At 34.7% G+C, this 144179-nt stretch overlaps 4 protein-coding genes and 1 long non-coding RNA gene across 5 annotated transcripts in view; 3 read left to right on the top strand and 2 right to left on the bottom strand.

The window, feature by feature from the left end:
- Positions 1-5779, top strand: part of LOC123659052 (pro-resilin) — a 6160-nt gene extending 381 nt beyond the window's left edge. Inside the window, exon 2 of the mRNA XM_045594323.1 lies at positions 4901-5779. Within this exon, the coding sequence (XP_045450279.1) occupies positions 4901-5386 (486 nt within the window). The 3' untranslated portion in view covers positions 5387-5779. The remainder of the gene's footprint in view (positions 1-4900) is intronic.
- Positions 5780-25549: 19770 nt separating this feature from the next.
- LOC123658996 (chondroitin sulfate synthase 1) lies at positions 25550-101820 on the bottom strand. Its single transcript, XM_045594279.1, has 6 exons — positions 101056-101820; positions 44456-44596; positions 34081-34261; positions 32462-32619; positions 31474-31675; positions 25550-26788 (listed from the first exon to the last, which is right to left on the bottom strand). Exons 1-6 carry the CDS (start codon positions 101818-101820, stop codon positions 25626-25628), a joined length of 2610 nt encoding a protein of 869 aa, XP_045450235.1. The 3' UTR covers positions 25550-25625.
- On the top strand, positions 43207-51493 carry LOC123658997. The gene is made up of 3 exons (XR_006743953.1): positions 43207-43294; positions 45200-45204; positions 51483-51493. It is a non-coding gene; the product is annotated as an uncharacterized LOC123658997 (long non-coding RNA).
- Positions 101821-112789: 10969 nt separating the features above from the next.
- LOC123659023 lies at positions 112790-116441 on the bottom strand. Its single transcript, XM_045594304.1, has 2 exons — positions 114629-116441; positions 112790-113459 (listed from the first exon to the last, which is right to left on the bottom strand). Exons 1-2 carry the CDS (start codon positions 116138-116140, stop codon positions 113334-113336), a joined length of 1638 nt encoding a protein of 545 aa, XP_045450260.1. The 5' UTR covers positions 116141-116441; the 3' UTR covers positions 112790-113333.
- Positions 116442-117146: 705 nt separating this feature from the next.
- LOC123659063 (poly(A) RNA polymerase gld-2 homolog A-like) lies at positions 117147-130350 on the top strand. The gene is made up of 9 exons (XM_045594332.1): positions 117147-117475; positions 120837-120992; positions 125634-125752; positions 126131-126308; positions 127515-127646; positions 128218-128346; positions 128978-129095; positions 129837-129958; positions 130214-130350. Exons 1-9 carry the CDS (start codon positions 117175-117177, stop codon positions 130348-130350), a joined length of 1392 nt encoding a protein of 463 aa, XP_045450288.1. The 5' UTR covers positions 117147-117174.
- The last annotated feature ends 13829 nt before the right edge of the window (positions 130351-144179 follow it).

Raw genomic sequence — 144179 nt, 5'->3', positions numbered from 1 at the left:
TATTATTTATTATCTGTTAGAATTAATATTACGTTAAATAAAGTTGGTGCCTTTAAAAAAAATAAAAAATAATCATCTCGGCGATTTCTCCCACATATACAAAAAAAAAAATTATAAACATGTATAAACTTGTGTGAAATCAAAAAGAAAAAAATAGTTTCTCTCTATATTCATTAGGAACATCAATCCTATTCAAATAACTATCTAAGATCAGATAGTGTATGGAACTTATTACTTAGAAAAAAAAGTTGTGATTCTCACACAAAAATCTCAATTATAATGAGCTCTTTGAAACAAATTGCAATAACTCATAATGCTTTTTGTTTGCCTTTGTATGTTCGAACACTTTTTAAGATAAAGATTTATTGCATTTCATTGTTAGATAACTGTTGAATACAAATCAATTTTTCTCATAGCAATAAAGTATTCCCGCGCATGGTATAATTTTCCATTTATGTTTATAAAATCTTAAAGATAAAAAGTTCTTCTTTTCATTTTTAATTTAAAAAAAATCTTAGGTTTTTTTATATTTTTTAAATTTAAATCGCCTTCGATTCTAATTTTTTTAAATAGTTTTCCAAAATTAAAAAAAAAGAATAATGTCAAACACGTTCAAAGCACATTTTTTCCGAAAAATGGTCTAAGCTAAATAAGTTTTTATTTAATTTGCAAGAACAGATGTACTTAGAAAAAAATATTATATGCGTACCTAATGGCAAACAAATATCTGCAATAATCAGTGTACTAATCTTCCCTTCGCTATTGCGTAACGGTCACAGGTCGAGCTACCGTCATATATTGCTACATAATAAGAACCTTTACATAATAACACTGATCTAAAAAGATTTATACCTCTATAAGTTTGGTAGTAACAAAATATTTATTTACAGACAAAATATAAAGATTTTTGGTTTTTAGGCTATAGATTTCAAATTGAAGGTTTTACTAATGAGAAATTCCTTAAAATATCTTAACTGTCAATTGAAAAATAATAACGTTAATGTAAATATCAGGATTAAATACTTTTTTAAAAACAAATTTATGAAAAAAAAATATTTTTTTTAATTCTATAATGCTTATAAAAAAAAGCATACTTACTAATAAATCTAACGAATGCAAGTATATCGTCCATTGGATTAAAATTTAAATTCAATACATATAGTAACCGTTTAGTCACCGTTTATTCAGAGTATATAAAAATTCAGAACAGACTACTGTAAGAATATAAATGTATTTTGCACGCAGAATAATTGAAAAAAAAATACACAGCTTTTTTTTTAATAAAATGAAACCATAAGTACTCCTTTTTAAATTCTATTTAAACAATTTTAACTTTTTCGCTAATATAATCTCAAAATACCGCGTAATTTTAGTCACAATACACCAAATACTTAGCCTATAACAAAACATAGTATCGTTACTTAACCTTTTACGTAACACTACAAAAAGTCCTAAGTCCTAAGCAGCGGTAAAGTTTCAAAGCGATCATCTATATTCTACGCAACGTAATGTCAAAACCTTTAATTCCAGTTTTATCACGATGCGAATTTCAGAATACAACGCGCGCTGACTTTAAATCAACTATAGACAAAATCTGATACGGTGTTAGAATTTATTTACTTAATCTGAATATTATTCTAAAGAAAGATTTTTATAGCAATATGCAGAAGCAATACTAAATAGAGATAATGGAGAAGACATTTGGTAACATAGATAAAAAGTAACTTTAATGATAAAAATTAAATGGAAAATTTATTTAGTAAAACAAAAAAAAAGTAAACTACATATATTTAATTATATATAATTCAGGCATATTTTGTCTAAAACATTAAAAACCATTGTCAGAATTAAAAATGGAACAAACTCAGATGTTTTCTATAGAAGCAAGATAAAGATGATAAAATAATGGGTAACTGCGTGTGATTTAATTATTGCGATTTCACATGGATCTGAAACATAACAAAAAGGGTGTTACGCAATATTGATTCTGAAACATTTTCTCACACAAGATCTGACTCCTTGTCCGGTCACGAACATCTGAGGCTGCGTGACTTCCTACAAGCAATTTCAAATCTACTACAGACATACATCGAAGACAAGGCTTATTAGATAAATGATTTGGTGAAATTTTCTAAACGCATGGCCTAGGTTTATTAAAATATTATTTAACGTTCTTCTTTCGCATAATGCGCAGTCTGCTGATGTACTAGCAAAAAATAGGAAATAATAATAGAGGATAAAAGTTTACTTAGAACAAATCTCAATGAAATCCTACTTTCTAAGTTTAATAAAAATTTACGGATTATTTCACCGTTGACCCATTATTTAAATTAAAATTTCAAATGAATACCAAAAACTATAAAAATTCAATATAATATACAATCACCTAAACGACCTTCGAGATGCAAAAGCTAGCACCGATGTATGACACTGCACTTTCACTCCTCTGTTTCTCTCTAAGCTTAGTGCTTTTTAGTAATAGATAATAATGAATATACATCATTAGTGCTATTGTGATCAAGCACTAAGCTAAGCGGAACACTTTAGGAAAAAATTATCCTGTGTTTTAGCAGACCCTGCACACTTAAAACGTAAATATAATACATACAAACGCCTAAAAGATTTTAAAAAATTAAAACTCCATAAAGTCTCGTAAGATAAAAATTCGATGTTGAGGATCCGAAAACACGCAAAACAAAAAAAAAAAAAAAAAACATTCTGACAATTTTCGCGAAACAAATTTTTACTTTTATTTTTAATGCGTTTCTAATTCTATGCCATAATGTTCACAACCTCTGACATTCGCTTTCCCTCCATATCACGTGCGGTCTCAAATCGTCCGGATTTCGAAATAATTATACTCTCATAAGTTCTCACATTCCGCTCCATTTTTCGGCAACAAAGCCTACGTTTTTTCGAAAGTTTTTTTGCATTCAAACGACACATTAATAATCTTATGTTTTTATAAATACGTAATTTTTGATAAATTTAAATAATAAATTCCCTAAATTTTGTACATTATGAATATTTATGATGACAAAATTTACGTCATCGATTTCTTGTTAACCAGCTTTATATAACCAATACATTTGACTACTTTATATTTTATCAAAAGAAAAAAAAATAATCCTTGTTTGAAGAATTGAAATAAAAATAGCTTAAGTAATATTAGCTTAATAAATACTAGTATGAAATCAATGAGAAGAGAATGAACGTGAATGAGAAAAAATAAACTTTCCCCTAATCATTACGAGAGCTTCTTCCACATACTAAATAAGCGTAAAATATCGTGTCCCGAACAAACAAGTGTTCGTAGGCGTGAAATTTCACTTGCTCAATTAAATTTGACAACGGGAAAAACTAGCGAATAATTTAAATGGTTATCAAATAAACAAATAGTGATGTAACGTGTCCTATAATCGATTGTTTTGCGCATCGATCAATCGTGAATCGACTAGTATTATTAATTTGAATTAGTGGCTTTCACTAGAGCCAAGATAACAGATAATTTCGCCAATGCAACTTAAATGGAGAAGACACGAAGGAGATCGATCGTGCGTTATTTGAATCGAAGATCACCATCGAAATGAAATGTCAATTAAATGTTACTTACTGGTTAATTGCGTACTCTCGTCAATAATAAAAGGCTATCTAAACTTTGTACCGTTATAAAAAATGTTCTATCTCAACATTCATTCGTAGCAACACAATTTTAATAGTGATGAAATATTTCGTTGCTATAAAATTTTATTGATATCGATAGTCCCATTACAGCACATAACTAATATTAGTTCGCCATAACAGCACGTATCGAATGTCTATTTGCATATGCATGCTGCCGAGATGCGCGAACGCAAACATAGCCTAAGAAAGTAGTAGTGGTTGTTTGAAATAACATCATAGTATTATGTTGACCGTTTCAACAATTTTATTCGATAACATATTAATGTAGTCATATAATATTACGTAGGTTTAGTGAGTTTTGTTCGCATTCTTTGTTAATAAATATGAATATTTATAAAGAAATTTTCGAATATTTTTAGTTATCAAACGCCATGATTTTAGCACATAGATTATATAATACGAATTCTTGGATATCTTGGATTGAAATATTATCTATTTAGAAATCTGTGACGTAGTTGTTTAATGAAGTCAAAGGTTTTTGTATATACATATTAATTATTTAAAATACCGTTGTATAAGTTAAAGTTTCTATATTATATCGAAAAATATAGTAATAATTGAATTTACTCTAGTAGTCTTACAAGGAAAATAAAAATCTATACAAAAATTTATACTGGCTCGTTTTAGGACGTGAATACTTGAAAGTAGATATTTATGACAAAATCATTACATAGTATAAAACAAAGTCACTTCCCGCTGTCTGTATGCTTAGATCTTTAAAACTACGCAACAGATTATGATGCGGTTTTCTTTAATAAATAGAATGATTCAGATCGAGAGGAAGATTTATATGTTTAATGCATACATAATATACTAGAAGAAGACTGATATTTTTTGCAACCGTGCGAAGCCGGGGCGTGGTTGCTAGTAAATGTATAAAGTGTGTTTACAACAACACGTTACACTCGTAGAAGCATCATAACCTTTAGCTCAACTCGAAATTGTTCTACAATGAAGTAGAAAGTCAAAGGAGATGAGTTAGCAAGTACGTGTTGTTTTCTCAAAAATTAACGAGCTCGTAAAGTAATGTACTCGGGTGAAAGACACCATAACCTTACACATGTTAATGTCATCAAAGGCGTTAGATGTGATAATGATTTTTTAATTGATATACAATATGTACTCAACCGGTCAAGCTTTTTTATAGATACACTTTTTTTTAATTTTTTACTACTTGAATTTGTTTTTTTAATTAATTGTAATTTTCCTTTCGCAGTGCATAGCCCTTGCTTTGGTCTGCGTTAGCGCAGAGCCCCCGTCTGGATACAACTACAACCGCCCCTCCGGAGGGAGCTCTGGTGGCTTCAGCGGTGGCCTGAGTGGCGGCGGTGGTGGCTATCGTGCCGTCTCTTCTGGCTACCAGACCTCCGAGGGCCAAAACGTCGATGCCCAACTCCTCGAACAGATCCGCCAGATCCTCCTTAAAGAAGAAGCCTCCTCCTCCTCCTCCTCATTCTCCGGCTCCGGCTATCCCAGCGCTCCTTCATCGTCCTACGGTGCTCCATCATCCTCGTACGGCGTTCCCTCAAGCAGTTACGGCGTTCCCAACGGCGGTGGCCGTGTTGTAGGCATCAACCTTGAAGGTGTCCGTCAAGCTATCCAAGTCGCGCAGTACGAGCAGACCGGTATCGGTGGAGGATACCCGTCTGGTCCCTCCACATCCTACGGTACCCCATCCAGCAGCTACGGCGCCCCCTACTAAGTCCAGTACGATGATCCGAACGTTCGCTCGTTCGTTATTCGGGTGAGCTCGTAACACCTCCGACCGCCCGAATGTTTATACCAATGGGCCGATGGCCACGTACAATGTAGGTGGCGACGCCCGGGCCCCGCCATCCCGGCCAACGCCTGCGACTGTGCACGCTCACGGGTTACCCAGCTGTCAGCCAGTCGTTACTGTCACCTGACAGCTATCAAAATTGACAAATTGTTTTTTTCAATTTTGGCAGCTCGTACAGCGACGTAATACGAAGTGGCTCACAGCTGGGAACGACTCTTGTTCTGTAAAAAGTTTATCGATAAGTTTAGTTTAATTTATATTTTAAGATTTTGTTTTTTTTTACAAAAAAAAAATAAATACATTTCGACACCGTAATATATTTTTATCCTTTCGTTACCTTGTTTTTACGAGAAAAATAATTGCGAACACAAACAATATGCAAATAAAAGAAAGTAGAAATCCAAATTAACATGTTTAACAACTAAAGACATTAATTTGCATAAAAAAAACTCAAGTTAATTTCAGACAATTTAAATAATTACCATCAACATTCATAAAACATGATTATACAGATAACCTAGTATGAAATGTTAGCACAATATATTATATACAGTTAACAAATTGGATATTGTTATTAAAAATGGTATAGTCATTATTAAAAAGTACATAAAATAAATTCGTATATAGAAAAGTGTAATGTATAGGAAGTTATGCTTCCCATGTACCTACTACACTTAATTACATAATAAACTTATAAATCTGAACTTTTAAATCAAGATTGAAAACAAATGAATTATTCATGTTATATCTAATGACGTTAAAAAACTTTTCTGCTTACGTAAAACTTATTTGAAATCGTATGCTTGTGATGAAAACAATTTTTTTAAGTGAGGTTATCTTTCAACTGGCGATGATCCAAAGATTTCGTATCTCAGATATGATTTCACTTAAATCTGCTGTCTCTTTTCTAACGAAAGTGTGGTGTCTGCCAGAGGCGTATTTTAAGATTCAGCGCCCCGGGCTATTTAATTTACCGCCCCGTAAATTAAGGGAAAAGGACAATAGCACTAGACATAGACATTGCGCGCCCGTCGCAGGATGCCGATGCCGCCCCGGGCAATGGCTCTTTTGGCCCTAGGGTAAATACACGCATCTGTCTCGTGTCTGCCATCTTTTGAACTACAGCAGTTTGGTGCATTAAAACATTTTTAACTAAGAAAATACTAAGCCTTTACTTATTACAAATTTTTGAACCGACTTCCAAAAAAGAAAGATATTCTCAATTTTTATGTATGTTACCTCAGAACTTTTGACTGGGTTGACCGATTTTGTTGATTTTTTTAATCGAAAGGTATTGCATGCCATGTGGTCCCATTTAAATTTAATTAAGATTTACGAGTAACAAGTACTTTTCGAATTATATCTAATAATGCTTATTTACTTACTATTTTTTCGTCGACTTACGTTGTAATATACCGCACAACTTTTCACGGGGTATACTGATTTTGATGATTCTTGTTTTAATCCAAAGCTGATGCTTGTCCTGTACCATTTACATTTGATCGAGATCTGGTGACCACTTTTTGAGTAATCTTTGATAGCGCGTACTTTACTTGATATAATAGATACGTGTGTCTATTACTTGTCGATGTAATTGGTCTTTTTTTTTCGTTTATGAGCAAACACAATTATTGTGTTCCTTATTTATTTATTTATTTATTTATTTATTTATTTATTTATTTATTTATTTATTTATTTATTTATTAATACTTTATTGCATAATACATTAAAGAATTGTACAAAAGGCGGGCTTAATGCTAAAAGCATTCTCTACCAGCCAACCTTAGGACATACAAGAGCAGACGTTTGTAGGTGTGCAAAATTGAGTATTAGTAAAATTCACATTAGGAAGAAAAAAAGGCAGGAAATATGAGGTAACGTTAGTGGCAATCGTTATATTATATAAACGAGCAAATAATTCATATATATACCATACAAATACATACCATACAAATAATACCCTTTTCATATTCATATATACCATACAAAAAATACCCTTAAGGGAAAACCATAAAATAAATTACCTTTACAAACAAATTAAAATATACTTTCACGTACAACATCGTTATTATTTCTAACCACAGCGCTGTTTGGACTTATTAAAAGGTTATCTAAATAACTAAGTAAAAAACTAATCGATTATGAGCCTTATGGCTTTTACTTAAGGATTATTATAATAAAATTAATCTAAATGGCGGTGACCTTTATAAAAGTGCGTCTAGCAGCTATTAAATACAACAACAACAATGTTCTATAGTTTGAGGTCTGAATTACATCGAAATGGTTTTTTGTCAATTGAAACGATTTCTGATGTTTGCTCTTTGATTATTTCACTGATTTTTTTTTTTCATAAGAATCTTGTAGCCATTGACAGGGCGAAAGGTAATCTTAAAATTCGCGAAATGTTTAATGACTTATGTTACAAATAATAATAATTAAACGCTTTAATTCAACGCAATAATGACCAATAGAATAAAATCATATTATATGGGCAGGGCCGGATTCAGAGGTCTGGAAGCCTCGGGGCAGCAAAGGAGTGGAGGTCCCCTGGCCCTAAATTATTTTCCAAATAAAATGTACATTTTTTTAAAAGATAAAACGCGAAAAAAAAATGATAGGAAAGTTGTTTACTGAGGTTTACTAGTCTGTATTTGATTTTTTTTTCCTAATTCTCTATTGTGGGCGCCCCCTCTTTTGTGCATATAGGTCTTGTCCTTTAATACACGCCACAAATATAAATGCTAAGACGACCACAATGATCTGTATGCTCTACATATACATTTGTCATAAACAGGTACGGCGAACCCACTACCGCTAATGCATCAGCTTGTTGCTTTGACTACTGCGCCAATGCGGCAGCAAGCAATACTTTTATATTTATTATTCGTCTTTGTCTTAAAGTCTTACATCAACTAACTTCTGTGATAAAATCATTTTCCATTATAAAAGAGACAAAAAATAAAACAATTACAATTGTACTAAAATAAAAAAGGACAGCTATATGTTTATCGGGACCGCTGCAGTGGTGGCCACATCGCGACCCAGTTGTACGGTACCATCTGATCATTATGAAACGCAATCCCACAGTTAATCGCCCCCATCTCGGACATAATACATTATTACATAAACTTGCCTCATACAATACTAAATCGTAATAATCATTTTATAATGACTTAGATTCTCCCGACTGTTGCGAAAAAAATATTGCACTTAATGCATTTTATATATATATGATTACTTTCTAATCTATAAAAATAAATAAAACCTGAGTGTCTGTTTGTAATATTAAAATACCCGCATAATGGATGTATACACGGTACATATCATTTCATCATCATCATCATTTCAGCCTATCACAGTCCAGTGCTGGACATAGGCGTCCACAATTTCGCGCCAAAAATGGACTGAACTCATGTGTTTTGTCCATAGTCACCACGCTGGGCAGGCGAGTTGGTGACCGCGGGGCTGGCTTTGTCGCACCGAAGACGCTGCTGCCCGTCTTCGGTCTGTGTAACAACGGTACAGTATACACCAAAATAATTTTTTTACGTATTTGTCTGTCTGTTTGTTCCGGCTAATCTCTGAAACGGCCGGACCGATTTTGATGGGACTATCACTGGTAGATAGATGATGTAATAAAGAGTATCTTAAGCTACTTTTATTTTAGAAATTTATTTATTTTATAGCACTACGAACTGAAAAATAACTTTTCTTGTTAAATTCCACGCGGACGAAGTCGCGGATGCAGCTAGTATAATATAAATGTTTAAGGAAAGCTTCTCTTAGTGCCTAATGATTTTTATCTTAAATTTAGTTTGTCATAGTTGCTTATAAATGCATATATAACTTACCTAATATTATAATTTTAATCTATCTATTCTGACCTAACCTATCTCTAAAATTCTATGTCAACTTTTGATTCTACGGGACTTACCCATTGGAGTAATCGAAAATCGTGACAATCGGATCATTTGAAACCGCCAATATTTCGGCGATATTACGAACGCCATGGTTACGGTTGACTCCTATGACGATAGCGGTAAATTCCTTAGAAACAAATGTATTCACAGTCACCGTAAAATTTTAAAAACTTTTTGAGAAGGTTGATTGGTTCCGAGATTAATCAAATTAATATACTTAGTATGAATTACCTAATTGAAAAATTCACTACTATGAATAGTAAAAATTCCAAAAAACAGAAATGAAAAGCCACGCACTGATTACTTAAAATCCGAAATACTACAATTGTAGTCACATTTTTTTGTCCTATTGAAATCATGAACGAAACACATCGTCTGACAAGACATAGAAGTCAATTAGAACCTAAGTACTTAAAAACTCAATATTTTTTTTAAACTACTCGACAGCATGTTACAAATACTTTACAGAAGTGTTGCAGATCTCATCTTCAATGTTGACGAATTTCCTAACAATGGCTGTGAAAGTTGGCTAATTACTCCAATGACGCTAGATGACATCTCAGCAGCAGGCAATTTAAAAATGTAACGTTCTCTATAGTGTTACTACAATACAATATTTTTAAAGGTATAATAAGAATCTTAATTTAAAATTGCGTTCTTTTTTATACCAATATGGCGGCAAAAAAGCGTATGTGCCTGATGATTAGCGCTTACTATAGCATATAGAGGCCTTCAATACGCGTGTTTCCAGCCCTTTTTTTTTTTTTTTTTTTTTTTTTACGTGGGGAAAATCCATCATGGATACCCTCCAGCGCGGGGGCGCCAGAGGGTTATGTCAGACTCCTACTGACTAAAAACCACCACGTGTGAGCAGTCATCCGCCTGGGTGGGGCGAGAGGGGTCGCGCTAGCATTCGCCACCTCGCCTCAGCGGTGGGCCCGGACAAAGCTTCTGGGCCCCGGCATGATGGTGGGGTGGCCTCGCTCACAACAAGGCCACCCCTCAGACGTATGGGGTCGTGTCGTCCGGCCGGCCGAAGTCCCCCGACTATCGGCCGCCGACCCCACTATTACGAGGGGGGGAGGAGGTGGGCAAACCGCCTTCTCCTTGCCCCCGTACGTCTGCGCCGGAGTGGGCCAGCAGAGGCGTCTTCCTCTCTGGCCCGCTCCGCGGTCTCCTTCTGCGTCATTACCTCTTCGCAGAAGGAGACCACCGCCTGCCACGATCTCTCGCTGTCAAGCATGGCCTTTACGACACTCGGCAGCGAGAGATCCCGTCCGAGAACCGCTGAAAGCGTGCGCCGCTGCGGTTCCCAAGTGGCGCACGCCTCCAGCGTGTGGAGCGCCGTATCTTCTGGCGCTCCACACGTGTTTCCAGCCCTAGCTCAAACCCTTTTTATAGCAATATGGCGGCAAAATCATCCGCTCCACCTGAAAAGTGGTTACCACCGCCTATTAAGAGGAAAGGGTACCGGGTCTTTCTCCATACAAACGTAGTCGACTGTTTTCTCCCTGGATAATGACACTAGATCAAATATTTTTGTGACATAGAACTCTTTGCTGCCATGACCATGCCCCTATGTTTTGATTTTTTTCATATTCTTATTATCATAGGAATTAGGAGACTTCGAAAACTCGAAATATTGCATAATTTTTGTACATTTTCAGATACTCATTAAAAAAAATATATGCATATTTTCAAAAAAATGAAAACATAGGGGCATAGCCGAAGTCTTCTTTTATTTTCTAAAAAAAAATTTTAAAAAAAATTGCCATGTTTTGAGGAGAAAACAGTCGACTACGAAACACTGTTTTGGTCAAAAATTATATACCTAAAACGGTCTGAGCTGCAGTTGTCCCTTTCTTGCTTTTTGGGGGATAGGTCTGGGGGAGGGAAGGGTCAAAGCAATACGTATATACGCCAGCGAAGTGATGCCTCATAGTCGACAATTATATCGATACACTAGTGATGTTATTTTTAGTCGATATTTTCTAAAATTCGTATTAACAAAATTAAATAATTTCTCTTTTCATAACTACAATAAAACCGTATTGGTATATGCGGTTTTTATTGTAACACTGTGCAAACCTGGGCTAACGAAGGGTTTCGCTAACAAATAACAATGATAATTATGGTAAATAACTGTGTTGTTTGTTTTTGGTATCAAATTAAAGGGCTCAATACAAGGATTTTAAAAAAGTATATTATGATTATTATTACCGTAATACTAATAAAAAATACAATAAGAAAGTTTAAAAAATTAGGACTGCTCTTTCCCATGCCTATGCCAAGCAAGCTGCGAGCCGCGCTTCTTTTTTTTTTTTTAATCTTTATTTATTTATAGAGGGTTTATTCATACACTGAATATGTCACCCTCATAGGGGCTTATATTAAACTTATCTACGCTTTATTACTAGTTTGTACAAGTTATACATCATTACAGCCTCTGCTGACAATGGATTGCTCAAAATCACATTACACAGACCCAAATCGAACAAGTTAATATTATATTTAATATAAAAATCCCACCTCTCCGACTCAACGCGAACACATTCGATCAGAACATGGTATACGTCTTCAATTACATTACATTCTAAACATTTTGGGGTTGGAGACTTGCCAACTAAATATGCAAAACCATTTAGGGGAATGTGTCCAGATCGGAGTCGGAGAGCCACAACAAGATTATTTCTATTAATTTTTATGCCTGTGAACCATGGTGTATGAGGAAGTGACGGTTGAATGGTTTTATACCATATGCCCTTACTGAGTGACCTAGCATCAAAGTATTCTTTCCAGCTATCAGTACATCTTCTTTTAACTAAACTAAATAACTCACTGAAATATGGAAGAACCGAATGTGTTATACCATCTGAACATGCTTCGTTTGCAAGCCGGTCTACTTCCTCATTTCCAGGTATTCCTACATGTGAGGGAATCCATTGAAGTTTTAAAACTTTACCTGTAGACTGAATAATTTGAATGGATTTAATAATTTCATAAGCGATAGGTGCGCCTCGACATAGACTTGTACATTTCAAAATATGTTGAAGGGCACTTTTTGAATCAGACAAAATTACATAATTTTTCGGTTCTAATGAATCAATATATGCTATTGCTTTTGCTATCGCTATTAATTCCATATGCATGATCGACACAAACTCCGAATTTATTTTAAATTTAGCTGACATCCCTGTTTGCAAATCGAAAAAAGCCATACCAGATACATTTTTTCCTTTACATCCGTCCGTATAAACTTTATAATAGTTTTTATATTTAATATTTACATAATTTACACATATATCTTTTAACACACAGGCATTATAACTTTTCTTAGAATTATCCACTCCAGTAATATTAAATTCAATTATATTGGTTAAATTCACATTGTTGACCCAAGTATCTAACGAGAAACATTCTAAATTTAAACTTCTACAGAAACTAATAGATTTATACTGGTCGTGTGTAATTGCTAATAAGGGTTTCTTTTTACGTCTCCAAGATCTAGTTTGACAAACATGGCTTAATTCATTTAACAGTAATGAAAAATTGTTTTGTAAAAATGACATATGTTTAAACCAATATTTTCCAGCAAGAAATTGTCTCCTTACACTCAAGGGTTGAAGGCAAAGCTCATATTCCATTACATGAATGGGTGTAGTTTTTATAAAACCACCAATAATCCGCATAAATTGATTTTGTATACGGTCTAATTTGTTCAATTGAGTATTGCTACTGTTTGCATATAAGAAACTGCCATAATCCAAACGACTACGTACCACCGATAAATAAAGACATCTCAAATATGTTTGATGTACACCCCAACCGGAACCTACTAACACTTTAAACATTTTAAATATATTACAACATTTCTCTTTTATTTCATTTATATGCCTATTCCAGAGTAACGAGCGATCTAACCATAATCCCAAATATTTAATACAATCAACTTGCTGGAGAGCTAATCCATCGACATATATATTTGCTATTTCATTTCTATTTTTTGTACTAAAAACACAAATTTTAGTTTTGCTTGAAGATACCCAAAGTCCTAACTATAAAGCGGAATTAACGAATTTTTCAATTTCTATTTGGAGTTGTTGCGTACCTCTCTCAACGTTCTCACAAGTTATATATAATGCAAAGTCGTCTGCATATTGGGATATAGCTATAGAATTATTATAAAAATTTTTACATAGTTCGAGGGTCGCAATATTAAAAAGTAAGGGCGAGAAAGGATCTCCTTGAGCTAAACCGTTACTGGATCTTCTACTAATAAACTCATTATCTATATTAATTTTTAATAATCTATCATTTAAAAAATTCCACAAATACCGACACATTCTACTACCCACGTTCAAGTTATCCATCTTTTTTAAGAGTACCGATATATTGATTAATCTTCTCGAGAAACCGACTTGAATAGCAGTAACGAGTAAAGACAAATTATCTAACGCGGAGCGACATTTCCGAAAACCAGTAGTTGATGATAATAGAAAGTTATTTTTTTCTATGAACCACTCTAATCTTTTTATTAAAATGGCATGAAAAATTTTGCATATACAGGATATCATCGATATCGGTCTCAGCGACGAATCAGAATTCGGGTTTCTATCTGGTTTCGGTATGGCCACTATAGTTATCTCTTTCCATTGTTTAGGTACGAACCCACTAGAATAAATTAAATTATACAATTTTAAAAGGATAAATTTCGCGTTTAATGGAAGTTTTTTGATCATGGAATAAGATATATTGTCACTGCCCGGGGTGGTGTCTTTATTTTTGATGCAACTGTTTAGTTCATGAAGGGAAATCTCTGTTTCTAAAACAGAATTATGTGACGAAAAACTTGGCATAGCAGGAGATACATAGTCGGGTGCAAGATTTTTAAGAAGATTAATTACTTTATCCCTATTAACGTAATTACTTGGCATTCTTTTGCCCTTAAACCATCTCAATTTATACCACATTTCACTTTGGTTGGACGACTCGCTTAAAGAATCACAAAATGTGTGCCAAGATTCGTCTCTCGCTTTGCGAAAAGATCTTTGCGCTTCGCGAACTTTATCTCTCAAATTATCCAGATTTCGAGGTATAGGATTACGTCTCAACTTGGCTAAGGCTAATCTACGTTCTGCCACCTTTTTAGAAAAGGCAGCATTCCAGTATGGCAGAGGACGAAACTTACTAGTAGGATTTAAACTCGTTTTTATGTAAGGTATAAATTGGTCTGCTGCTATGTTTAAAAATTTTGTAAAATTATCGTAACATATTTGTAGATTTCCATTAAAATTAAAGTCCATAAACAATGATTCCACGAAATTTGTATACGACCCCCAATCTGCTATTTTATAGTTACGCCGATGAACAATACTAGGTAAAACATTTATTTCGGAAGAAATTTTTATCAATAGGTGATCACTACCTAACGTTTCATTTATAGTGTTCCAGATAAATTTTAAAAATATGTCGGTTGAAGCTAGAGATATATCAGGAGCAGACTGTTGGAGCGCGCCATTGACTAAACGTATCCGAGTTGGGCTACCATCGTTCAAGGGAGTAAATGGATGATCAATAAGTGCCTCAAAAATTTGCGACCCTCTTGTATCGGTTTTATTGGACCAATTCGTATGGTGACCATTAAAGTCGCCAAGAATAAGAGACTTTTTATTCAATTTACAAAACAGGTTTTCCCACATTCGCTGTGTTGTACAAGCCGAAGGAGGACAATATACTGATATAACATTATTAATTACATCACAATTAAATAATTTTATACCGACCATCTCTATAGAAGAATCCAAAGCGTTAAGAACCATTTGTTCTGCTTTAATTGACCTGTGTACAAACAATGCAACACCTCCATAAGAATCAGACCTATCAGCTCGAAAAATATTGTAATCCTTAAGTTTTAAAATTGTATTCGAATCAAGCCACGTTTCACTAACAGCAGCAATATGTACCTTTTCCTGAACAAGGATATTTTGAAATGACAATATCTTAGATTTGATGCTTTGAGCATTCCATTGAATGATGTTTAGTTTTAGATTTCTACTGTTTTTATCCATTGTTATTTACAAAAAAATCATAAACTAGCTTAAATAAAGATCTTTCCGATATAAATTCTGTAGCTAACAATATTAACCATTCCAAACAACATTTCACTGACATGTATATTTTTTCCTGAATAGATATTTCCTTAATAAATATAATATCCTTTAATCTAGTAAAAAGTTCTTTAAATTTTACTTTGTTATCTGGTTGTTGTTCCTTTTCAGTTTCCATTGAATCTAATAAAATGTCGCCTGTAAATTCACTTCTCTCACTTTCTATATTTCTTCTTTTTTTAGTTCTTGAATGTTTCGTTTTGTTGACAGTATTGTTTTCAGGTAAAATAATCGTATCATCAATTCTATGAAAATCAGCTTCAACTTTAAGGATTTCAGCATAAGTCGGCGTGTCATGCGTTTCTTTGTTTTTTTCGTTGCTATTTGATGGGTTATTATCAAATAACCTTCTTTCCGTATTAGATTCATTTTTTTTCATCGAAAATTTAAAAAAGTCAAATTCAGGTTTTGGTTCGACTACATCAGGGGTTGGAGGTACATAGACAGTAAGAGCTTTTTTGTATGTACAATTATATTCTGCCATTAATTCCCTTAATTTCTTCTCCTTTAAAAAAACTGGACACCGTTTTGATAGGGCCATATGATCGCCTTGACAGTTGATGCATTTAAACACTGTCGTTTCGCAATTGGCATGCATACCACCACATTTAGGGCAAACAATTTTAGTGTATGGGCATCTTTTGGCCATATGACCTAATTTCCAGCATTTCGAGCACTGAGAAACAGGAAATACGTAAGGGTTTACTTTTATTTTTAAACCATCAACAGAAACAGAAGAAGGTAAATAGCTACCTCTAAAACCCAAACGAACACACTCACTCGGAATCCACCCACTTTCACTTGAAGATCCACGTCGCTTAAGACGAAGAACGGATACTATTTCGACGTTATTTTGGCATGACAAATTTTGCGCTATCTCATCTTCTGATAATTCTAAGTCAACATTTTTAATGACACCGTATGAAATATCTTTTTCCATTGCTTTGTATATTCTCCAACCTTTATCAATAAAAACTTTACAATTTTTAATTTTCTCAACATTAATTTCATTTAATACATCCAAACGTATTTTATAGGGACTAATGTGTTTAACGTTTTCTATGCCAATAATATTATTTTCTTTTAGTAATTTTGCTATCGCGAATTGTTTCGGTAGAATTTCTGAACTAGTGATATATACTTCAATTTTATCGATCGAAGCTTTTGCCTTTTTTTTCTTTCTAATTACTGTAGACCATACCTCTCTTTCATCCTCTATTCTCATTCTCTTTTCTGCCCTTAAATTTATCTCCTCTGTATTCTCCGACAAATATTCCATAATTCCGTCTTCTTGGTATAAGTTCTCATCCATTATTGGTAGCAAATCATTTACTGGACTACTACAAATCTCCGTTGTATTGATCATGTCATTCTCATTAGTAACGTTTGTGTCCGGATTCATTGTAAACAACTATTATTTATTATCGCCGCTACGCACCGGCCGCCAGGTAGAAAACCCGACGATGACCCGGACCGCACGGCGATAACTATTATTATTCAATTCGTTTGTAAACAATTTTAAACAAAAACACGACTACTTCACACGAATACCGTGAAATGACTGGAGCCGCGCTTCTTCCTCGCCTCCTAGGCGAAAAACAACTTCGGGGTTTACTCTTTCCAATATATTTTTTTATCAATTTCGGAATACTCTGTAAAAAGCTATGCATGGTCAAACATAAATAAATATAGGTACGTAGCGACTTTAGAACCTCCTCCGTTTTTTTTCATCGGTAAAAAATTGCTTAGCTGTTATCTTGACATTACTGAGGAGCAGATTATTAAATTTGGTCGAATCTATGTACCTATGCGATTCGTATTTGGACTTCGCAAATAGAATCATATTTCTGAATTGCGTAAAAAACTCAGGTGGCCCCACTAGCGTAGCATTCCTTGGAACCCCGGGAACCTTAGGGCCCTGTATCAAAATTAGTGGGGGGGCAGGCAAATGATGGGTAAAGATTTCTCACAAAAAATGCTTGCATTGAATTAAAATAAATATTTATTGATTATAAGTTATAACTTCCTCCTAGAATAGACAATAGTGAGTGTAGTCTGCTGTAGCTGTTCCTGTTCCATCGAAATCCTTAGGTAATTTTTTATCCGTTTTAGTTTTGAAAAACATCAAGTTAATACCTCCGGAAAATTGGATGCAAGGCTATTGAATTTTATCAGTAATAATTCCATGAGTTCTTTAATGGAATGAATGTTTTGAATTTCGGATTTTAAGCTAATTTAAAGAGCTTGTAGTTCCAAGCTGGAGAGTTTATTAGCCTTGACCTGCAGCAATAGATGCGGGGGATCGTTCGCTTCAGCCTGTGAGGCCAATACTATTAGTGAATTCCTATGAATCTTCCGCATCTATATGGGGGATTCACATTATGGGTAGTAAATCGCTAGGGCAAAGTTCAAACACAGCAGAATTGGCGAGAGACTATTGGGCTTTCCAAATGGAACCCATGCCTTTTGTTTCTTACAAAAGCTGTCGAAGGTAACTTTTTTTAGTCTACACTTCCATCATTGCGCGAACCTGAATGCTCTCTGGCATATTATGCGAAAAAGTAAGCGAAATTCTTTGCACTCTTTTTGCGTCGAATTCAACTCTTGACGATGAGGGAAAAGCACCACCGAGCATTCCACGGTGCGAACACGCGATGCGTAATGTGCACTATGAGCAGTGTCGTTTGTCGTGTTCTGCATTCTTTCGATGTCAAGAAGTCTAGTGGTGCTAATTGTATCCACCAGTGGTTTGCAACCAATGTGCGAGCTTCGTGCGCAATGTTTCCGCGTACATTCAAAGTGTGGAATGACCTTGCTAAAATTTGGGGGTTTTAAAGCGTCTAGTGTCTACATCTTTTCTCTAAAGGCCATGGGCGGTAGCCGTTATAAATTAGATGGCTTCGTCTGCTTGTGGGCCCCATTCTTATAAAAAAAAGATTAATTCATTGTTCATAATGATTAACTGAATCCCGAAATAAACGATACAGAATGTTATCAACAATTGGGCGCACGCTTGACTCGGATAAAAGGGGACTGCTTTTCAGACTTCAGTCATTTCTGAAGTTAAAACTCTATAGGTATGTATGACAGTTTTTTTTATTCTTTTTTCCAGGAAGCACAAGATTAAGTGACATTGTGGATAACATTTTACCAATTTTTGCTTACACACCTTAGGGGCCCTGTAAATAGGGGGCCCCGTATCATTGATACGGCTGATACGGCAGTAGTTACGCCCTGAGTGGCACCCAATTCCCTACTTCGGGAATACGTATATTCTCAACTTACTTTACTCTATTCTTTTTAATCCTGTTGTACCTGCTTATCTAAAACGACGATTTAAATTTCTTAGTGATTCCAATGAACGCAGTTTTCGTTCTGAGGAAAGCTTACTTCTTGAATTTCCCTCTCACTCCTCTTTCGTTTATACTAAATCTTTCACTGTTCAAGCTTGTCGACTTAGGAATTCTATAGACGTGTAAAATCGGTTTCTATTTTTAACCGACTTCCAAAAAAGGAGGAAGCTCTCAATTTAACTATATTTTTTATGTATGTTACTTCAGAACTTTTGACTGAGTGGACCGATTTCTACAATTTTTTTTTAATCGAAAAGTGGTGTGTGTCATTTAGTCTCACTTGAGTTTATTTGAGATCTAACAACAACTTTTCGAGTAATATAAATAATACGTTTTTACTTGACTATTTTCGTCGACCTACGTTGTATTATACCGCATAACTTTTTACTAGGTGTACCGATTTTGATGATTTTTAATTTAATCGAAAGCTGATGCTGATTTATCGTGTAGTCATATTTAAATTTCATCGAGATCTGATAACAAATTTTTGAGTAATCTTTAATAACGCGTATTTACTTGACTATATTTTTGTCTACCTTTGTTGTATTACATGTCGATGTAATTGAAGTCGGCTTTTTTTCCTTTGCGTACAAGTCGAACTCGGTCCACCCACTCAAAAGTTCTGAAGTAACATATATACAAAAAAAAGAAAAATACAGTCGAATTAAGAACCTCCTCCTTTTTTGGAAGTCGGTTAAAAATCAATCTGATACGTATTATTATTTTCTGTTGGTGTTCAATAAAGTGTATTGTTATGTTATGTCATGTTAATCAACCACTCTTTAAAAAAATTCAATCGATTACGTAATTTGCCTAACTAAAAAAACATAAATAAAATAATAATTGAAAAAGTCGCCTTCATGATTTTTGTAAATGTACAGTACATAATGTTTGAAATTGGTGTGATTTATTTAGCTATCTTTGTGTAATTATTGAATTTTTATCTTGTTCCAGCTTTTTCAATTGACTTTCTAAATTATTTTTCAATTATTATTCAATTATATGTTAATTAATATATATAACCTATACCTATGTATTAATAACTGCGACAAACATGAGACATTACAAATTATATAGGTACTAAGGCAAACATTTTATACTGTGTATGTACTACATTACATATATATACTATACTTACACTTATACTATGTACTACATGTATACACTATAATTATGTATGTATTTCATTACCCATTCTTACACACACCTCAACCATGTAATTACATACCTAATTCATAAATAAAGTACCTAAGTATTTCGATAATTACCCACAAAAATATAGACATGTATCAAGTCACAAAGAGTATCCAAGTCAAAATAATAAAACATAATAATAAGTAGTAGTTTACGAAATTCAATAATAGTAAGCCGAGTCACAGCAATACGATGCAGAACAAATTCAATAAAACAAGCCAAATTCAGAAAAATAGCACTATGCGCTATATGTACTCGTAGTCAATCACAAACGAAAGATGCGAATACTAAAATATCGTCAACAATTAATATCTGAATAGCCGGCGCACGCATACTAACAACACGACAGTCACACATAGAAAAAACGGGGCGGAGATGGCGCGGGGCGCGGTAGCGGCATGCAGCGCGACAGAAACATTTTATTCAAATACCTATTTTTGAAAAGTCTCTTCAGTACCCTTTCCTCTTAATGCCTTCAATACGCATGTTGTCTAGGGTCGGCTGGCTGTACCCAGGTGCTCTGGCTACTTTACCCAACACAAGAACACAAAATTACCAGAGAAGAAAAATTACTTCTTTATAATCTTCTGTAAAGAGATACTCCTAGAGTCGGTCTGCCGTTAAATTTAAAAAAGGCTATATTATTAGATTTAGTTAATAAAATAATGATTGTTCGAATGGATACCCAAATGGTACCTTTCCATTTATATATGCCATTTTTTTTTAATTATATCACTAGGTCGGCAAACAAGCGTACGGCTCACCTGATGGTAAGAGATTACCGTAGCTTATAGACGCCTGCAACACCAGAAACATCGCAAGCGCGTTGCCGACCCAATCCCCCTCCCCCATGTACGTACATACACTTTATTTTAATTTTTTATTTTTCATTTTACATTATTTGTTTGTCTAAATATATTGTATATGTTTAGGTAAAACTGTACACCTAGATCATCTACATATATACCATTTCCTCTACCCAAAGGTTGCCTAGAAGAGATCGCTCATTAGCGATAAGGCCGCCTTTTGTAATTATCTCCTGCTTTTATTTTTGTAATTTAGTTCACTCTTAGTGTACAATAAAGAGATTTTATTATTATTATTATTACATTGGAGAGCCAGCAAACTGTAGTTACAAGTTAGTCTTTGTCATTGACACTGATGTATAACGAATTAACGATCATTGCTCCTAACAACAAATTTTCCTCTAATCCGTTGTAAAATAGCTTGATGGATTAACTCAAACCCTTCTCATAAAGAACTAATTCAATTCAGGTCAATATTGAGTTTTTTTAATTCGTACTAAATTGGAATTGTACTCCAATGTTATTGAAGTAAAACTTTTTACGCACGCTTGACTTGGGGAGTAAGCTGGTAAATGCGTGACGAAAGCGTTACGAAAAGTGTGACCGGGCAAGGCGAACGGAGGTTGAGAGAAATATAGGTTTGTGAAGATAGAAAGAGAGAGATATACGTTTCGTATATTACAGTACGGGCAACTAAGAAGTTTTACTTCAGTCGTGTGGTCTAAAGCAGATTCCGTTTTTTTTTTTTTGACAGTAGTTATTACCTTTCCGAAAACACTTATGGGCACTAAAGAAAACAAACACAGAAACAGGCTTTGCTAAATGAATATAGACCATAGAGACCATAGACATTTTTGTGTTCAAATTTATATTAAAAAACGTATCCAAAAAGAGCATACAGAAATAATTGAATTCTAGGTTTTCTATAAGAAGAGCTATACCTAATAGAACAAATATCAGGTACATTTTGTCTGGAAGGGAATGGTGGCGCATAGCACTATCATAAAACGAACAGACATAGATTGCGTTCGAGGTCCGAAGTAAGGACTATAAAAATAGTTCCTTTTTGAAGGTTTTTACAGACGACTTGAGATATTCTTACTGATCCAATATAACATAAATAACCTGTTCCGCATCTCTCAATCGATATCACCGATAGAAGTATGATAAATTAACCATTTTTATTTTGTGACGGTTACTAGGTATATAGGAGAGATTTTTATTCGATTGTTATCCATAGGATATCTGCCAACCCACAGTCGTGGACCAGCGTGGTGGATTAAGCTCCCTTCTCCTACATGGCGAAAGAAGCCTATGCCCAGCAGTGGGATGTTGCAATGAGACTGAATCGTAAAAATGTGCTAATCATATTTTTACACTATTTTGAAGCATATATTACCCAAAGATATGTCTTCGACACTACTAGCTCCACAGGAATAGATACAGATTGCCGAATTTTTAGTACATGTTATTATTTCTTTATTTCTCGTAAAGCATAAACTTTCAAGACATACATTACCTGAATTTAGATTATTTTTAAAAAAGATTCACGTAATTATTTATTACAAACAAGCTTAAGTCCTTTTCTAAATTTCTAACATCACACAAAATGTCACGCATGATGTTCTGGTCACGTTTACAATTCACCTACTTTTCAATTCATGTCCTTATAATTGAAACCTACCGCATCGAATCTTTATTAGGAAACCTATTACAATAAATTTCGGTTAATAACGATCACGTGTAAGAGGTTAGTTGTAATTCGATAGATGGCGCTAATCGCTTGACGTAAGAACCAAGTAGAGATTTATAGATATTTCTCATATTTTTATTTGAATATATCATATTTTTACATTTTATTTTGACTAAGTACTTTTATTTTGAAAAACAACAGACTGGGATATTGCGGGATGACCGAGGTCTGTAAGAAATAACTTTTAGTGATAAGGACGCCTTTGCTTTTCTTTCTGCTTTCTTACTTACAATATTGTTATTATCCTTATGTAATTTCAAATGTGCAGCAAAGCGTTAAATAAATAAATAATAAATATAAAATAGATTGTCAGTTTTTAAAAGGTGCATTTGATCAATTTAAAAATACTTTTATACAAATACGAAAACAATTCCAATTTCATTCAACAGTATTCAACAGTATTTTTTAAAGTATATATTTTTTTAAGTACATATTTAAAGTACATATTTTAATTTTAATTTGTAAGGATGTCTGATTCAGCAACTGTCCTCCTTATGTGAACAAAAAGTGAACAAGTTGTAACGACAATATACCTGACTGCGCTGAATCACTGTATACTTTGGCAATATTTTAATCAACAAAAAGTGGATAAGAAAAATAGATGACATATTTTGTTTGTAGCTACAATTTCATAGGCAAATAAAATAAAACGTGTATGTAAGACACAGATTAAAACTTTAAAAATTTCTCTTTTTCGTGATTTTTTAAAAATCATTATTATAATTCATTTGAAAGACACTAATCGTTAGTGTTGATTGGGTTTTTTTATACATATTTAGCTCTTAAATGTGTTAATTAACAGTAAAGAATAATAATGACTAATAAAGTATATTAAAAAGTAATTAAATAAGACACGAGTATTATGACAAAATTTAATTTATTTCCGTAAAAATCACTCATCTTCACATCACAATACCGTTTTCAATTCAATAAAAATATAATAATATTTTATCAACACATTATAAAATTACCTACTTAGCACTAAAAGTCTAAAATTGGCACTTAGTGAGCACAGAGGAATATTTACAGCGATACTAAATACATTATTGATAATAAAAATTAATACCTTATGATAACAACTTAAATATGGAACTTTTTATAAACTTACACAGACTATTATATTACATAAGTATATAATACAAATATAATAAATTTAAAAAAATCTAAAATACAAAAAATATTCTGTTAATTTGACATAAGCATGAGCCACAATAAATAAATAAAAAAAGAATCCTACACTTTAAACATTTTCTTTAAGACTGCAAAAGAGCACTTATCGTCTAAAATTATTTATTGAAGTTATAAATTATAACATGTACTGGGTCAGATTTAAAAAAAAAGTAACAACAAAAGATTGGTAACTATAAATGATTGATAAGCTATTTCTGTGAAATGGAATTTAAAGAATCATTTCTGTGTAGTAGTTGCATTTTACTATAACTGTGTTCATTTCAAACAAGAGTATTTAAATAGTAATTAATTTATTTAATTGTTATATTACGAAAATAAAAGTTATTTATTTACAACAATTAATTATATATCATACAAAAAAGCATTTTTTTTGTATTCTGGATAACAATAAACGTAGTTATTATTTTAAAAATATAATTAATTATATTTAATTAAGGTTTATTATATCTGCCATTTCATCAATTTGACTAATAACATATAAATATTTTTGGACACCAATATAAAAAAAAATGATAAAAGTAAAATCTACCAGATAAAAAATCGTAAATAATAACACAGCTTTATTACTTGCCACATAAGCATATTTAATTAAATCAAATTATTTTGACACTTGTAAGGCTCTTTGTTCCTTGGCTCACTTCACCTTCCTTTTAATAAGGGACTTTATTTGACCATTTTTGCTTAACTGACATAGCAATTATACTATACAAGCAATGTAATTCAAGATAAATAGAAAAAACCAGGTGCTTTGTCGCCATTTTGTTATTGTTAAAGTAATCAAACATGGTTCCCTTCAATTTTAAAATTTAACGATATATACAGTACTAGTTCCTTGACTCAACATATCAATAATATCTAAAATCTAAAAACAAGTTAAAAGTAAATGATTTTTTTTAAAAGCCTCGAGCATAATTTATTTTGGAAATTTTGTATAATATAAATATAATATGAAGAAAATGTCGGAATAGTTTGAGTATTGAAATTAGTACGTTGTCTTTTTGAAAGCAAGACCTCGTATAGAGTATTAAAAAATCATAATAAAAACAAGACGGTTATATGAGTATACACAAGTATAATATTAGCGAAATATAGAAATGACGTGGCCAAAAATGTCTCGAAACAATTTAAATAGGACGCAAAATTTAGGATGGCGATTTCATAGTGTCTCTTTCACACTACTACTAAAAGACAGAGAGGAAGTACTTTCTGGCCCTATCTTATGTTTAACAGATAAAATAATTCTTTACAAGAAATCGAAAATCTTTTTCGTTTGACGATCAAGACGGATTTTCGATTTAATCGTAAATCAATCAGTGATTCTATCTAATTTAATCACGATTAGAGTGTTTATCTATAAAATTTATTTACACATATTTATTGATTAATTATTACAGTGATCCTTATTAAATAAAATTGTTCTAAAAATACATTTTGTTACTAATACTTAGGAACATTTATTATTTATCTAAAATTATGTCTAAGTATTTGTAAATGCTTCAAAAATTTTATATTCATCACATTCAAATGCCATTTAAAGTGTTTAATTTGGACCAAATTTACAGACATTTTACAATTTTAACAGTACTAAACTTAAAATTTAATATAACATTACACTATTATACATGTCTAAATTAAGTCATATAATTAAAATAATTTGTTATCAAACAAAATTGAAGAAATTAAGAAATAAATCACAAACGGTTTTAGAACCAGGAAAAATAATTTTATTGAAAAGAAATATTTGAAAATTACTAAGTTGTTTATAAACGTCCCTATACTAGCTGACTCCTTTCTCTTCTTGGGGCCATAACACATCAGGGTGATTAAGCATATAGTATATCATATGTTTCTCACTTCCATAGGTCGAAGCCTTCGTACCGAGGCACATTTGGAACTGACTCTTTTCCAAATTCTTATCACAGTCAACAGAATGAAATTTATGCACCAGAGTCTCATCCGCTACTCTATACACTGTTAAATTCGATTTTATCAAAGTCTCGAACAATTCAACGTCCTCCAAACCCCAACCTTTTATATTTAAATCGAAACCACCGACTCTATCAAAGTCACATTTATATATGCTAAGTATGCCGAAACCGTATTGTCTAAAATAACCGAAATCGTCGTTTATCACTTTACTATATTTCAAATTAGCTAATTCCGTATCGCTTTTTATAGCACCATCATCGCTTTCAACGTATTTACCTATATCAGAGTTCATTACGAGGATTTCGTCTTTGAACTTATTGTAGTCGTCACCGTAAACAACTTCGGGGTTGTATTCACTGAACACGATTGGGAAGTACACCTGATGATATTTAACCGTGTTTATTCTTATTCTTCTAAGTGTTATGTGATTAAACATCATGTCCACATCTATGAAGAACACTAGATTATCACTCGAACAAAGTTTGATACCTTCTGTTAAAGCAGCGCCTCTTGAAAATGTAGTCGAACCCATGTAAACTATCTTTATATCTTTTCCGTAAACATCTTTATAGTGATTAATTAAGTTTTCCGAATTTGAATAATCTAATGGACTTTTACTATCTACGTATAACACGACAATAAGCGTCACAGCTTCGTCGGTTTTTAGTACGATGTCCTCATAATTCTTCATAAACCTATTGAAAATCTCGAATCTTCCAAGAAGAGGAAGAACAAAGTGTATCCGTCGATCGTAAATCGGGTATTCATATTCATCATCACTCCACTTTAAAACTTTCGGTAAATTGCTCTGTATTTTCTGCAGACTATTTTCAAATGCTTCTCTAACGTTCAGTTTGCCAATATCGAGGAAACTGTTCTGACTTTGTTCTGATTCATCAAAATCATCGTAGTCAGTTTGGTAGTTTTTACCATTCTGTTCGAGCTGCTGTAGTATTTCTGGTTCTTCGATTGGTGGCGGTTCACCCATGGGCAACTCTCGTATGTCCGTTCCTGAAATAAAAGATAGAATCTCTTTAATGTACGTAATTGCAAACTAAGTGAAATATATATTTTTTTTATTTCCTTTCCAATTCTAAAGCAAGGATTAGAGGAATAAGCAGGTATACTGATATAAGTGTAAAGATCATTATCTATCTGCATAGAGCGCAGGTACCAGGTGCAGACTCACAACAAATTTTTGTCATCTGTTTTCAAAACCATTTTAGCTCTAGAACTATTAGCGACTATTACATCTTTTGTCATCAAGACTACGTTTACCAGCACACCTGTCATTTAACAATAATCATACCAGTATAAGACTACTGCGTCCGCGTCGTCTTGCGTCCGCGGTAGCCCCGGTAGCAGCCTATGCTAATTATTTACAAATGAATCTGCATATGTGTCTATCTTCGTGTATGAGAAGGATCGGAGGTCAATCATCTTGCGGCCGCGGTAGCGCCGGTAGCGCACACGTATCATTCAACAACAGAACCCACCGGTGAAGGACTGCTGCAGGTAGGCGTGCCGGCGCACGGCGGCGGTCATCTTGCGGCCGCGGTAGCGCCGGTAGCGCACACGTATCATCTAACAACAGAACCCACCGGTGAAGGACTGCTGCAGGTAGGCGTGCCGGCGCACGGCGGCGGTCATCTTGCGGCCGCGGTAGCGCCGGTAGCGCACACGTATCATTCAACAACAGAACCCACCGGTGAAGGACTGCTGCAGGTAGGCGTGCCGGCGCACGGCGGCGGTCATCTTGCGGCCGCGGTAGCGCCGGTAGCGCACACGTATCATTCAACAACAGAACCCACCGGTGAAGGACTGCTGCAGGTAGGCGTGCCGGCGCACGGCGGCGGTCATCTTGCGGCCGCGGTAGCGCCGGTAGTGCACACGTATCATCTAACAACAGAACCCACCGGTGAAGGACTGCTGCAGGTAGGCGTGCCGGCGCACGGCGGCGGTCATCTTGCGGCCGCGGTAGCGCCGGTAGCGCACACGTATCATCTAACAACAGAACCCACCGGTGAAGGACTGCTGCAGGTAGGCGTGCCGGCGCACGGCGGCGGTCATCTTGCGGCCGCGGTAGCGCCGGTAGCGCACACGTATCATCTAACAACAGAACCCACCGGTGAAGGACTGCTGCAGGTAGGCGTGCCGGCGCACGGCGGCGGTCATCTTGCGGCCGCGGTAGCGCCGGTAGCGCACACGTATCATCTAACAACAGAACCCACCGGTGAAGGACTGCTGCAGGTAGGCGTGCCGGCGCACGGCGGCGGTCATCTTGCGGCCGCGGTAGCGCCGGTAGCGCACACGTATCATCTAACAACAGAACCCACCGGTGAAGTACTGCTGCAGGTAGGCGTGCCGGCGCACGGCGGCGGTCATCTTGCGGCCGCGGTAGCGCCGGTAGCGCACACGTATCATCTAACAACAGAACCCACCGGTGAAGGACTGCTGCAGGTAGGCGTGCCGGCGCACGGCGGCGGTCATCTTGCGGCCGCGGTAGCGCCGGTAGCGCACACGTATCATCTAACAACAGAACCCACCGGTGAAGGACTGCTGCAGGTAGGCGTGCCGGCGCACGGCGGCGGTCATCTTGCGGCCGCGGTAGCGCCGGTAGCGCACACGTATCATCTAACAACAGAACCCACCGGTGAAGGACTGCTGCAGGTAGGCGTGCCGGCGCACGGCGGCGGTCATCTTGCGGCCGCGGTAGCGCCGGTAGCGCACACGTATCATCTAACAACAGAACCCACCGGTGAAGGACTGCTGCAGGTAGGCGTGCCGGCGCACGGCGGCGGTCATCTTGCGGCCGCGGTAGCGCCGGTAGCGCACACGTATCATCTAACAACAGAACCCACCGGTGAAGGACTGCTGCAGGTAGGCGTGCCGGCGCACGGCGGCGGTCATCTTGCGGCCGCGGTAGCGCCGGTAGCGCACACGTATCATCTAACAACAGAACCCACCGGTGAAGGACTGCTGCAGGTAGGCGTGCCGGCGCACGGCGGCGGTCATCTTGCGGCCGCGGTAGCGCCGGTAGCGCACACGTATCATCTAACAACAGAACCCACCGGTGAAGGACTGCTGCAGGTAGGCGTGCCGGCGCACGGCGGCGGTCATCTTGCGGCCGCGGTAGCGCCGGTAGCGCACACGTATCACCTAACAACAGAACCCACCGGTGAAGGACTGCTGCAGGTAGGCGTGCCGGCGCACGGCGGCGGTCATCTTGCGGCCGCGGTAGCGCCGGTAGCGCACACGTATCATCTAACAACAGAACCCACCGGTGAAGGACTGCTGCAGGTAGGCGTGCCGGCGCACGGCGGCGGTCATCTTGCGGCCGCGGTAGCGCCGGTAGCGCACACGTATCATCTAACAACAGAACCCACCGGTGAAGGACTGCTGCAGGTAGGCGTGCCGGCGCACGGCGGCGGTCATCTTGCGGCCGCGGTAGCGCCGGTAGCGCACACGTATCATCTAACAACAGAACCCACCGGTGAAGGACTGCTGCAGGTAGGCGTGCCGGCGCACGGCGGCGGTCATCTTGCGGCCGCGGTAGCGCCGGTAGCGCACACGTATCATCTAACAACAGAACCCACCGGTGAAGGACTGCTGCAGGTAGGCGTGCCGGCGCACGGCGGCGGTCATCTTGCGGCCGCGGTAGCGCCGGTAGCGCACACGTATCATCTAACAACAGAACCCACCGGTGAAGGACTGCTGCAGGTAGGCGTGCCGGCGCACGGCGGCGGTCATCTTGCGGCCGCGGTAGCGCCGGTAGCGCACACGTATCATCTAACAACAGAACCCACCGGTGAAGGACTGCTGCAGGTAGGCGTGCCGGCGCACGGCGGCGGTCATCTTGCGGCCGCGGTAGCGCCGGTAGCGCACACGTATCATCTAACAACAGAACCCACCGGTGAAGTACTGCTGCAGGTAGGCGTGCCGGCGCACGGCGGCGGTCATCTTGCGGCCGCGGTAGCGCCGGTAGCGCACACGTATCATCTAACAACAGAACCCACCGGTGAAGGACTGCTGCAGGTAGGCGTGCCGGCGCACGGCGGCGGTCATCTTGCGGCCGCGGTAGCGCCGGTAGCGCACACGTATCATCTAACAACAGAACCCACCGGTGAAGGACTGCTGCAGGTAGGCGTGCCGGCGCACGGCGGCGGTCATCTTGCGGCCGCGGTAGCGCCGGTAGCGCACACGTATCATCTAACAACAGAACCCACCGGTGAAGGACTGCTGCAGGTAGGCGTGCCGGCGCACGGCGGCGGTCATCTTGCGGCCGCGGTAGCGCCGGTAGCGCACACGTATCATCTAACAACAGAACCCACCGGTGAAGGACTGCTGCAGGTAGGCGTGCCGGCGCACGGCGGCGGTCATCTTGCGGCCGCGGTAGCGCCGGTAGCGCACACGTATCATCTAACAACAGAACCCACCGGTGAAGGACTGCTGCAGGTAGGCGTGCCGGCGCACGGCGGCGGTCATCTTGCGGCCGCGGTAGCGCCGGTAGCGCACACGTATCATCTAACAACAGAACCCACCGGTGAAGGACTGCTGCAGGTAGGCGTGCCGGCGCACGGCGGCGGTCATCTTGCGGCCGCGGTAGCGCCGGTAGCGCACACGTATCATCTAACAACAGAACCCACCGGTGAAGGACTGCTGCAGGTAGGCGTGCCGGCGCACGGCGGCGGTCATCTTGCGGCCGCGGTAGCGCCGGTAGCGCACACGTATCATCTAACAACAGAACCCACCGGTGAAGGACTGCTGCAGGTAGGCGTGCCGGCGCACGGCGGCGGTCATCTTGCGGCCGCGGTAGCGCCGGTAGCGCACACGTATCATCTAACAACAGAACCCACCGGTGAAGGACTGCTGCAGGTAGGCGTGCCGGCGCACGGCGGCGGTCATCTTGCGGCCGCGGTAGCGCCGGTAGCGCACACGTATCATCTAACAACAGAACCCACCGGTGAAGGACTGCTGCAGGTAGGCGTGCCGGCGCACGGCGGCGGTCATCTTGCGGCCGCGGTAGCGCCGGTAGCGCACACGTATCATCTAACAACAGAACCCACCGGTGAAGGACTGCTGCAGGTAGGCGTGCCGGCGCACGGCGGCGGTCATCTTGCGGCCGCGGTAGCGCCGGTAGCGCACACGTATCATCTAACAACAGAACCCACCGGTGAAGGACTGCTGCAGGTAGGCGTGCCGGCGCACGGCGGCGGTCATCTTGCGGCCGCGGTAGCGCCGGTAGCGCACACGTATCATCTAACAACAGAACCCACCGGTGAAGGACTGCTGCAGGTAGGCGTGCCGGCGCACGGCGGCGGTCATCTTGCGGCCGCGGTAGCGCCGGTAGCGCACACGTATCATCTAACAACAGAACCCACCGGTGAAGTACTGCTGCAGGTAGGCGTGCCGGCGCACGGCGGCGGTCATCTTGCGGCCGCGGTAGCGCCGGTAGCGCACACGTATCATCTAACAACAGAACCCACCGGTGAAGGACTGCTGCAGGTAGGCGTGCCGGCGCACGGCGGCGGTCATCTTGCGGCCGCGGTAGCGCCGGTAGCGCACACGTATCATCTAACAACAGAACCCACCGGTGAAGGACTGCTGCAGGTAGGCGTGCCGGCGCACGGCGGCGGTCATCTTGCGGCCGCGGTAGCGCCGGTAGCGCACACGTATCATCTAACAACAGAACCCACCGGTGAAGGACTGCTGCAGGTAGGCGTGCCGGCGCACGGCGGCGGTCATCTTGCGGCCGCGGTAGCGCCGGTAGCGCAGCAGCAGGTCGAGCACGTGGTCGGCGCCGTGCAGCGGCTGCAGGCGCGTGTAGCCGTACAGCAGCTCGTTGAAGTCGATCACCCGCCCGCGTTGACGCGACGGCGCGTTTATTATCTCCATCACCTAATTTAAGACGATTTTACAATTGTCAGGAAACAAATTTAACGTTTAAGTTCATTATCTCCATTACCTAATTGAAATAAGGATTTTACAATTTTTCAAAAAGTTCTTGAATATTCTTTTCTAATCTATTTACATTCCGAATTGGTGGTAGCTTCACATAAATCAATTATCAAAGACTAATAATTAATTATAATTTGTAAAATTTTCAATCGCGATTTGCTTTTGAAGCCAATTTCTTTTTTGTCTTTGAAAGCGAACAGTTACTGTATATAAGTGTATAATCTATGGTTACTATCAAAGTATATAAAAATGTGACGTCAAGATAATTCAGATTAACTTGTACAAAAATTTTAATGATTTCTGGATAACGTCAACTTCAAGTGACATATTAAACTGTTATCCTTTCGGTTGTGACAGATATGTCACAATATTTCGTGATTGTAAAAACTGACATATTTACATATAATTTATCTAAGCATGAGACATAAATAAAAATAATATTTTACGGACCTGTCAAGTAAATATAAAAATGCTATTTTTTTTTAATATATTCCTTTATAACAACTAGGGCGACAAACAAGCGTACAATCCATCTAATAGTATATACGGATACCGTAGCCTAGCCTAGCTAGAATTTATTTTACATCATTACACCTTTAACCCATTCCAGGAGCTCTGGCTGCTCACCACAAAAACACAAGACTACTTGACAGTAGTATTATTAGGCTTTGTTTTATCAAATATTTCGATAAAAGAAATTCCAAAGACTAAATTGATCTGACTAACCTCCCGTATGACGTCATCGAGGGCTTCTTTGAGCGGAGTCTCTATTTTCCTCTTAGGGTTAGAGTGACTGACGGAGTAAATAGACTTGCTGACAAAATCGAAGGGTATGATGTCCTCCACTGTGTCCGGTTTATATCTGTTGAAATCTATTGGAGCGCCTGAAAATAAAAAATTGCAACTAATATGAGGCCTTTGAAAATGTCACCTATACAAGTAAATTACAAATGGGATACAATTACAAGATTTATAGTCACTTAAAGCTTGGTGGGTAAATTTTATGTATTAGACAGTTTACTATATATTGTCAATTAAAATTTTGGTGCATATAAAAATAAAAAACACCGGCCAAGTTCGAGCCGGACTCACGCACCGCGGGTTCCGTAGAAACAAAGTAATTAAAAATATTTTTATTATATGATGTAACTAGAAATTTATTCTTTTCGCGATTTTTCCTTTATCTGTGCTATATGACGTTGCTTCGTACCAAATTTCAAGATTCTGAGTTCACAGGAAGTAGCCTGTAGGTTTTGATTCCCTTGCGAGTGTCAACATTTGCAGCATAAACGGCTGTATCTTTTGATTGCGTTGACTTAGAAGGAACCACGGAATACCGGATAAGGAACAGTAGACTTAAGTATTTGATATGAATTTCAGCTTGATACATCCACGCGTTCCTGACAAAACGGGTCTTGACAGACGGACAACAAAGTGATCCTATATAAGGCTTCCGTTTTTTCCTTTTGAGGTACAGAACCCAAAAAATGTTAAAAATTTAGAATCCTATCTTCTTATTTTTTCAGTAATTTAAATATCACACTTTGACTTACAATACATGATACTTATATATATTGCAGATACCACTCTACTACACAAGTATAATCCAAGAATCTAAACGAAAGTCTCTCACAGACTGTTAACTTTTCTCAGAATCCTGATTATCATGAGACCACCATTAAACCCATAAAAGCTGTTCTCTTTTATCAATTAAAGTAATCAGTTTTTATTGCGGTAGACCCGAGATGTGAGTAAATTCTTACAGTTCGCAGAAAATTGCCGTGAAGATGATAATGCACCTACGTTATACAAGGTGGGCGGGTGCGACGGGACATCAATTTCTATTTTTAGCATTTTTTTTATATCACTAGTTCGGCAAACAAGCGTACGGCTCACCTGATGGTAAGAAATTACCGTAGCTTATAGACGCCTGCAACACCAGAAGCATCGCAAGTGCGTTGCCGACCCAATCCCCAAACCCCACCCCCCATGAGCTCTGGTCACCTTACTCATCAACAGGAACACAATACTGCTTGAAAGCAGAATTATTTAGCTGTGATCATCTGTAAGGTCGAGGTACTTCCCCAGTCGGGCTGCTATATATTTTGAGCAAGAAATTCCTGCTGTGCCCTACCTCAGTAAATTTTCAGCCAAATACCTGATAACGTTCATTACTGCCAATAGAAAAAAAAATGTCTTTGCTCTTTAATATCGGATCCTTTTCCTATATGAAAAAATGGGCTGCGGCAGCAATATGCCATTTACATACAATTTTAGTTCATCGTATTTATGCGATATCTGGAAAAAGAAACTAGACTTGTACACAAGTTCTTTTCAATATTTACCTAATATTTTGTTATTTCCTAAATATCCAGGCTCTCCCATCTTCAGAGGGAAGAGCGGTACATCACCAGGTAATACATAGTTGGCTACGTCATCGTGATCGACACCTAATTCGTGGACTGATGACGCGATGTCTCTGTGCAGGTCTAGGGACTGCTCTCTGAGGTCTTGGATGTGAAGATTCTGAAATTTTATAAAATATTATGATGAATTTGGGTATTTTTTCCATTTTTATAAGAAAATATACTTTAACATTTAACTCTTAAGATCAGAGTTGATTTATACGAGAAGCGATTACCGTAGCTTATAGACGTCTGCAACACCAGACCCTATCCCCAATTTCCCCAAAGGCTTTGGTCTCCTTACTCACCAACAGGAACACAACACTGATTGAAAACAGTATCATTTAGCTTTGATCTTGTGCAAAATTGTATTTTTTTATTACAATATGATTGAGATTACTTCCAAACAAAAAAAAACTAATTCACAACCACAACACAAGATAGGTTGTCGAAACAATAATCATATAAATACGCATTTTATACAGTCGAATTGACACTCTCTCCATCGAAATTATAATAATTTGTGGAAATACTTATATTTGTTGATATAATATGATGTTACTCGTATATTATGTAATTACGTTATAGCCTTTTCACGTCATTCATTTCGTATCCGGTGTGTGTGCGTACATAATACGTTCAATGCACTGTATTTATCTCTTCCCACTGTCGAGTGCAGGACAACTCGAGCTCTACGAATACTAATCCTCGTATCCGATAATTACGATATCTTTATATGTTGACAGACAAACATATTTATTTAATACCAGCGGACCCGGCAGACGTTGTCCTGCCCGGAAAACAGCAACCAAATTTGATAACTTACATACCGATAACAGCGCCACCTACCGGGTCCAATTGAAATAAAAACTACCATATCTTCCAAGTCAGACAAAATTACAGGTGCATACAAAACTTGATGAGAATTGGTTCAGTAGTTTCGGAGTTACATACCAATAGCAGCGCCACCTACCAGGTCCGATTGAGATAAAAACTACCCTATCTCCCAGGTTGGACCAAAATTATAGATGCGAACAAAATTTGATAAAAATCGATTCAGTAGTTTCGGAGTTACATACCAATAGCAGCGCCACCTATCGGGTCCAATTGAGATAAAAACTACCCTATCTCCCAAGTTGGACCAAATTACAGATGGTTAAAAAATTTGATAAAAATTGGTTCAATAGTTTCAGAGTTATATACATTTAAAATTGTCATTGTGAACGCCCACCGTCGTAATCCTTATTGGGGATGAGTTATCCTAAAATCTGTTCATTGATCATTTCTACATCACATATAGGAGATTCGTAGCAAATTTGGAATCGATGGGAGCTATAGCTTAAAAACGGGAATTTTCCATTGTCCACAAGAATATAAAAAGTAATGTGAAATAGCTAGTTAATACCATTTTTACTGTATGTAAATTAAAATAAAATGCGGTCTTCGATTAAGATCAATTTAATCATTAATAACTTACGTAAAATGTGCCCTAATATATTATTTAACATGAACCTTATTGAATAGCAATAAAGTTCAAATTGACTCTATATTTTAGTTAGAAAACGTTTTTGTGGGAAAAGAAAAGGCATGTTTTTAGGGTTTTCCTGGAAATTATTCGAATTTTTCTCGCCGTAAAAACCATTCTTGGACTTCAATGAACATTTAAAAGAAAGAAATGGTAAAATTAGTCTAGGCGTTGTTGAGTTATGCGCTTACCAACACATTTTGCGATTCATTTTTATATATAAGAGAAGATATATATAGTTATTATATATTTAGTTCAAATTGACTTTTAAGTATTATCACAAATCTTTTGTATGGGAGTATAGAAAAGTGTTGTTTTTAGACTTTTTCAGGAAATTTAATTTTTTTTTTTTTAGAAATTTTCTCTCCGTAAGAACCATCCTCGTACTTCAAGGAACATTTTAAAAAAAGAATTAGCGAAATCGGTCCAACCGTTCTCGAGTTTTGCGCTTAGCAACACATTTTGCGATTCATTTTTATATATAAAGATATTGACTTCTCACTAACCGCGACTTCAGCCTTTTTTTAATATAAAATGATTAAACACAAAAATATTAGTTGTTATGAATTGATAATAATAGTAATAACTGTGTAGCATATAGGTACTTACTCTAATACTTTCAAGGGAAAGTTAGAATAAAAAAACTTAGTATTCTCAGAAACTAATTAAGGATTAACTGTTCCGGTAAAAATGATAACTAAACCTAATAATACTACTATAAAGCTTTTAAACCATAATTGTATTTGCTCGCAAACGAAAAAAACCGACTTCAATTACATCGACAAGTAATACAACGTAGGGAGACGAAAATATAAATAGTAAAGAGTAAAAAGAAGTAAGGGTAAGTAAGAAGTAAATACGCATTATCAAAGATTACTCAAAAAGTTGTAATCAGATCTCGATGACATTTGAATATGACCACACGATAAACATCAGCTTTCGATTAAATTAAAAATCATCAAAATCGGTACACCCAGTAAAAAGTTATGCGATATAATACAATGTAGGTCGACGAAAAAATAGTCAAGTAAAAACGCATTATTAAATATAACTCGAAAAGTTGTTGTTATATCTCAAATAAATTTAAGTGGGACCAAATAACACACACCACCTTTCGATTAAAAAAATGTCAAAATATGTCCACCCAGTCAAAAGTTTTGAAGTAACATATATATAAAAAATACAGTCGAATTGAGAACCTCCTCCTTTTTGGAAGTCGGTTAAAAATAGGTCAATTTTTATATTGATAGTTTAATTTTTTTTAGCTTCTTTCTTATAAACTACTTTCTTATATTCTACTTACTAAACACGCAGTTCCATTTCATGGCGGTGAATATACACACATCATGATCCTAAGATATTATATTATGAAGTATACGATTGTGAAGTGATATATTATGAATGTAAATTTTAGCATCATTTCAGTACTTATATTAAAAAATAGCTCTCTCTTTTTACTATATGAGTATCAATTATACCTAATTATAATAAATCCGTAACAAATCCAATTCTGTACATCAATGATAATGATATTTTCAAATATTATTGGAGGACATTCCAAAAGAGGCGATATTTTTTTTGTTTATGTCGGTCTGGAATCTTGGCCGCACAACATACTAAAACAGCAATTATTTATAATGAAACTTTATTGATGCATGATCCATCAATAGTTTCATTAAAAACAATGATGAATTTAAAACTTCGAGTTACAACACTGGATTCATACTGAAACTTCCCTTGAGAAAATCAAAATTAAAATCAAAAGTAACTTTATTCAAATAGGTATCCAAAACACCTCTAAAGGGTAGTCACGGGTAGGTGGTAGTAAATAAATTATATTCCATACTCAATAGTTCTACAGAATGACAAAACTCAGACAAAAGATCAGATATTACTATATTACTATTAGTGATGTGCCGAGTCGTTGTTTTGTGGACTCGAGTCAAATCGAGTTGGATTATACGGACATATTCGAATCATGACTCGAGTTTGTGATTCGAACCTCGTACCTGTAATTCGAATTGTAGTCCGAGGTTCAAGTCCAGACTCGAGTCTGAGACTCGAGTTCAGGATTCGAATCCGGAACTTGAGTCCGAGATTCGAATCCGAGACTAAGACTCCAGGTCAAAAAAGAATGGCGAAAAAAAACATCAGATTATCGTCCAAGGTACCAGTCTTTTTTCGCCATTCTTTTATTTTTGTTCTAAAATCAGATTCGAATTCGTCGATCGAATCGTCTCAAATCCTGTACTCGAGTGTTGATTCGAATCCTGGACTCAAGTCTAGCGTACTCGAATCAAATAAATTAGTACTCGAGTATACGAGTCCAAATCAGGAATCGAGTCTGACTCAAGCCAAGTCTTACTCGGCACATCGCTATAATTACTATGAATCGACTTGGTAATATTTGTAAGGTTTCCTAGCGCCAGCGGCATTACAGACTACACAAATGGTCTAGCTACCTATTTACAACATTTTTTTATTAGATAACTCACAAACATAACGTAGATTTTATCGTAATATAAGTAATGTAAATATTTACACAATATTTACATTTGAAAGTTAGTTAACTTTATAGAAAACAAGATAAAATAGTTAATCAATGACATAAAATACGTTTTAGTAAATCATTATAATTAAAGTCCGTTTTTATGTTACATGGAAGTAACACTAAAAATACATGGAATTGGAAGCGATTTCGCTCGAGTAGAAATCTGTACTGCAATAGCCGTATATTTTTTGAAATAAAGGTACTTTTGTGCTGCTTTAGACTATAATCTATTTCTGTGTGCAAATCCAAACGTTCTCATTTGTAAAAGGACATATATGATGTGAGAAATATTGCAAAAGACAAAACATCAAAAAAATACTTTACACCTCTTCAATAGTAAAATTATTAAACATACAACATATATTAATAGCAAAGGCAGAATTATTATAATATATTTTTTTTTAGTTTGATGAGATAACACCATACTTTGGTATAAGCAAAAACAGGTACATCCTTATTTCTCATGCATACAAACAAATGCAACCTTAAAACACGTAATTTAAAAGGCATTGTCCAGAAACACTCACTCACAGATGTACTCGTAGACAGTAATGTAATCGCATTTTAAGCGCAGGACACTCGGGGTATGTTATTGAAGTTTATGTTTTCCTAGTAATGTTGTGTCGATGCAAGTATGGCTGTAACATATTTCCTGCTCAAAATATGGAGCAGCCCGACTGGGGTAGTTGACCTTACAGAATATCTAATACTGTTTTCAAGAAGTATTGTGTTGCTGTCGGTAAGGTGACCAGAACTCTTGGTGGGAATTGAGGATAGGGTCGGCAACGCGCTAGCGATGCTTCTGGTGTTGCAGCCGTCGATATAAAAAAATCTTTTTATAGTGAAAATTAAGTTACAGTTAGTTATTTTTTTGTGCTGGCTTAACGCTATAAATATTCTCTGTCACACAACCTTAGGGTTAGGATATAAACTTGAGTAGTAGAATAGTAGTAGTAGTAGAGAGGAGTAGAATATTTATAGGTGTTTTAAAATAACCCTTCCTTTGAAGTTAAGTAAAAAGAAAATTTATAAATTAATTATTGTAACCTTGACTAGTATAATATACCATTTTACAGATATAGTGATCAGTGAGAAAGTAGGCTGCAAAAGTTCCCGATGTGCCTCTCCGGAGGGCGTCAATAAATTCATACAATATCATAAGTGTAGAAACGAGAAATATCTTGAAAGACCCAACTCTTACCAAAGGATATATCAATAAAGATTCCCTTTCACTTTTAGCGTTTCCACCTCTGAACCAGCTCGTACCGGTTCGGTGCAGTTAATTTAAACATCTTCAACAATAACTAAATGTGTTCATGTTTACATTATGTACTAAGAAATAACATCCCATATTTTGCACGAGACAGGATATAACGTCACTATAGCGCTGAAATATATGCAGAAATTAATAGTCTAGTCTTGTTCTAGTTTTATGATTTATGGTGAACTGTGTTTATACATGTTATATGTAATTAAAAAGCGTGTACACATGACTTCATTACAATGACCGTAGTTCTCAGTGTAGTTGAATCTTGGGACTGGATATTACATTTTTAATCTAAATAAACAAACGCTTCACACTCAACGGCCACCAGTAAGATTTTCTCCTGTGTTGGGGGTCCGGAAACACACACAATACACATGCATAAACGCCCAGACCATGACAAACATCTACGAGTATATGGCAATACAAATATCTGTCGTGAACGAGGATCGAACTCGCGACCGCCAACGCAACAGTCAGTACTGTGACCGCTGCGCCAACGCGTCATAATCTTCTTTTATTTCTTCATCAATAATATCACTTAGGTATTTATAAATGTAGTTTCTTGATTCAGTTAATAATTTTAAATTAAATAAAAAGGCAGAGAATTGTTAGTTTATATTAACTTGCGGTAGCGGTTGCGATTATTATATCGAAATTTAACTCAGATAAGTAAAAAAAATACAAAGAACAATTCTTGCACGTATAGTCTCTTTTATTTGTATGTTCATCGACCGATTTAAAAAGGTTCTCGATTTAATGTATGTTATCTCAGAACTTTTACTGGGTAATTTAATGTATGTTATCTCAGAACTTTTACTGGGTAACTTAATGTATGTTATCTCGGAACTTTTACTGAGTTATTTAATGTATGTTATCTCAGAACTTTTACTGGGTAACTTAATATATGTTATCTCAGAACTTTTACTGGGTAATTTAATGTATGTTATCTCAGAACTTTTACTGGGTAATTTAATGTATGTTATCACAGAACTTTTACTGGGTAACTTAATATATGTTATCTCAGAACTTTTACTGGGTAACTTAATGTATGTTATCTCAGAACTTTTACTGGGTAACTTAATGTATGTTATTTAAGAACTTTTACTGAGTTATTTAATGTATGTTATCTCAGAACTTTTACTGGGTAACTTAATGTATGTTATCTCAGAACTTTTACTGGGTAATTTAATGTATGTTATCTCAGAACTTTTACTGGGTAACTTAATGTATGTTATTTAAGAACTTTTACTGAGTTATTTAATGTATGTTATCTCAGAACTTTTACTGGGTAACTTAATGTATGTTATCTCAGAACTTTTACTGGGTAATTTAATATATGTTATCTCAGAACTTTTACTGGGTAATTTAATGTATGTTATCTCAGAACTTTTACTGGGTAATTTAATGTATGTTATCTCAGAAGTTTTAGTGGATACCTGATTTCGATGATTCTATTTTTAATCAAAAGTTGGTGCTCGTAATGTGGTATCATTTAAATTTGATTGAGGTCTGACTAGTACTTTTTGAGTTATATCTAATAATGCGTATTTACTTGAACATTTTTTCTTCGAGCTACGTGATATTATACCACATAAATTTTCACTAGGAATACCGATTTTAATGTTTCTTGTTGTAATAGAAGCAGATAATGCGTATTTACTTAACTATTTTCTCGTCAACCTGCGTTGTATTATTTGTCGATGTAATAGAAGTCGGTTTTGTTTCTTTAATAATAATAATAATATTTTGTAAAAATTTCAAATGTCTACTATACAGAATAGAGTAATAGAATAAACTTTATTGCACGCCACTCAGAAAAAAAATTGCAAAAACAGTAAGTTACACATAAAGATAGTAATGTACAAAGGCGGTCTTATCACTTATAGTAGCGATCTCTTCCAGACAACCTTTAGAAATAGGGAAATATGCATTGAAAAGGTAGGTGCAGCAGCGCAATTATCTCTATAATTTGTAAATAAAACATATAGTTACCAACAGTTACAAAGGTTTATTAAAGCAATGCTCACACAAATGGGGAAATTTCGTATATTAATATTATTTTATTTTGGCCTCACTGGATTTTTTTATATTCTTTTTTTTTCAATTAACATAATACAACCTACAATAAAAAGCCAAACATTTACTTTTTCGACCAAGGTTTTACTAAAATCGTGTCAATGAAATGAGGTTGTAGTTGAATGATGTATAGCTTGTCATAGTATTGTTGCTAAGATTGTCAGTTTATAATCCATCTCACAGATAAGTGTCGAAAAATTGTTAACCGCGTCTCAATTTTGTAATTCTTGTGTTAGGCAGACATCAGATTATTTGCAATATTTTCAATTTCAAAGGACGTTCAACTTTTTTTTTAAATGTGGCAATATATTATAATAATTATTCTTCTCCTGGAAGGAGAAAGATACCTTTACCAGTAGAAGGATGTTACAGGCCGAATCGGTGGTAACTTTACTTTTACTAACCGACTTCAAAAAAGGAGGAGGTTACTCAATTCGACCGTATATAATTATGTATTTTATTTTATGTACGTTCGGGGATAACTCCGTCGTTTATGAACCGATTTTGACAATTCTTATTTCGTTGGAAAGAAGATATCGTTAGTACCATGTAGTATATAGTTTGGTAACATGATAAGGAAACCAGGATTTGATGATGGGATCCCAGAGAAATCGAGGGAAACTCTCGAAGAGCCGCATAACTTTTTACTGGGTGTACCGATTTTTATGATTTTTGATTTAATCGAAAGCCGATGTTTATCATGTGGTCACATTTAAATTTCATCGAGATCTGATTACAATTTTTGGAGTAATCTTTGATAATGCGTATTAACAACAATTTTTTTTGTCTACCTACGTTGTATTACTTGTCGATATAATTGAAGGCGGTTTTTTTTTCGTTTGCGAGCAAAAACTATTATAAAAAAGGTTGTCAGGAAGCATTTCATTTATGTATGTATGTTAGTATATATGTATGTGTGTTTGTAGATAATAAACACCATAATATTTAAATTTGTAAAATGACGATTCGAAGGCCTTATTAGGGCCTATTTGAATAAAGTTATTTTTGGAACGAAGTTCCTTACGGCAGGCTTGACATTTGGCTGGGCGACCGAACTGAGAAAAATGTGCGACTAAAACCGTAAGAAAAATATATAACGGAAGTGACGTAATATCAGTCACACGACTGTATAATATGACGTTTGTAAAACTAAAATATTACTAGTAAACTTTTTTTTAAATTATTTATGTAATCTTATACTGTCGACAAAAATAAATAATGACATGTTTTTTTATTTCACTTAATAGTTTGAATTATTATTATTATTATTTTGTTTGATTTATATTATTTTACGGTATTTGTTATTTTCTAAAATACTAAATTTCCTAAATACCTTTACGTACTTAATAAAAACCAATCAACAAAATTTAAAAAAATCTAGAACTAGAAAATATATATAAAATTCAACATTTTTTTTTCAAATTGTGTTGCTTCTATACTATCCGAAGGAACTTCGTTCCTACCAGTGGGTCTACCATGAGTTTCCAGAGACGATACACGTTAGCGAGTGTAGTAGAAAATTTGTATGGCAAGTTGAGCAGCGCCTCTACCGGATACTATCATTACTATATTTGGTACCATAAGTTTTCTCAGGACAGTTAAGTTAACTACATTCGTAAATGTCATTCTAGAGCGTCGATATTTTCATACAATTCGCTACCATGAGTAACATATTTGACAGATGTCACCCTGTTTAGCGTTACTATTATAGTTGCGTCACTCACTTGAAAAAATCGTGCGAGAAGTTTATAATTATTAAGTTTATATACTATTTATTATGCGCTATGTTTGGTAGAACATATATTGCTACGGAAATGTTAGAAGCAGCTACATTAGAAGACGAAAGACGGCAGCAAAAAAGGCTTCCAAAGTGAAATGCATCCCCGTTCGTAAAACACAATTTACGTGACTAAAATTATGATCGCGATTTACGTGAATAAAGAAAGAGATAAATAACCATAACACTTAGATGTACACTTACTTTTCCATATAATCCACCATAAGTTCGAACTGGCAAGCGCTAGTTCTCATTTTTTATATTTTGTTGTTTTAGGACTATTGTATAACAATTACCTAAACAATATAATTGTTTCACAAGTGTTTGACAACAACTAAAGTTATTTAGACATTTAAACTGACGGAATAACTTGAAAAAATTTAAAAGTTCTTGAGCTCGCATGAATTCACTGTAATATGCTGCTTTGCATTTTGTCGGATTATTTTAAACTTCGTTTAGACTTCACTTCATTCGAATGTCATCATGTTTACTCTTTCTTTTTTCTATACGGAAGAAAGAGATGAAGATATTAGTAACTAATACCAATATAACGCATTTGAAACTATAAGTCTTATCGAGTGCTCGATAGACTGTATAGTAAAATTTAGAATAACTCATAATAGGTATGGTATAGATAACTATTCCTGTTGCGTTTCTACGTTTACTACTGTAGCTATGTCAAGTGCGCTTGTAACAAAAACTCATGGTAGAGGTACTGGTGCCCCATGACACCGCATAATTTTTTTGATTATGATTTTGAGTCAATAAATCAATCAATTATAAATAGTATTTTAAGGTATCGTAATTTGATATTTTTGTCATGTTCTTGAATCGTAAATGCGAATGTTGACTCTATTATATTTAATAGTTTCAGGCCGAAATGACATATCTAGTTCTCCGAAAAGACACTTGTAATTTGTTTCTAATATAATTCTCAAATATAAATCACCTGTTGTATGCTAAGACAGTTCCAAATTGAAAAAAAAAAATCGAAAAAAATGCGAATGTAAGCGAGTATTAGAATTTGGGAGTTAAATTTACCACAGACTATCATCGAAATTCAATCATTCGTAGAATTATCAATGTTTAATGATAATATAACTTTATTTTGTATCATACCTTGAAATAAGTATGTAGCCTGAACATCTGCCTGTGATCCTTGACGGGGTGAAGCGTGATCGCACGGTGGACCTCCCGCTTCTTGAGTCGCCCGGTGTACGCCGCCGCACCGCTGCTGTTGTGATGCAGGATCGTTTGCATCTGCAATACGGGCACATTGTCTCATTATCTAGTATATTATCAGCTTCTTAAAACAACGGTTATGCGGTCATGTCGTTTATCTTTATAAGCGATTCTTTGATAAATTTCGACCTTAATAATACAATAATTATTATTAATGCTTGGTTAAGTTTACATCCGATGGAAATACAAACAATAGATGTTTATATAAATACACATATACAAATATTAGCTATATTAATTGTCAAAAATTAAGCTTATATAAATATACATTTCAAATAGATTTTTGACACAATTTGTATTGAGCTTACGTCAAAATTCTATCTCTAGAAAGAAATTGCAGATATGGGTAGAATATTGAAATTGGCCGTAAGGAATTTGCCCTTTGTTACATCAATTCATCAATACCCTCGTGCACTTAATTGTAGACTTCAGATATAGTAGCCGTTCTAAGACTATGTTAAAATACATAAGACATATTTTATAAATTTGCCACAAAAAAAATTAATATGTCTTTGTATATATCAGGAAAAACGAAGCAAATCTTTATGTCTTCGACTCTAAATTATTTTTACTTTGTGTAAAATTATATGTTTTAAATACAACGTTTATTTACACTAAAAGTTCCCGTTACCGGTAAATAGTGGGAGTTGAAATGATTAACAGGAAAATCGTTTCCGAGAACTTACTTTGCACTTGAGAAATGTTTGTTTTTCTTTTATGCTCTTTGAAGTTATAGTTAACATAGTTTAAAATGACATTTAAAATAATGTTTTAAAATTAACCCTACGTAGTTAACTTAAATATACATGAACATAGAATAGGAAGACCTAGTTTCTTATATTTATATCTCAATTCAAGACGCCGCGTTGGCGCAGCGGTCACAGCCATGGATTGTACCCGTTGTGCTGGCGGTTGCGGGTTCGATCCCCGCACATGACAAACATTTGTATTGGCCATACAGGTGTTTGCCGTGGTCTGGGTGTTTGTGCAGTCCTTGTGGGTCTCCCCACCGTGCCTCGGAGAGCACGTTAAGCCGTCGGTCCCGGTTGTTATCATATACACCTGATAGCGATCGTTACTCATAGTAGGAAATATATCCGCCAACCCGCATTAGAGCAGCGTGGTGGATTAAGCTCTGATCCTTCTCCTACATGGGGAAAGAGGCCTATGCCCAACAGTGGGATATTACAGGCTGAAGCGCTATATCTCAATTTAGGTGTATTATTAGAAACTATTAAATTAATACGACTAATACATTTAACTACCGTACCAAAAATATAAAATAAATACCTAAAGATGTTTTATGTTAACTCGTTTGCATAGTAGACACAGCTATTAAAGGTCTTATTCCACTATTACACATAAAATAGAATAAAAATATCCTAATTATTTTTCCAAAACGTATTAATCACATTTACTAATATTATAATCTGTATGACGTCTATGTCAATCCATAGAGAATAGGTTAAAGTAAAATAAAATATTCTACGTGACATTGGCGAAATCATCTCTGCTCATTTGGCACCATTGAAAGCCATTATCCCAATATGGCCTATCCCATACAGAAGAAGAAGAAGAAGAAGAAGTAAAATAAAATATAATAGAATAAAGAGAATACGCAAGAAACTCTAGGGGCCATCCATAAATTAACGAATTACACGATTTTTTATTTCCCTCCCCCGTCCTTGTCACATATGGTCACATTTATAAGTGTCACCTTGTGTGATATCACACATTTCACATCACACCTATAAAATTTTATTTTGTAAAATAGAATCATTGATTATATCAATGGTAATGGATTAATGGATGGTGGCTATCAATCATTTGATTGTAGATGCGATGTTTTGATGAAGATAAAAGGCCGCTGCAGCTGGCCTTTTTAATATTACCACCAAACATGTCGTTGAATAAATTTTAATTATAAATATTTGTTTTATAGGTTATAGGTAAATTAAAAACCAAATCGGTTTTCACAAAGATGTTTAAAGTACCGAAAAAGAATACACAAGAGACTAGGGGTCATCCATAAATAAACGAATTTCTCGATTTTTTATTCCCTGACCCGTCCTTGTCACATATGGTCACATTTATAAGACCCTACCTTGTACCGTTGTACGACTCCCCGCTTAGCGTGTGACGTAATTTATGGATGGCCCCTAGTATGAACTCAAAGTTCATGATTGCTAGCTAATTAGCCAGTGGACTCTTCTTATATAGTAAACGTCAAAAAACATAATATTTCAAAAGGTTAAATTTTCCAAATGGTTAATTGAAAACTTATGAAAAAAATAAAAAATTCGGCATTATATTTTTGATAGTTGTATTTTACACATAACAGAACCAACTATCAATAAAAAAAGAAGTAGTTATGAGATAAAACATGGATAAAACAATAAAAAAAAAATACATTCGAATTGTGAATCTCCTCTTTTTTGAGCTTGATTAAAAAGAAAAATATTTCTAGCCAGCGTTAAAATTAAACACATATTAAAAAAAAAAAATATGTAAAATAATAGATTAAATAATGTCACAAGCAAAAACTAGTTTTATATACGTAGCAGATATCCGTGATCTCTGACCTCACGACGAAATAAACAGGTTTAGCAAGGTCGTAGAAATCAATTAATTATCACCAGTAGAATATATACTAACATAGTTAAAATACTAATAAATTTAACATTAACTTATCATTTTAGCAAGAACTAGCTGTGCCCGCGACTTCGTTCGCGTGGAATAGTGACTTTATACAACATTTTTGGATATATCTTTTGGTTTAATTTGGACGTCAGAATAACTAATATTTTGTCACATAAACTGTCATTGTTGTTCACATAAACCTTACATATTTCCGTACAAACTTTCGTCCGCTATTCCCTATTGTTATTTTACACCCTTGAGTGTAAAACTTTTACAAACTATGAATGTCATATTTATTTATATCGAATCGACAGCCTAAAAAATAAGTTTCAAGCTTCTAACTATGAAAATGACGATACTTCCATAAAACTTTTCATCCCCACCTTTCCACCCCTTACACCTCTTTTTCACATTAAGAAGTAGCCTTTGTCCTATCTCATGCTCTAGACTATCTGTGTGCTAAATTTAATTTAAATTAGTTCAGTTTTTTTTTGCGTGAAAGCGCGACAGACAGACAGTAAGTCACAGTTACTTTCGCATTTATAATATTAGTAAATATTAGTAAGGATTTTCTGTGATGTAAGCCTAAGACATAAAACCAAACTCCAAACAAATATTTTTAAAAACACAAATATCTGCTAAGAGCGAGAATCGAACCGACGATCAACCACAACACTAATCAGGTACTCTTATCTAATATAAATATATAATATCACATATAAGTTACAAGTAGTTATTACCTACTACTTAAACAAAACGATTTGTATTTCATCGTAACACAAATGTATCAACAAGAATATCATTTTACGTAAATTATTAATATATTATTGTTAGGAACACTTATTGCGCTTAACGAAACGTGTTCTTCGAAGAAAAACATGAAAATTTACAAAACTATTATTTTATAAATCTATTACAAAATTCATTACTGAACTGATCTAAAATATATTAATTAAATGCTTCGTATTCAGCTGAACAAAATGGAACCCTGTGTCGGAGGTCCGGAGACACATCACAGCTACTGTAAACAACAATGAACTTTATTACGTGCGAGGATCGAACCCCCAATTGCTACTATATACTGTGCATCAGCCAGTTTCCATAACCATTGCACCATTACGTCGCCAATCTTTTATCATATTTTTATAAAATCAATTATGTATTCAATGTGAAGTAAATTAGCTAAAACTCAAATTACCATAGCGTACAAATTAAATTTATCAAAAGAATGAAATAATTGAGTAGTGTATCATTATATCTAAGAATATAACTATTCATAGGTCTATAGGTTTTAAACCGATTTATATTTAGATAAAGATAGAGCCTACGTAAGTACAAAAATGTTAACAAAGACATCCAATAGGTACATACATATATATATATATATATATATATATATATATATATATATATTCATTTTTTTTTAAATTGGGACACGCTGAAAATATTAGCGATGATAACTGTTAATAGAGAGTGAAAAGGTACGGCATAGAGAAGGCGGGTTCGTGACAGTAAACGTTAGTCATTGTGTGCTAATCGCTTAAAAGTCTACAGATTGTCTGTGGATAGAGAATATCATTCGTAGTTTGTATAAACAACTAGCTGACCCGGTGAACTTCGTATCGCCTAACAGTGACTTTTAAGTATTATCACAAATCTTTTGTATGGCGTATAGAAAAGTGTGGTTTTTAGACTTTTTCAGAAAATTTAATTTTTTTTTTTTTTTTTTGTTTATAATTTTTCTCTCCGTAAGAACCATCCTCGTACTTCAAGGAATATTTTAAAAAAAGAATTAGCGAAATCGGTCCAACCGTTCTCGAGTTTAGCGCTTAGCAACACATTCAGCGACTCATTTTTATATTATAGACAATATAACAATATAACAACCGCTCTTATTTAGTGTTGCTAGTAGCCTAAACCACCGAGGGTAAGCGGGTTCCATTCCCGCTCGGGATGGATATTTGTATTTGTACAAATATTTCTTTCCGGTTTGGATATCTGTTCTTATGAGTCTCACCACTGTGCCTTAAAGCGTCGGTCCCGGTTGTCATCATAAATCCTGATAGCGATCGTTACTCATAGTAGGGAACATATTTGTGTGAGGGAATTCACATTTTTGATGTAACTAGTGATCACCCAGTATTCGAAATTCGCTTCAGCCTGTAATATCCTACTACTGGGTATAGGCCTGTTTCCCCATGTAGGAGAAGGATCAGAGCTTAATCCACCACGCTGCTTCAATGCGGGTTGGCGGATATATTCCCTACTATGAGTAACGATCGCTGTCAGGTGTATATGATAACAACCGGGACCGACGGCTTAACGTGCTCTCCGAGGCACGGTGGGGAGACCCACAACAAAACCTGTATGGCCAATACAAATGTTTGTCGTGTGCGGGGATCGAACCCGCAACCGCCAGCGCAACAGGTACAATCCATGGCTGTAACCGTTGCGCCAACGCGGCGTCACGTCACGTTCGAAATTCGACCATAATTAATTTAAATTATACTTTTGAACATTGTTAAGGTTCTGTTGTCAAAATTTTGCGTTTAAATAGACCAATAAACAAACTTTTCAGCTTTATTGACCGATTTAATAAAAGAAAAGATTCTCAATTCAACTGTAACTTTTTTTATGTTACTTCAGAACTGGGTTGACCGATTTCGATGATTTTTTTTAATCGAAAGATGGTGCGTAACATATGGTCCCAATAAAATGTAACTCAGATCTGTAATTTTCGATCTTTCTCTAATAATGCGCATTTAATTTACAATTGTTTCGTCTACCTACGTTGTATTAGTGGTCCATGTCCATGTAGTGGTGAAGTCAGTCTTTTTCGTTTGAAAGCAAACACAATTATAACATAAGTATAGTTAGAGAAAATATGTTGATGTATGAGAATAATTGTTTTAGTTAGTAATGGGCTAGATACAGCAGCAGATGGACATTTTAATTACAACATTTACAAAGAACGTACATATGATATATAATTACTACTCAATAATTTGAATCCATTATTGATTTCCCCACCGCGCGTCGGAGAGCTCGTTAACAGTAAAAACAAAACAGTAGACAGTTAAAAAAGAAAACACTATCATTTACGGTTATAAACATTGAAAACTTTAATTTGATTCTAAAATATCGCAACAAAAGCAACAGGCATCGGAAATTAACGAAGATCGAAACCACCAATAAACCTGGCATTCAATCTAAAGTCTAGACCTTTCTCAGACGCCTGATTGAACGAAGAATCAAACTGTAGGCTCCTTGACTTTACTTTCCCGTTCAGATTTCACATTACCTAGGTCACATAACCGGTCTAGACTACCTGTACTTGCAAAACGTTTGCGTTTGCACCAACACAACTATTCGAATGCTTGAAAACATTTCAATTGTTTAATATTCTCTAAACTTTAACGGTGTTTATTTTTTCAATAATAAATACTGAAAAATAATAAAAATTCAAAATTAAATTTAATACAATGTTTAAGAATTGTTTATAACTAAGCTCTGGTTTTGTAATATATAATTATAATAATACTCAATTTCTCCTACCGCGTACGTAGATATCTTGTACGTTCTAAAATTGCCTTATTATTGCTTTTAGCATTAAGCCGCCTTATGCGTAATAAGATTAATATCGTGACATATATAATATATTGTGCAATATAAAGTATTATAATTCTACACCTTTGAAATTGAAAACAACAACATTTATATTACAATAGAATCAGTAATGCGAAGAACCGGAGTGAAACAATTGATAACGAAGCTGCGACAATGGGCGGAGCGTACACTTTGAAGAATCGATGATCATTGAATGAGTACATTAGAAATTGGATTGACAAAGGTAAGAAATTGGATTGACAAAGGCAACGATAGAATCCTTCAATCGCTGTTTTCTAGCAGAAATCAAACACCAGTGATGTGCTTAAGGCTGTTCCGCTAGCAGTCACGGGTTCAATTACATGGCAAACATTTGTATTATCCATGTTTGCCGTGGTCTGGGCAGTTGTTCTTGTATATTGTGTATTTCCGGATACCTGATACAGGAGTTAAACCCTCATGGAGGCCGTTGAGTGAGACGCGTTTGTTTATTTATTAGAAGAAACGCAGAAAGCTGATTCCCACCTTTAAGCGACTACGCCTAATTGATATTTAACAAGGTATTGACAATATTAAAAAGATGCCTTGTTGTTCTTTTTATTCGCCATTCCGAATTCGGTAGAAACTAAGCGTTAACTATACCTATTAGGAGGATTAGGTATATTCCCCGGTCTTAGCTATAAGCAAAGAATTGTTTACTTACTCGCTGATATAAGATAGTTAAGGTAATAAAACAAAATTACTAGAAAAAATTAGAAGAATAAAACAAATTATAATATTTATATAAAGTTACATACAATCATTAAATTTATATTCAATATTTTGCGTCACGATAACCGCTGAAATCCAAGTGTAGCCGCAAGAGAAAGCTATCATAGCCGGAAGTCTGTTAATTTCATCTCTAATACAATAAGTATTATGGATTTAAAGGCATCTTGACAGATCATAGTTTAGTATTAGAGGCCTCAGTGGATTTATTTACCGTCCAATACTGATATAATTTATGCTAATAAACCTAACATTAGATTCTTTAACGAAAGTAAACCGTTTCGATAAAGTCAAAGTTCCCACTGGTCAAATGTTTTATTTTTAACTAGCTGTGCCCGCTGACTTCGTCCGCGTGGAATTTAACAACAAAGTTATTGTTCAGTTCGCAGAGTTATAAATGAATTTCTAAAATAAAAGTAGCTTAAGTTACTCCTTGCTACATCAGCCAGTGAAAATCAGTCCAGCCGTTTCAGAGATTAACCGGAACAAACAGACAGATAGACAGCCAAAAATTGTAAAAAAAAAAAGTTATTTTGGTATATGTACCATGTACACATCCATATGCATTTAGTAATAAGCGGTTATTTTAATATTACAAGCAGACACTTAAATTTTATTTAGTTGTATAGATATAGATTCCATTAGATTTTTTATTACTTATCATCATCATCATAGATAATAAAATGGTAGGAAAGTCAAAACTGTACATTGAATATTTATTAAAAATAATACTTGGGGTGTGATGTTACAATCGTAACTATATGAAAATAAAAATAATTAAAATTGAAACAATAATACTTAAAAATGTTAATGATCCTAACAAAAATAATTACGATATCCATGATATTCAATACAATAATTTTACACTGTATTTATAACGCTAAAAATACAAATGAAAAAACATATAATTATCCTTCAAAACATTATCCTAATAGTAATGACTTGCGCAAATAAATATCTTATCTATAAAATTCTCGTGTCACAATGTTAGTTACAATACTCCTCCGAAACAGCTGGACAGATTTTTATGAAATTTTTTTTGCATATCGGGTTGGTCTTAAAATCGGCGAACATCTATTTTTCATAAAGGGGGGGAATAAGAGGGTTAGTAACAGCTAATTTGACTATATATTATGTATCCTAATCTTAACTAATATGCATTTTACTAAGATAGCTACACTAATTCAAAACATGTTTCACACGTTCAGACACACATCTAGATATCAAAACCAACAGTAGCAAAGATAAGCTGGTTTAAATTAACTCGCATCTGTGCAGCTCGTCAGGACTCCGAGATTATCTCGAGAGATAGACGAGAATTTAATACTAGCCTCAGTTACTAACGGAAATAGTTTATCATTTTTAATGTCTCGCTGCTTGATGCTAATCCATATTTAAAGATAATTATACACAGAAACATAAAAAAGATCTCTGAGACGGAATAAATGCATGTAATTTATTTATCATTTGTAAAAATATAACATACTGAAGCTGGTTGCGTGTTATATCTAAAACAACATATAAATCTTATAACATACAGACACGGTCGTCTGTTACTACGTAAGCAACTTAATGCTTGTGTTATAGGTAGCAGCCGACTGTCATAATAATTTTTTTTTTGGCGATAAATATACAAATAAATAATCTATAATATAAAAATGAGTCGCTGAATGTGTTGCTAAGCGCAAAACTCGAGAATGGTTGGACCGATTTCGCTAATTCTTTTTTTAAAATATTCCTTGAAGTACGAGGATGGTTCTTACGGAGAGAAAAATACTAGAAAAAAAAAATAATAAAATTAAAGAATCGACTGTTAGGCGATACGAAGTTCGCCGGGTCAGCTAGTACATATATAAATAAATACAAATATTACAAACAGATTCAGACAGAAATCGAAAATGTTAAATATGTTTATATAATATACTAATGTGTACAAGGAGGCTTATTTTTATATGAAAAATGGGGCGGACACAAGCACAGACTGTTCCACCTGTTGATAAGTGTTTACTACCGCTAGACATCTGTAAAAAGGAGTTGCTGATGCATTGACGACCTTTATGAAAAAGGTTGTTACCATAACTTATAATCAAATATATTATAATTGTGTTTGCGACGGAAAAAAACCGACTTCAATTACATCGACAAGTAATACAACGTAGGTAGACGAAAAAACAGTCAAGTAAATACTCGTTATCAAAGATTACTTAAAAAGTAGTCATCAGATCTCGATCAAATTTAAATATTACTGCAAGACAAGTATCAAGTTTTGGTTACAATGAGAATCATCAAAATAGATGTTACACCCAGTGAAAAGTTACCTATATGGTATAAATTCAACGTAAGTCGACGATATAATAGTCAAGTAAACACGCATTATTAGATATAGCTCGAAAAGTACTTGTCAAATCTCAGTTACATTTAAATGGGACCGCATGACATTGCACCACCTTACGATCAAAGAAAATCATCGAAATCGATTTACCCAGTCAAAAGTTCTACATTAAAATATACAATCGAATTGAGAACCTCCTCCTTTTTTTGGAAGTCGGTTAAAAATTATACGTATATCAGAAATGTCTAACAAAGATTAATACAAAAACAAACAGTTTACAGAACAATAATTTAAAAGGATAAAATTCATACACGCATAAATTAACGTCGATTATGTGAAACTAGCTTTGTATACATAATTGTAAATAATTATTATGTGTCAGCATAGGTTTTTTATAGGGTAATTGCTATGTGACCCATTACTTAGACTCAGCATACATGTGGCTATAAAACAATCTAAGCCATTATCTACACTAATATTATAAAGCTGAGACGTTCGTTTGTTTAAACGAATGAAGGCTATAGGCAATTTTTTTCTTATGCATATAAAACCGCGTGGCACAGTTAGTTATCTAAATAATGGCTAAACTTAAAGCTTCGTTGTTTAATTACAACCGATTTACTTATATCTATCTATGTATATATTATCTATATAAAAAAAATCGAAATGTAAAAAATCGTAATGTAAGACTGCATCAAATTTGAAAATTATTATTTGTGTTAACTATGGTCAGGACAAGGTTGGTGTGAATCAAAAAATACAAATAAAAAAAAATAAAAAAATAGATATTTTTTTTTTATGTCACTATGTCGGCAAACAAGCGTACGGCTCACCTGATGGTAAGCGATTACCGTAGCTTATAGACACCTGCAACACCAGAAGCATCGCAAGCGCGTTGCCGACCCAATCCCCAATCCCCCCAGGAGCTCTGGTCACCTTACTCACCAACAGGAACACAATACTGCTTGAAAACAGTATTATTTTGCTGTGATCTTCTGTAAGGTCGAGGTACTACCCCAGTCGGGCTGATATGAAACAAAAAAAAATAAGCAAAATTCGCATAAACATTAGAAAACAATTTACCAATAAAGTATTTACAGCTAATAATAAACATTGACAACTAACAAGATTATTTTCCATATAACATTGAGGGAGCCAGTAATATTTATATAATATATAAATATATTTTACATATCAATAGGAACTGTTTACGTAAAACAAAGGTTGATCAAACCGATAACATAAAAACGATAAGTTATCTAAATTTAATCAAAAAATAATCCAATACGATCGACATTATAAAAACATTCCAAACAATGTCGTGTTTACCAGAAAAAGCTGTACAGACTATAATTTAAATTTAAATATGTAAAAACTTAACTTATTTTGTAATTTTATAACTGTATTGACTCATATTTCATTCAATCAATTCAATTTAATTCAATAAAAATTAATTAATTAAAGGTCATATTATTCTATTTTAAAATTTTACCGTATTAGACGCATCTAAAATTATAAACTAAGAAAGTCTTAGTAGTATCAGCGGAGAATAGTGCTAAGAATGCTGGCAGCATTTCTCCGTTCAATCGCAATACCTATTTTATGTTTAAAAAACGCACCAGCCCTCTTGCTACCAGTAGAAGATATTAAATCATATAATAATAATGAAAACTCATTATTGTACACCAGTCAGTCAGTCAGTTTAGACTATTGCAGTCCACTGCTGGACATAGGCCTCCTCAAGTTTTAATTAATTAAATATTATTATTATCTGTTATATATACTGTACTGTTTGTTATATCTGTAAAAGTCCCAATTTTGGATAAAGGCTTCGTCCTATGATTTTATTTTCAGCTATAAGTATTAAGCTTTGCAATTTTTTTTTCTTAATTAATATTTAAATTTTAAAGAGATCTTTTTCGCCATCTTTTTTCTACGTAGGTAACACCTACAATTTTCAAAATTAATTTCTCTAGCAACATTATCGCTATTTTCATACCACCACTTCCAATTTCCGTCAAATTTATTAATTAATTTGATGAGATATAAGACATGAGATGATCCTTCTTATCTCAATCTTCCTCACAGCGTGCTATTAACCCAAAACACAGATCATACAAACAGAAGTGTCATCAATCATAGCGCATAGAGGAAGCACCCACTTGAACAAGGCCCCACCGGTAACGCGAAGTAAGACGAACTAACGTACATTAGGAAACGCCAATCTTAAGCGATGTTACTTCCGTCGCGACCTTGTCTTAGGGCCTATTGAGGTTAATTTTAGGTAAAATATTCTATTACAAAGTGTGCGTGACTGTAAATCATCCTGGAAATGAAACTAACGTGACGTCTGGGGAGTAGCTTGAGTTCTGTTTAATAGAATAATTACGGGTATTCTTTATTTCTAACGGACAGCGAGTGGCCCGCTTCCTACGGGATTAAATAATAAACATTGTAGTTACTATTGTTTATATTTCATATTTTTATAGTTTTGTATACGAGCCTTGCAATTAGTATAATTATAGAAAAGTGATGATGTTCTAAATGACATAAATTCGTCTATTTTTAACCGACTTCCAAAAAAGGAGGAGGTTCTCAATTCGACTGTATTTTTTTTAAGTATGTTACATCAGAACTTTTGACCGGGTAGACCGATTTCGACAAATTTTGTTTGAATCGAAAGGTGGTGTGTGCCAATTGGTCCCATTTAAATTTATTTGAGATCTAACAACTACTTTTCGAGTTATATCTAATAATGCGTTTTTACTTGACGCTTTTTTCGTCGACCTACGTTGTATTATACCGCATAACTTTCTACTGGATGTACCGATTTTGATAATTCTTTTTTTGTTGGAAAGGGGATATCCCTAGTTTGGTACCGTGATAAGGAAACCAGGATCTGATGATAATTTTTAATTTAATCGAAAGCTGATGTTTATCATGTGGTCACATATAAATTTTATCGAGATCTGATAATTACTTTTTGAGTAATCTTTGATAACGCGTAGTTGCATGACTATTTTTTCGTCGATCTACGTTGTATTACTTGTCGATGTAATTGAAGTCGGTTTTTTTTTCGTTTGCGAGCAAACACAATTATGTTATATGTTACTGAAAAGAAATTAAGTACGAAGCAACTATTTTAGGCGATGTTCAAAAAGTGTTTCATATCATCCGACAAATGTTACACACAATCTGTATATTAAATACGTAAAACAATAATTTTGTACCCCTTTTTACTAAAATTGCGCGAACCCTGATATTAAAATTAAAATGAAAACTTTACACACACTAACCATGTAGTTAAAACGAAACACACACGCATATATACTCTTTTGTTCACTGTTCAAACTTACGAGTATAATTATTTAAATTAATTATGGTCGAAATATTAATAATGGTAATTATTAATATTTCGACCACTTTGCGACCACTAGTTATGTTAAATGACCCCATTTTAACAATAAATAGTAACTATGATTGTGTGTAAAAAATAACAATCACCTGAAAATTTTAATTTGTAAAATGACGATTCAATAGTTATTTTGAAGCCTATTTGAATAAAGTTGTTTTTGATTTTTGATTTTGATTTTGATTTTGCGATCTTTCTTATCCTTATGTGCGTAAATCCAACCGTTCACATTTACAAATGCACACATAAATAGATTATAGTCTAAAGCAGCACAAAGGTACTTTTATTTCAGAAAATATACGGCTATTGTAGTAGAGATTTCTACTCACGCTAACTAAACGCGACGCGCCTTATCGCCCTGTCAATTTTTGCCCTTAGCAACTATGTGCAAATCTGTATGTACAGACAGATTAGCAACATAACAAGTTTGACATCAACGACATTCTGATTACTCGAACATATTATCCATTATTTACCAACGGTAAATAGTACGTACACGGTATAAATCTCGTATCCGTAAAAGTATATTTACATAATGAAGTCACAAGACCTTGGATGTTTACGTGACAATTATCTTTGTCACTTTTCTGCGGCGCTGTGACCCAAATTCAGAGTTATCGTATTTTTATCGCTATCCGTAAAGTCACTGGACCAATTTTTTTTTTTATTAAAAATACTAGCAATCCGCCCTTGTTTCGCATGATTGCAGTGTTACTAAATATAAAATATAAAATAAATATTTGAAATGTAAGCGCACAAAATATGTTTATTTACGACATCACATTAGAAACCTCTAAAACTAACAGTGTTCCTCTACTATATTATGCATGTACACTTAAACCTTCATCTGGAATCGCTCTAAAACCGCATCAAAATTTAAGCATACAGACAGCGGGAAGCGACTTTGTTTTATACTATGTAATGATATATTTTTAATTACGTAAACCGTATCGGTAAACTTCAACCTATATAATTTGCGATTGTCTCTGTTGTTGGGATTATATGTGTATTTGTACAAGTATTTCTTTTCGGTCTTAGTGTCTATCATAGTAAGACTCTTCTTCGTGCCTTGGAGAGCATTTTAAGCAGTCAATGTCGGTTATTATCACAGACAATATAGCGATCGTTACTCATAGTAGGGACATACTAATCCGACTCTCAGTGGAGCAACGTGGTAGATTAAGATCCGTCTGTTCTCCTACATGGAGAAAGTCGCCTATGCCCAGCAGTGGGATGTTACAGACTGAATCTATCGATCAATTATTTTGTTTATTTACGACATAATCACAAATACTGGCAACATTTGATTGAAAAACGATGTAATAATCAAATGAAAGACGAGACAGAACTAACACCAACCACAAAAGAAATGCATAATTTCTTTTTATAATTTTACTTCTCTAATTTAGAGCTAGTTTCATTTGAAGTAAACTATATTTTCAAAGAAATACGTTCTAAACATTTTTGAATATCATATCAAAAATTGACCGTTCCAGCGGGTTCGAACCCGCGACCGACCGTGTCGGTGCTCTAGCCAATTAAGCTATGAAACGATGTACCCGCTAGATCGAAATATTTGATATGATGATTTTATTTTCGGTTTAGAGCTCGTTCCCACCTGTCGGCTATCGGATCCGTATATTAATCGGATGTCGGCGCCTTTGTTCACACACACGATTAATAATCGGTTGTCGGCCACGGTCGAAGCTAGTGCCAATTTTAAGCACTCTACGCGAGGCGTGCACGATGGACGTCGACGAAGCTCTTGTTGTGATGTATTATTATTTGAGAAGAAAACGAAGAAAGACAGCCAAGGAAAGAAAATATTGGGTGCACCCAATCCTGAGAGAAAGATTTAGTTTGGGAACATTTCAGAATTTAATAACAGAATTGAGGAGTGATGAAATTAAGTTTTTCAATTATTTTAGAATGTCGATAACTACATTCAACCATCTATTGGCTCAAATATCAGTGAGCATAAACTACCAAAATACGAGATTTAGAGACTGCATTTGTACTGAAGAAAGGTTGGCGATATTTTTAAGGTAATATAATTATACATATTAATTTGTATAAAGGAAGAGATAAAACAGTCACTTTTAGTTCACATATATTTATTGAAAGAAATAACTTTAATTTTTTTTAATTACGAAAACAAATTAGTGGAGTTAAATATTACTAAAATCTAAGTCCGAATCTTGAGTATTACTTGAATGTAGTGACAAAGTAGGTGATGCTGGTTCAACGAGTTGGCGTGTCGAATATCCATATCCACTTGAAGGGAAGATATTATTCTGGTTTAATGGTGGGTGCACATTCTGGTTTTGTGACGAATATACAGATTGTTGCACGTGATCTCTTGACTGTGAATGCCAACCATAGTTTGATGAGTATAAACGACTTTCACGCTGCTTTTTAATATTTTGAATCAGTGACAGCACGCCTGATTGAAACTCTAAAGTTTCACTATCGTCAAAAGACGTAACGCTCGGTAGAACACCTTTGAAAAAAGAGAGCATTGGATGTTCGTTACTTCTGTCTGACTGTAGCCTGCTATCTAAAAACTGGCTTATTTTGTCATCGAGGGTTTTGGGCTTTTTGGAAGTGCTTGGTAATAGCAGCTCTGAATTTATATCTGTTGTATTGGCCGCTGATGCCTCGGGACATGTATCTGTTGGACGCTTCTTGACAGAATCATGAGTTCGATTAGGCTCAGCCACTTTTTGCAGAAAACTCATCTGTTCTTTATATATATATGGCTTTGAAAACTTAGCCCCTGCTCCGGATTTTTTGACGTCATTTTTATTTGCTCGCATCCAGGCATCTCGTAGATTCGACCACTTTGTAGATACTAATTTACCTGCAATAACAATAGGTACATATAGAAATGTTAATTATTTTACCTACTTAATTATTTTACAGATATTGCGCATCGGGTTGTTCCTTCAAAGAATTGCACTATAGTTACAGAGTTGGTGTGTCAACTATTAGTAAAATCTGCCAAGAAATTAGTTCCACTATCTGGGATGTATTAAGAGACGAGTTCATGAAAATTCCTGATAATGAGAGTAAATGGTTGGAAATTGCAAAAAGTTTTGATATGAAAGCCAACTTTCCGCACTGTCTTGGAGCAGTTGATGGTAAGCACATTAGAGTGGTGAAACCAAACAATACTGGCTCGATGTATTTTAATTACAAAGATTATTTTTCATTTGTTTTACTAGCCGTTGTTGATTCAGAATATCGTTTTATTTTTATGAGTGTTGGCTCGTATGGAAAAGAATGCGATTCTTCAATATTCAAGGAGTCAACTATATGGAAGAAACTGAATGATGGTAGTTTAAATATACCAAAACCAAGGCCTCTACATGCAACACTTCAAAATGATATGCCTTATGTTCTCGTGGGCGATGAGGCTTTCCCTCTGTCAACAAATTTGTTAAGACCTTTTGGAGGCACTCATTTAGACCACATGAAAAAAATATTTAACTATCGTTTAAGTCGGGCAAGAAGGTACGTTGAATGCGCATTCGGTATTTTAGCCAATAAATGGAGAATATTTCATCGGCCACTGGATGTCCACCCAGACACGGCTATCGAAATTGTAAAAGCGTGTACAGTATTACACAATTTTGTAAGAGAAAAGGACGGTCTGAACTTTGAAGATATTCATTATGCGGCAGAAAATCCGATGCAAGAACAAGTACAACTGCAAAACTGTAATCCACGTGGTGGTCCTATTGCAAATGATATACGGTCTGAATTTGCAAACTACTTCGTTTCAACAATAGGCTCGGTGCCTTGGCAACCAGAAGCGCATGGTTAATATTTATGTTTTGAATTTTACGTATATTATTAAATAAATAACTTCAAACACTTACCACATGATTGTCTTTCTTTTTCGTCCAAATTGTCAAAATCAGGTATGAGTAGGCAGCAAACTTCCCGCCAAGCAGCTATTTTCAGTTGCTTATCTTTATAATCATTTAGAGTTTTGTCCCAAAGGACACCTCTTTCCTGAACTAGTGTGATCAATTGTTCGGGGTTGATATTTCTTTCCATTACTACGAATCACCAAACGTGCGTACAATAAAAACACAACAACTCTGCTTGCGCGCCGCGATGTGTGTGTGCGCGATCGCAGGTACGACGTACGCACGAACGGAATGAGGGGTAGCGGGGAGAGGGTTATCGGCTCCGACATCAGACAAATGTGAACAGCGCCGTTCTTAATCATAGGCGAGCGAGATCCGACACGATTTTTTTCCGGGCGTAGAGGGCTGGCAAAACACCCGACATTTCTTGTCGGAGCCGACACAAAATCGGTTTCCGATAAGTGTGAATAGCGTCATATATAATGCTCTGCCACTAGAACTTCCGTTTAATATACGGATCCGACACCCGACAAGTGGGAACGAGCTCTTAAGCGAACCGTGGTGCCGTCGATAAAGATAAAATCTGAGTGAGCAAAAACAAAAACAAATATTCCTTCAAATTAATAAGACATCGTATTTATTGATAATAAATTCTAAAAAAATAAATCGGCAAATTAATAAAAAAACGTATCTCAACCAACTGATAACACAATCGCCGAGCTAATAGCATTGTACTTGAAAAGACACCGACAAAAATACACACAATCTATTAAAATCTAATCTAAATAGGTACATACATATGTACGTTATTTTAATTGATAACAACAATCTTGATAAAATTTTAAAACTTTTTTTTTCAAAAAGAAATGTATTATCATATCGTATCATATTTATGTAATTTTATAATGGGATAGATCATTAAAACGATCACGTTTTTACATGAATATCTTAGAAAATAATTTCTAAGTTATGTATTAGTTTGTAAATATTTATTTTTATTCCGCTGTTAATGTAAGTTGACTTTCAATGAAAACAAATATTTGGTATCATCACAATATACCTTGTATTATAAATAGATAATTGTGTTTACTCGCAAACAAAAAAATACCAACTTCAATTACATCGACGAGTACCTAATACAAAGTCGTAGACGAAAAAATAGTCAAGTAAATACTAATCATTATCTGTCTGTATGCTAAGATCTTTAAAACTACGCGACGGTTTTTGATGCGGTTTTCTTTAGTAAATAAAGTGATTCCAGAGGAAGGTTTATGTGTATAATACATCCATAATATAGTAGAGGAATACTGATAGTTTTAGAGGTTTCTAATGTGATGTCGTAAATAAGCACATTTTTTTTGACCTTACATTGCAAATAATTATTTTATATTTCATATTTAGTATCAACAATGCGAAACAGAGGCGGGTCGCTAGTTATTAGATATAACTCAAAAAGTACCTACGCATCGACAACCTCAAGCAATCTAGGAAAATGTGTACAACGCTATAAACAATCATGACATCGCCATCTTTTAGAGATTCTAACGACTTTTCAGAACAAAACATAAAATACTCCTTGTTTTTCCCGCGCCACCAATGAGTAGTGATTAATAGTCTAATGTTGTTTGTTTCATTTTTATTATTTTTTTTTTTCTTTAAATTTTATTGAATTTTTTTATAGTGTCATCTTTGATCTCTAATTTATTTTTAAAAGTTTTATTTTTGTTGTTTAATTTTATTGAAAATGTTCTATACACCTACAAAGACGTATCTGTTATTCGTCATTTTCTACACTTTAAAAAAAATATGTTTGATGATACTGTCGATGTTGTATATTCAAAAAATAATAATAATAATAAATAAATTAATAATAAAATACAGTCCAATCTCCTCCTTTTTTGAAGTGGTTTAAAAATAAAGCTAATTAATATTTTTTGGTAACGAAAACTAATATTTTCGTAATCTAGCACCATAGAGCAACACGGTTACTTTTTGTCTAGCACAATTCAAAATGAATAAAAAAGCGTTATAATTGACTGTTCAATACTTCATTTTTTATCTGCACATCCGCATTGCTGGTGATATACAAATAGGTTCGAGAAAAAGTAATAAAAGCTACACAAATACCTAACGAATAAAAAAGTATTTAATGTAAATTCAACTTAATAGTTAAAGCTGGAAAGTCTTAACAATGAAGTACTTAATATTAAAGTTGTACGAAAAGGTTCAACGTGAAATATACTTTATTTGGATACTTTTTAAGTAGATATTAGAATATTCGTACGAAATAGGTTTTATCGTATGACCAAACAAGTAGACGCACAAAAAACGATCGTATAATGAGTTTGTTGGCGTAATTTCTTTGAATTGACATTGGCACCAAAAAAAGTCGGTCCCGCAACCTCTGTCGTACGAAGCGAAAGCTAGGCTATACTTCATATTTGTATAAATTTAAATAATAATTCGAGGGTACACGTCTACTAAAATACGATACTAAAATACCCTATTTATTATATTAAATTATTAGACATTATTTTAGTAATTACATTTTTATAGACTCAATAATTCATACAGTAAATTCATGGACAGAAAGAAGACTTGCTTGAGCTTGGCATTCATAAAGACTTGAAGTAAATAGATGTTTTTAGACATTTTTTTTAAATTAGACAGTTCAATAAAATTAACTAATTTAACCATTGACTATTACTTTGTATTGGTTTGGGCTGATTTCTTTTTGGTACAAAAATATGATACAAGTGTTAAAAAGACTGCCAGTACTCCAGTTTCTGTTGTTTCGATATATCCTAGCATTATATTTTTATAAAAAAACTTTTAGCAGGGGCAATTTAAGTGACATAAAAATTAACTTGCCTATTATCATTATTAGTATTTAAGATTATTGACGAAACTTCTTATTAATTGAAAGTATAACATTGGTGAAATTTATACCACAATTTACAGTAATTTTTATCAATGTGGATTTTTGTCAAACAACCCAACTGTGTATTTTAGCCAAATTTCTAACATTTTAATTGAATATAATAGGTTTTATAATATTTCTCATTTAAATTTGAGTATAGCTTTAACTGGTTAGCAAACTTATAACACTGGTCAATGTAATTCAGTTTAAGTCAATCGCTAACGGCGCGAAACAAGGGTAATGACCGTCAATCATATGGCGAATTTTGTATTTAATAATAAATTGAAAACCTCACAAAACACATAAAATTGAAAGTGTTATATTGTCTATAACACATTCAACACGTGTTTTATTTAGGTAACAATATTTTAGTTTTTAGGATTATTTACCAAATTAAAAATAAATTGAAGTATCATAGTTTTCTTAGCAATTTAATAATAAATCCTTATGAATCTCAACGCGACTAGTGACTGTGTAGGATCTATAGGACTGATCCGAAATATGGAAAATTTATGTCAAAAAGTTATATCACATTTTTTTCCGCGATATCGTAATATCGTTCCTTACAGTATTGTATCATGTTCGAGTTCCTTACAGTGGTTCAACGGTATCTCTGCTAAGCTTACAGCATTTGTATACCCTAGTAATTAATTAGTTATTTGACCTAAATATATTTTTATCAAACATCTTACTTTTTATTAATACCAAAATAAGATAAGAGGTACAATACATCTACAAATAAGTGCAAATACATTGGCTATTTAGAACACAAGATAGTATAGGTAGGTATATTTCATGGCTGAAGCCGACATACGGACTAAGACTGCCTACCCGGGCGTCCTGGATATCACCCGTAAATGGGTTCCCCTGTGATGATGTGACCAAAAAAAACTAGGTAAATTTCAATCCTAAATCTTTAACTCGTTTCATAGCGAACAATTTAGTAACAACTGTTTTAGATAGAACCAACGCTGTCTAGCATCAAAATTTTGCGGTCCAATTATTTTCGTATTAAACGTATAAAAGTAATTACGTTTTTATGACAAAATACACTAATTTAATATACTATTTTTAGCTTGTTGCCTAGATTTAATGCTCCATTGTTCTGAGAAACGTTTCGGAAGACAATAGGTAATAACACTCACTGAACTAGTTTATATCGCTGACCCATTCCTAATATATATACACTTAGTCCCATCGCTTTAGACTGTCACATTTTTTTAATGATTCGTTCTGTGACATCCCACTACTGAGCCTCTTATTCGTACAGGAAGATAGAAACTCTATCTACCACGCTACTCCATGCGGTTGCGGGATAATTTTTGTGTCACCTTTATAAAACATTAGGCACAATCGGGGACAGAACTTACTGTGGCCACTGTGCAAAAAAACCTTGAATATCATTCTTCTGAAGTTACTAAACATGTAATTACTACAATATAAAGAAACTCAAATCAAGAATTTGGCCTTCGTTTAAAATAGAAACCATCAAATATTTGCTTCGACATGTCTCCGCGTAGCATCTTGAGTTAGTAACTTAATTATCGCATCTGATATTCATATCTTCTAAACTTTGTAGCGTATCTTTCAACGCGTTTCTGATTAACCGAAGCTATAATAATGTCCTTTTTTACTATGTAATAATATATTTTTTTATGGTTATCATCATCATCATCATTTCAGCCTATCACAGTCCACTGCTGGACATAGGCCTCCACAATTTCGCGTCAAAAAATGGCGCGAACTCATGTGTGTTGCCCATAGTCACCTGACACACCAGAAGACGCTGCTGCCCGTCTTCGGCCTGTGTATTTCAAAGCCAGCAGTTGGATGGTTATCCCGCCATCGTTAGGCTTTTTAAGTTCCAAGATGGTAGTGTAACTGTGTTATCCCTTATTTTTTTATGTTACATAAATATAAATATATTTTCAGATCTATTTAAACTTAATTTTGTACCGAATTCTCTACACTAAGCAACATTTTTTTTTTTTGAATTTATGGTAAAGTAAATAAACCTACACACATGCAAACATTGTGCGTCACTTACATGCAAAAACTGTATGACGCAAAACACCGAAATGTGCAAAAACATTCCTATTACCAATCACCTTGTATATGTTTGTGTGTTCATATTTCTTGTTAATGCTATAGTAGACTTGGGTTTACATATTAAACATTATTGTAGTAAAGATTATACATTAAAACTTTGAAATGGAAAACTAATAGACTAGTGAAATCGGTGATTTGACTGTTACACTATTGGTAAAAGATTCGACCATCGTTCTTGAAAAATGTTTAAAAGGCTTTTCACAAAACTCGACTCTGTTGGCCAATAGGAATTGAGAAAAATTAAAAACTTACATTTCTTTATTCAAATTAACTTCAGAAGCGCTTTGAATCGTTTACAAAGAATATGTAGTGCCTAACTAGACATGGTTACAAAAAAAAAAATGAATACAGAAAACATCTTACACAAATTATAAATGCGAAAGCTTGAATGAATGGAGGTTTGCTAGTAAGACACGTCAGAACAGCTGAACTGCTGAACGGATATAAATAAATTTTGGCTATTATAGACTAGACTAATAGACATATTAATATACTTTAAAGTCTGCATTAGCGCAAATAACTCTTTACCCGAAAAATTCACATTTACCATTGGATAGATTCCGACCAAAGTCGCGAGACATAACAGCAAATATTTACCTTATAAATTTCAATATTACTAACTCCTGAAATGTGGGAGCAACAAACTGACCTATGAAACACGATCGTTACAAGTGACAAAATATTGGCCTTAATAAGTAGTGCTAAGTTTGTGTACAGAACGAAAGCCCAATCGCTCTCAATGGCTCTTCATTTCGCGAACGAATACATGTTTTTAATTTAACATATGGATCAATTTGTATTTTTAAATTAGAGGTCATGGAACAAATTGTACATAGAACAGATTCGAGTTCAATGTACTGAGCAAAAAGAAAATAGTGCTGTATTTGTACGTGTTTTTTTAAAGATTAACTGCGAAGTTTCCTGCCAATTATTTTCTCTGGAATCTACGAGTATATTCCGATTGTGTGGTAGCGTCACTTTAATTACAATAAAATACTATGGAAATAGTAATTTTAATTTGTAAAATGACTATTCAAATTCATTTTTGACTTTAAAAAAAATAATTATGATTATGAATAATTCTTAAACGTTTATATTTCCGTCGATTTTAAATGTTTTTGAAAAACCTCATCACATTTTAAAAAAACAACAAAGTGATATTATATTCATCAATCAGGAGAATTCCGCAAAATAATATGAACATTATTTTAAATATAATAAGTTCATAGATTTCTCCCAAGTTTCTCGAACGATTTTTTGTCGGTAATATCGAGGTTCTTAGATGTTTTTAAATTGTTATCCACTCACAACATCATGTCCATCGTCTCTCTTGTATAATTTAAAGTATTTAACGTAATAAGTAATCATTCTATCATTCCAGCCTATTGCATGTGTGTTGCCCATAGTCACCACGCTGGGCAGGCGGGTTGGTGACCGCAGCGCTGGTTTTGTCGCACCTAAGACGCTGTTGCCCATCTTCGGCCTGTGTGTTTCAAAGCCAGCGGTTAGATGGTTATCCCGCCATCGGTCGGCTTCTTAAGTTCCAAGGTGGTAGTGGAACCTTATCCCTTAGTCGCCTCTTACGACACCCACGGCAAGAGAGGGAGTGGCTATATTCGTTGGTGCCGTAGCCACACAGTACAAGTAAGTAGATAATAAGTAATTAGTGAAACAAATTTAGGTAGCCTTATAATTTACTGTTATGTCATTAGCCATACTGCATCGTCTGCAACGCACACACTTCTGACGAGTAGCAGTTGGGCCCGAGCCACATTACAGCGCTGACCTCAGTTCGTTCGCGATTCGATCTCGACCCGGTAAAATATCGTTAAATGAGAAACAATGAGTGTATTCACACTATCCCTAACAGTCACGTTCCGATCAAATTTAATCACACTCCAGCCAGATACGCCTATTGTTTCATGTTTACTATGAGATCGAACTGAGATGTTTGATATATTTTTGTTTCTTACCATCGAATTTTGCTTATAAGATATTTCTATTCGAAAATATGAATATAAAACTTATACTTTATTAATTAAGGACAAGAAGATTCATATTGTCGTCACTCTACTTCCTGATACTAGTGTATTCGTAACTTGCATAAAATCCTCTCTTCCCGTGGGTGTCGTAAGAGGCGACTAAGGGATAACAAGGTTCCACAACCACCTTGGAACTTAAGAAGCCGACCGATGGCGGGATAACCATCCAACTGCTGGCTTTGAAATACACAGGCCGAAGACGGGCAGCAGCGTCTTCGGTGCGACAAAACCAGTACTGCGGTCACCAACCCGCCTACCCAGCGTGGTGACTATGGGCAAAACACATGAGTTCACGTTATTTTTGGCGTAAACTTGTGGAGGCCTATGTCCAGCAGTGGACTGTATAGGCTGTAATGATAATGATGATAAAATCCAAAACCGTTGAACCGAACGAACCTAAATGCGTTTGTTATCATCACTCACGATAAATTTAAACTCAAAAAAGATAATATACATTACTGAAGAAGGATTAAGTAACGTTTGAAAGTGACTGACCTAACAAACAAATGTCATATCAATTACGTGTGAAGCTACCACCAGCTTTTAAAGAAGGCTCAGAACTGAGTCCTTTTGAACTCAGCCATTATAAATTTGGACGTAAGTCTATCTTAAATATGGTTTGTTAATTAAATATTATCAGCCATTCGAAGAAAATACCATGAAAATTTAATGCTGCGTTGCTCTTCCAATCTTTAATAGTAAAATGTCTTTTTTAACCGACTTTCAATAAGGGAAAGAGTTTTAATTTGTGTACTGATTTATTAAAGAAACGTCTTACACAAATTAATATAGTATTAATAGTGAGAGAAACTATTTAATAAAGCTTTTAAATAACTGCAAATCTAATCTAATTTTTGTGGGATTATTTGTTACAATCATCATTACATCAGTAGTTTTTCCTTTATAGTTATATTTCCAATTAGCTCAAATAGAATAATACATTAGAAGTAATTTTACTACAGATTATTATTACTTAAAATCTCTATTCAATTAAGTTTAAGTCAGATACAAGTATCATCTGTGAATAATTTATTAATAAATATTAAAATCCACTTCGAAACTCCGCAATTATAGTATGTATGCCACAATACCGTAATGCTATTACAAAACTGTCAACTATGTTAATGCAATAATCAACAATTGCGACACAATTTCAATAACAAGTTGCATCTTCGACGTCAGAAGTCCACCAACTAGTTTCCAAAGAACTTGTATCTCCGTCGGATTAAAGTTTTTACCCCATCTTATTAGATACTGTTTTATTCAAAATCAAAATCAAAAACAGCTTTATTCAAATAGGCTCCAAGAGCACTTTCGAATCGTGATTTTACAAATTAAAACTTTAAAAATAAATGATTATATTTGTAGAAGGAAAGCTACCACCGATTCGGAATGTAGATTCTACAGAGAAGAATCGGCAAGAAACTACGCAGTTACTCTTTTGAAAAATAATATATAAACTGTGTTTTAGTACAAAATTAGTATAACATGTTGCATGAAATACAGCGTCACTAAGTCCACACATCTTTATCAACTATGTAATCCTCTACCGAGTAATACGCTTTTGTCTATTATTATTTTTTAATAAAAACTTTAAATTTATGTTAACACAATTCCAAAATCGTTTGTGGGATTTTATTATACATGCGAATACCATGACCCAGAAAGGAGACGTTTACTTTGCGCAGTCGGAAACTTGGAGTTACAATTTTGTTATTCCTTCTCGTGTTTACAATGCGATTATTACTATTTATTTCAAAACAATGAATATTTTGGTGAATATACATAATATTGTTATAAATATACTGCGACGCAATTGTTAATATGTCTACCTTTTGGAAAACATCCCGTAGGGAGACTCGAGCTCCAAGATTTTTTTTTTTATTTCACTAGGACGGCAAACAAGCGTACCTCACCTGATGGTAAGCGATTACCGTAGCTTATAGACGCCTGCAACACCAGAAGTATCGCAAGCGCGTTGCCGACCCAATCCCCAATCCCCCCAGGAGCTATGGTCACCTTACTCACCAACAGGAACACAATACTGCTTGAAAACAGTATTATTTTGCTGTGATCTTCTGTAAGGTCGAGGTACTCTACCCCAGTCGGGCTGCTCCATATTTTAAGCAGGAAATTCCTGCTGTGCCCTACCTCAGTTATGATTAGTAGAGTTATGTAGTTAGATCGTAAATGCCGCGAATAGCCCTTTTTTGCAAGATAAATATAGTCTCAATATCTGCAGCATTACCCCACAGTAACAGGTCGTAAGACATAACGCTATGGAAATGGCTAAAAGATATTAAGCGTGCAGTTGCAACGTCGGTCAGTTGTCGTACTTTTCTAACTGCGAATGCTGCGGAGCTGAGTCTACCATTCAAGGATGACAAATGGGAATTCCACTGAAGTTTTGAGTCCAAATGAATCCCTAAGAAAACTGTAGTATCATTGACAATAAGCCTCTTGTTATTTATTATAAAATTATAATTTGGATGCTTAACATTAGGGTACGAAAACACAACGCACTTGGTTTTTTGGCGTTCAATACAAGGGTTCATTTCTGCTATTAAAATCGTGATTCGGGGCCATATGGATATTATAGTATTGTCTTAATGATTCTCCGATTGCGTACCGGTCAAACCTTAACTTGCATAATAAGCGCTTCTTAATAACTATATCAAAAGGCAAGTGAAATATCGGCATCTCACCCCAGGACAACCCTACTTATATTATAAACTAGCTGTGCTCGCGACTTCGTTCGCGTGAAATTTAATAAAAAAGTTGTTCAGTTCACAGACTTATAAAATAAATAAATTTCTAAAATAAAAGTAGCCTAAGCTACTCCTCACTACATCAGTTAACTGCCAGTGAAAGTTCCGTCAAAATCGGTCAACAAATAGACAGACAGGCAGTCAAAAATTGTATAAAATGTTATTTTGGTATATGTACCGTGTACATACATCTATATGTATTTAGTAAAAAGCAGTTATTTTAATACACATTAAAACAGACACTCCAATTTTATTTATTTGTATAGATGTATAGATTAAATAAGGCTTAAATCATAATGCGTCAACACTAGGCTCGTGTTAGCATTCAAAACACGAAATAGTTTAATTATGCTAATTTGTGTCAGAACAGAACGGTGAAGTAATTATAATAAAACAACGTTCGCATATTATCGCATAATCTTGCAATCCGTGTTGAAATTTCAGTTTGCATAGACTGGGCAAATATGGAACGAGTATGGCGTGACTCCGGTATTCGCTTACGCGGAGGCATATAGTGATGAATAATTAGATACATATTGCAAAAAATATATGTGTATCATTTTCATGTTGCACAATATATTGATTATCTGTGGGATTAGTAGAGAATTATCCTTTAGAACAAAAAATTATATTGTAAAAATTATTTTAGAATTTTTTGTTGTACGTAAAAAAAGTATTAAACTACTTTTTTCTCACATTTTTTAAAATTAAAAAATTAGGGGTGGACTACTCTTAACATTTAGGGGAATTAAAAATAGATGTTGTTCCATTCTCAGATCTACCCAATATGCACACCAAATTTCATGAGAATCGGTCAAGCCGTTTCGGAGGAGTTTAACTACAAACACCTCGACACGAGAACTTTATATATTAGATGTATCAACAAAATAGTCCACGTTTGGTCACTGTACGCGGCGATGTTCTATGATTTGCTGCGAACGCTGTTTCTCGTTCTAATTACGAATACATTACGATAAACAACACATCATCAATCAATAACAACGTAATAGTTTCATCGATCAATATTCAACCACAAAAAAGTGTTTTTATTTTCGAATTAATATGTAAATGTAGTTGACTAACTGAAAAAATATCATTATACTTTTTTATAAATAAATAAAAACTGGTCAAATAGTATCAACAAGAATAACAGGTTGTCATCCTGCGTATGACAAGTCACTATGATTAGCCGCTGAAGCAATTTTTGTCACTAATTATGAATACATTAAAATACACTAAAATAGTTTTGTCATGTTATACTTTGGTAAACTATGTAATAATAACATATCTATAATTATTTTTAATATAAGGTATTACGTAATTCCTGTCCTGAAAAACAGGCACAGCACAAGAGCCCAAAAATTTGACACGAGCAAAATTTGTGATAGAACTAACTACCGCTATGCTATCAGTCGTCATAAATTATCTAATATATAAAATTCTCGTGTCACAGTTTTCGTTGCCATACTCCTCCGAAACGGCTTGACCGATTTTGATGAAATTTTTTGTGCTTATCCGGTATCTATGAGAATCGGCCAAAATCTATTTTGCATCCCCCTAAATGTTAGGGGTAGTCCACCCCTAAATTTTTTATTTTTATTTTTTAGACAAAATTTTTAATTTCTATTTTTTATGATACAAAATTAAAAAATACATACAACCCTAAATTTTCACCCTTCTACCACCAACCCCTATTTTAAAATAGCGTTTAGCGGCAAGACAACGTTTGCCGGGTCAGCTAGTAATTTATTAAAAACTGCATTACTGCTTAAACTTGCCATTGAAAACAAACTTACAAAGTGAATACCTATAAAGCTTAACAAAACAACTATAGTGGTTTTAAGTTAGTTTATTAAGATTTTGTTATTTACCTTCTGCGTTTACAAAACCTGAGAATACAATAAAAGTAAAAAAATAAATAAAGGAACTAATCACTTTCCTGATCCAATATTTTAAAGGAATTTTGATTGAATATCGGAAGGCAGTTTCTGTTCGAAGAAGTAATAAAGCGCTCAATTTTATAGAAGAGAGAAGATATCCACGAAAACGTCGATCGCATTCGGTCACGCATTTAATTACTTTTTGTTGTTTACATACATTTAAAGAAGAAAAATGCATTTTTATCTATGAAGCGGTTATCAACAAAAAAACAATTAAATTTTATAATAGTTTAGTCTCTTTTTAAGAATAAATAAGATTAAGGTAAACAAAATTTTGGATTAACCTAACTAAATTTTTTTAAGATATTAGTAAAAACGTGATTAGTTCATTTAAAAAAATCTGAATTGCACCAAAGTATTTATACGGAACTAATTCATTTCCTTTCAGGACATGGAATGATGAGGCATCATGGAATGTCATGGTTGCCAGAATGAACGAGTTTACGTAATAAATACAATAATATAACTATGATGATTGAAATTATAAAACCCTCTCAATAATTAAGATCAACAACCATGTATGTTGTTTTTTTTTATTAAAAAAATCAATAATCAGGTCGATGACATTTTAAAACCTGTAGCGCTTACCGTTGACCTTGCATATTGATTTTTACGCGAAGTGGACACCGTGCAAAATTATCATAATTATAGTAATATTATAATTTTTTTTAAGAATTCTTGTTATTTCCTACTATGACTATAATATCACTGTATCTATATGTTATATGGCTGTCGCTTTATTCTCATACTACTTTACATCGGTTAAATTCTAGTACAATCATTGACTTGACGCATCGATACCAAACTATCAGTAAATCCAGATGTAATCAGTGTTCATGTACATTTTTCTTTGGATTTCATCAGATTTTCAGTTCAAGAAAACGACGTGACATAACTGTCTGAACTTTGAAATGTCTGAAACATTTATTATTCAACGCAGAATGCAGCAACTTGACTAATTACACTCCTACTTTTTTCTGTTACGAGAGTCTTGTCAATCATCGGGATATTTATTATTTACTACAAATACGAAATCCTAATCGATATATTTTAAGTTTTTTTTTTTTTTTTATATATCATAGTATAGTTTGATTTTGATATTCCGTTATCTACCTACGTTCCCCTCTCTTCCCGTGGGTGTCGTAAGAGGCGACTCAGGGATAACAAGGTTCCACTACCACCTTGGAACTTAAGAAGCCGACTGATGGCGGGATAACCATCTAACCGCTGGCTTTGAAAGACACAGGCCAAAGACGGGCAGCAGCGTCTTAGGTGCGACAAAGCTAGCCCTGCGGTCACCAACCCGCCTGCCCAGCGTGGTGACTATGGAAAACACGCATGAGTTCACGCATTTTTGGCGCGAACTTGTGGAGGCCTATGTCCAGCAGTGGACTGCAATAGGCTGAAATGATGATGATGACCTACGTTACTACTTAGTAATAATTAAACGGATGGCGAATGGCAGTTGAGAGGGAGATATAAGTTACTAAAGATAGAAAGAGAGAGAGTTACGTTTCGTAAGTTTTACTTCAGTCGAGTGGTCAAAGCACAGTCAATTTTTTTTATTTATTTAAGATATCCTCACCATATTTTCATTATGTACTAAAACGGCAGAAACTCTTAAATGTCTCTAATTTTTAAACACTCGAGAAAAGGGCTGTTTGTATGTGTTCCATTCACTAAGGTATCATTTCTTTAGGTAAAATGTTTACAGTTGTTTTTATAGACGGACTCTTTAGGTCATTTTATACCATCTGACATTCTATCAAACGGTTTCAATTTTCTGTTACAAATAGTTACAATAGCACAATAAAACCGGATGTTATTGTTTATACTAAATATCTAATATATAATTTAGTTTAGATTTTTACAATATTATACATATTTAAAATTCACAAGTTAAGAACTATTTACAGATAGTTATGGTATAAAATATCTCTTTTGATTCTCTGGGCAAAAAATGCACTAGCCCTCTTGTCTTTGATCTAATTTAATAAAAATAAGATCGATTTAAAATACAGACGCATAATTTTCTTACAAATGTAAGTATATAAATATAATTACATTGCTAATTGCATAATAATTTTGCTGTGTGGTTCCGACATCAAAAATATAGCCACCCTCTCTCTTCCCGTGGGTGGCGTAAGAGGCGATATACGGGTAATACAGTTCCACTACCACCTTGGAACTTAAAAAGCTGACCGGTGGCGGGATAACCATCCAACTGCTGGCTTAGAAATATACAGGTCGAAGACGAGCAGCAGCGTCTTCGGTGCGACAGAGCCAGCCCTGCAGTCACCAACCCGCCGCGTAGTGACTATGGACAAAACACATGAGTTCACTCCATTTTTGGCGCGAACTTTTGGAGGCCTATGTCCAGCAGTGAACTGTATTAGGCTGAAGTGATAAATTACATAATTATTTATATTATATGTTGCATAATAATAAGAATAATAAAAAAAAAAAAATTCAATAACAAGGTAATACGGTTACATAAAAACCAGTTTCTTTAGATTCGTCTTGTTTTATTATCATCAAATCAAAGTGAACAACTCACCTTACATAAGAACATAGACTCAAAAACACGTACGCAACATTTTTTAGACAATCGTACAAAAATAAATAAATTCAAGGCAGTCTCTTGTATGTCACCGCCAAACGTTCAAGATAGCCGTTCCATTAAACGACTACCCGAATTTTTCGAACACTTTTTCAGCCAGACGCTAAAATTGTAATTGATTACATAGTTGCATAACATTCAATGCTACAACCTGTAGAAGTAATAAATAGTAATATCGTTCACCTGGAAACCGACTCATATTACATTTTTGTAGCAAAGAAAGAGAATTTGATTTCGTAATGATCGCTTTGGACGATTTTTTTCTTTATATTCTTTAAATGTGATAACTGGTGGAATAGTATAATCTGTATAATATTGTATAAATATTAAATTAAATATGTGTTCAAAAAGCCGGTTAAAGCCTTCCTCATATAGAGTGAATGTTAGGCATTTAATATTATACTCATTGGGTGCAGTTTAGGCCTAGTTATGTTGTTGTTTTTCATAATATAGTAATAAAATAAAACATACCTTCACATGGGAGTAATAATAATGTGGTTGTAGTCATAAATTAAATACAAATATATTCAAAATACCTAGTCTTAAAGCTAAACGGCTATTTGAAATATTTGACTGCGACATACACACAAATTGAACTGCATTTAACAACATGAATCAAACACTGACACTCAAATATAGCCCTTACAGGCAGTAAATAAGAGTCAAAATCGCGTCTCATAAAATTGAGTAAGATTTCGTGGATTATATGTACTTGATATTAATTTATGCAAAACGAACGATCAAGGCCGTCTGAGTAAAGTAGGGCTTCGAGAAGGAACGTAAATCGGGATGAAAATGGGAATGCAAAAAGCCTTCGTTTTATATATTATTACTTTCTTAAAGCTAAAACTAATTAAAAATTTTAAGATTAAAAACAGATTCGTATTAAATATTGTCAAATTTAAAAATAACATTAATTATTCTATAACACTTAATGACACGTGCAAATGACATACACACACACACACTTCATTGTGTTAAAAACCATGATGACGATTCAGCCCGTACCTACTATAACATCTCATAGGCATAGGCATCTTACTCTATGTTCCTACAAGAATGTTGATGTTAGAAGGTTCGGAGCTTAATAAGCCACGCAGCTTCTTTGTGTGTTAGAAACTAGACTATCCTAAGAAAAGTAAACCGTCGGTAGCACAAGAATAGACAGGAAATGCGATTATTTTAGACAAGAACAATTCGTGTTACCCAGTTAGACAGCCAGTCATATTACCACTCATAATATCAGTATTACATTACGTTAGTGTTGTAACGTAATAAATCATTTAAAAAAGTGTAAAGTATTTTACACAGAAGTTACGAATTAGGTGTTAATTATGAATATATTAGCGGTTTATTTATGTGAATAATTAAGCAACAGTATAGAACTGTGAATAACAGCAACACAAATTGGAAGTTACCTATATTATTACTAGCTGATCCCGTAAACATTGTTTTGCCATATATGTTATTAACCGGGGGGGAGGGGGGGGCGTTCCAACTTAAGGGTATGAAAAATATATGTTGGCCGATTCTCAGACCTACCCGATATGAACACAAAATGTCATAAAAATCGGTCCAGCCGTTTCGGGGGAGTATGGTAGAATTTTATATATAAGATATAGGAGCAAGAAAAACTAAGATGAGCTTGGTTCGTATCGAAAAAATTCCGGTGATATAATATGCAAGAACGAATAAAAATTATTTTATATTCTACAATAATATCATCATCATCATCATTACAGCCTATCACAGTCCACTGCTGGACATAGGCCTCCACAAGTTTACGCCAAAAATAAGGTGAACTCGTGTGTTTTGCCCATAGTCACCACGCTGGGCAGGCGGGTTGGTGACCGCAGGGTTGGCTTTGTCGCACCGAAGACGCTGCTGCCCGTCTTCGGCCTGTGTATTTCAAAGCCAGCAGTTGGATGGTTATCCCGCCCCCGATCGGCTTTTTAAATTCCAAGGTGGTAGCGGAACTGTGTTATCCCTACAATAATAAACAATAAGGTCATTGTTAATTAAATTACGGTTAGACAGTTTTGTTTTTGACTAATCTAAATATTAATACGTGAAGCAAAAACTTTGTACGTACCCCTTTTACGAAAATTGCGCGGACGAAGTAGTATGAAATTTCGCACACTTATAGTTTATATAGAGAAGGACTGCAGATTGCTAATATTTTTTTAATCTGCACATAAAAAATACATTAAATCAATAATAAAACATTACACACACTACCATGACGTATTTGACACACACACGCATATTATACTCTTTTGGTGATTGTCAAAGTTGACTAACTTGAAAATTTTTAAAAAAAAATCTATTTTCATTATTTTTTAGTTTTCTTTTAATTTAAAATTTTTAATTATGGTCGAATTTCGACCTCGGACGACCACTAGTTTTTATTTAATATGGAAATGCACACGTAACATTTAATTAATGTCTTTAAAAATAATAATTGTAAATAATATAAATATAAAAAATGTAAATAAAAATAATAAATGTTATACAAGTACAAAGGGAAGAAGATCACTAACAGTAAATAAAATATAGCTATTATAGGATTATGAATAATAAAAATACATTTTATAAATATTATTTGAATTAAGTAAAACTATTTATTATGTTCCTCATCTATTTCAAGAAATTTTTGTTAATTACTTATGTAACAAATTTATGTATGACTCAACTTGTCGCGTCTAGACTCGTGTTACGTTCTAAATAGTAAAAATATGCGAAGTCAACGCGACACGAGTTTTATATCAAATTTCACGTAAAACTCATAATTCCTAAGTAAACATGTAATTACTTATTTTGTTATTATCTCCATCAGCTTTACTACATTTACACGTGGAATTGTGCAATTTACTGCGTTAAAGTCGGTAAACAGTTCACACTTCTATAAATATTATATCTGCGGAATATCTTGCCAATTCTTCTCTGCAAACCCTACATTCCGAATCGGTGGTAGATTCTTTGAACCTATTATAAAACGGATAAAATGATCAAAATATGACCTCTTATCAAAATAGGCTTTGAGTAAATAAATTTAATAATACCAATATAATAATAAAAATATTAAAAATTAAACAATAGACAAAACAATAAAACGATAAAATGTATAACAAATAAAGCCGAAAAATTAAAATAAATTTTATCATATAACAATAAAAATTATTGTTCATAACATCATTTTGATTTCACTTCTTCGAACGTACGTTATCAAATAATTCGGGGTGACTAACAGGGGTGTTATCATGTACGTTTGGTTCATGTCCGCTGATTTTAATGACCTCAGATATTTAATAAAAATTAACAATTTTATAAAGATATCAGATATCTATCCTATTTTACAACGTAAATGAATTTTTATTAGTTCAATAAAATCTCTACGGCGACAATAAGGACGTGACTAATAGCATACGTCGGAACTAGATTGATATTATAATTGTGTTTGCTTGCAGATAAATAAAAACCGACTTCAATTACGTAGACTAGTAATAAAACGTAGTTTAACCAAAAATAGTCAAGTAAATGCGCATTATTAAGATAACTCAAAGAGAACCTATCAGATCTCAATAAAATTTTACAGCTACAAATATATTAGACTGGTAACGTAAAATGTAATAAAATAATAATTTTCAAGCAGAACTTTGAAAAACAGATTCATTAATTATTGTGTTAGCTATCAAACGAAAATAACCGACTTCAATAACATCGACAAGTAATAAAACGTAAGTAGACGAAAAAAATTAACAAACGCACTAGTCGTCACTACGATTTTCGAGAGTTCCCCTCGATTTGTCTGGGATTCCGTCATCAGATCCTGGTTTCCTTATCATGGTCCCTCCCTCCTCCATCCCTTGGGATATTTTCTTTCCAACAAAAAAAGAATTATCAAAATCGGCTCATAAACGACGATGTATACCCGAACATACATAAAAAAATATATACGTACGGTCAAATTGAGTAACCTCCTCCTTTTTTGAAGTCGGCTAAAAGATTGTTAACTTGAATACCGAATTGCACATATTTCTCTGAATAATTATCTCTTACCAGAAATTATTTAATCAAACTTATTTCTGTTAAATCGTATTCTCTGTACACAGACGCTAAACCGAATTTCTGAATTAAAAATTATTATTTTTTGTTATCCTTTGCAGGTTTGCTGTGGTTTCGCTTCGTACATAAAAGTCTTTTATTATTTCATAACTAGATCACCCACGTTGGCTCGGTCGATGTTTATAGCAGAACAGTTTTCGAGTAGGCATTATATTGCTCGTGTCAATCTCAGAGTAGGTATGGAGATTGAGCGCAAATTATGTAACCAAATATTTTCTATATTAGTCGTTTTAGGTCCATGGGTAATCTTGCCATAGTGTCGAAATATTGGAAATTCATAAATGTTTGCTCGCAAACTAAAAAAAAAAAATGACTTCAATTGACATTGACAAGTAACGCAACATGGTGATCAATAATTGTGTTTGCAGGCAAACGAAGAAAAACCGACTTCAATTATATCGACAAGTAATACAACGTAGGTAGACGAAAAAATAGTCAAGTAAACACGCATTATCAAAGATTACTCCAAAAGTTGTAATCAGATCTCGACGAAATTTAAATGTGACCACACGATAAACATCGGCTTTCGATTAAATTAAAAATCATCAAAATCGGTACACCCAGTAAAAAGTTTCGGAGAGGAGTTGCGGATTTTCGAGAGTTTCCCTCGATTTCTCTGGGATCCCATCATCAGATCCTGGTTTCCTTATCATGGTACCAAACTAGGGATATCTTCTTTCCAACAAAAAAAGAATTATCAAAATCGGTTCATAAACGACGAAGTTATCCCCGAACATACCCGAGTAAGGTAGCCAGAGCACCTGGGGGGGGGGTAGTAGTTCTGGTTTTGCAGGCGTCTATAAGCTACGGTAATCGCTTACGATCAGGTGAGCCGTAAGCTTTATCGACTTACTCGTAGTTGTATAAAAAAAACACTTGTATAACAATATTCAAGTTGTATTTGAATACATTTCATATTTGATATTTTGATACGAAACGTTGCGTACATTTTAAGGCACAAAAAACCAAGAGCGTCTACCCCTACTCCAAGCCCTACAAATGCTTTGAAAGTCATCAGACGAATTTCTTAGGCTTTGGTTTTACCGTTGTTTCGCAACTTTGTTGCATATCCCGCTCGTAACTCCATACATAGGATTGATAATTTAAACCTTATTACTATGGATTTAAGAAGCAAAGTAAGTTACAATCTAAACTTTAATACCAAACCAAATTAATTCCATTGACGTCAGAATACGTATTAGCAGCTGGTTTTTTTTTTTTTTTGCTTAAATACCAGCAAGGTGAAGCGAAATTAACTTTTAGTTATATGGTTTGTTTTACTAGTTGCTGTGAAGTTTATACATCACTTAAGTTACTGATAAGACTTAGAAGGAGATCAAACAATTTTTAACCGAATTCAAAAAACGAGGAGGTTACTCAATTCGACTGTATATACTTATGTGTTTTTTTTTATGTGTCTTCGCGGATCGGTCGTTGTTTATGAACTGATTTTGATGATTCTTTTTTTGTTGGAAAGGAGATATCCCAAGGGTAGTACCATGATATGGAAGCCAGGATCTGATGATGGCATTCTAGAGAAATCGAAGGGAACATTCATAAACTGAAGTGGTAACTAGTTCTTTTGTTTTTTTTTTCGTCTACTTTGTTGATGTAACTGAAGTCGGTTTTTTTCGTTTACTAGCAAACACAATTATTCACGTTAAGTATTAAACTACGATCTTTGGATTCAGAGATTGGGAATAAGAATTTTTGACATAAAATATTTTGGTAAGAAAGAATAATACACCACCCAGTTTAATCTGTTGGATACCCTTAAGGTACCGGTGAAACAAGCTTAAAATCTCTTCCATAATGTCCAGAAATAATATAATACGCTACTACTACTTACGATGTTTTACGAACTACATTTTTAGGTTTATTATCGTCAAGTACTAACATCTAGATAGGATTGGCCATCACCAACTAAAACAAGTCAGATACCAAATGAATTATTTCTGACTACTGATAAGCAGGTAGAAATATTACCCAATATATGAATTTTTATGACGTAGACGGGCAGCAGCGTCTTCGGTGCGACAAAGCCAGCCCTGCGTTCACCAACCCGCCTGCCCAGCGCAGTGACAACGAGCAAAACACACGAGTTTACGCCATTTTTGGCACGAGCTTGTGGAGGCCTATGTCTAGCAGTTGACTGTGATAGGCTGAAATGATGATATGAAATTTTAATAATTTTCAGCTTTAATTAATACATAATTATTTTACTTGAAGAGTAGGTGTTCAACTAGTGACTTTTAAATGTAAGTTAATTTTATTTTCGTACAAAAATGCAAGTAGATTAGGACTTTGATATGCTGAGTGCTTTATTTTTTTTTACTGATTATACTTTTTGACACATCTAAAAAAAGTCATCTTCCATAAAACCATAAAGACATACAAGAAAGAATCCTCTAAAATCCGCCATATTGAAAAACTTGCAAAATGTCACCTAGAGGTAATGATAGATTTGCAAATATGTGCCAACATATAAGAACTGGAAAAGACATTATATAACTTTTACGTTCTATATAAGTAATTTAAGTTACATAATAACACAATTAATATAATAATGTAACTAATGTATTTAAAAATGAATCGGAACCAAATTGTTAGTGAACTAATTCTACAAGTTCAGTGACCCGGCAGATGTAGGTGAAGAGCCGTCCTCGGCGACCGTGAAAACGTTTCAGACTCCATCATCCGTGATAGGTAAACAATTATAACCCCTATTAACATAGCAGTACAGCACATAATTGACTGTATTCCAATAATTTTATAGTAAATGGTCGCTGTAACTAAGTTGTGTACTTTGTCCAATAATTAATGAATACAATTATAGTCAATTATGTTATAATACATTTTTTGTTTTTTAGAATTATATTCAATTGTCGAGTTGATACGACAGACAAGGTATAACTACCAAATGTATGAAGTTCAGGTAATTGTTGCATTTTTTGATATGTGAGTATTAAATTTTTCAGGTAAACATTTTTTAATATCATATCAAAGCTTAGACCGAATATAAAATCATCATATCGAAAATTTCGATCTAGCGGGTACATCGTTCCATAGCTTAATTGGCTAGAGCACCGACACGGTCAGTCGGAGATGCAGGTTCGATCCCCGCTGGAACGGTTGATTTTTGATATTATATTAAAAAATGTTTAGAATTTCCTAATGTGTCAGGTATTTAAAATAAAGGGGCGCCAAATGGTCCGCAAAACAAAAAATTGCTTTACATATTAAGTATATGGTTTTCGAATAGAAGGCGGCGTTAAAAACGTATTATGCCCTGGGTGCGAGTTACGTTCGCTACGTTAGTGTTTAGGACATAGCTGAATTCGTCCAGCTGACTGGAATTATGCGCTTAGCAACACAGTTATCACGTATTAATTCTGCGCCTCCTGTGACAAGCGATACAAGTCGAAAATCATCATTTTAGAGGATAGCAACAACAAGATTAAAAATTCTTATTCGTGAAAATCTATAGTAACAAATTTTTAACACAGTTATATCACTTTGTACAAAAATTATTTCCGTAACTATAACAGATAGAATAACGTAGTTAGACCAATTTTTTTTTCTGATAGTGCCCATGCTCATGCCACGAGGCACGGGACTTTTATTTGTATTTACAACTACAATGATAGTAAATAACGCCTGCTAATAATACTGCTATAACATCGTAACTTGTATTTCGTTGATATGTTTAAAACTATACTATTTTTTTTTATATATATATCACTAGTTCGGCAAACAAGCGTACGGCTCACCTGATGGTAAGAAATTACCGTAGCTTATAGACGCCTGCAGCACCAGAAGCATCGCAAGCGCATTGCCGAACCAACCCCCCCCCCCCCCCCCAGGAGCTCTGGTCACCTTACTCACCAACAGGAACACAATACTGTTTGAAAACAGTATTATTTAGCTGTGGTCTTCTGTAAGGTCGAGGTACTACCCCAGTCGGGCTGCTCCATATTTTGAGCAGGAAATTCCTGCTGTGCCCTACCTCAGTTGAAATAACAACTAACTATTGTATGGTAAATAATAATTTAGGTCTTAAAACTAAGATATTAGACAATCCAATTCTTAAAACGCTTAACTCACATTAAATCTACATTTATTAATCCAACATTTATTTATTAATAACAAGCTGTGCCTGCGACTTCGTCCGCGTGGAATTTGACTAAAAGTTATCGTTCAGTTCGCAGAGTTTTAAACTAAATAAATTTCTAAAATAAAATTAACCTAAATTACTCCTTATTACATCAGCTATCTACCAGTGAAAGTCCCGTCAAAATCGGTCCAGCCATTTCAGAGATTAGCCGGAACAAACAGACAGACAGACAAACAGATCGAAATTGTAAAAATGTTATTTTGGTATAGGTACCGTGTACATCCATGTATTTAGTAAAAAGCGTTTATTTTAATATTACAAACAGACACTCCAATTTTATTTATTTGTATAAATAGCGCGTATGAATAATAGCGAAATAAACACATAACTCGGTAGTTTCGAAATCTCAAATCATTTTAACTTTATTTATACGTGCAGGTAAGATCTGGCAAAAGTTAGTCGTTAATATCGCGTGCAGGGGAAGGCATCTGGTGTTAAACTGTTAATGTATCGGCTGGTTGTGCGTTCGTGTAAATTACCTTATTTATGTTTAACAAGCATCTGATTGTGTAAAAGTGGCTATTTTCATCTGAACTCTAATTATGTCGTCGACTAAGGTTGCCAACATTTATTAAACTTGGATATTATACTTAATAAAAAATAATTTTTAGGTGCTAATATCAATCGTTTTCGTGCTAATTTCGGGTATCAATAGAGCTAAATTGTGTTTGTGTGTCATCTTCACATTGTCACGGAACGTAAGAATTTATACAAATTATTAAATTGAAATATAATACACAAACTTAAAATAAATTGTAAGAGGTTAAAGTTTCTAAAAAACTCTGTCATCAAATAGTAAAAATTGCAAATGCAATCTAAGACTTATAGTTAAATTCTAAGTTACAATTAACATGCCACACAAGTAAGTTTAACAAACAATTTGTTCATATTTCCTTGTTTTAAAATTAATAAATAATTAGTAACAAATAAAGAAAGAAATATTTGGTAGCCCTACTGTGTTTAGTTTTGACCTGACCGATCACAATAACGTTCGTATCGTCATGGATCATCGACCTTGTAATGGTTATACTTGACAGTTTCAGAATTCTACTAATTCAACCTCGTCCCAATGTTTCATCGGCTATTTGACGGAACAATGAACTAGACATGTTTTATTTGTAAATTGATAAATTACGATTATATTTTTATCTAGTTTTAATAACCTGACAGCAATAGCAATAATTATTCGGATAATTATTGGGAAACTGTCAACTAACTGTCAAGTGTCAACTATAATGATAGACGATGGTACATAACAATTAGATCTTTGCTTATTTGTCTCTTGCGGTGGTAGTTTAGTTTCGGTGCTATATTTAGTGACCGACCCCACCCACTGCCACTAATGATGATGTAAATGCCACTAAGGCCAAAAGAAAACTAGCAAACGAAAAAAACCGACTTGGATTACATCGACTAGTAATACTTACAACGTAAGTAGACGAAAAAAATTTACAAACGCCCTAGTCGCCACGAACGTTTCGATCTCTTTGGAATGCCCTTATCAGATCCTGATTTCTTATCATGGTACCAGCCCTGGGACATCTCCTTTTCAACAAAAAAGGAATCATCAAAATCAATTCATAAACATAAAGTTATCCGCTAACACATAAAAATACGGTCGAATTGAGAAACCTCCTTTTTTGAAGTCGCATAAAAAAGGTATTTTTTCAACCTTTTCCACTTTTTCTTCCTATATTTAGAAGGTATTGAATATAACTACATATCTGCACCGGTCGTCAATAATATTTAAATAACAATTAGATTAATAACTCTCGCATTGATTATCTTTTTTATTTTATAGAAGAAACTGAGGTAGGGCACAGCAGGAATTTCTTGCTCAAAATATGGAGCAGACCGACTGGGGTAGTCGACCTTACAGAAGATCACAGCTAAATAATGTTAATGTTTTCAAGCAGTATTGTGTTTCTGTTGGTGAGTAAGGTGACCAGAGCTCCTGGGGGGATTGGGGATTGGGTCGGCAACACGCTTGCAATGCTTCTGGTGTTGCAGGTGTCTATAAGCTACGGTAATCGCTTACCATCAGGTGAGCCGTACGCTTGTTTGCCGACCTAGTGACATAAAAAAAATACAATCACAAAAAGAAAGAATTATCCTATTTGATGCAGTCGTATGCAATTTAGCGACATATTACGTACGTACGTGACGTATACGACTGCATAGTCGTATGCAATTTAGCGACGTATTTTTATTTATAGACTTATAGTTTTTGTAGTAAAACTTCTTTACGCATGAGTTGGAGAGCTAGTTGGTCAATGCGCGACGAGAGCGTTACTAAAAGTGTGATCGCGCGAGGCGAACAGAGCAAGAGAGATATGAACAAACACACATTTTCTATCTCCCTTTCTCTCATAGCAAGCTACGATACGTATATCGAATACACGGTGCAGGCCTGCTGTGCAGAATTTTTACTTCACTCGTGTGGTCTGAAACACGCTCGTTTTTTGCTCTTTTTTTTTGACGTCCATAGGTCCTTTATGCAACATTCATGTGCTGTATAGAACAACACAATCTGAAGCCCGCATGAATGCAATAAATAGCGTAAGATATAAATAACGTCCCAATTTCGCACGCCATTAACATCGTTCTAAGGTCTACGCCCGGATAATTATATAGGAACGTATGTATATTTTCATTCGGAAATAATAAGCACATAATACTATTGTTCTGATGAAATTAATCGTAATTAGTGTTATTATGTTTTAGCATTTATAGTTGTCATAATCAAAGACATTTAACTGTTCAGGCATTCATTGTTAATGGTTAAATAAATAAAATTATTTATGTTGTTCAAAGATTTTGAAATGAAAGCTTTTATGAATGAAAAAAAAATAGTGCATCCCAATTCCCAACATTAACATACTCGTATTATGGTCTACAGACCATAGAACTCGATAGTTCTATACCGGCATTACCACGTGGCCTGCCTTTATGAACAAACATGGAACCGCGGGAGGTCGCTGTCCGCTGGATAGAAGTGTACAGGAGTTCAATAGTACAAAACTATTACAACTCTATATCTATATAAGTTCACAAAATTCACAGCGGTTGATCTTAATATACGTAACATGGAAATATCGTGGGAGCAAATTAAAGTAATGATTGCACGCCTCCGAGGAAACTGTGTTTACTCTCACAAAATGCAAAATACGGAAAGGGCTTACTCTTAAATCTCTGTATTTTTATAATAAGGCATTAAGTAATATGCTATACATACTTTTATACATAATACACATAAAACTTTAATTAAATATCATTTGCAGTCTTTTTTGAATACTATTATGGTAAAAAGAATCGATTAAATCAATATAATGTTGGTCGTCAACGTTTTGGCACTTGACGAATGAAGCAGTTTTTTTTTTTTTTCATTATGTCAGGAAACTATGAACTAAGGAGCCTATTTAATATGAAGTCTGAAAAAATCCTTCAATTTTTTACAATAAATATTTTTAGTTTCGACCATAATAAAATAATTAATTAGAGCCATTATGTGATTTTTTGCAAGAACCAAATCAACTATTCGCATATATAACCGTTGCACGGTCGATCATTAGTTCCTAACAAGCTACTAATGGGGCGTGGAGGCGTGTACTTTTGGATTTTCTAATTTTTTTTTTTTTTTTTGGAATTTCTTCAGTTTATCGCGCGCAATAACCGTGCACTCTAGTTACCTTTAAAGCAATAATTAACATATTAAAAGAAACTTAACTTTAGCTTATCTGTAAAAGTTTAAGAAAAAAGTAGGTACTTCGCTTCATAAACAAACTTGACTAAAATTAAAACGAACTATAAGTATTTCAGAAGTCATTCGACACTGAAAATGCGTTAACACCATAGTTAATCATTGAGCGTAAAATCTATTTAAGATATAAATTATTAACATACACATGCGAAGGTACAAAAAGTAATGAACGCCGCGGGGCGGCGCGTTCAAGGCGAACCTGAACAAACACGTGAGATTAACTCACGTAGGCTTCTGTGTTTTGTAATATAAGATGCTTTTTGAATACTTCCTAACTTGTTTTACACTTTTTAACACGAAATTTTTTACAAATTCATCTTTTAGCTATCTCCTGCTATCTTTCATTCAAATAAAATTTGTGATAATTGTGTTGGCTAGTAGACGAAAAAAATACAACTTAAATTACATCGACAAGTAAAACAACGTAAGTAGGCGAAAAAATTAACAAACGCACTAGTCACCACTGCGATTTTCCAAGGTTCCCCTCGATTTCTCTGGGATGCAATCAGCAGATCCTAGTTTCCTTATACCACACTTGGATATCTCCTTTCCAACAAAAAACGAATCATCAAAATCAGTTCATAAACGATGAAGCTATCCGCGAACACAAATTTTAAAAAAATATATACATTATATACGTTCGTATTGAGAAACCCTCCCCTTCTTTTTCGAAGTCGGTAAAAGTTTGTTAACAAACGAAAAAAAAACCGAACACACCCGGTAACACACGTAAATAATTCCGTCGAATTGAGAACCTCCCTTTTTAAGTCGGTTAAAAATAAATATTTCCGTAGCCTTTGTATGTTATAAATAAAATTACCTACATTTACCACGACCTGCTCCGATTTAATACTAAATACAATAAATGTTGATTATTTCACACGTTTAGCACAACAATTTAAATAATAACAATAAACAATTTAAAACAATCAATTTGCATCAGTTGCAACAGGCGACCTTATCGCTAACAGCGATTTCTTCCAAGCGACCTTATTATATTTTAATACATAATCATAAAATAAATACTACAATCTCTTAATACCTTAGCGACTTGTAGTTTTTTTTTATAAAATAACTCTTAAATTCAAATAAATTAAGTAATAATTTATTATAAACGAGCGACCCGCCCCGGCTTCGAAAGGGTGCAATGTCGATACTAAATACTATCTACAACAAAAGATACGTTAGAAACCTCTAAAATTATCAGTGTTTCTCTACCATATTATACATGTATTATACATATAACCTTCCTCTTGGATCAATCTATATATTAAAAACCACATCATAATCCGTTGCGTAATTATAAAGATCTAATACACACAACATACATAGGGACAGATAACGGGACGTGACTTTGTTTTATACTATGTTGTTATATTAATTATTATTATAATAATAATAGTACAGATGATGCTGTAAATAACTATGCACCGTTTTTAATTTCATTCCGTTCGCCTAGCTCAATCACACTTTTCGTAACGCTCTCGTCCCACATTCACCAGCTTACTCTCCAAGTCAAGCGTTCGTAAAAAAGTTTTACTTCTAAAGAAATTTAAACGTTAAGTAAAACCATAAAATAACCCGTTCGTTGTACGACTTAAATCGACATAATATAGTCATTTGTAATAAAATATCTAAGTAACGCGATATCATCGCTAAGAATACAGCGCGGACGCTCAAACTCGCGAGAGTTCACTCATGAGCATTGAAAAATACTAAGCGACGAGTTAACGTACACAAAAGCCGCAGTTCCAGCTATAAGTAATTTAAAACATAAATATGAGAAAAAAATCTTTGAATGATATTTTAATACAAAAGAAAAAAGTACAACTAAATAGTTCAAAATATTACGTTATTACCATTACTAACCTTCCTCAATGCGACGTGCCATGACTACTGGGATAGCGCTTACAAGCCTCCGATACCGAAAATAGTACCGCCCGTCTCGGCCCGCGGGAGGGACGGCCCGATTGATTACCCGAAATATGAATGCAGTTGCAGTACCATTGCGCGCGCAATAGTTAATACGGTTTTTTTTTCTATACAATGACAGGCTTGCGTTTGATCACTATTTCACCTGATGATAAGTGAAAATGCGGTCTAAGATGAGCACGTTTACCTAGAAGTAGCCTGCTCACTCGCGACTTAAAGATCGGTTATAGTTTTCCGGAAACACAGACGCTGGTAGAGAGTTCTATTCTTTGGCCGTGTGGATCAAGAATTTACTGGCCAATCGCTTAGTGCGTATAGGGGGAATTTCAACCATATAAGGATGGCGTAACGCAGAGCGTCTGGTTGTACGATGGTGGAAGGGGGAGGGGAGAATCAGGTCGTGGAGTTCCTGCGAACATTCTCCGAAGTATATCCGATAAAAAAACGACAGGCCGGCCACCCTACGCTGATGATGCAAGCTTTGCAGCTGGCTCGTCTCTCAATTGACTCAAGAAGCTCCAGCTGTTACTTGGCTGAGCCATCCCAAAGATGAGAGCAGTACTCCATGCATGATCGAACTTGCGCTTGATAAAAATTTAGAAGCTGTTCCGGAGTGAAGTACTGTCTCACCTTCGAGAGGACGCCCAGTCTTTTGGCAGCTGTTTGAGCCTCTGCCTCTATGTACGAGCCAGAATTGAGGTTGGATGACAAAGTAACACCAAGATCAAAACAAACATTCGTGAGCAGATTTGCTAGAACCAATTTGGGCATGAATACATGCTTAAATAGAATCATAAACTTGTATAATTCAATTTTAAAAGAGGATGCAGATATTGATATTTTTAGATATTCTGGGAAAGCATTCAAGAGAAAAGTTAAGATGCTTTTTTTACATTTGAACTCAAATTAGTTACCTACTGTATGAAGTTATGAACATTCTTTCCATATTATACTTTAAATTAGCTGATTTCTTGTACCTCAAACCGTTTACTTATAGATATATTACATTTATAATTTTTATATTTATTCATAGAATTCCCGATGTATTATCATATTAATTGTTGTATTTCGTTGTTTTTTTTTAAATATACCTACATATTTTAACTATTTTCTTTTAAATATTTTTTACTGTTTTAGCACGGGTTTTAATTGGTGTAATTTTTTTTTTGATAGTTGGTTTTATACTTTTATTGATGAGTTAATTTTTCATAAGATAGATATTTATTGTTAGTATAAGTTTCGAAGCAACTGTTTAAAGTGTATTGCATGCTGAGTTAGCCTATAAGTGTGGTGTATAGTGTAAGATATTCTGTTTAACTATATAATTATGATAGAAACCACTGTATACTACGTTGGCTTCCTATGTAAATAAATAAATAAATAAATAAATAAGAAGCTCTAGGTGGTCAGATATGGGCACGGGCACACCTCGGAAAGAGGGAGTCAGATGGGAATGACACCACTTTGCCGAAAAGAGACACGCCTGGGTCTTAGAGGCGTTGAATTTGACCAGGTTAGCGTCACCCCAATCAGAGACAGCTTTAAGGGACAAGATCAGACGCTGAATCATGGCTTCTCACAGCGACTGGATCTCAGACCCACTCGCTCGTGTGTCGGACACGTAACGCTCGACAACGGTGCTGTTACATACCCAAAGAGTTTTGAGCAGCTCATTGATGTGCAGCAAGAATAGCGTTGCCGAGAGTACAGACCCCTGAGGGACCCCGGCATTGATGGCCAAACGATCGGACTCGCAACCGTCTATGACTACGCGGATCGATCGATCCCTCAGGAAGTCAGATATCCTAACAACAATGTTTTTATGAGCCCGCGGCGTCGATTCCACGAAGGTTCATAATGTAGGGTTAAGCGGACATTCAAAGTCGTATGAAAAATAGCGTTGTATGCGACATGGTTGTCAAAATTTCTTATTCAAAATATAGACACCTTTGAGGTAAATCTTTAGATTACCCATCGAATAAAAAAATATTAACCTAGTCTATCTAAGCTCAAAATTTGACCGTTTATCGGCATAATTTCGTTACGAAAAAAAAAATAACCCTAACCTTAATACCATAATTTCGTTACAAAATTAATTCAACGGCTCAAAATCTAAAAACTAGCCCGCTTTGAAAAGATCAAATGCAACGAATATCGATTATATAGTTGTTTATTTATTTTCAAATTTAAAATTTTAGATTTCTTTTTAGTTTTTCGATCGTCGAAGCATAGGCTTGAACAACTGTCAAATACGGTTCAACATATAATTGGCATCCCCACTTATCGCATAGGACACAATGCAAGAGGCGGCCTGTACTGTTCTAATATTAGTTATACTTAATATATAGTGATAATAACTAATTAGATTCCAGCAGTAATCATCACAGAAAATCACATTTATTTTTGTTAATAAAGTATATAAAAAGTAAGCTTTCGAAGTAATACAATCTATTGTATATGAAAATACTCCTTTGATCAGTTTTGGATGGCCGGTGTACAAGAAAAAATATTATATATTATTATTTCGCGAGGAGTAATTTATCTCAGATTTATTTTTATCTAAGTTAGTATATTTTTTTTTTTAAATAAAATATGTGAAAATGTAGGTTTAACAACTGACAATCGTTTTTTATCACAATGAAATCGCAATACCGTCTCCCACGTTATCTGCGCGAGCGCCGAACGAGTTCAGATTTGGGTGCGATTATCTTATCAGTCCCCCGCTCCGTGACGTGGCGCGAAGAATAACCGATATTCCATTCCATTACGAAAGAAATGGAAGTCCATTCTTATTTTGACTGAGTAAGAAAATAATTTCACTTCATCATAGTCCAGAACATAGTAAGATATAAATCCCTTCTCATTTCATACACAATTATATGAAAAATCAGTATGTTTGTCAGAAATTTAGGCATGTATTAATACGGCACGTAAATTGACAATTGCAATCAACAGCTACATATACTATAAACAATAATTCTTTCGATTACAATACGTAATAAACGGAATAGCAGACTCCTTGGCCGATATTAAGTATACCGCCGATACATGGCCAATATTAATTACACTTCTTTTAAAATGTTTGTTTAGTATTGAGGATAACAATTAAAATGATAAATATTTGAAGCGGTTAATTGGTAGTAACATAAGCAACAATATTGGCCCTTAGGCTATTGTGATGTTCAACGCTGTTTTTTCATAATATCATGTCTATATACAGTGTATTGGGCGTGCAAGGTCATTAAGATTACCAAATACTATTGATAAGAATTTATTATATTTCTTAATTAGTATTAGAACTAAGAACAGTCTAGCAAATATTTAAAATTTATTATCATATAGCAACATATCTATACTATGATAAAACTGAAGACTATCTGTTCATATGATAGCGTTAATCGATTTAAACAAATGCGTCAAGTTATGGTTACTAAGAAAATTTATGAAGAATAGAATATTACGCTATAACTCATTGGAGAAAAGCAGTACTTTAATGTCTTCTCCATTCTACGTGACATTAGCGAATTCATCTTTGCTATTTTGACACCATTGAAGGCTGTTAATTCAAACGAATGATTAATTTATTTTAATTTTAGTTTCTTTATTTTTAAATAAAATAAAGATATATAAGGTTTTAAATTAACATGGTTGTTTTCATTACTAAAATTATTTAAAACGGGATATTTACCATTTTTTTTATTTTTATTTCAGAAGCTCGATATTTCGACATTATCTTCGAATGTCTTGTTCACGAAACTGAAGTTTGCGGGTAGATGTTGACGGCATTAGAAGTATCCTTACCGGACTACCTCCTTTCTCGTACGTCTGTGTCACTGGTCACCACTACCATTGTCACTTTCACCCCTACTATTGTTCCTTGTTTTATGTACACTCAACTCTTGATCTCGTGTTCTACAGACGAAACTCCCAAATATCCCAGTAAATATCCCGTTTTAAATAATTTTAGTAAAATATGATAGCTTCCAAATAGTCAACGCAGCTGTGGCATACGTAATAAATTAATTACACACATCTATTATCCCAGAAATGGACTATATACGTTTACAAAAGATACCAATTATAGTGTGCAGATTGTCTCGTGAGTACAAAAAGATCTGTATGTGTATCAAGTTCGTATTTTTGAACAATCTGTGACACGTACATTCGCATTACTCCCCTTTAGAAACCGGTTCCGTTGGTGAGAGAGATTCTGCAGGATTTGAGCTTAATGTTCAATTTGTAAAGACATTGAACCTAACGTAACGGCAGTTAAATTAGTTTCGTCGATATATTTGACGACAGTACCGTGTTCAATTCGGTAGTGATTTTAATGATACGATTTTTTGCATACGTTTTATCAAAATTCTAATAAATAAATTTAATCAACGCTTTCGAAATTTAAATTACGAAAGAATTAGTTTTTTTTTTTTGTTTTTTTTTTTACAGTTTGACCCCAATGTAAATAGAAAAAGTCATGTTTGGCATATCTTTACGGAATCGAATAATAAAGGAATTGATAGAAGAACTGGAAAAACCAAAAAAAATACTAAGCAAAGTTAAAATGACAATGGTTGGGACACAAGAACACGTTCTTAAGAGAACTGATGGAAGACATATCAACGAAAACAAATGGTTAAAACCAACCATTAGAAAGAACAAAACAATAATGAGTTGGGTCGGTTGGTTAGTTGAACTGTTAACATAATATCTGCAAAAGTTTGCCAAGTAAAAAGTCCCCATTTCAAGGCAAACACTTGTCGAACATTGGAGAAACGGTCATCTGCTAACATCAAAGATGATTTTCAATATTAATTTAAAGCTAACGAAGTCATAAATTTATTATAATGCGTAAATTGTTCTTAGTATTTTACGAAAATCTAATCACATAAGCAATAATAAAGCAATATCGCCGGAAACTAGCTGTGTTATTATACCTAATATAACTTGTCTCATGTATACATAATTAAAATACATAATTTACCCATTTTTTAACTATAAATTTTTAATATATAGTTTTAACTATTTTTTAACAATTTTAAATCGATTCAACTCTAATGACTTCAAATGTAAATTTAATTTGTAAAAAACAATTTTTCTTGTCATACATGTCTGGGCCTACTGTACAAGATAAATTTTGAAAAACATTTTTAAGGAATGACAAGTAAACACTTAAAAAAAACGATTATAAAACGTAATTTGCTAAATACGAACAGTGACTAATCAAATACAGTTGATTAGCCCGTGATAGCCTTATATGCAAACAGAAAGATAAAACTGATTTAATGTTTTCTAGCGCTTGACTTTTACAAATATGAAAACAATCATAATTAAATCAAAAATTTAACACTACCCGATCACACTTTTAGTAATGTTATCATTACGCATTCGCTTCAAAAATAATTAAAAACTATTGTAATAAAATTTGAATTGTAAAAATTAAAAAAAATTATTTCATTTGACAAATTTTATTACGTAGATAACTTAACATAACACATCAAGCAAAAGATAGGTCAAAGCTACACAGCCTTATCTACGATTCAAAATTAGTTATTGCAAATATTTTGACTACAATAAAACAACGAATCTTTTTCTTTATAATTTAATAAAATCTACTCAATGGTTGGATCATTTATCATACATACTACTGTTGACACGACATTATACTAGATATTAAATTACATCAGTTATAAGGCATCAAATGTGTTCCACATAAATAGTTATATACGGGGATTTTCGTGTCACAAAATTTTATGTATGTACCTACACAACATACACGTAGTGTGTAACGTGTGTAATGTCTTATATTATGTCACGAAAGTCCCTATTTTTAAGCGACTTCAAAATAATTGTGTTTGCTCGCATACGAAAAAAAAACCGACTTCAATTACACTGACAAGTAATGCAACGTAGTTAGACGAAAAATAGTCAAGTAAAACGCGTTATCATAGATAACTCAAAAAGTAGTCAATAGATCTCGATCAAATTTAAAAGAGACTACAAAACAAGCATCAGCTTTCGATTGAAACAAGAATCATCAAAATCGGTACAACCAGCAAAAAGTTATGCGGTATAATACAGCGTAGTTCGACGAGAAAATAGTCAAGTAAATAGGCATTGTTAGATATGACTCGAAAATACTTGTTAGATCTCGATTAAATTTAAATGGGGCCACATGACAAGCACCAACTTTCAATAAAAAAAAAGTTCTGAGGTCGCTAAAAATTTACATTTGAATTGAGAACCTTCTTTTTTTTTAAACTGTTTAACAAAAGTTGGAATGGTTGTACAGAATTTGGGCGTGAACCACATAACGACATCAGTGTACTCCTATTTACAGCTCAACATAATCTGTTCTTAAAAAAAAAAAAAAATTCATACGTAATAACTGTACATATTATTTTGACCCTTTAGCATTTATGTAGAAATATAAGTTGTATCTACATGCGCATTACTATATTTTTTTATAAAAAAAAATCGGTATTTTACTACTACAATAATTTAAAAAAAATACAGTCGAATCGAGAAACTTCCTTGTTTTTTTTTTTAAGTCGGTTAAAAAGAGAGGAGATTCTCAATTGTATTTTTAATGTATTGTTGATATCTCATAGCTTTTTACTGGGTGAACCGTTTTTTCTCATTCTTTTTTATTCGAAAGCTTGGGCTTGTCATTTTAAATTTAGTCGAGATACATATTTAATTATTTTGTCAACTACCTACGTCAACTGACGGCGATTATTTTGATTTGCAAGAAAAAAATAATAAATTATACATTCGTTATGAACATTGCAACATTGACACGTTTCTTGACAAAGCGGAAAATATTTTTAAATTGCCTTTTTTGCATGTAACAACAATTTGCGTGTGACAAACGACTGAGCGATATTAATAAAATTTTATATATCCTCAATTGACACAAGAAATAAATTCTCAGTTTCGTCAAATAAAGCCAATGACCCAAAGTCCGAACGTACGGGGACGCGACTCATTCAAATGATTCCTTAAAACATGACAATTTATCAAATGGGTCAAGGCACACCTATTTGATACAATTGAAAATTTATTAAAACCATTAGGTAAATGTTGTGGGTCATTACTCAGATGTGGGTATTTGTCGAGTACGTTTTAAATTTTTTTATTTTTAACCGACTTCAAAAAAGGAGGTTACTCAATTCGACCGTATATTTTTTTTTTCTTATATATGTTCGGGGATAACTTCGTCGTTTATGAACCGATTTTGATAATTCTTTTTTTGTTGGAAAGGAGATATCCCAAGTGTGGTACCGTGAACCAGAATCTGATGAAACCAGGATCTGATGACGGGATCCCAGAGAAATCGAGGGAAACCCTCGAAAATCCGCGTAACTTTTTACTGGGTGTACCGATGTCATGTGGTCACATTTAAATTTCATCGAGATCTGATTACAACTTTTGGAGTAATCTTTGATAATGCGTATTTACTTGACTATTTTTTCGTCTACCTACGTTGTATTACTTGTCGATGTAATTGAAGTCGGTTTTTTCTCGTTTGCCAGCAAACACAATTATTGAATTATGCGACATTTTTAAAGTAAAAACTTTTACAAATTTAAGTATATTATAATATAGATGATAAAAAAGTAAATAAAAAAAATGCTTAATGAACACGAGTAAGATTTCTAGAATTCGCAAATATAATGGTCGCAATCAATAACATCTATGCTACAATAACTAAGTAACTAAGCCATTAATTAATATATAAAAATAATGAAATTCTCAATTACGTTTTTAATGGAGTTATTAAATCAAATTTATTGCGTTTTTATGTTGGAATACAACTAGTATTTATACAAATATTTTTAATTGAATTAATTTTATCGTATGGTTCAGGCCATAAAGACCTCTATTTTTCATAACTATGATATCCGAGATGTATTATATTAACAATTTCAATTTAATTAAATTCTTAATTTTGAAGGCATATTTTTTTTAACCGACTTCCAAAAAAGGAGGAGCTCAATTCGACTGTATTTTTAACCGACTTCCAAAAAAAGAGGAGGTTCTCAATTCGACTGTATTTTTTTTTTTTTTTATTTATGTTACATCAGAACTTTTGACTGGGTAGACCGATTTCGACAAAATTTGTTTTAATCGAAAGGTGGTGTGTGTCATTTGGTCCCATTTAAATTTGAGATCTAACAACTACTTTTCGAGTTAGATCTAATAATGCGTTTTTACTTGACGCTTTTTTCGTCGATTTTTTTTCGTTTGCGAGCAAATACAATTATTTCAATTAAGTATTATAATTTTTTTTTATTTTGTTTCTTGATTTGGTCAGAGTACTTCAGATTGTTTCGCCAATGTCAAATAGAATACTTAATGTTTAACATAATATTATATCTATCGACAATACAAAAAAAAATTTGCTTGATCGCAAACGAAAAAAAAAACAACCGACTTCAATTACATAGACAATTAATACAACGTAGGTAGACGAAAAAATAGTTAAGTAAATTACCCATTATTAGCGATAACTCAAAAAGTACTTGTCAGATATCAATTAAATTTAGATGAGACCACATGACACGCACCATCTTTCTGTTACAAAAAAAAACCATCGAAATCGGTCTACCCAGCCTTGAGGTAACATGAATTTAAAAAAAAAAATCGAATTGAAAACCAAGGTTTTTTTGGAAGTCTTTTAAAAAGGACACAACATACAACTAACTATAATAACAAAAAAAAAAACCCTTACGTCTCTCTTCTATAAATTGCTTAAAACATTTTTCGATAAATTAAATAAAATAATAAAACAATAATATTAAATATATTAATTTAGTATATTTTGCCATAATTATCTGGTATCCAATAAAATTTACATAAAATTAATGTTTGTTTAAAAAATTCTGGAAATACTTTACCGAATATTTTTTAAATCTTTTTTTTATAAAAACATGTCTTTATAAAAACATGCTAATATTCATAACAGTAGGCGGTTGAAGTTGTTTTCTTATTTAATTAAATGTATATAATTAATTTGACTGTAAATTTATACAGCACAAGTGTAAATTAACAATAACCAAAGAAACATATATTTTTTATTCAGTCAGTAACAGATTTTGAAAATGAATATGATGTTTTATGCACTGTTTTATGTCAAATAAAAAAGTTTTTATAAGTTTAAAATAAATAAACATGAAAGTAAATATAATTATTTCGAAAAGATATTGATAATAAACGCATGTGCAAACAGATGTGTGATGAATAATAAGTATTAAATCTCACAGTAAAACCTACACCTTATTTTAGGTACAATGAAAAGTTAATATAGGTATGGACTTACACACGCAGTACTGACGCAAAATGTTATAATCGTAATTGTTCACAAATAATTGTGTTTGCTCGCAAACGAAAAAAAAAAACGACTTTAATTACATTAGCAAGTAATACAACGTAGGTCGAGGAAAAAATAGTCAAGTAAATACGCGTTATCAAAGATTACTCAAAAAGTAGTTATCATATCTCAATGAAATTTAAATATGACCAAATGATAAACATCGGCTTTCGATTAAATTAAAAATTATCAAAATCGGTACATCCAGTAGAAAGTTATGCGGTATAATACAACGTAGGTCGACGAAAAAAGCGTCAAGTAAAAACGAATTATTAGATATAATTCGAAAAGTAGTTGTTAGATCTCAAATAAATTTAAATGGGACCAATTGGCACACACCACCTTCCGATTAAAACAAAATTTGTCGAAATCGGTCCACCCGGTCAAAAGTTCTGATGTAGCATACATAAAAAAAAAATACAGTTGAATTGAGAACCTCCTCCTTTTTTGGAAGTCGGTTAAAACAACGAGTGTGCTTTAGCCACACGATTGAATTAAAACTTGTTTAGCTCCATCTAACTTATATCTCCCCCTCAACTTCCGTTCGCCTCGCCCGATCACACTTTTAGTAACGCTCTCGTCACGCATTCACCAGCTTACTGCCCAAGTCGAGCGTGCGTAAAGAAGTTTTACTTCCAAAAGTTATAAGGTAACAAAAAATACAGTCTAATTGCGAACCACGTCTTTTTTTTGAAGTCGTTAAAAAAGTGCCACCATATAACGCATACAGTTACCAATACCGTATTTAACTGAAACATTGATTTCTGTCGCTCAAACGGTATGTTTCGTTTTAATTAACAGTAACGGTCGACGAACGTATTCGCGTTTGTTACCAATAAAAATCTTATTAACATTTATGTAATGTCGGTTAGGGAACTACTCCATTGTACCACTTTCGTTAGCAATTACACGAGAAATCGTCGAAAGAGGCTGTACGTGGAGGTATACAGAAAAGACAATGATTTCCACGGTGTTGCCTAAGTAACTTCATAAGAATTTTAATTAAATATACACTTTTAACGATTCGTATCCGCTTACGAAGGGTTCCGCTTCTGTACCACCCCGTACTTTATATTACCGTATTTAAAAATATTTTTTAAGATCGATCCGAATCACAGATAATGTACTACATACATATGTATATGCTAATAGAAAGTCGCCATTATTTTTCAGTTTATTCAATAATAATATTATTATAATTTGTTGTGTTAACAACAATCTTACCTACAGTCCTACATATTATTTTTAAATTTCAAGTTTCAAATTCCAGTTCCATTAACAAGACAGCGATGTTTAACAATATAGTTTGCCTAGAACTTTTTAATAATAAAAATATATATATTATATATATACATAGAATTTCTATTTTATAAAAACTGCTATACTCCTTTTACAAATAATTTCAATTTTTTTTTTTTTTTTATTAAAATAACAAAAATTTATGTACTAATTTCAAAAATACAACCATGTATGCGAGCGTCGGTATATATTTTACCGCATCGACATAATATTACTTAAATATTATCATGAGTTTCTCATAACCGTTAGAAAATAACATTATTCAGTGTTAACCTTGTCAACTAATCTAACAGGTTTGAAAACTTACGTATAATACGCGAAAGTCGTTCATAAATTCGTAAGTATAACAGCAAGGAATAATGATAGACAGAGGTAAATGGTCAAAACAGGTTTTATTGTGAAATTTGTGCGTCAAAAGTAGGTTTCAAATACCGCTCCCGAATGCGTGTGATCGTTACCTGTTGCTTTTAGCTTTTATGTTGTATCATCCGAGAAATTAATCTTATTTAAAATATTCATAGCTTTTAAAACTCAAAGGACCGTCCCTCGAGGCCTTATAAGCATAACTTTAGCACGAAATTATAGTTTCTCTAAGCTTAGCAAAAAAATTCGCAAACTTTTTATATCTACCAAGAATTCCTGAACGCTATAATTATGAAACAACGGGTATAATAATTGCACGTTAAGATAAACACATATAAAATTTAAAAGTTCGCGCACGAAGTTATTGTTAAATGAACTGTAATAAAAGTTCGTTTAATAAAGGTTTCAAAATATAAACTTACATCGTAGCTCCACGTGCAAGAGACCCCGGCAAATTTGGCAACACATCGACCCAGTTCGACGTCCTCGTGCGTCGTGTAGAGGTGCTTCAGGCAGTACTTGACGTGAGGGGCTACCCGCCTTAGAGTCTCTCGAGATAGAAGCACTCCCGGCCCACCCATACAAAAGTTTTCATTATAGTCTAATGCTAAAGCGTCCCTTTCAGAATTAGTACCCCTTCCCGCCTGCCCTATAAACTGAGGCTTTCTACTGTCAACGGAACGTAGGAACTCCCCTAATTTATCACCTCTTACATAAACATCGTCATCGGCACGCATAAACCACTCAAATCTGTCACCGTAATGCTCGTACATGTATAGCAACATCAGGAAAGATTTCTTTTGAGGTGGATAACTATCGTCCACGCTACGTAATGGAATGAGAGGTAGCCCCGGAGCTCGCGACACTTCCGAGCTGAAAAACGCAATCCTTCCCGGTAAGTCCTGGGCCCACGTCTCGAAGACGGCTCTGGCCCTTGTCGTTAAATACTGTTCCGCCGTCATCACACCTACAAACACTAATGTCCTGTTGGAATTGTAAATCGTCTCATCAGTCTTTAAATCTATAAGCGCTAATGGATCCGGAGCGACGTACAATTTCGCCGCATCCGGACAGGCCTCTATGGAAGTTCTAGATGATGTCCTTAAACACAATTTCAGAAAAACACCAAGCGTGACACCGGCCACGACGCCGGCCACCAGATGCATCCACTTACTCCTTCGCGGCATCGTAATGGGACTGCCTCAACAAACGCACCCTCTGTTACCCGTCGTCCGCATGTGTGCATTCCAGGAATAGTAAGTTTTTATCCCTTTTTCGGCGCGGGGAGACACCGACGGGCGGCTCGAGCGCGGATCACATGGCCGATACTATCGCGTCAAGCGAAATCGAACGCCACTATCGCGGTGTCACGAACTAAATATCTAATTTGCAGATGTTATCGGCGAAGCGAGCCCGGTGAGTCGCCACGCGTGTCGAAATGCGACCCGTTCATTTTACACGGCGCTAGGCGATGATGCACGAAACTCGTTCGACTCGTGCGCCGGCCGCCGTGCAACTACTGCAACTGGACTGTCTCAAAACAAAACTCAAGCAGCGGTAATTCCGGCTGTCCGCGCAGACCCTAACTACCTATCTCGTTTTCGCGCGCCAGTAATCGTATTTCGTATCCTTATCTATCTTAATCTGTGCTGGCTTAGTGGATACGAATGAACTTGTCCCATTCATCGGCTAACGATAACAAGAAATGATAGACAATTTGCTATTTATTTCAGAGCGAGCATTGTCTGGCGGGCGACTGGCGAATTTGCGGTACGTTTCACATCAATTAGCGAGGAACCACGCGGCTACGTCAAAGAGTGAAGAGCTCATAAATGCCAGCGATGTGAGCGAGCAGCTATTTGCATATGAGTAAATTATTAGCTTCCGACGTCTTTTGAAGATACAGAGAATAAACGAATGCTTTTAATTCACAACCAATCTAACTTATGAACCGCACCACATTATAGCAACGATTATTGATATGGGTTTCTGAATATAATGACTAATTGAAACATAATACCATTTATTATATTAGCTTTACACAGACAGACTACGCATAAAACTGCTATAATTCATTCACTTCTAACACTTGAAAATACATTCATTTTCCTAAAGATAAACACTTTACAAATTTAATTACGGGATATTTTTATGACTACTGAGTCTATTTATTTATTTTTAAACTTCTAGAAACTAATAATCGCGACTGTGTTATAAAAATGATATGATAATAATATAAAAGATAATCGACTATTGCCTGATATAAATTAACATTTTATTTGTTTCTTATATGAACTTAAAAGGACAGTGATTATGCTACAAAGTCAAATAAATAATAATTAGCTGCAACAAATTTTAGGCTTCGGTAATCGATATATATCATCATAGATAGATATCATCATCACATCAGCCTATCGCGTCCACTGCTGGACATAGGCCTCCACAAGTTCGCGCCAAAAATTGCGTGAACTCATGTGTGTCTATCTGACTGTACTGAACTTAGCTGGAAGAGTAAAGGACATGTAATTTGGCATAGATAAAAGGTATACTAAGGGTCATACATAAATTACGTCACACGTTAAGGGGGGTAGGGGGTCGACGAAGTGTGACATTGTGTGACAAGTGGTGAAAAGGAGTCCAAAATTTTGTGACATCTCATTTCAAAATATAATATCATCATTTATTATCACATCATCACTTCAGCCTATAGCAGTCTACTGCTGGACATAGGCCACCACAAGTTCGCAACAAAAATGGCGTGAACTCATGTGTGTTGCCCATAGTCACCACGCTTGGCAGGCGGGTTGGTAACCGCAGGGCTGGCTTTGTCGCACCGAAGACGCTGCTGCCCGTCTTCGGCCTGTGTATTTCAAAGCCGCAGTTGGATGGTTATCCCGCCATCGGTCAGCTTTTTAAGTTCCAATAATAATATATCTATATCTAAAAAATGTTAGTTAAACGGAAATAAAAGTAATATCGAAACTGATGTTCTAATTTAAGAAATAAGAATTTATAGGTGTAGAATTGCAAAATATCTGACATCACACTAAGTAGGCGTCTCATAAATATCATCATCTGTGACAAGGACGGGGGAGGGGTCCAAAAATTGTGAATATCGTGTGCCGTAATTTATGGATGGCCCATAAACCTTATCAGCGAAATAGTAATATTTTTTGGAGCTAACTCCTTAACAATCGATTTCCATATAGGCCCTCGGTATGAAAAAAAATGAGTAGTAAAAACTACTTAACGAATGACCTCGTTACGTTTTTGTAACACCGCCTATCGGAACCCTATTGGTTACGTTTTCTAATAACGCCATATATATAGATGGCGTTATTTGTTACGTTTATTTACCATTTGATATGGTATTAACCCACGTTTAACGTACACAGATTAATTTTTTTTAGACTACTAAGCTTTTTTTTTGCCTATTTAGACAGTCGATCTGAAGGAGTAAACTCTTCCGTCTGGCTGACACACACATTTTTTTTTTACAGTCAAGTGTACCCTTCTTTCGAAAACGGTTAACGTCTGGCTAAACGGTTTTTTTATCAGACTTCAAAAAAGGCTATTAATTCGACTCAATTTTTATATGTGTTAGTGTTACCTCCTGTGTTTAAAGCATATAGGTATATAATGAAGAAGTAAAAAACAAAAATTAGATGTACATTCCGTTAAAGATTACTTAGATAAAGCTGATCATTAAAGCAGGGTATAAAACTATAAATATAGTGTTAATCCTCTGTAAAGGGCTACAGAACCCTCGCTACTGGATACCCACTTGGCCAGTTATAAATAACAGAAAAACCAGTGTGCTTTAGACTACACGACTAAAGTAAAACTTCTTTAGTTCCTTCTTAACTTCCGTTCGCCTCACCCGATCACGCTTTTCGTAATGCTCTCGTCACCCATTCACCAGCTTAGTCCCTAAGTCAAACCACAAAACATAAATGAATATTTAGATGTTACTTTATTGCCAGCGTTACAATACGAGTACGCATTTAATTACGATAGTGTACAATTGTTTCATTCATTTTATCTCTTAACCCCAACATTGACCTTGGAATATAAACTTTTAAGTAAGGACCGACCTTTTCGGTTTCGGTTTGGCGGCCGAATAATCTAGTTTCGGGCCTAGTTTCGGTTTCGGTCAAAATTGGGCCAAAACTTTCAGCCTCGCCGAAACTCTGCGTTTGTAGAATGTCGTGCGTCGTTTGTCTAAAGTCGTCTCCCGCGCTACCAGCTTAGGCCTCAAGGAGTAAATATTATTATCAAACACAAGCTGAGAGCAATGCCGAATTTCAATTAAGGTTTCGGTCAGAAACTAATTTTAAGAAGTTTTTAGTTACATATAAAAAATCAAAATACAATGTAGTAACGATTTACATGTATTTGAATATAATATTGTTTATATAACTTTATATTATCATAAAGCATAATCTACCCTTATCTTATTAAATTAAATTAAATTCTCGTGTCACAATGTTAGTTACAATACTGTTCCGAAACGGATGGACCGATTTTTATGAAATTTTGTATGCATATCGGGTAGGTCTGAGAATCGGTCAACGTCTATTTTTCATACTCCTAAGTTATAAAGGGACGTATGATTAAGGGGGTTAATAACATATTTGCCAAAACAACGTTTAAGGGGTCAGCTACTATTTTATAAAAATGTTTAGAAACCTGTTTGTACATTGTCATTTTCTTTGTGTATGGAGTTAACATATGTACTTTTCTGAGGACCTGTATCATCGGTTGAGGATAACGCTATTTGACGGGTGACAACAGACCAAATTTTATGATATACTATTCTTTTTGACTATCAAATTCCACTTTTTAATTAAGTAATGATAATGAGTAAATGTTTCGGCTAAAGGTTGTGGGAACGCCCATCGTGCCCACTACGGTGGATCCGCCACCGATTCGACCACCTGCTTTTAGAGTCTATTCGCAACTTGTGTGCAGGATACAGTTTGTTAACAACTGATGAAACAGGCTAAAAGCCTAATTTAAAATTGCTGTAGGTACCTTTGTTTTATCTTGATACACAATCTAAAATTGGAACGATTAAGATACTATATAAGCAAATGTACTGAAATCGCAACGTAACATTTAGTAGTCATTTTACGCACACGAGTAAAGGTCAAAACATAGAACTGAGGAAATTGCAATTGGTAAGTAAATCATAAAGCAAGAAACACAAACGCTTCTAAAAGCGACGCATCCAGCATTAAACACGGTATTTGTAAGACAATTGACTGAGGATTGGACGTGTTACCATCAAAGGGCTATCATATCTGCTATTAAAGAATAATTATCGCTTTGCATTTCCTTCGGATACAAAAATCAAAGAAATAATACACGTGTGTCGATTCCGAGACGCTGCAGCATCATTTGCTTGACAGATGGTATAAATTCAAATAGGGCTGCGTGACGTTAGTTTATTCGATATAGGTAAGTTACCATTTAGTTTTCACATTTAAAAAACTCAGTAAATGTTGATGGAAAATAACAAATATATCTTTAATATTTCGTCCATCGCTTATTTCTTAATTTATATTAAAATTTATACGCCCAAATAATGTTTTAAACGCTCTAGAATATTTTAAAATGATATATTAAAATGTATTGTTAACCTTATTTTTTAGGGTTCCGTACCCAAAGGGTAAAAACGGAACCCTATTGCTAAGACTCTGCTGTCTGTCCGTCCGTGCGTCCGTTTGTCTGTCACCAGGCTGTATCTCAAGAACCGCGATAGCTAGACAGTTGAAATTTTCACAAATTATGTATAAAAACACATATAACACAAAATAAAACAAATATAATGGGGGGCTCCCATAAAACTAACGCGACTTTTTTGCCCTTTTTTGCTCGATATCAATAAATGGTAACAAGTAGGCACTTGAAATATTCACAAAACACTTAATTGTATATTTATTTTGTTAATAATAAATAATAAAAATAAAATAATATATAGACAAAAATATTCTCCAAATATTTTACCTAGTCAGTGGTACGGAACCCTTCGTGCGCGAGTCCGACTCGCACTTGGCCGGTTTTCATTTTTAAATAATATTGTTATTATATCATTTTGTATTTTTTTTTTTAAACGCGTATCATCATAAGCAGGTATATTAAAAAAATCCCAATATTCAAATTAATTATTTTCGAAATTTTACTACAAGTAATTTGTATTTAAATTGCAAATATTTTTTTTTTGTAATATTCGATTTAAGATAATATATTCCTCTTGGTCAGAAAACAATTGAACAACGAAGGAGTCGAAGAAAGAAAGGAATGAGACAAAGGAGGACAAAAAAGAAAGGAATTAGACACTCTCCTGTCAAGTAACAACCCTATACAGCAGACGAATTAATAGGAACAGGACACATTTGAACCATCCGTCCACTAAACTTCATTAAAATTTGTAACCTTAGAAGGGTTTGTTGCGACAGGAAAATACTGAAATTTTGGTCCAATTTGTACTTTAATTTAGATAACTGACTTTTATACAAAAATACACTTTACACAATGCACTTACATACATCTTTTTCTTAATATTGGTGGATAAAATATAAATGCTGTACTGAGACAGCCCGCAAAAATCCCAATATATATTTTTTTACGAAACCACAGACTTTCTGGTAAAAAAAAAAATTAAAGCTCAATGTGCCACGCTATTCCAAAGTAGATTATAAACTACATGAAAAGGGTTTTAGGCAAAGTCTCTCAAGACTTACAGTTCATGTAACCTTTACATCAAGATCTCTACTCCTTCAAAACAATTTTTGTTAAACATTAGAAATTTTAGGTAGGTACGTAAGTTAGCTTACCATTTAGGAGTGTATACGAATTTTAATATTCATTAAAAACACGTCTCAACAAGGTCATTCATGTGTTCGTGCCCTATAAAATATGGCTATCTTCTTTTTTTAAGTGAATTGTCTCTTTCAGTCATGAGCAGAACTCTACAGGGCAAAAGAAAGAAAAAAATAAGTGTGGGATCGTTACATTTCTCAGGACAAAAACCAATCAAAAAACTAATAAGCAATGAAGTATGTAACCTTTTTGTACACAAAATTAATATAATTAGGTATATTGTTTTTGTAATTGGTATAGCTGATACCACTTATCTATTACATATATATACATATAATAAAATGGTAGGAAAGCCAAAACTGTACATTGAATATTTTTTTAAAAGAATACTTGGGGTGTGATCTACAATCGATACCGAAGCCAAAAATATAGTTTTTAGAATTTTTGTCTGTTTGTCTGTATGTACGTCCGGGATAAACTTAAAAAGTACCGCATGGATTTATTTCAAATTTGGCACGAATATTATTAAGAAGTCGGGTCAACATATAGGCTACATTTTATCATGCTATCACGTACCGGGAACGAGCAGTGAACCTTTATTTCCTCAACGCATTCTGCAACAACGTGTAATCTAACGACGCATATTTGAATGTTGTTGTTATTATGTTAATAACCATGATATATATGCTAGCTTCACACTATAAAAATCACGCAATATAAGTAACTAAGCCGATAAACATAATTAAATGAATATAAGTAGACTAGACAATTTTAAAGCAGCACCATCTATGAGATTTTTCTGTAGATATGAAATGTAAAGAAGAAACGGGTAAATGAATGTTATTTTAAAAGTTATAATCGTAGGTATTTTTGGTGCTGTATAGCGTTCACGCAGACGACGTCGCGGGCAGCAGCTAGTATTTATATATAAATGTAGAACGAGTCAAAATGTAGAGTTCCTACGTATAAAATAAAAGTATAAAACTTAATTTTTTCAAGAACAGATTATGCTACGTATAATTGCTGGAAATATAAATAGACTGGGCTCTCTACGTAACTTTCACTTAATTCTGTATAACCGTTCCGACTTTGAAACGACTTAGGGGTCATCCATTAATCAAATTATATTAAAATATTCTTTAAATACAGGTATAAACTAATTAACTTTTGGAAAATTATGCTTTGTAATGAAAAATTCCAGGCAAAGGTTGAAGAGTTTTTTGTAATAGTCCTGGCATTGTAGGCGTACAAAAGCTACGATCACCACTTACCATCAGGCCGGATATTCACCTAGTGCTGTAAAAAAGCTGTGTGGTTACGGCAGCAAATAATATAGCCACCCCCTCTCTTCGCGTGGTGTAAGAGGCGACTAAAGGATAACACAGTTCCATCTTGGAACTTTAAAAGCCGACCGATGGCGGAATAACCATTCAACTGCTGGTTTTGTAATACATCGGCCGAAGACGGACAGCAGCGTCTTCGGTGTGACAAAGCCAACCCTGCGGTCACCAACCCGCCTGACCAGCGTGGTGCCTATGGGCAACACTGAGTTCACGCCATTTTTGGAGCGAACTTGCCAATGACCAGCAGTGGACTGTGATAAGCTGAATTGTGAGTGATATTAAACGAATTACATTTGTATGTCAAATCCTAATCACCAAAATAGGTTAAGGGCAGTAAAAAAACATGCTTTATTGAAAATATTTTTTATTATTCATATAATTTTCATTTACTCGAAGCCGTACAATATAAAAACACGCCCTACGTCCAAGAATCACGATAAAATCACTATCAGTTCCCTAAGCTAAAATAAATTAAAAAATATATATTTGCAGATGTGTTCGTTTTAACCAAAACAGCATTCTAACGTGTATTATCTATTTCAACAGAATTTTTATGAAATGTTAAATTATGGAATAGTCCCAATAAATGCTATCCGTAGTTATTGGATTGTGAACGTTACTGCATATAAAAAGTAGGTATCCCTACAGTCTTAACAGCACATTCTATATATTTTTTGTTTTAGTTTAAACACACTCGTAACTTACATAACCAATTCACAATAAAAGTAAATAAAATTTCTTTCTTTCCCCGTTTAGACATTTAGGAACCTAAGAAAATACAACATTCACAAGAATTCAGGAAATCAAAATACGGTCTAATTTTATACTACGATAAGTACATTTACATATTTTTTACATAAAGATTACTCATGAGTAAAAATAAAGTAACAATTTCTTACCACATGCGTCATAAACGACAATTCTAGGAAGCAAAGAATGATGAAAAACAGCCCACACTCACATTATCGGTCGTTACCGTAAATGTATTGTCTTATTTTACATTGCATTTTATAATTATATTTATTGGCGCTGTAACTATAAGCTTATCACAATCATAACAATTATTAAATGAAATTTAAATAATAAAACTTTGTACTAATAACTTTAAAAAAGAATGAGACCGTTAACAATGAGTCATAGCTATAATTGCGAAATATTATAACTGTTAAAACGCGTCCGAATTTTAGTGTCGCAATCCCACAGAACATATATACCCGAAAGGCGCAATCATAACATAATGTATCTATTGTCTTACACAGGCATCTGCAATCCCTAAAATTGACTTAAGCACAAATGCATTTTTATAGCGAACAAAATGATTGAATATCGACGACATATTTAAGGATCTGTTTCGCCGTTTACCGTTAAAGCTATCTGAAGTATAATTAATTATTATACAGATAAAAAATTACAGTATATTTTTCTTTTTTAACAATCATTTCAGTTTATTCATGGGATATTTCTGTTAGCAATTGTGAATTCAATTGTTCTTTATGAAATGATGATAAAAAGTTCCTACTGTTAAACACTGTCAGTAACTTATATTCAGAATAAACTTTAATCATAACCGGTGAAACAGGCCATTAGTCTTATTGTTAAAAAACGAACATTTTTTGTCTCTATCACACGACTTACAAATAAAGAGATAGGTAAGCAGATAGTTTCATTGTCAAGCCCTCTATACATGTATAAACTTTAGTGTGTAGTACTAATCATTTCTTTACAATTTAAAAGATCTTATAAATAGGATAACTATACAATTACAATGGTAGTAAGAATAATTTTAATGGACGATTAAATTAAAAACAATGACCCAAATACCCTATATCCAATAACAGTCGATTTTAACCTATCTCTGATTCCGTTTACTGTAAATAGAATTGTCTGTCAGAAATTTATGTCTAAATTCTATCTCTAGTCGGCAAAAACAAACAGAACAACCTTTCATAGGTAATATGTAGTACAAATTGACAACTTCGAAATTGTTTCATTAACTGCATAACCAGTACCTTGTTAGGTATAATAGTTATTTCACTTGTTAATTTGGCAATTATTTTCTATAAATTGTACAAGTTAATTAAACAAAAATGTTTCCAGTTTGAGCTACCTGTACACTTTATTTAATCTGTAAAAATGTACATTTTGTTGAATTATTTTCTTTAAATATCTAAGAAACTATTACAAGTGTAAATAAAATGAAAGATGTATATTTTAAAACATACTTTTTTATTTAAAAACAATAACAAGCTCTTAAACTTTTTAAAAATTACATCTGAAAAACATTTCGAGGTTGTCTAGACTTTGACTTGAATTCGTAGAACTAAGCAGGCAAAATAGCGCAAGCGATACCGTATACCGTGCCATGGCAGAGTGGTGCACAAACAAATTAATTTAATACTAAAATTGCACAAAATAAAGTGCTTACATTATTTCATACTTATCTCCTAATATTTTGCAGCGCGACCATTAGCACTTATTTGAAGAGAAATATTTCAGTCACGTAATTTCATGTTACTCTAAGGTAAATGAACAAAACAAATCAAGGACTAAACATAAAAATTAATTAAAAAAAGATGACTACATAATCCTAGAAACTAACAAAAATGAATATTGGATTTTCAGAAGTACATGTGTATATAGAACAAATATGCACAAAGCGTATTTAATTTTAAAATTGAAAAACACCCACTACTTATTTCAATTTTTTTTAACCTGTGTTTATATACTGTCTGTCTGTCACCTCCAATCATTTTTTAAAAAGAACTGGCAATGTTTCAAAGCGGTATCAAATTCAGAGAAGTTGAACAAAATAGATACATATATAAAATACTAGTTGACCTGGCGAACTTCTCAGCTCCTTTTTTTTTCTTAAATATAATAATTACATAGTTATATCAAAATAAAATTCTTTCTTTCAAGTTGGATTAAACTGCACACGGTGCAAATTTTACTAAAATCGGTTAGTAGTTTATTTAGGAATCCATCGCGAACAAAAAACGTGACGCATAATTTAATATTAAGATATATATATATATACTAGCTGTGCCCGCGACTTCCGCGTGGTATTTAAAAACAAATATTGTTCAGTTCGCAAAGTTACATGATAAATAAATTTCTAAAATAAAAGTAGCCTAAGTTACTCCTTACTACATTGGCTATCTGCCAGTGAAATTCCCGTCCAAATCGGTCCAGCCGTTTCAGAGATTAGCCGGAACAAACAAACAGACAGAAAGACAAACAAAAATTGTATAAAATGCTATTTTGGTTTATTTACCGTGTATAGATTCCATATGCATTATGTAAAAAACGGTTATTTTAATATTATACACACACTCCAATTTTATTTATTTGTATAAATGTATTATTTCTATGTATGTTTAACGAACAAAAAAATATATAGCTATACCGGTCGGCTGTTACCTATAAACAGATAACCATGTGTATATTTTGTTAGATAATAAATCATACATATAATAAAAATTTTACTGGTCGCTGTGTCTACATTTAAGATATATGAGAAAAAATATTATTGGGACCTTTATCAACGCAAATAGCACCCAAAACAATGATTGCCGGAATTTTTGTGTTTGTCTGTGTGTTTTAGCACTCTAATCTCAAAAACGGCTTATCCGATTTAGATGTGGTTTTAACTAGTATAGTAGTATTTTGGCAAGCTTAACTTAAAATTTAGTGTCTGTGTCATGTCATTCGATTCATAAATAAAAAAGTTATGCCAATTTAAAGAATCACGTTGAACATGTAGTCACTATTCCACACGGACTAAGTCGAGAGCACAGCTAGTAAAAATAAAATTGTATAATTTGCCTTCCTCGTCTCTAAATTTGTGACTTTTTGACTATTTTTTTTTTAATAGGCACAAATTTACTGAAGATCAGAATCACTAATAATTACATAGGAAGTGATCTTAAAGTATATATTTTAGTAAGTGGACTGTGAATTTCAATGGAACATTTTAAAAAAACTTTACAAACTACTAAAGTTTTATTGCTTTTCTTTTTTGTTTACTGGAAAAACAATTTAAATATTGTTATTCATTCTAAGATATGTACAGATTCTATTGAAATAGAATATCACTAACAACCTTACTATAATTCACTCCTAAGTATTGCCATTACTAAAATTTACAACAATTTAAATTAATACCATCCATGTTTAGTTTAAGAACACTTCAATGGTTTTATTATAAACGATTTTAAAATACATCATGTATTTTTACAATATTACAATTTCTTTGCCGTTCAAAGATAGAATAAAACTACTTTACTTACTTTTATCTTGAAAATTTACAGTAAATGAAATTCCCGAGAAATTTACAAATTATTTAAAGGCCTACAAATGAATGAATGTGAATGATTTTATATTTATTAATAGGAAACCGAAATTTTTATCTTTCTAAAGTACATATTTACTGAATATTACATATTTATACATAATCTCGTTTAACATATATTTATAACTCTTACACTTCACTGTAGATCTGTTTCTTTCAAAATAAACTTTATATCCTTGTGTTAAGAAACAAGTTCGTCCAAAGCCTTGTCTTTGTTAAATTCATGTTTAACTAACGCTGCCGATGCCCTTGCTTCAGGAAATCCAAGATCTATTAACTCTCCCAAAATCAAAAGACATTCGATCACCTGGAATACAAGAAACATGTTCTTATTATATTTATTTTCTATTTTATTATCGGTTTTTAAGTATGTCATGTAGAGCTTAGGTAAGAAAATATTGGTTTTAAATTAAAAATCATTGATAAACATACACCATATCATATATTGTTTTAGTCATTGCTCAAGTGGGATCTATTAAAGTACTTTGTATTATTCTGACAATAAACCATAGTATATTACTACATAGTTTAATTTAAAAAAGAGAGGTCGCCTACTCGTCATCACCTATTTTGTTATAATTTTTATGTGATAAAATTTAGTAAAATTGGTGATAAAGATAAAGCAACCTCTCCTTGTAAGAGAGGAAAGATATTTATAGTAGCCAAGCGTATGTAATACTAACTGCAAAATATTTAACCAAATGTTATACTTAATTAATTTATAGTTTTAGTTGTAACTGTCTCTAATTAACTAATTTGTAAGCAAGGATAACTATAATATAAGGCTTTACATTTGAGGAATACATATGATATTCTTTTCATACACACACACATACATCAGCCTATCGTAGTCCACTGCTGGACTTAGACCTCCACAGGTTCAGGCCAAAAATGGTGTGAACTCATGTGTTTTGCCGATAGTCACCACGCTGTGCAGGCGGGTCGGTGACCGCAGGGCTGGCTTTGTCGCACCGAAGACGCTGCGCCCGTCTTCGGTCTGTGTATTTCAAAGCCAGCAATTGTATGGTTATCCCACCATCGGTTAGCTTTTTAAGTTCCAAGGTGGTAGTGGAACTGTGTTATCCCTTAGTGGCCTCTTACACCCACGGGAAGAGAGGGTGGCTATATTATTAGCTGCCATCACCACACAACCTATTCTTTCATAATACATATTATTGTAGCTAAAATATATATGTAAAATATATACAATTTAGGCAGAAAACACATTAGGAATTTCTGAAGAAATATGTTTAACTTAACAATTATCTTAGTTTTATGTTATAATGTTTAATATTAATGCCATTCATAAGTGTCTTTGTTTTGTTTATCTATATTTTATTAAGATAACCTTGTAAGACATTTAAAAAAAAAACATTAATATTTATAAAATAAAAAACTGATTAATTTATTACATTAAATAAAAAAAAAATTGATTGGGTTTTCTTGTTTTTAATATATAATAAAAGTAAAGATTACCTTTTTATCATTTTCACCCACAATACTACACACCCTGGCAACCCTGTCAATTGGAAATCCCATACCGTGGATCTTTTTACATATAGTCTGCATTTTTGGTGACAATTTTTCATATGGATTTGGTAACTTGTCTATTTTTCTTTTCCTCCTTTCATCATCTCTTTTATCACTGCTCGATGATGATCTCGGTATAATAACTGGAGCAGGACTTGGAGTATAGGAATGCTCATTTGCTCTTTGACGTGCTGATGCTAATTCTTCATTCAATTCTCTCACAATATCAGGTACACTTCTCGATCGAGACTTAACTGTGTTCTGTGAACCCACAGACTGATTGGTTTCTTGATTATTGATTTCAGGAACTAAATTGGCGTTAAATGGAGTTGCAACATACGGCAGGGGGCCTTGAGGATACGAGTAGTAGTAGGGCTGAGGTATGTACGACGAACCATTAGGAACTGGCAGTTCACTTGAACATGTCGGCATTTGGGTACCATAATAAGGTGTTGTATATGGCTGAGCAGGAACGTAATACTGGTAATTGGGCATGTAAACATTTTCCACCGGTAAATTATCACAGATAGAATCCGATTGCACATAATAGCCATTTGATGCTGGATAGTGCTGTGGGGAAGAGTATATCACACTTGGTCCCTGGATCTGCTGCTCTACATATGCGTTTGGCAAATAAGTTACACCTTCCATTTGAGCCTGAGTGGCACAATTAGCATAGCCCGGATAAACCTGATCCTGACTAAACGTCTGAGCTGGACAGCTGACCATCGAGTCCCTCTGACTCTGCAAAACCTGAGCTAATAATTCCATATCATTTATTGTCTTCAGTTCTACATTATCAAAGGGGCTTGATGTATCATTTTCAAAATCTTTATATGTTAAAGTATCAATGTTCTGACTGTATTGTTGTAATTTTGGCATTCTTGTTTGCATTTTGAATTCTTGTAAGGGATCAGGGTCGTCAAGCAAGCTACTTTGTTGGTAATTGGACTGCACTTGTATTGGCTGGAGGATGTTTAGCTGGGACTCCTGTGTGGAAGTGTGTGGGTACTCTGTATCAGTATTAATTGTTCTTTCAACATCCGGACTACTGTCTTGTTGAGGATTATCAGAGCTCTTTTCTGGTTTATCATCAGAAGATAGGGCACTTATTTCGTCAGTACTCGGGTATGATACCTCGGAAACACTTAGCTGTTTCAACTTCTCCTCGGCCTCAGCTGCAGCTATAGCATCTAATTTTTTCTGTTTTGCTTCTTCTAACAACTGTAAACGATGGCGTCTCTCATTTTTTTTCGTTTCTTTCGCACTCTTGAGTTCTTTAAGTTTAGAAAGTACATTATGTTCGAATGTGGAACAATATTTGACGACGTTAACAACACTTTGCGCTCGCAGAGTACACTCTGTAACACTATAAGGCAATTCGATTCGTGGCGGTCTTTTATACTTCTCTGATATTTTTACGGGAACACCGTCCATAAAGTCTCCGAAGTGAGACATATCAAAACACTATAACTAACGACAACAGAATAAAATAAAAACGTTTTTTTCTATATACTTTTTGCACTTTTAAGGTTACATAGTCTTCCTTCGACGTCATCACTCTCGATGTCTTATTTACCTTGAAGATTTTCAAATTAACTCCAAAAGTATAGTCTTCATTTTCGTAACAAAAAAATATTTTTTTACAAATTATTACCACACAATTTACTAAACAGTTTAATTATTTTTAATGACTGATTTGACAAAATCTATTGACATACGATGTCAATACAGAACACTCAACCAAAGTTACAAGAGGAAAAAAAACCATAGATCATGTGACAGATAATGGGATACCTTTTAACCAATATGAACAAAATTATCACAGTATCACTAAAACGTTTTTAAATTATTAAGCTTGTTGTGATGATGTAAAATACAAGTTCGAAATATAGATATATATATTTATTTATTTTATGTTCTTGTATAAAACTATCAGTAATTTAATAATTTTGAGGTTAAAAAAATTGCTGGCAAATAATGGAACGAGTAAAAACTCAGTATTTGAATTAAAAAAAAAAATCACGTGTAGACTTCATTTCAAGGTGTCAGATGTCGCTAGTTTTGCTTCCTTAAGTCATGGCGGATTTTTTCATTAATTTATAGATATACGTCCGAACTAGTGGGTAGATTAATTATAACCGGCGCCGAAATAATAAAAGGTTGATCTGTTTCACAAGGTGGAAGCCCAGCGACAAATACGTTAAACGATCTTAGATATTATTAGCGACATCAGCCATCGACATATCAAGAAAAAGACGTTTGACGGACCGTCTCGGATTTCGGTGGTGTAGTAAATAAGAAGAAAATTATATTTCGACGTCGCTACAAAAATTACGTGTATAATGACACTATAATCGACTGGAGATATCAGACGTCATCAATTTTAACAATCAGAGTAAAGGTTTGTACTGAAAAATCACATTTCTCTAGTGCTCTTTCGAATATCTAGTACTAATTGTTCGTATTCTACCGGCAGACGTCAAGGCAATATGAATGAAGGTGCCCCTATAATGTACCATGGAAACGGTGGGTTCGAAGGGCCAGGAATATATATGATACCGGGACACATCGAGAGACAGACGCACAGGCATTATCCATTAGAAATGGTGCAGGTTATGGGAGGCCTGGGTTCCAGAGGGGGCAGTTCACCGGGTCATGGAACTCCAAGGCGATGGCAGCCTCGTAAGGACCGCCATCCTAATAAGACCGACAACATGGCTTTTGGTTATGATTCAGATGACTCCAGTCTATCAAGCAATGCCTCAGGTTCACACAAATCGAGCGAAAAGGGTGAGTTCTTTTTTATTTCTATCAATGAAAAATATTATTTAGTTAGTTTGTATAAATAACTGCTTACAAAAATGACGAAGGTGTTTAGTAGCACTTAGAAATTTTAGCACATACCCTCATTTAGTTATTAATTCTCTTCACAACTAATATTTGAAATAGTTCAGATCTTATTGCATCAAGGAAAGATAGACTATATTGGATATAATTATTAAAACATTGGACTTGGAACTATACATTTGTGTAACAAATTAAGTAGCATGTTAAGAATTATATTACTGTCTTATTGTTTTTTTTAACAGTTCAACCTTCATGACCTTCAATTTGAAAGTGATTTTTTTTATTGGACTGTTTATTTTATAACTGATTGTCTATAGAATTAAACTATAATAGTTATGCAAGAAATTGTAATACTTAGTAATCTTAGATAAACTAAAAAAAAAATAAGGCATTATAACTCTTAACAATCTTATCTCATTGGTGTATTTTTAATTGTAATTTGTATTCAAGAAAACATTTAATTAGTCAAGAATAGCAAAAAAACAAATTTAAATTGATTCGCTTTAAACTGTTTTTTCTTTTGCTTTTTTTTTTGTTGATATTTATTAATTCGTCAAATGAAGAAAGACCTTGAATATCTCATAAAATTTGAGAGATAGACAATTGTATAAAATAAATAAATGAGTAATTAATAGAAAGTCTAAAAGAGAAAAGTAAATACCAAATATTTACAATCCTTTTTTTTTAAGATCATTTTTTCAGTATCAATGTAAAGCAACAAGTTATATTGACAAAAGTCCCAACAATATTTTCAGTTTGTCCATAGATATAAACTATTAATACACATGTAATCAAATCTTATTTGATTGACCTTGTCACCTGAGATGAAGTCAGATTTCATAAAAAATTAAAATCAAATCTGTTTTGACATAGTTTTACTACTGCGTAAATATTATTTGTTAATGACAAGTATTACCTGTAGCGTAGTGTGGGGAGTGCCGGGAGGGGCATGGCCCTGGGCGGTACACCAAAATAGCTAAATCACAACAATTTTTTAAATTGACAAAAAAGATAATTCCCAAGCGCATCCGCAATGTATCTAATACGTATAAATTCAATAGAATTGGGAACTTTCTCCTTCTTTCAGCAATGATGTCATAATGAAAACTGTACTTGCGATGAGTATTAAATTAATTTGGAAAAAAAAATGAAATGGTAGGGATGGCAAATTTTTGGTGGACTGACTAAAATTACTCTTTGATTTATGACATAAAATCGCCATGTTCCTGATATAGTTACTTTAAGTACATAACTCATACAAATGCAGGTAAAAATTATAATTACCTACATTTTTCTAGATTTTAAATGTTACAAACATATTGAACCGTTGAGGAATTCAAAAAGTAAAAAAAAAACTCAAGGTCCGTACATACTTGCGTTACGTGTCACGCAACTACTAACTACAAAATCTACAACTTTACCTAGATCTGCGAAATTTGTTTAACTCATTTGATATTATTACATTTTATGTGACGACTGTCATGAAGTTCTAAGAATATTCTTTATAATTACTATTATATTATTACCTTAACACTTGCATAAACATTGCTACAGTAATTATTTTAAATTCGTAACAATAACGATATTGATACGATATTATGAAACGATGAATAGGTACAAAAACTGTTCTGTTCATTTAAATTAGATGACAAGAGGACAGAAATGTGACGAAAAAGCTTACTTATTTACTAAAACTATTTTCATATCTCAATAAGTTTTCTGGGATAGTACTACATACTGTTTTACATTAATCTTAATAGTTCTACTAACAAGACGGTACTTATGACCTTAGACATTTTTAGCGACTAAGTTTATTCATCGGTGACGCATAATAGCATAGCGTAGTAAATAATATTATAATTCTTATTAATTTACTTCTCAGACGTCGATTTTCATAATTATGTTTTCGGTAGTCTCAATGATCAACATCTAATTGTCTTACTGTCGATAGATTTTTGGAGCCCGGTTTCCTATATTGAAAAGGCTTCGTTATCGCAGACTTTCAATTTTGAAAACGATAAATTTAAAATGTAACGGCTCGTGAGCAAAACGAGCCGTTTTTGAAGGTAGAATCCAGACGAGACAATTTACGTCGAAGTGATATCAACATTCTATCCCTAGTAAATAAAATAAGGGATGCATTGAGAACGTCTGTATGTTATTTAAATTGTCCTAATATTGAAAAAGAAAAATATTACTATTTTCAGTTTGGTGTGGTTAAATTTTGCTTAATAATTATTGTGATAATATTTAAATATTGATTGATGGATTAAACAGGCTATACATGTTTGGAATGAGAATATTCTGGAAATTTAATTATACTTTACATCAAAACTACAAATGAATTTTGGTTGGGGGGGGGTCCAAAACCTTACCAAATACCAACCCCCTCCGGAGAGGGGGTTATGTTGCTAAAAACGTCACGTGAAATTTTAACGATCAATGTCCAGTATGTTATATTAAAAAAAAAAAACTATTAATTCTTCTTACTAAGTGTTTAATGTCGAACATGTGTTCGAAATTCAAAAGTTCGTTTTTGTCACGTTTTCGAATAAAGGAACCGGTCCTAAGAGTAAACAGAAACGTTGCAATGCATAGGAACATATCTGGGGTTAATATTATTATTAGTTTATGAACATGACTAATACAACTGCGTAAAACGCGTTATCCAAGACGGTAAATACCTAATGATAAAATACGCTACATAATATACTGAGTGAAACTAACAAAATATTACGTTGAATACGTACGTAGGTATCAAAACCTGCATTTGTTCAATTGCAAAATGTTAACGCAAGATGTGACTACAAAATTAGTCTATTATTCAAGTTATATCTATGGATTTTTTTCGAAATACATAAAGGCTTTTCAGTAAGACCACATTATAAAGCTTTCCGTGTAAAAATCACAAAGGTAATGTCTAAAATTGACAAAGTGGTAGCTTTTTTCTACTGACTTTTCATTTATTCCACTGTATATGATATTCTTGTTATAAATGTGTTTGATATATATTTATTAGAAAATTAGAAATTTAATCCACAGTAATATATTTTATCAGATTATTACAAGTGTCTATTGTTTACTGCGCTTAAAAATACTTTTACAGTATTCAAGTTCAAATATATTTATCCTCAAGTTGGCGAGGGTAAATTTATCTCTAAAAGAGATCCCTACCCTTTCACTCATGGCAGTGAATGATGGTGTTTTCGCTAGACACAGTAGTGCAATAGAAAAAAAAATGTAATCAAGCTTTAAGAAGTAAGTTTGTCTTATATATAAAATATGTATATATATAATATCTTAGGCGAAGGTAGTCGTGATCGCGAAGTGGGGACGGTATCCCGCGAATGGCGCGGTCGCGGTCGCCGAGACCAGCGGCAGCGCCGTATTGCTCCGGAGCGATACCTGAGCGCTGCGTACCCCTTTCAAGTCAAATTCACACCAGACGATCTCCTCAACGGTAAGTACTAGAAGAGAACCTCGACTAGAAGATGAATAAAAACTCTTGACTTTGCGTATAAGTTCCTATATTTCAAAGCTGTATTGTAGATCCCGTAGTTGTTGGTAATTGATTGGTACTAATGGTCGCCCAGTGGTCGAAAATCGACCATAATTAAAAATTTAAATAAAAAAAAAATAAAACAATGAAAATAAAGAACCTTTTTAAAAAAAAAAAAATTTGACTACAGACTGTCAATCAACAAAAGAGATATGATTGTGTGTTTGTGTCGAACACATGGTAGTGTGTGTAATGTTTTTTTTTTATTGATTTAATATATTTTTATGCATAATTAAAAAAAATATTAGCACTCTGCACTCCTCTATATAAACCTATGTGTACGAAATTTCATACTACTTCGTCCGCGCAATTTTTGTAAAAAGGGGTACAAAGTTTTTGCTTCACGTATTAATGTTTAGATTATTGCGCAAGAGTATTTAATCTATAATAGTATAATATCTTGGACATTATTCGGACCAAAAAAAATATATAATTTTTCTTAAGTTGTGTAATGTATGTAATATTATCGCACCCCTTGGTATGTATTCATTGTAAGAATTGATTTATCCTAGTAGCTGACCTACATTTTTACTGCGTTTTTGAAGTTGAGAAATTCCTTATTGAAATCAGATTGTCTTTCACTGGCTTTATAGTATTATTTTGAATTACATGGGCCAAGTATTTCACAGAGTTAGATGCACATGTGCATTTTTGAAACTTTAATCTAAACCTCTTTGTCTTAATTGCTTCCAACAGCTGTATTAAGCGATGTATATGTTTATCATCTGAGAATGTTAGGATATCGTCTATATAATTTACTGTACAATCTGTTAGTTTGTATTACCTTAGTATGTTACTCAATATTCATTGGAAGATTGTTGGTGCGGTTTCCAGACCTATCAGTAATTAAGTCCTTCGGAAATGTTCTTCATGTGTTACAACGACTGTCTTTTTTTCTATTACTCCTAATAGAATAGACCAAAATTCTGAACTCGAAATAAAGTTACTCAATCGTCTATGCTTGGTTATGCTCTTCATAAGCGAAATTGTCTATTTATAACATATCTTTTGGACTGTGAAGGCTAGCAAATAAAACAAACTTGCTTTCATCCGAAAACAAATGTTATATTGTTTACAGTACATAACTAAATTACGTTATAAACCTAAAAAGACCTGAAAACATTACCTAAACACGTACCTGAAAACAATGAAACTACATTATAAGTTTATTATTCTCCCTCCTTCACAGTTCCTTACTTATTTTTTTAACTATTTAACTTTTTAAGTTATAAAATTAAAATTTTCATACACGTCTAATTTGTTTTTTTTTTTTTTTTATAACTTAAAGACTAAAGCCATAGATAACAAATAAACATAATTTAAAAAAATACTGGCTGTACTTGCTTTACTATATATGAAATAATTTGAAATGAATTGTCCAAATCAGTGCGTGAGGAGTATGTAAGGTCAAATCCGCAGTATCTCTATTTATTTTTAAGGTTAATTTTCATCTCGAAATGTCAATGCCTTAATAAAATTAATACAGCCAGAGAGTACAAGTTGAGTCAATCGAATAATCTTACTTCTTACTAGCCCGCGACTTTGTCTGCGTGGAATTTAACAAAAAAGTTAAATTCAGTTCGCAGATTTAAAAATAGATTTTTTAAATAAAAGTAGCCTAAGTTACTCCTTATTACATCAGCTATCTACCAGTGATAGTCACGTCAAAATCGGTCCAGCCGTTTCAGAGATTATCCGGAAAAACAGACTGACAGACAGACAAAAATGTAAAAAATATTATTTTGGTATATGTACCGGGTATATATCCATATGCATAGAGAAAAAAAAACGGTTATTTTAATATTACAAACAGACACTCCAATTTTATTTATTTTTATGTATAGATATCATAAATACTTCAATGAAAATGTGACTGCATCTATTATTAACGATTACGTGTATTACGTCATTATATACCCATACTCGTACATATTGTCAAGTGCTGCGTTGCCGCATACGTGTACCAATATCACCATATTACTGAGATGTATCGAGTTGAACAGCAGTTCACAGAACGCTACTGAAACGTCGTAGATATATTTTACATAAATCCTTATTTGTTTTTAGTATATAAGTATATCGTGATATTTCGTTCTGTAATTTATAGAATTTAGATAATTTACGAGGTACCTTTATTTTACGATATTCGATTTTCTCCATATTTTGCACTTTGTTCCGAATTGAGTTGCTTGGTCAACGATGAATCAAGGACTAATGATCCAATTACAAAAACTTGATAAATAGTATACTGATCGTGGATTACTTGACATGTTAAAATTATAACGCCACCTACCCTCGTCTAATATTTTTTTATTCCGCGAACTTGAAAACCCACCTTCGTAGTTGTATATTTGTGCTTTATCATATGATTCGCGTTGCAATTTGCATTCGCTTGCAAATGATTCGCGTTATAGGTGATCCCAAAACTCCCTTTGTAGCACTCGCTACGGTTGTCACAAGCCCAGGTGCACGAAACGAGAGGGGTCACGGTAATTATTTTGATAGTTGAACGGAAATGTTTATAAAAAGACGAACAATTATAAGAAACGGATGTGAAGAAATGACAAAACATTATAGAAATGAGAGCGTGCAAATCTTTTTACTGACAATCTAATATATAAAATTCTCGTGTCGCGGTGTTTGTAGTTAAACTCCTCCGAAACGGCTTAACTGATTCTCATGAAATTTTGTGTGCATATTGAGTAGGTCTGAGAATCGAACATCTATTTTTCATACCCCTCGATTATAAGGGGGGGGGGGGGGGGGGGGTTGAAGGTAAGATAAAATATGAAATTTTGTGTGCATATCGGGTAGGTCTGAGAATCGGCCAACATCTATTTTTCATACAGCTAAGTTATAGGCTACTAGTGTGATTAAAATCGTATATATTTATTTAAAGGTTTTGATTCAAAGGGATATTACCTACTTAGTCAGATATTTTAATCTTCGAACTCTGCGCTGAATCATTATTTTAATGACATTATTATCTGCCAAACCCAATTAATATTTAAAGGCAAGAGTTTCGTGCACGAAATAAAAATTCATTCAAATTACGTATATGTATCTTTAACATAACATAATTACTTCTTGAGTGTATCCCTATACAAAATCCGTTGCGTAGTTTTAACCCTCCGTTGGTCGCGTGGGGTCTTTGAAAGCCCAGGTGTTACAGAAATGTAAAATTTTAACATTTAAAACCATCTCAGCGATTCAATATTTTGGGTACCCTCCTAATTTGGATTATACTTGCTGCGTATACCCATTAACTTCAATTCGTGCGTAAGTGCCGTGAGATAACAAGCGTGTTTTGTGCGTACGGGCTTTGAAAGACCCCACGCGACTAACCGCGTAAGTAAAATTTAATTGATTTTTTTAGATTAGATTTTATTTGTAACATATTTTTATGTATTTTTTTGTTATTTTAAAATTTTATTAACTGGTAAAATGGATGAAGAATAACAACGTCATATATCAAGCTGGTTAGATGATGAAAATAACGATGTTTACGGTGGTAGTAATGATGAAGATGGTGAAGGCAGTATATATCCGGATAAAAGGAGTAAGCATAAAACTGATTCTGAGCAGAAATGTGAAGATGAATCTACAGAATAACATGAGGTATCTCCGGACAAACTGCTTGAGAATTGGGAATCTTTGCGTGAGCATCGTCAGGTTCTGGAATTGTTGGACGAACAGCATGTGTTTTTGGAATCGAATAAACAACACATACATTTGAAAAGTTCGTATAGAGATGATAATGAAGAGCCATTGATAAATATATCGTCACAAAAGTTTTTCATCGTCAAAAAGAGGGAGAGAAATGGGACCTACGAAATAAGTTGCAAATTGATTGATAAATTGCAGTGACATAAAAAAAATTGAGGAAGACACCTTTTCATTCATCGTCCAAGATCAACAGATCGAAAATTCAAATCTGTTTGCCATTATTGTAAGGGTAACATATGCCTAACACGTATTAAAACGGTCTACACCGACTGTGTCCAAAAAGATAATCGGTAAAAAAATGACTGACTTCAATTGGTAAAAGTTTATGTTTTTTTTTGTTGGTGTTTTCCAAATTTTACGTAACTGTCTTTGTTATTTTAGTGTTATTGTATATATATTTATTAAAAGGAGAAATTCCTGCATTTAGTTACATTAAAACATTTTTTTTTGTGATTGTGATCTCAAGGAGAGAAATTTAGGTTCATACTTTTAGATTGTAAGTTGAAGGCAGAAATAAAAGAATATTTTACGTAACTCGTTGTAGTTATATTGTAATTAGGTTAATTACCAATAATTTGCTAAGATAGTTAAGAAAATTTAATTAGATAGTTGTTTTTTAGGCTGTTTATTTTTGGGGTCTTGAGAGACCCCACGCGACCAACCGCGTAAACAAAAAATGCGCGACCGACCGAGGGTTAAAAATCTAAGCATACAGACAGCGGGAAGCGACTTTGTTTTATACTCTGTAATGAAATAATAATAAAAAATTAAATTGTTTTGAAATCGTCAGAAGTATGAAGTCTATAAATTATACAGGATCAAAATGGGACACCCTGTCTCAAGAGATCTGGGACAAGTTCGTCAAGTCACAACAGACAGAAGAGACGTTTCGGAAAAAGATGAACTTGTGGCGATATTTGTACGTCACTATCAAGGTGTGTGTTTTAAACTAAATATAAATGTATAATACTAAATGCAATGTAAATGTGTATCAACCAAATGTAGTATTTTTGTGGAACTCCAATCCTCATTTAAAATTGAAGTTTGAAACTTGGAGATGCTTAAAATTCTTAAAACATTTATATGCCAGTAATTTCAATAATTTATTCATTTTGATTAATAGCTGACAGCTGACAGCTGACAATAGTGCCCAAATTGCACGACTGATTTTGCCAATGTTCTATGCCAGTATAATCAAAATAAATTTGCTTGTTTCGGAGGGTAGTCGGAAAAAATTAAAGATAATGATAGTTTCAAGACATCCATCCTTATATTTTTTTTGACACTTTATTTTTCATAAATTTTATCGACAGTCGATATTCCCCCGTTACGGGTTGTACGTGGTCGGCTCCACAATGTCCGGCTTCGGGCTAGACTCATCAGATATGGACCTTTGTCTATACGTGCGTCCGGTGGCCGATTTAGAGCCTCGTGCTCACGCTCTACTTCATCTCAATTACATCCTCAACTACATCAAGAGCTTCGACCCTAGTAAGTATATATTAAATAAACATACACATACGTGTTACACTTCAGTAGGGCACAGCTAGATATTCCTTGCTCAAAATCTGGAGCAGCCCGTCTGGGGAAGAACCTCCATTTTACAAAAAGAAGATCACAGCTAAATAGTGTTTCGGGTAGTGTTTGTGTTCCTTTAGAGGCCAGAGCTCCTAGAAGCTGGTTTTCAGACAAAATTCGGTCACCTTTCTATCAATTGGATCATCTTCGATGTTGATTGATAAAAATTGATTTCGTTATAATTGTTTCCTTTTTTTCTTAATCCCTTAGCTAGAGTTTAAGGCCGTGTCATTTTACCTTTTAAAAGATTAAAATTTAAAAAAACGATGAAATATGGTGTATCTCATTCAAAAGCCTAAAACTTAACTTTAGACAAATTGTCTAGTTATTAAGACGCCTATATTCTTATTTTTTTTTTAATTTTAATTATTTTATTTATTTATAGACCATCAACAAAGTATACACCATATTTCAAGTACATCATACAATAACAGTAAAGTTTGAGTGTAACTTTAATTATAGGTGATAAGTTCATTAAACTTTACTAACATACACTAATAACATACATAAATAACATACACATGGCTAGAACTTAAGATAGTTTTTACTAATTTTTGTTAATAATAAAAAATTTTGTAAATCCAATTTGGGTTACACATATAACTGACTACCTCAAATGATATCGTCCCGCAAACATGCACAAATTATTAAATTATTTCAGAGCAAAATATTATTTCTTATAAATAACGGAAAGACTTCAAGATAAGATATCTGTAGATCTCATGTACACATGTTGCTATTAATCTAATACGTAGTAATACTATACTACAATGAACCCTCCTACCTCGGTCTCGTCATTAAAATTTGACATTATATTCTTCAATATTCTACTTAAAGGGGGAAAGAAATCTTTTTGAAGAATTTAAAACTGTTCATGATAAGATGTAGATGTGACGACTGTCGCAAAAGTTAGAACGCAGTGACGACGTAAACAGGGGATTTACTTCTTTGTAATATGCAAAGAGATAAAAGTATTGATAGGCGCTTATACTCTAATATTATTATATTTATCCAAATTTATTTATACCAGTCTAATTTTCATATACAATATTTTATCTTCATTATAATTGCTTTTATCAACAATACTGTCTTTTTTTGTTTCTGTTGATATATTCGCAGGTGCGGAGCTGATCCAGGCGAAGGTTCCCATATTAAAATTTCGGGATGAACGAAATGGGCTTCAAGTGGACCTGAATTGTAACAATGTCGTCGGCATCCGGAACACAAACCTTCTCTACTGCTATTCTAGAAGTTAGTGCTACAATTATTAATGGTTGTTTATAATTTGTTTTAATTGTAATAACACATTACTAGACTAAAATTATCATCCTTATCAAGGAAACATCTGTAGCGTCGGGCTTGACCTATAAAATGAAGCGATTATGTTTGTCATGGTTTTTTTTTATACTCATCATTACAGCCTATACAGTCCACTGCTGGACATAGGCCTCCACAAGTTCACGCCAAAAACAACGTGAACTCATGTGTTTTGCCCATAGTCACCACGTTGGGCAGGCCGGTTGGTGACCGCAGGGCTGGCTTTGTCGCACCGAAGACGCTGCTGCCCGTCTTCGGCCTGTGTATTTCAAAGCCAGCAGTTGGATGGTTATCCCGCCACCGGTCGGCTTTTTAAGTTCCAAGGTGGTAGCGGAACTGTGTTATCCCTTAGTCGCCTCTTACGACACCAACGGAAAGAGAGGGGGTGGCTATATTCTTTAGTACCGTAGCCACACAGTACAGTTTTTTTTATACTGTTACAGTATAATACCAAAATATGTTATGTGAGCTTTAAATTAAATAAAGAAAAATCGCTTTTCCGCAGTGGACTGGCGCGTGCGGCCGCTGGTGGCGATCACGAAGCTGTGGGCGCGCGCGCACCGCATCAACGACGCGCGGCGCCGCACGCTCTCCTCCTACGCGCTCACGCTCATGGTGCTGCACTTCCTGCAGTGTGAGTGACGGCACGCCTGTATGTGACGCCAGGCTCCTGCAGTGTGTGACCCCACGTTCTCGCTGTGTGTGGTGCCACGCACCTACAGTATGTGACACCACGCCCCTGCAGTGTGACGCCACACCCCGCATTGTGTGACGCCACACCCCGCATTGTGTGACGCCACACCCCGCATTGTGTGACGCCACACCCCGCATTGTGTGACGCCAAACCCCGCATTGTGTGACGCCACACCCGCATTGTGTGACGCCACACCCCGCAGTGTTTGACGCCACGCCTCTGCTGTGTTTGACGTCACGCCTCTGTATTGGGTGACGCCACACGCCGCAGTGTGTCTCGCCACACGCCGCAGCGTGTCTCGCCACACCCCGCAGTGTGACGCCACGCCTCTGCAGTGTGTGACGTCACGCCTCTGTACTGTGTGATGCCGCACATCTTCAGTGTGACGCCACACCTCGCAGTGTGTGGCGCTACAGCCCGCAGTGTGCCACACCGGCAGTGTGTGCCGTCACCCCGCAGTGTGACGGCACCCCGCGGTGTGACGCAACACCCGCGGTGTGACGCCACACCCGCAGTGTGGCGCCACCCCGCGTGTGGCGCCCCGCAGTGCCCTGACGAGCGCGTGTCGCAGGCGGCGCCAGCCCGGCGGTGCTGCCGCGCGCGTGCGAGGCGGCGCGCCCGCGCCCGCACAACCGCTGCACGCTCGGCGAGCTCTTTCTGCAGATGCTCAAGTACTACGCCGAGTTCCCGTGAGTGATCGCTGATCAATAAATAAATAACCACTTGTCAGATATAGTTTTCACTTCTGATAATGTATATGTTACCTTACAAATATATCATTGTATGTGTCGGTCAATTCAGCGTATCGCACTCCACTGTTGGACATAGGCCTCTACAAGTTCGCGCCAAAATGGCGTGAACTCGTGTGTTTTGCCCATAGTCACCGCGCTGGGCAGGCGGGTTGGTGACCGTAGGGCTGTTTTCGTCGCACCAGAGACGCTGCTGCCCGTCTTCGGACTGTATATTTCAAAGTTGGATGGTTATCCCGCCATCGGTCGGCTTTTTAAGTTTCAAGATGGTCGTGGAACTATATTATCTGTTAGTCGCCTCTTACGACACCCACGGGAAGAGAGGAGGTGGCTATATTCTTTAATACCGTAATTACACAGTGTTGTGACCACACACAGATTGTGTGTATATGTTATGGATATTTATTTTTATACGACTAAGTCGACAAACAAGGGTACGGCTTACCTAATGGTAAGCAATTACCGTAGCTTAAAGACGCCTGCAACATTAGAAGCATCGCAAGCGCGTCCTGCCCCCAACTCCCTCTAGGGACTCTAGTCACCTCACTCGCCACAGGAACACAATACTGCTTGAAAATATGATTTAGCTGTGGACTTCCGTTCGGTCGAGGTAGCAGTACCCCCGTGCGCCTCGACCTAGCGCAAGTCCACAGCGCTCACCAGCGCCGCCGCACTCCGCAGCTACGAGCAGATGGCGGTGTCGGTGCGCGCGGCGCGGCGCGTGCCGCTGTGGGAGTGCCGCGCGCGCGCCGCCGCCGCGCCCGCGCACGACCCGCACTCCTGGAAGCTGCTGTGCGTCGAGGGTGAGACACATCGTAACATCTACTGCTTTCGAGCGAAGCGACTATTTGGTAAACGAGTGTACGGTCCACGTGATGGTGAACGGTTACTACCTCGGTGTAGTCTACACGGCTGCAACACCAGAAGCATCGCAAGCCCATTACGGACTCTACCCACGGCCCTCCCGAGGAACTCTGGCCACCTCACGCGCCACAGGAACGCAACTCTTATTATTATTATTTAGCTGAGATCTCATTGTTGATATGGCAAATTTCCAGAACCGTTCGACCTGACAAACACGGCGCGCACCGTGTACGACCCGGAGACGTTCGAGAAGATCGTGAACACGTTCCGGGAGAGTCACGCGCGCCTCACCGCCGGCCTGCGCCTGCAGGACGCCTGGCCGCAGCGATGATGGCCCTCGCGCGCCGTGACGTGACGTGACGTGACGCGGCGCGGCGTGACGCGACGTGACGCGGCGTGCCGCGGCGCGACGTGACGGGGCGCGGCTGGCCCACGGCCCCGGGGACTGTGCTCAGTGACTGTGCGAGTGCGAGGTCGTGACATTCGTTTAAAAGTTACCCCACGTTTCCTCAACACCAAAGTGATGTCCGAAATTCTCGTGCCATTATTAGAGAACATTGTCTATATAGAGGCTGTATTTATTATAACATAAGGACCGGTGCGGTATGCGCATCGATTATGTAAATATAGGTGAAGGTCGTCTGTAGAGATTCGACGGTACACGAAGATATGCGCACCGAAATTGTCCGCTTTCGAACGATATATTTTAAAAGAAAATAAACAGAGTGAAATTTATATTGAAGATGTCGCTCGAGTGAATGCTATATGGTAACTGATGTAGGATACAGTCCCAAGTAGAGCCAGTAAAACATAACAATAATTAACCTCACGGGCTGTGATATGCGACTGATTCCCATGTAAATATTACGTAGATATAGCATAGTACTTAGACATGTGTTCGAAGCGATTCGAAGTGAAGTACAAGTCTCCCATCTAAATATCTTACGCTCGGGAACAGGAACATACGTAAACACCATTGTAGCTAAACTTAAAAGTCGAAGTAACTTAAATATTTTAGTAATTTCACGTGTAGCACGAAAGTTTGGCTGCAACGGTGTTATGTAAACTACCTAGTCGTTTAAAAGTCCCTAGTTACTAGAACAGCTAAATTTAGTTCCTAAAGAAGCTGTTATCTCCACTACATTAGCCACTAATATTGTTAAGTCGATATTGTTAAATAATACCATATTTTATATTTATTTATACACACAGATGTCACTATGAAAATATGTTTGAGCCCCATAGTGTCATACGGTCCAGTGGATAGAGTTGGCCATATTTATTTTGAAAGGCCATCACCGTGTACTGATAAGTTAGAGCTTAAATCTGAAGTAGCCCGAACTCGGTCAGGTATCATCTTGTAAAATGACTTGTTTAAATTTAGCTATTCCAGACTAATCTGTTAAAATGTGAAGGGATACGAGTTTAGTGCACCGTCGACGTCAGAGGTCGACTCGACTGATCTTAGTTAGCGCCAGAACCTCGAGTTGTTTCAGACAATAACCTCGAAAGCATTTTCCAATAACGTTTTATATACAAGTATATATATAGAGAGAGCGGTGCTGCCTCCTGTGCGTCCTATTCGTTTTTAATATTTATATTATTTATTTATAAGTTATTTATTACGTGTATAGTGAGGATGGAGACGAGCTAAAAATATTTAAATGTTTTACGATCGTTTATGTAAATAGTATACATATACATATGATGAGTAAAGGGTAAATGGCAAAAAAAAGGTTAAAGTTGTATGTATAATCTGTGTTTAGTTTTAAGCTTGGCGGTGCATTGGTTTGTTGAATTTAGCGAAACATCGCGTTAAGTAGGGCTGTTTCGTCTGTGTCGATAGTTTACAGAATTTTGATCTTAATTGGGTGATGAAATTTACGAGACATTGTTAACATTCCATTGCTATCAAATTTTTTATTAAAGCCACACGATCTTTTCAGCCATCCCTTTAAACTTAGTTTTTCGATCAAAATCGGTGCTAATGTTGATAAATTCTTCAAAGTGCGTGTTCGTTGTTGTTTAATAATTAGCTAAAAGTAATATAACGAAAGTTATGGTGCTAAATCGTTGTGTTGCCTTACATATTACAGTATACACGAAGCTGAGCCGGCTAAGCTAAATTTTTGACGTAAATGTATTCACGGCTTCCACCTCTGAACTCCTATATCGAGGTTAAATATAAGTGAGGCATATCTTTAAAGTAAACGAAAATATTGTACAATTGTTATATCTTAGCGAATAGCTCTTTATGAAATGTTAAGAAAGATGTACACCAACCGCGTTACACTACGGTACCCGTTTGTTCTCTACATTCACTTTTATTTTAATTTTTTTTTCTGTTTTACAACCGTGAATTATTCGTTTCAACCACGCTTTTTTATTTTTTGGTCAATAAATGAACTTCGTTTTATAATTTGAAAATAACTTACATTTTAAAAAGAATATTTTAAATGGATTAGTTCGACTCGCAGCCCTCAAACGCTTTTTTACCATGCATTAGACAGACATTCGCCTGGCTATTATATAAGCATTGTTAAAATAAGTTTTATATTGATTTTATGTAAGAGGCACTTTGCCGCGCTGAAAAGTACAATAAATAATATATATTTAAAAAAAATAATAATCTGTAAGAAAACTGTTTATATATATTGTAGTATCAAAAGATATTAATAAAAAAAAACAAAAAAAAAAAACAAACTAAAAATTATATATAAACAAAATAAAAAAATACAAAAAAAAATAAAAAAAAATACAAAAAATTATAAAAAAATATACACAAAAAATAAAATAACGAAAAATTTTTACTTTGACTTTTTATGAGGCATCTTAGTATCATGCATGTTTATGTAAATATTTGATCTCGCTCCAAGGCACGTGCTAGGATGTGGAATTTAAACCAAAATTTGATGATAATTATTATGTTATATTGTTTTAAATTCGTCTAATTTATTTTAGAAAACACAAACTAGCGTTAAAACAATTGTTGCCAACGAGGAGTAAAAAATACAAAAAAAAAAAATACAAAAATAGCACAATGTAACATTTTATCATTCACATCAAATCATATAATTATGTAGGCAATTTTGTCTTATGATTTACTTTGTACTGTGATTATTTATGAATGTACCTCCTAGTAACCGTTTTACACACAATCAGTAATCTCAATCTCGACTAATTGGTTAAATTTACAAAACAAACAATAATTATATCAAATAGTAAAATTTTATCGCATTTCAATTAGGGTTTTGACATATTAATCGTCACTGCCAAGGTTGATGTGCATTGCGAATAAGGCAGATCTTGATAATATTTAGATTCGTAACTTAAAATATTGTATGATTGTTTTCGTTTGCGGAAACGTCGCAATAACTTGTAAACTTTACCTCCGGTTAGTTTGTCGTTCACAGGAATGAAATGCAATGTTACCAGACCCTAATGACCATAAATTTATATATAGCGATACATTTATTGTGTTAACCGTGACTACAAAAATTATATGTTCAAAATTTACCGTCAAACTACAATAATTGAATGCACGTCTAAATCCTTCACACTTGTTTTTATGATTAACATATTGCATTTTATTTTATTGAACGCAGACATCATTGTACAAAATTATTGTAATGAATAAAAAAAATTATATACAAACTGCCAATATTGCATTTTTACTGCTTTTTTTCCTTGCACATTTTAAGTAACAGTGCGTATTTTTATTCATTCTTTTTTTTTTAATATAACTAGGTCGGCAAACAAGCGTACGGCTCAGTTGATGGTAAGTGATTATCGTAGCTTATACTTATTACGCCTATAACACCAGAAGCGTTGCCGACCCTATTCCCAATCCACTCCCCCTGGAGTTCTAATTACCTTACCCACAGGAACACAATACTGCTTGAAAACAGTATTATGTAGCTGTGGTCTCCTGTAAGGTCGAGGTACTACCCAAGTCGTTCTGATCCATATTTTGAGCATGAAATTTCCTGCTGCGCCCTACCTCAGATAATTATTTCACGGCACTAAAATTAGTAGACCTAACTTAATTATATCTTAAAAGATTTTTTCAAATCATTGCTTGCGTAGGCTGTGATATATTGACTATTTATCACTTAGTCATAATTTTCAAAGAGTTTTTTGTTTATCTTAGATTATATAGTTTTTGTTGTACTTTTCAAACCCTGATAACGTCTACGGACATTTTCATAAACATAACTAGGTTGTCTAATAAATATTACTTTGATACTAATATCCCTCAACAAACAAATCAACCAAAATTTTAGTTAGAATGGCTTTTGTTGTCTATAGTTCCATACAAATATGTACGTCTAGTTTTGCCACGTAATAGTGTAGGTGCTATTTGTTGAATTCCAAAGTCCCAAGATCACATTTACCGTTTTGAAGCAAATTTTCGCATAAGTTGTCGGGGAAACCTAAATAAGCGTAACTTGTAATACTGCTTACTGTTATATATTTTGACGCGGCCTTGGCGCAACGGTTACAGCCATGGATTGTACCTGTTGCGCTGGCGGTAGCGGGTTCGATCCCCGCACATGACAAACATTTGTATTGACCATACAGGTGTTTGCCGTGGTCTGGGTGTTTGTGCAGTCCTTGTGGGTCTCCCCACCGTGCCTCGGAGAGCACGTTAAGCCGTCGGTCCCGGTTGTTATCATGTACACCTGATAGCGATCGTTACTCATAGTAGGGAATATATCCGCCAACCCGCATTTTAGCAGCGTGGTGGATTAAGCTCTGATCCTTCTTCTATATGGGGAATGCGGCCTATGCCCAGTTGTGGGATATTACAGGCTGAAGCGTAGCGTATATATTTTAGTGTTATTTGTTGTGTGGTTACGGCTCCACCCCCTGTGTTCCGATGGGTGTCGTAAGAGGCGACTGAGGGATAACACGGTTCCACTAACACCTTGGAACTGTCAAAGCCGACCAATGGCTGGATAACCATCCAATTGCTGGCTTTCAAATACACCGGCATATGACGGGCAATAGCGTCTTCGGTGCGACAAAACCAGCCCTGCGGTCGCCAATCCGCCTGCCCAGCGTAGTGACTATAGGCAAAACACATGAATACGCGCTTGGCTTTTCGGCCCGGTCTGAAGGGACGCTCGACCGGCCCAAGTCAATTCATGCAGGAGGGGGACGAGGTCCTGGAGCATCCCATCGTCTGAGGTAGGCGACCGTGACGTCAAGCCCGTCCTCGACCGCTGTGTCGCACCGAGCGGCCCCGCAGAAGCTGCAGGGAGCCCAGCACAACCCGGCTGGCATGCCGTTGCGCGCCTTAGGGCGGGCGAGTGATTGTGCTTTCCTGTATGATTATTTTCGGCTTGGATTACTTGTCACACGGCACAGAAAATAATAAATTCGCACCGTTGTCGGAACTTGATGCGTTCACCCCTATACAGTACATGACCGCTGGGTGGGAAGATAGTATAATAACAAAACCTTTAAAGTAGTTCGCCTATTTGAACCAAAACGGTGAATGTTTACCATTTTTTGCGGTAAATGATAGTTTAAAGTCCTCTGATTACAGTAAGCACATTTTCGAGGCCTTTTGCGGGAAAATTTATGGAATATTTCATTTTCAACGCAGTAGCTTATGGAAGAACTCGCAATAATGTTAACTGTTAAAAATTAATCAGTAATTGAGCCGTGAGCGTCAGAAAAGTTTTCGTCTTTAAGAAAATTTATTTATTGCTGGAAACAGCTGACTTAAGCTTCGGGCAGTCGGAAATTGCAGGAATTCTAAACTCTTCTCTTTCAAACTTTTCATATTCTTTTTTAAAATTTATTTTTGAGATCGAGCTTCGCTTTTTTTTAACAATCTTTTTCTCGTTGCCATTATTTTACAGCTAATTTCTTTCGCGTAATCAATAAAAAATGCGCGTAATAGATAGGTCACGATACATAAGTTGAACATAAATGGCTGTCATTTGCGCAGGTACTATTGTAAACAAAACTGCTAAGGCGAATGCTCCACGAACCTCTGTGGTTGCCCGCGAAATCAATACATATAATAAAAATGTAACGGTTCGCTATGTACAGAACATTTTAGATATATAAGAAAAAACATTATTAGGAGCTTTATCAACGCAGATAGCACCCAAAACAATGATTGTCAGAATTTTTATCTGTTTGTCTGTGCGTTTGTGCACGCTAATCTCAGAAACGGCTTATTCGATTTCGATGTGGTTTTTACTAATATATTTTAAAAACTTTACTTAACATTTCGTGTTTGTGTCATGTCAATCGCTTCATAAATAAAAAAGCTATGCCAATTTACACAATCAAGTTAAACGTGTAAAGTTACTATTCCACGCTGACGAAGTCGCGAACACAGCTAATTCACTATATATTCTATATGTATAAAGAATATTCTATATATTAAGTGGTATGTGGTGTCGACCGAGTAGAATAGCACCGCCCACTTTCTTCCTATGGGTGTCATAAAAAGCGACCGAGGGATAAATCTAGTTCAAAATCATCAGGGTCCTGGAGAAGGAAAACTTCATTTGAAACACGGAATGGGGTCTCCGTCAAGCATTCGTCACATAGCTCTAAAATGCGAAAGACTCCTGTAGCCGAACTGGCTCCACACGTATCGACTCGCCGTTCCTGTGGGCCTAGCCAGTGAGGTCGAGAGGGTGGCGCAGAGCTTAGGCAACTCTGCATTTTCCTGAAGAGTGGCCTAGGCGACACAGTGTCTGTCTGACACTGTCTAAATCGTCTGCAATAGACGGACTAAGGCCAGTTGTATAAGTTGTATAAGTTTGTCAGCATGTAAATAATTGCATCGTGTTAAATAAAGAAAAATAGTGTGTGTATTATTAAATAAACAAACTCTCAAAAATCGGTTATATTATTTTCTTTTGAAAAAAATGTAAAGACATCAAACATCATTCTTCTTTCTTGTCTTTTTAAAGATGGCTGATGTCGAGGCATTATTTTGACACACAAAAGTAGTTATCATTTTAATGGCGAACAAATTAACAGAAAACAAAGTTTAAGAGATTTGAGGGTCTACTTTGATCAAAAAATGATACTATCAGATCATATAGAAAATATACTAATGAAAGCATATAAAAACCTGGGATTTGTTCTTCGTGTGTGTAAACCGTTTACAAATATATCAGCTATTAAGTGTGTTTATTTTGCTCGATCTATGTTGTATTACTCGTCGATGTAATTGAAGTCAGTTTTTTTTCGTTTGCGAGCAAACGCAATTATTTGTCAACGATATCTCCATAATACCAATTTGTTAACCTTAGGGAAACCTGTTATTGGCTATATTATTTGTTATATGCTTTATGATAAGAATAGTATATAAGAATCTGTTGGTTTTCTGAATAAATAAAATAAACTGGTCAATAAAATGGTCAACTAAGTTAAAACTTTCGTTCGCGATTGTACTCTAGGGCACGATAGGCATGTGCGCGGGTGGAGAGAGACGGAAAGCGACTGAGCGCATGTGTCGCTAAGGTTACGGCCTACGGGCCGCGCCCGCGTCCCGCACTTCGACTGAGACCCGAAAATTTCTTACTGCGCACCCAAGGTAAAAACCTTTTATTTAACTTAAGTGCTGTACTCGTACTCGATCATTAACTAGTCAAGTTGACGCATAAATTTCATCGTTAACGATATTTTAAAGCATTTTATTACATTCGCGTGATACAAATATTTTCATTTGTAAGCGTTTATTAATTATATTGACAATTTATACCTAAATTAGTCAGGTGTGAGCGTTCGACGACAAAGCAAATCAACCTCACGTAACATCTTGTTCAGGGGTTCTCAACCTTCGGTCATATTAACATTTATCTATACCAACAAAATGAAGTGCGATCTATGTGATGACAATTTTAATGTCGGTGTTCAGTGTCGTTCCTGTAAAAAACAACTAGATTTCCGCTGTGCAAGCAAATTTGAAACGGATTGGAGGAAATTAAGTGGTGATAGAACAGCAGCATGGGAGTGTCCGTCGTGTCGGATTTCATCAGAATCGCCTTCAAGCGCGACTACGGAGCAAGCTTCGCTTCTCAATGAGATTGCAGATTTAAAACGAGATTTATTCCTTTCACCATCATTTACGGAAAATATGTACAGAATTAACGAGGAACTTGAAGAGCTAAAGGATTGTTGTGAATACATTGCTAGACGTGTAGAATCCTCACATAAAGTCAAGGATCGCAGGCAATCCTGCTTACGGCTTTCAAACCACTGTTCATTCTTCAAAGCTGTGTGGAGAGGATTAAGACAGAATTAAGCAACATAAATTAACGATTTCAAGAAACATCTATTGGAATGTTAACAATCATTTCAGCGCACATATCAAAACACTACTTAACAAGACATTAAACATTTGTCGTGTGGTGTCGGCCGTGTAGAATAGCACCGCCCCCTTTCTTTCCGTAGGAGTCGTAAAAGGCGACCGATACGGGATACGGCGATAAACTTGGCTCTAAATCATCAGAGTCCTGGAGAAGGAAAACTTCATTTGAAACCCGGAATGGGGTCTCCGTCAAGCATTCGTGGCATAGCTCTAAAATACGAAAAACTCCTGCAGCCGAACTGGCTCCACACGTATCGACTCGTCGTACCTGTGGGCCTAGCCAGTGAGGTCGAGAGGGTGGCACAGAGCTTAGGCAACTCTGAATTTTCCTGAAGAGTGTCCTAGGCAACACAGTGTTTTTCTGGCACTGTCTAAATCGTCTGCAATAGACGGATTAAGGCATTGGCCTTACTTATGATGACTTAACAAGACTAACTTTCTAGCAAACCAAAATACCCAGGAATAAATTATCAGATCTGATCATACCTGTTCATATATGATCAGACTTGACCATGCCTATTCATCTATGATCAGACCTGACCAGGCCTGCTCATGTATGATCAGGCCTGAAATTAGACATGATCATGCCTTATTTCCATGCTTGTTCATGTCTGAAGCGTTAAATACGCTAAGGCCTAATCATACCTGTCTGAATTTTAAATTTTAACTTAATAGATATTTATAATTTCTAAATGAATTAATGATAGAGAATTATATTGTCTGTTAGATTTACCAGTCTTTATATTATCTACATATACAATAAATTTCGTGTCACGATGTATGTGGGCGACAAACTCCGAAACTACTGAACCATTTTTTATTAAATTTTGTAAGCATCTGTAATTTGGTTCAACTTGGGAGATAGGGTAGTTTTTATTTCAATTGGACCCGGTAGGTGGCGCTGCTATCGGTATGTAAGCTATCAAATTTGGTAGCTGTTTTTCGAGAAGGATAACGTCTGCCACTACAGAAGGTAGAGGCTGCATCCCAGCCTTCCTCACTGCCAACCATGGCCACAATTAAGGCCGACAGTGAGAGATCCGCCCCGATGATTACCGATAAGGCACCGCACTCCGCACTCCTCGCTGGGCAAGGACACCGTCTGCCAGGTCCGCTAGTAGTCTATATATTTCTTTAAACTGCCGTAAAACCATTATCATTTGAAAAAATAAATATTTTGGCATAACGTTAAAATTTTAATAAAATCTATGCAAAGAATAAAAATGATTAGTTGAAATTAAATGCATTTATTTTATTTTATATGTACTTAGATTAAATTAGATATAAAAACATTTATTCTTATTTCCAAATAATTAATACTCGTAAAAGTAAGTTAATTAAATACTCGTAAGAATAATTCTGATAAATATTCAATGTAGGCTGATTGTTATTATAGTAAAAATTCTTATTTGTATTTGTCTTTTAAACTAAGAGTTAAATCACATATATTATTATTGCAATAATTAATAAATAATGTTCATAGGTAATTCAAAGTATGTAAAAAGGCTAGAGGGTAACGGATAGTCCGTCACAAAAAAAAAACACAACAATAAAATTGCCAAGTCGTCTAAAAAAGATTAATAATTTTATAAATAGGTACTTTACTTATATACCTAATTAATATTTTGACTGTATTCTTATACTTTCCAATTATTCATTAATTTTTAATCAAAATACTCAAGGCTAGCTGGTGCATTTGATGTTATGTTCAGCCTCGAGTGAAGTAGAAGGCTGAACATAACACCAAACCTCATATTGATGTAGAAGGACAAATTCGACGTATATTTTGTGTACGCGTTATTTGTATCACGCGCGCTGTTAATTATTCTTGTTGCATTAAGCGATCTATCCAGAACTACACTAGTCTAATCCAGAGTTAATAGTAGTATTTTAAAAATTACCTAAAGTTAGGATATAGTCTATATATTGTAATTAGTCGTACTTGTATAATTTGTAAGACGATTGACAGGGAAAGGCGCGAAGCGTTGCTTCGGCGAGGTATGGCTGGACGGTTAGATAAAGATTGTTTTAAATATTTTTGCTCCAGAGCTCTCTTAAAGAGATAGAAGAATGGTTACCCAGATGGAGAATGTCTGGTAGCACCACTAAATCTATACAGGCTACATCCACGCTTCGCAATGAGAACTGTCCACTGGTCACCTTGAATGGCGCACAGCTCCCACACCGTAACACTGCCAGGTATCTTATCTAGGCATGCATCTTGACCAAAGGCTCACCTGGAAGAAATACATACTAACGAAAATGTAATCAACCTAAAGATTAAGTATCTCCACTGGCTTATGGGTCGAAACTCAAAGCTGAGCATCGACAACAAGCTACAGAAACGTTCTAAAGCCGATTTGGACCTACGGCATACAATTGTGGGGAGTAGCGTATGCCTCTAATTAGATGGTATTACAAAGAGTGCAAAATGGCATTCTATGGTAGATGTCTAACACGCCATCGGTCCTCAAAATCTCGAAACTCCACGAACATTCCAACCATCAAAGAGGAAGTAGCTTTCTCTTGTTTTAGATAAACAACACGACTGCAGAAACACCCAAGTCAACTTGCGAGTCAGACGATATCTAAAAGTAATCGCCGTCTGTAAAAGCCACGGGACATATTATTTTGACGATGGAGAGGTTCGGTCAAACTGATTAGTTGTAACACAGTAAAGGGCTGAACTTCGACGAGAGTTGCATCCTACATAAGATGGACCGACACCGCATCTGCTCATGGCTTTACCAGCGGATTGTACGATTAAAAATCAAAAAACCATTTTTAGGGTCATAGTAGTATTTGACTTTAGGATATGTAGTTCCTCTGAGCCGACCGACGCCGGCTGACGCATGTTATTTTTAGTTATTGATAATATTTTGACTGTATTAAAGTAAAATGTAAAGTCTATTTTACCTGTAGATGTGTATAGTTATTGTGAGTATCGTTCACGTGTTTGTTTATTCATACTTTGTGATTATTTTTTTCTCTTTTCTCGTAATTCAAAATTAACTATCGGTGTGATGTTATAATTATTTAAAACTTAAGGTTCAAAAGTAATTAAAATGAACCTTGTGATAGACGTAAAGAAACCATGTAAGTTTTGTCTCCGTTTCTTCCAATGGAGGAAAGGAAAATCTTTTTTGTATTTATAACATAAACCCACTTTTGAATATTAATGTCAATAAAGAAGAAAAATTAATCATTCTTTTATTTTCCTTCACCAATTATTACTCTGTCTTAGTACCTAGATAATTTGTAATGTCGCGGTTATTAATACGTAGGTATAGGTTATATTAATTAACACACAATTGCGACGATATAAGAATGGTTAAAAATAATATTATAATTGAAAAAAAAAAAACAAGAAAAGCCGCCTGCGTGAAGAACAACTATTAGAAAGTCAACTGGAAAGGCTGGAACAAGACAAAAATTCAATACTTACACAAAGACAGCTAAATAAATCACAACAATTTAAAACATTATGTACTGTACACTTACAAATATCATGCAGGCGGTTTTTTTTTAATTATTAATTTATTTATGTCTTTTTAGTTAGGCAAATTACGTAATCGATTCAATTTTTTAAAAGAGTGGTTGATTAACATAACATAACAATACATTTTATTGTACACCAAAACAGAAATAATACGTATGAGATTGATTTTAACAAAGTATCATCAGGTACAAAGGGCGGCCTTATCGCTGAATAGCGATCTCTTCTAGGCAACCTAGAGGCAGAGGAGATGGCATTGTGTCGGTGTTGGTGTACAAGTTGTGAAATAAGCGTGTGAATATATTTACTTAAACACATACAAATAAGTACATACATACATACATATATACAAACATACATACATACATAAATGAAATGCTTCCTGACAACCTTTTTTATAATAGTTTTTGCTCGCAAACGAAAAAAAAAACGACTTCAATTACATCTACAAGTAATACAACGTGGGCAGACGAAAAAATAATCAAGTAAATACGCGTTATCAAAGTTTTCTCAAAAAGTTGTCATCAAATCTCAATGAAATTTAAATGTTACCACATGAAAAACATGAGTTTTCGATTGAATTAAAAATCATCAAAATCGGTATACCCAGTAAAAAATATGCAGATTTTCGAGGGTTTTCCTCGATTTCTGTGGGATTCCATCATCAGATCCCGGTTTCCTTATCATGGTACCACACCGGGGATATCTCCTTCAAATAACAACGCATTATTAGATATAACTTAAAAAGTAGTAGTTAGATCGCAAATAAATTTAAATGGGATCAAATAACACGCACAACCTTTCGATTAAAAAAATAATTGTTGAAATCGGTCCACTCAGTCAAAAGTTATGAAGTAACATACATAAAAAAATACAGTTGAATTGAGAACCTCCTCCTTTTTTGGAAGTCGGTTAAAAACAAAAATCAAGGTAACATTATTATTTTCCACTCTCATCCACAATTGACTCATCTTTAATATTTACAGACTCACTTTCTTCTTAAATTCATACATATTGTTGTTAAATTACTTTATGTGTCTTTATTTTACACGTGTATAGAATTAAGTCGAGAAGCTTGAACAGTGAAAGATTTAGTATAAAAGGAAGAGGAGTGAGATGGAAATTCAAGAAGTAAGCTTTCCTTAGAACGAAGACTGCGTTCATGGGAATCACTAAGAAATTTAAACCGTTGCTTTAGATAAGCAGGTGCAACAGGGTTAAAAAGAATAGAGTAAAGTAAGTTGAGAATATGCGTATTCCTGCGAAAGCGAATTGGGTGCCACTTAGGGGCGCAGCGACTGCCGTATCAGTCGTATCAATGATACGGGGCCCCAGTAACTACAAGCAGGCTGGGGTGGGGTAGGTCGTAAACGATCAAGCATTTCTATTTTCACTTTAAGCGGTAACACAATTTTTTTTTCTTGAAACTCGTTTCTCATTTTTTTTGTCGACATTATAAATTAGGAAGACAGCGGCAGAGATGTGTTACTCGATCACAATTTTTGCAATGAATGGAAAAATTGAAAAAACCGGAAAGATGAAACAGTAAAACACGAAAAGTGGCTCTTAACAAAGGATGGAACGTCTATGTGGTAGCATTTAAAAATATATAATGCTTTTATATTATGCTTTGAGCTATAAGGAGTATAAGGTTGCTTTCATTATTTTTGTTTACATTCTCAAAAACACTGACCGCGGCGAAGGCGGCTATGTCACAGGCCGAACCAATACAGCAGCGATATCATTTGACAACATACTTTAGGCGAAGTTGTAATAAGGTATATTTTACCACATATGTACTGATTAGATCCGCGAATGAAGAAATCTTTATAAAATATAGGAATTGCGTCGCATTTTGATTAGAATTAGGACACATCTTCAGAGATGTTTCATGTAACGTTAATTCAAGTAAACAAAATATGTACCTTCAAATTCATTGTGCGGAAAAAATTAAAAAACATCTCGATACTATGAGTCAGATTGTATTTAGGTAATTGTTTTTTTTTTTTTAGATGTCCAAAGTCAATTTGCATACTTCCTAAAATTATCATTGGGTGAAATAAACAAAACCCAAGAATTAATTTACAGAGCTTTCATGGAAGCTTGTCTGGTCGGATCCTTATGGTAAAATAGGAAATCTACATAAGATCTTTCACTTATCGGTGGTTACTCGTGTATCTCTACATTTTATTACTTGGTCATTACCGATAAGAATCGATAACTTGAACAATCCAAGTTTAAACCCATTAGTTGTTCTAAAAATAGAAATGACGTATAAATTCTCGAAGTTACGCAACTCCTTTTAAGAAACATTAGA

The sequence above is a fragment of the Melitaea cinxia genome, chromosome 13, assembly GCF_905220565.1.
Source record: "Melitaea cinxia chromosome 13, ilMelCinx1.1, whole genome shotgun sequence".
In the NCBI taxonomy this organism is placed as follows: Eukaryota; Metazoa; Arthropoda; class Insecta; order Lepidoptera; family Nymphalidae; genus Melitaea; species Melitaea cinxia.
The sequence above is the reverse complement of the archived record's forward strand: the minus strand, read 5'-3'. Positions and strand labels throughout refer to the sequence as shown.

Coding starts and splice junctions, on each gene's coding strand:
- LOC123658996 (XM_045594279.1), bottom strand. CDS start 101,820: ATGCCGCGAAGGAGTAAGTGGATGCATCTGGTGGCCGGCGTCGTGGCC. Junction 34,262..44,455: donor GGCTACATACTTATTTCAAG/GTATGATACAAA, acceptor ATAAAATTTCAG/AATCTTCACATCCAAGACCT. Junction 32,620..34,080: donor AGGAAATAACAAAATATTAG/GTAAATATTGAA, acceptor TTTTATTTTCAG/GCGCTCCAATAGATTTCAAC.
- LOC123659023 (XM_045594304.1), bottom strand. CDS start 116,140: ATGTCTCACTTCGGAGACTTTATGGACGGTGTTCCCGTAAAAATATCA. Junction 113,460..114,628: donor TGGGTGAAAATGATAAAAAG/GTAATCTTTACT, acceptor CTTGTATTCCAG/GTGATCGAATGTCTTTTGAT.
- LOC123659063 (XM_045594332.1), top strand. CDS start 117,175: ATGAATGAAGGTGCCCCTATAATGTACCATGGAAACGGTGGGTTCGAA. Junction 127,647..128,217: donor TCTCTACTGCTATTCTAGAA/GTTAGTGCTACA, acceptor GCTTTTCCGCAG/TGGACTGGCGCGTGCGGCCG. Junction 129,959..130,213: donor GAAGCTGCTGTGCGTCGAGG/GTGAGACACATC, acceptor GCAAATTTCCAG/AACCGTTCGACCTGACAAAC.